General features: G+C 45.5%; 3 protein-coding genes and 1 long non-coding RNA gene across 7 annotated transcripts; 1 reads left to right on the forward strand and 3 right to left on the reverse strand.

Annotated features, from left to right (window-relative positions):
* The first annotated feature begins 7217 nt into the window (after positions 1–7217).
* Positions 7218–54520, forward strand: ABL2 (ABL proto-oncogene 2, non-receptor tyrosine kinase). 3 transcript variants are annotated; one of them, XM_080406587.1, is made up of 12 exons: positions 7218–7664; positions 40585–40755; positions 41514–41809; positions 42462–42734; positions 43506–43590; positions 45291–45468; positions 46109–46293; positions 46591–46743; positions 48232–48321; positions 49548–49721; positions 50362–50595; positions 50911–54520. In XM_080406587.1, exons 1-12 carry the CDS (start codon positions 7484–7486, stop codon positions 52053–52055), a joined length of 3165 nt encoding a protein of 1054 aa, XP_080262713.1. In that variant the 5' UTR covers positions 7218–7483; the 3' UTR covers positions 52056–54520. The 3 variants fall into 3 exon arrangements, with proteins under 3 accessions (XP_080262713.1, XP_080262711.1, XP_080262712.1); XM_080406585.1 differs by having other exon boundaries at positions 7219–7664; positions 50362–54520; XM_080406586.1 differs by lacking the exon at positions 7218–7664 and adding an exon at positions 7684–36955 and having other exon boundaries at positions 50362–54520.
* LOC308071327 lies at positions 41806–49529 on the reverse strand. The gene is made up of 3 exons (XR_013931085.1): positions 49052–49529; positions 44832–44935; positions 41806–42139 (listed from the first exon to the last, which is right to left on the reverse strand). It is a non-coding gene; the product is annotated as an uncharacterized lncRNA (long non-coding RNA).
* Positions 54521–57247: 2727 nt separating the features above from the next.
* TOR3A (torsin family 3 member A) lies at positions 57248–63614 on the reverse strand. The gene is made up of 6 exons (XM_080406604.1): positions 63307–63614; positions 62790–62903; positions 61758–62023; positions 60934–61109; positions 60175–60299; positions 57248–59680 (listed from the first exon to the last, which is right to left on the reverse strand). Exons 1-6 carry the CDS (start codon positions 63557–63559, stop codon positions 59430–59432), a joined length of 1185 nt encoding a protein of 394 aa, XP_080262730.1. The 5' UTR covers positions 63560–63614; the 3' UTR covers positions 57248–59429.
* Positions 63615–71048: 7434 nt separating this feature from the next.
* FAM20B (FAM20B glycosaminoglycan xylosylkinase) lies at positions 71049–97163 on the reverse strand. Of its 2 annotated transcripts, none has more exons than XM_080406602.1 (8): positions 97050–97163; positions 87168–87698; positions 84331–84417; positions 81152–81261; positions 78740–78911; positions 75807–75998; positions 73435–73494; positions 71049–71791 (listed from the first exon to the last, which is right to left on the reverse strand). In XM_080406602.1, the coding sequence occupies exons 2-8, from the start codon at positions 87542–87544 to the stop codon at positions 71560–71562; spliced, it is 1230 nt and encodes a 409-aa protein (XP_080262728.1). In that variant the 5' UTR covers positions 87545–87698; positions 97050–97163; the 3' UTR covers positions 71049–71559. The 2 variants fall into 2 exon arrangements, with proteins under 2 accessions (XP_080262728.1, XP_080262729.1); XM_080406603.1 differs by lacking the exon at positions 97050–97163 and adding an exon at positions 95726–96588.
* Positions 97164–123954: the final 26791 nt, after the last annotated feature.

Raw genomic sequence — 123954 nt, forward strand, 5'->3', positions numbered from 1 at the left:
TCTCTGACTATCAGAAAGAAGATGCCCGGGTTTCACTCCTAAATGTCTCAACTTCTCTGCATAGTTCAGATTGCACAGTAAATGCCTCAGCTGTATGAAATGTGCTGTTGGCTCTGGGGAGGTATTATTTCAGGTTGGCTGCAGATGGGAGTACGTAGCATGACTTCAGGCCTCATTAGATGCACACTTGACAAGTTTTCTGCACAAACATAAAGGGAAGAAAGGTTTTCTTAAGGAAACAAATCTTACACAGTTGTCCTATGTCTGTAGGGAAGGGAGTGTCTGTCTGTCTGCCCCAGCTGCCTTTTACCTCCCGGTAACTTTTGAGCCTGTTGGCCACTTTTGTGCACATCAGACGGAGGGACAGAGGTTCCAGGAATAGTCAGTTCCTATGAGTTTTGTGAAAAATTTGGCCTAATTAGAGGACAGAGTCTTAATTAATGCTCTGAATGGAGGAAACCTGCAGATGAACTCAGCTTTTATTAGAATAAGAATTCAGGTTGGCAGGGATCACTGGAGTTCATCCAGTCCAGTCTCTCGCCCAAAGCAAAGCCAGCTCCAAAGTTAGATGAGGCTGCTCAGGGCCTCATTTTGAAAACCTCCGAGGTGTCAGAGAATCCACTCTGGACCTCAGCTTCACAAAACAAATGCAGCGAGTGCAACTCCTCTGGCTCTGCTGATCAGGGAATTAACTTTCCCCTGTTCTAAGGAAGGCTTAGAAGTGGCAGCCGATGGTAAAGCCTGCAACAATCCCCATGCCAGGCAGTCCGTAGGACTCTGCTTACATTAAATACATTTAACCAGCAGCTAGTTACTTTATTTTGGCATTCTATGTTAGTTAATGATTACAAGTACAAAGGTCAGACAGAGAGACACAAGGCTTTGTATATCTCATTGTTTGATTTACCAGAAGCTACAAGGGAAGGAGCACTGTTCTGTATGAGTGGAAACTACAGGCTACATATCCAGCCTCACAAGCTAATAGGAACAAGTCATTCATTAACAGAAGACTTGCTGCTAGGCAAACACACACAGCTGGTATGGGAGAAGAATTTGGATGTGAAATGAGACAGTGTAGTTGTTTTTTATAAGACATTTCCTACTTCAGCAAGTTTATAGTCTAAATAAAGACCACACAAAACACACTAAGAGCCTGATCAGAGGAAGATTTGGGCTTGTGTCTTTTCTGAAAGGTTTGGTAATGAACAGAGCAGCAGAATTTGCAAAGAGAATGGCAATATTTGCATGTTTAACAGAAGGAACGAGTTTTAAATTTAAGTAAGATTTGATTACAAATGTATATGCTGCTGTCTTGGGTACCAGTCTATTCTGTGCACACACACATACATACGTGTTCACAGAAATATCTTACAAAACCCTGATGCTTTCTCCTGCTTCAGTTGTACAATTTCATTTTTCTGTAGAGTCGTTTCACACTACTGAGCACTTTTTAAAGAAACAACATTAAAGCTGGAAGCTGAAAAGCATGGATATTTAATACTACATAACTGTGTGAGGAAAGAACACAATGTCACTTGAAAGACAGTAATCACTTACAAATCTTGCATAATTAAATAAAAAAGCCTGCCAAGGAAGAATCTATTTGGACTTTGCAGAATGAAACAATAATAGTATTTTAGATGAAAATCTGACTTTTAAAAGTGATTTGATTATTTAGGACCATTGCAGAGCATGACAGTATTCATGGCCAGGGCACGTGGGCATTTATCAAAGTGGTCCAGAGCAAGGCTGGATCCCTGCCATCCTTATTTTGCAATGCACAGAGCACCAGTCCTGCAAGAAGCTGAACCCTTAGGCTTCCTTACAAAATCAAAGACTGAATTCAGAAGTGTGTACAACTCGAAACAATACCGGGAGTGCAATCACAGAGAGATTAATTATTGTAACAAGGGCAACTTTTGGAGACATGGTTTTCAGTATGATTTAGAAAAAGGAAGTGAAGGAGTCAGGAAATCACTGGCTGGCAAAGTATTCTGAACACGAGCGGCAGTGTGAGCAGGCAGGAAGACAGGTGAAGGAGGTATAAGGGGAAACTAGCACATGAGGCAAAGAGCATGGAGAGGAAGTACTGCTGAGTCTGGAGTCTTAGTGGTCTGTTCCAACCTAAATGGTTCTATGATTTTGATTCTGTCTTATTTTAGCTGCGTGTCTTCGGAAAAAAAAAAAAAAAAAGATAAGGATTTAATTTTTTTTCTGGCTAATGTAGCCTTCATTCTGTTTTGGACTATCATGGTCGTTATTCTAATTCAAATACAGTGCAGTAGTCACCAGAGGAATGTAAGGTGGGGTAATGTCAGTCTCGTAGGCATTGATGGAGAGGCACTGCAGTATAATATTGTGCTCTGAAGCATTTGCTCTCCTTTATCTAAATGTCAGCTCTCTGGCTCCAAACCGTTCGGGGAGAGAAAACAAGAAAACACATGAAGAAGAGCTTCCATCTGCAAACTAGAGAATCCCTTTGCAGTCCAATGAGCTAGTAAGATTTCAAATTAGGAACCAAAAAAATTAGGCTCTTAAACATGAATTAAGGCAACCCTGGAACTCTGGTGGCAAAACACTCCTATTGACCCACCTGCAGACAAATGCCTAAAAGCCTGAATCATCACCAGTGCTGTCAAGGGACCTCATATTACCTCAGCAAATGTACTTCATCAGTGATCGCACTGTGCAAGCTGAGTACTAATTTGCAATTCCCAGCAGATGCAGAGACTTGTCATCATTTTTGTTTGGTAGAGGCAACATTTTCCATGGAAAAAGGCAAACAAACAACCTTCTTAATGTTCCTATTAGCATACTCTTCTACAACCTTTTTTGTGCCTTAAAACAGATGCTTGGGAAGGGTGGTGCAGCTGTAGTACTTACAGAAATATATCAGACAGGAAAACAATGACTGAATAAGTACTATAATCTTTTTATTCCATGTCTCTCCACCTCTGGCTTTACTCTGATGGAGGCTGTGACAAGGTTATGGGTATACTTCCTGCAAAACCTCAGCACAGTTAATGTGTTGCTCTTTGTGGTTAATAGATACATACACATGGACCAGCCACACAGTTACCATCTGTGACGATGGTGAATTACACAGTATACCTAATGCAAAAACATAGAAACACATCAAAGAAGAATCAGGCTCCTTGAGATGCTGTCGTGAGCTGGCTGTCTCTACACACAGAGACACTCATCTCTTCTGCTACAACACTGTACACCCAGGCCCTTTCCTGCCTCCACACAGAGCCCTTCATTTGCTTGCTCTCCTGGTAGGCGTCAATGTTTAGACTAGTAGCTGGCAGCATCAGAAGGGTAGTTTGAATGAGGATAATGCTGAAGCAGCATCAAAGAGCTAAGAAAAGGTTGGTTGCACTGAGGGAAGGGCTGAGTTGGGTGGTGAGATGCAGTGTTTGGAGGAGTGTGTGTGTGTGTATAGGTTTTATTTTAGCTATCGTGGAAGAAAGAACAGTTATTGACAGGAAATTTCATCTGTCAGAGGCTGCACGTGAACCCTTCTGTGCTGTTGGGCAAAATCTGTTAGAAAGCCATACTTCCCCAGAAAGCTTTTATGTTCATAGACTCTTATTGAACAGGCATGTGAGTACCTCAAGCTATCTTGCTCGAGATTCTAATTTAAATCATAGTAATGATCTGAAATAACTTTTAAGACAAGACTGAAACACTACCTATTGTGCCATGAAAGATGGGTGCAGACAGTACATTTTAAGAGCTGTCAATCAGAGATGGAAGGGTGAGTGCTTGTACGGGTTGCACCAAGAAATGACACTCTCTTCTGAAATAGCTCAGAATTTAGAAGCTTTCAATGTTTATTGCAGAGTAATTAACTTTGTGCCACAAGCCTTTACCTGATTTTTAAATCTTTCTTTTTTTTTTTTTTTTTTTTTTTTTTTTTCCCCCTAAAGTCTTTCATCAGAACCCTCAATTAAGGCTAAGAAGTGGCTGCCTAGTTTTCATGCAGGTTAAGTTGGGGGTGTTACAAGGAACTGAGCAGCAATGCTACGGGCCATCTAGTGGACATTACATATTGACTTTGCAGACACCCCAGGGGAGTTGGAGCTGTCCTGAGCTTCACAACTTGTTCAGGTATTGCAATAAAAGCATAAAAATCCTGACATGTTACGCACACGCAGCCCCTGCTCTCGAGAACTCTGAAAATGCCTCGATCAGGCCTCTGTTGTACCAGGCACTTAACAAATACCTTAACTAATACCATCCATATTCTAAATACCAACCAATGTTTAACACAAATCTGTTTCTCTGTGTAGCTGTGATACACAGAAGGTATATGAGCTGGAAGAAGAGCAAAGAATACTCCCATAATTAATTTTCAAGCCACCAACAGAATACTGCTGGGCAATTTTTCCTAAGTTACAAACAGAACCTACCCAGTTGACTCAACACTTAGACTTAGGAGCCTTCAACTTGTCCACAGGCTTCTTCTGGCACAGAACCTGTACCTCAGGCAGATGACAGCAGCACACTCATGACATGTAATGCTGGGCACATAAGACTGCTCAGCCAGCAATTATTTGTTTGTGTGATTTTTGGAGCACACCGTGGATGTGGAGCAATGCATTGTCAGTGCTTAGAAGAAGCTTCAAGAAATGGATATACGGTGAATATTTAAAGTCACTTCATAAGTGTTTCTAGAAATACCACATTTCACATCAGGTACATTACTGCAACCTCAGTGCTGCCTTTGTTCCTAGGTCCTTTTCATCCCTTACTCGAACAGCTCATGAGATGGCAGATTGACTGGAAGCCCAAAATCACTGTTACTGACGCCTCATTAATGCACAGTGCCAGACCTCTTCAAAAGAAATTACCTTCTGAAAAACAACCTATTCCTGATACTAAGTGAAAGCTGATAACATCACAGCTGATAATAATAGGTAGCAATGAAACAGATTTTACCTCTCCAAAGCACTTTGTAATCTTTGCATGGTTAATAACCACTACACTTGGTGAAGTGAATACTTAGTAGCTCCTGTTTTAACAATAAGGAATGGTGTGGCTCAGTGTCATCAGTGACTCAGTAGCACAAGAGTAATTTTCAGTTTGGGGAGTTTCTTGTTTATATCCCCATTGCCCTTCTAGCAGGTGCTCTCGAAGAGCTGTCACCAACCAGGGCAGGGTATCCCCTGTTTCTGTGATACCATATAAAGGATGTTGTTGAGAGGACCAGCTGGGGTATACTCTCAGGGTATGGCTTGTTGAGCACACAACCAGAAATGCTGGGGCACTGGTTTTGATACTTTTTTCATAGGGTACAGCATAATCTTAAAATACTATTATACAACAGCAAATGGTAACCACGCTGTAGCCCTCTTCCCCTTCTAACAGGCCTTTTAGAAAGCCCCTGCTTGACTCCTTGCCCAGTAAAGATGTTTCTGTGTGTCAGATAAGTTCCATGCTGTGAGACCCACAGCGAGCTGCTATATGCACACAAGCAGCTGGTAGAGAGAATGAGGGATTTCATGAGAACCGAGGAATCAGAACAGTGTTTAAACCCAATTCTCCTTAGTGCACTAAGTATAAGTCTCTTGACACTGGCATCTTCTTTTAAAATGCTAATGGCCTTCCTCTGGATAGTTCTTTAGCATCAGCAAGTAAAAGGCATTAGGAAAGAAAAATAGTATTTCTGTTGATTTTTAAAGAGTGTTCTATCTTACATGGCAACTGCAAATGGCACGAGGGAGTTTTGTTTGTTGTTTCTCTACAGTCTCCAGAGAACATATATTTTGTTTACAAGGCAAACCATTTATAAATGTCAAACCCTGCAAATTCTAGCTGGAATGAGACCAGAAAATATCTCCACTGAGGAGTTCATCCATGTGGGCCAGTTCTGCCCAAGACCATCCATCCTGCAGAGACACCCTCTGCTCACATCCATGTAACCATGCCCATATGAGGCACCGGACTTGGCAATGTGTGCTCCATGCTACACCCCAGATGTTCCCAGCACTATTTTAAGAACTGTTTTGTTGTGTGCTATTAGCAAGTCTGTCTGTGATTCCTGATCTCCCCAATGTTTTTAGACCATTAATTTAGTGAGTTAAGGCCTTTCTGGCTCCAGGTGCTGCTCTCTCCCATTTACTCCAGCCTGTGTCAGAGTGCACACCAGCCCAGCTGGATGAGACACCCCTATTTTAGATGAAATTATTACTGCAGCAGTTTGAGTGCATGTGACAGTATGGATAGTATTTTGGTAGCACTTCATGACCCTGGGAAGGTAGAATATGACCTTACAGTTCTTGTCGCTAGGAATTTCATGTAAGGAAGCTGAATTTCATGGAGCTCAAGAGACGAGCTTCTCCTCACCTCCCCACCCTAGGACAGCCACACAAAGGTTAGTCCAGCCACAGGTTGCCATGGCTCCTTGGGAGCTGGCTGGCTCCTACCAAGCCAATTTGTCACCATCGTGTCAGTTCTCCGTGATGCAGTGAGGGCATCTGAGTGGTGGTGTGGCTCGTCCATGACGAAGCAACACAGCCAAAGCATTGCCGAAACAGTAGCTAGCATGGAGAGAGAAATACTTCTGAATGCCTAAGTCCTGTAAACTGCACCATGCACCATTATCCTTCACGACAAAACCTCCACCCTTCTGCTCTGACCCGGAGAGCTTTACGCTAGTATTAAAGAAACTGAAAGAAGAGAGTTTAGCAATTAGGTACGGAATAAAGCATACATGCAGCCACAGGATGACAGGCCACTGCTGCCAGCCATGCCTGGCCACCAACATGCCCATGTGCTCTCCTCTCCCCCCACGCTCCAGGCCAGGAGAGCGGGCCCGGGGCCTGCCGACCCATGGCGGGGGCAAGGCGCACGGCCCGGGGCAGGCCCCCCACTGCCGGGCAGGCGGCCCCAGCCTCACACCCCGCGCCCCCTGGGCCTTCAGGTGACCGGCCCGGCCCCAGCCTCGCACCCCGCGTCCCCCGGGCCCGCGGGCCGGCCGGCCGGCCCCAGCCCAGGGGGGAGGCGCGTTCCGGGGCCGGCGCCTGGCCTCGCCAGGAGCGGTCCGGCCCTGGGTCCGCGGCCTGCCCTCGGGTGGCCCGCGCCTGGCCTCAACAGTGGCCGAGACTGGGCGGCCCCCCCCGAGGGCGCAATCCGGCAAGCGAACTGGGGCCTTGCGCCTCAGCCCCCGCCAGCCCGGCCCCGCCGCCGCGCTGCGGGACAGTCCGTGCCGGGGGCGGGGTGGGCGGCCTCCCTCGGAGGACCGGAGGTGGCTGCGGGAGCCGCTCTGTCCCCGCTCTCCCGGCGCTCTGTGGTTTAAGATGGCGGCGGGGGCTGAGGGGGCGAGTCCGTGAGTCCCAGGCCGGAGCGCCGCGGGGGCCGGCGGGGGCGGCGAGGCGGGCGGGAGCCGCCGGGCCGCGCCGGTGGGAGGAGCGGGAGGCCGCCTGCCGGGCCGGGGAGCGGCGGCATGTGAGCGCGGGCCGCGGCCGGCAGCGCGGCGATGGGGCAGCAGGTGGGCCGCGTCGGGGAGCCGGGCGCCGGGCTCCAGCACCAGCCGCCGCCTCAGCAGCAGCAGCCGCCGCGGGGGCTGCGGGGCAGCAGCGCGGCCAGGCCGGCGGGCCGCCGGCGGGAGGCGGCCGGGCGCACGGCGGAGGGAGGCTTCAATATCTTCACCCAGCACGGTGAGGGGCCGGGCCGGGGCCGCGCCGCCGGGCGGGAGGGGCCGGGCCGAGGGGGCGCCCGTCGCCGGCGGGCCGGGGGCGGCCGTCCTCCCCTCCCTGCCCTCCCTCTTTGTTGTTGTTGGTGTGATGGGGGGAGGGGAGAGCTGCGGGGGTGGGGGGGGGAGCGGGGCTCGGCCCAGCCCGCAGCCTGGCGGCGAGCGCGGGGCCGGGGAAGCTGCCCCCGGTGTGGGGACGGGGCCGCCATCCGCGGCAGGAGCCAGGTGGCACCTCCGGCAGCCAGAACTTGCGGTGCTGGGAAGCTGTCACTGCAGCGGTTCCTAGCTCCGGGTTTGTTTACCAGGGTAAGGGTTACATGTGCCTTGTCAGAAATTTCAGCTTACTGAGGCGCTGATAACTTGTCCTTCTACATGTGTGGGTCTCTGTCGCTGTATAGCTCCTGACAGAGCAAACGATTTTGTTTAGGCTGGGGGATTATAGCTGCCATCCGATTCTCGGTTGGAAGTTTTTGCCTGTCCACTTCTATTCTTACTGCTGCACACTGATACCGGAAATGTTTAATGCAACACGAATAGTTTCTGTAATCTCTCCTAGGAGGACCCCACAACTTCCAAGTTCCCCTTCTTGACTGTGTTTTGTCCTTTTTTTTGTTTTTGTTTTTTTTTTATTATTCTGTCTGTTTGGCAACGTCTTAATAAAAAGCATAGGTTTTGAAAGGTATGATCAACTGAAACCTGTCAGCCTTGACAAGCACGTTGAGAACAGATGCATGGATGTGCCTGTAATCCTAAACAACTGAATCTGTTATGGAGAGCTTGGCTGGTTTGGCTTGAGGTGGAGAGAGATGTCAGTGTATAGAGCAGGGTTGCTTCTGACAATACGTATTTTCTTTTGCTCAATAGAATGAGCGTAGGCAAAAAGATTAAGGAACATGCAACCAGCAGTCTAAATGTAAATATCATCTGCTGTGACTGCTGACACGTAAGTATCTATGAAAACAAGAGCACGGCGCTAAATCTGGTTCTTAAAATCTCGGTGTTATCAAAGCTTTAGAGTTCAGGGAGCAGTATCAACTTTAAAACCAAAACAAAACTCCATGCTTGCTGAAATGCCTGACCCGCTATTACTACAATTAAAACTAACGGTTACTATTTTACTGTATCTTTCAACCATAGTGTCATCAACTTCACGTTTTACTCAGTCATCTTTGTGTTTTTGTACTTTAAAAGGCACTTTGGCAAAAACATTACTATAAAAGACTAAGTTCACAGTGTTAGGAGCAGATCTCAGAAGTTATGCACATACCCTGCTTCTTTCTGTATGCTGAAGACTGCTTAGTGTGACTTAGCTGGCAACACCATGTCTGCTAATGACAAACTGTCGGTCTTTTCGTGTCTTGGTACCAAAATGACTACTTGGTTCTTGCTTTTACAAGGCAAGGACAGAAAGGACGTTTGTGAGAAGTGCGGTACAGCATTGTGAGGATGTGTAGTTACTTTAGAATAACACAGTTGAGACTGACTCAAGTGCATCTTTTAATTTATTGCTGCATGTTTTAATAGTAATTTAATTCAGCATCCTACACAAATCCTTCTAGCTCCTCCCTACTACATTTTAAAGGTAGAAGGTAAGGAGAATTATTTAGATGTAGTGGCAGGGAAATGGAGAGGAAAAGCTTTCTTAAGCACGCATGCACACCAAGACGACAAATTATGTGCTCTGCCAGCCCTTCTGCTCTGTCTTCCATTGAACTAGAAAGAAGAATGAGCCTGGAAAGCCAACATGCTCTGAATAAAACTGTTCAGTGGCATGTAAAAAGAACATTTCTCTGTGATGACGACTGTATCTTTTAAAATAATTTCGCTACTATTTGTATGGCTTCGGTTATCTGCTTCAGTGGTAAGATGATGGATATAATTTTACTTAGGTTTTTGTTGCTTCTGTTATTTTCTTTGCAGACTGTAAAGGAAGATGTATCTATTGAAAGTAAGATACAGCTTTTTGTTCTGTTAGATTACGTGAAAGGGGTGGGGTTTTTTGGCAATCCAGTTTTTGAGAGTTTCAGGGCAGGCTTCAAACTCCTGTCCTGTCTTGGTGAATGCCTCAGCTGTGTTAAATTGTTCCCTGATTCCGTGCACATTGTACTAGAAATGAGCGAACAACTCACTATTAATAATCTACACCAAATGCTAGCCAAAGTTGGGTACCTATTTAAATACTTGTCCTGTGCAATAACCAAAGATTTTTGTCACGTTCCTGAATCCTTTCTTTCTCAGAGAAGTTGTTTTCTTGTGATCCTGACTCCCCTTGTCTGAGGGAGGGGTGTTTTGCCTCTCAACTTCTGTTCTTATTTTTCACTTACTGACCTTGTTCTCCTGTTTTACTTAATCTGGCTTTCTGCTAGTTTTCTTCAAGTGCTACGCTTCTTTTGCTGCGATGCTGTTGATACTATGTGATCCAGATTGCTCTTTTCTAGTCATTTCTTTCTGAACCTGACCGTCCATCCTGTCTCTAGGACATGTATTCACAGTGTATGAAAAGTGGTGGAGAAAGCGCAGGGTTGTGGGTTAGCACTCTTGGACCAGTGACTAAGCCAGCCAGTCAAAGGATGAGCCTGGATTATCTACCTTCCTTGGCTTTCCTTGATACAGTCATTGATGCGAGGACGACAACCTGTTGACTCTGCTAGACTCTTACAGGTATAAATCCCTGTCTCAGTTCATGTTGGCAGATATCATGCTATACCGTGCCGGGAGTGACGTGAATCCTATTAACTACTCTTGCCAAAGTTCATTTTGAGGGGGCTGGTGCTTCCGGATTGTTTACAGAAAGGATGGAAGTAAACAATGTTTTCAGCCTCAGACCTGTTTTTGTTTCAGGATTTTGAAGAACAGCTTGTGTCAAATCAAAAAAGTATAAGATCTGTTATGCTAGGCTACTGAAAACCTGCGGTGAGCAGTTCTACTCAACTAACTTGGAAGTGTAGTTGCCCTTGAAAAATTGAGAGATTGAGCTGAACCAGTTTGTCCCAAGTGTGTTTTCTGTGTTACAGTTGTGTAGGAGAAGCACTACAGCAGATATACAGGCACTACATACTTCAGGACAATTTTTTGGAAGAAGCAAAGAGATGTTTCGCATTCTTTCCTTATTCTTACAAGGAAATCTGTATTGTAGCACCCCGCTATCCCATCATGAGAACAGTCACCTAGACTCTTGGGGGGTTTCAGCTTACCATTATACTGAGTTCTGTGAGCACTGCTATGAAGTTGAGCAGAGAAGTCCTAAGCAAGCTGATATACTGGTGTGATTTGTTAGCCATGGAGCAGAGTTCTCCAAGATGCAAAAGACAGTAATGGATTTTGCAACTTTTGCAGTTAGCCCTTCAAAGCGCCCCTTTCGAGCATTCCTAGCACATAATCTGTGGCTTACAAAAGCAAGCAATGGATCATCAAGCATGTTGGTTGCTAGTAACATACTAGAAAGGAAGAGCGTAGTGAGAAAGATCATTCAAACATCAGTGTATGTTGCATCAGAATTAACTAGTACCACAGGGACAACTACTCAAGGAGAAGCTGTAGGGAACACTAGTTAGGATCAAATTCTTACAGTTCGGCACAACCAGAAAAGAAGTACTTGGGGCCATTACAGGATGACCTTCCCTTTCAGAGAAGGAATGGGCGAGAGAGCAGGGAAATAGGTTGTCTACTTATCCTTTCAGTAGTTTCCGTGAGGGAAGGGGTACAACTGATGACAACCAGCAACTTCCAAGTTGCATGGGCTGTAGCCGGCTCCTCGTACGACCTTTGAACAGTGACATGCTCTAATATTCTTCCTGAAGAGCAGTGATAACTGCCTACCGTACCAAGATACTCTTTGGAATGGTGTTAGCATGCTTTTCATCTCTGAAAAGACTTGCTGAGTGTTGTAGAAAACATACTGCAGGAAAATCAGATTATTTAAATCCTGGCTGGGAAGACTTTGCAATACCTGTTTGCAATACTGCTACAGTTGCCTTGGTAATATATTTTGGGGTAGCGGAAGGCTCTGCCACACTTGAGCTTTTGATCCAGCAGGCGCAGGACATTTGTTCCCTGTTTTGTTTTCTAGAGGAGGAGTTTAGCAACCTTTTACTATGTGCATCAAGGTCAGGCAAGATAAGCCTATACTTTTAAAAATAAAATTATCATTAAAGCTCCCCTAAGGCAGTCAGAGTGCTATGCCACATGATAAAAACATTCTAAAATAGGAAGAAGCATAAATACACTACCCTTTGAAATTGAGTGAAACTGAAGGGCTGGATGCAGGAAAATGGAAAGAAAGAGAGAAAATAGGGTCAGTTTAACAACTGCACTTTGTGGGCCGCCTAAAATGTTCTTTATTTTTCATCCCAGTGAAATGCAGCAAGCTTGGGCCAGAGCTACTTGCCTGCAGACTTTCCTGTCAGTAAATGCCCTGTGCAGATGGAATATAATCACTGTATTCAGTGCCTGAGTCTTTGTACTGTAAATCAGAAATCTTCTGGGACCATAATGTATAAATAACTCTTAACTAATTATTTGGGGAATAAAGGATAGTTCAGCTAAGTGTCTAGAGGAACATCTCCTGCAGAACATGAAATTATAGGCGTGTTCTCTGTTGCATCATTCTCCGTGATATCTAAATTATTCCTGCAGATCCAGTTGCATTCAATACTTGTTTTTATACCTTGTCTTAAGTTGGGATTTTTGCGTACTGCATTTCGCAAACAAAAGGACTCTATCAGCTCGGTGGAAGGGACGATACAATAGACTACGGATCTGTTGTAATTCCTGGCGTATGTATATTTCCTGTGTACTTTTCACATAGTCTGAAGAAGGTAAGACTGAAATGAAGTTACTTCAAAAGATGTTAGCCAGAACTAACTCAAAAATCAAATTTCAAAGCCCAGACAGATCTCCGATTTCTCAGTTCTCCACATATAGCAGATGGTGTGGTACAAGTTGTTCTAGCAATATTTCACAAACTTGCTGTTGCTTGCGAGTGCAGTGTTTTGCAAAAAAAAAATTGTGGGATTTTTTTTTGGAAATAGGGACATGGCCAAGTGAACAAACCGGTGGAAAGTGAACGTGTAAGGTATTGGACACACAAGCAAATTGTCACAAGCAGCCTAAACTTTTTTAATCTAGCAGGACTGACAGCTCACATAATTAGAGTTGGAAGATAGTTGGACTATCTCCTAGAGATGCTGTAGCAGGGTTGGCTTCAGGAATATTTTACGGCTGGTAGTAATTACGGATTCTGGGACAGTAGGCTTGAAATCATGTTTTCACCGGTGTTCAGGAGAAGTGACCTGTTCTGTGACCCACTTATGTCAGCATATGTCATGTTCGTTTGTTCTTAAAGCAGGCCAGTCGTTGCTGAAGTCAAATAATACTTTTTGGACCTTTGTTTTATAGATAAAGCTAGATGATCGTTAGTGTGATTTATTCTAGTCCATTTCTCTTAGTTGTGACAACTTAATGTTTCCAGTATACTTATTGTCTGTAAACTGTCTTCTAAGTACTGCTGACAGCTGACTAGTTCACACTCATAAGAAATGTTAAAATCCAACTAATGTAAAACAAGAAACAGCAGTTTGTACGTACACCAGTAGGGATGCATATGATAGTTAACTGAAAGTAATGCAGTTAGGATTTGTTCAGTGACTTGCCAAGTTTCTTTTCACCTGGTTGTATTTCAAAAAGCCAAGGCTAGATGGCCACAGACTAAAGCTTCACCTACATTGTAACTGTTTCAGAATCTGATGTCCTAAATCACTGCCTGCCAAATGCTTAGTCGTTCTTTCAACAGTGTGTGATTATGAGTGACACAAAGCTTGGTAGCTGTAGTGCAGATGGCCCCTTGAGTGGCTTTGCAGGTGAATATTCAAAGTAGGCGAACAGGTTCCTTCTTAACAGCATTGAGGAGAGTATTTACCAGTAGAGGAGTATTTCTTGTAGTTGTTTGGACCACCAGCAATCTCTCTTTCCCTCAACACAGCAGGAAAGAAACAAAAGCTTGTGTTGAGTTGGGTAACACAGTTGACTTGCTGGGTCTGAAGTAATGGTTCTCTCACGGTTACTGCATCAGCCCTCACATTCATCTGGTTTTGTGGTTATGAAATACTTTATTTTAAAGGCTGGTCTTGGTATTATCCGTAGAGATTATTCTCTCTAGAATAAGTGACTGTTACAAAACCATTGAGGCTTCCTGTTGGTAACACTGTAAACCACAACAACAAAGCTGAGTTATATTACCCATATCTGCTTAGGAAGTTTCATGTGCTTTGTGGGCTTTCTATAAAGACATGCACATCTCCCAATAAGATTGCATTAACTTTTTAATAGGTGGCTTTCGGTATCAGCTAAATCAGCAGAGAAATTTGAAAAAAATGTCTTTTTTTAAAATGACTTTGCCATTTTTGAGGGTGAGACAAAGATGCACAGAAATACTTCGCTAAGAATTGAATTGATTTTGTTTCAGTCTTCTAGTGCTCTTTAAAGGCTATTTAAACATATTTATTTTAAGACTGAAATTTTTCAAGAAATTCCTTTCTTCTTCTCCTGCCCTTTCCTCCCAAATGTTGTCCTTAGAATCTTAATCTTACTATGATACGTCCATTAAAAACAATTACAGGTGTTAGTGAACTTAGAGCTTCACTTATGTTGATTTTAAGGTATTCTATGACAATAGTGATATGAGAATTGGGACTACAGTTGCGTAAGAAAAGTAGCTCTTCAATGAAGGAAAACTAATTTTCTATAGGACAGTTCTGTATCTCCTCATCCTTTAATTTGACAATGTTACTGGTTTGGATTTTGTGCTCTTCCCTGGCTCGTTGTTATTTAATACTAAAGTGAAACCGAAGTAGCTGCTTCTTGTTATAAGTGATATATGGCAAAGACACAGGAACCATCTCCTGCTGCTGTTGGGGTCAAATTAGGAATCAGCTCAGAGGATAGGAAAATGAGATCATTCTGGTTTTGTGACCCTGTGCACCTCCCAGTCTGTTTCTCCTTCCTTTCTCCTATAACAATCCCAACAACTAAGCATCGAGCATGTCTCTGCTGTTCCTATTTATCATCATCTCAACTAGAATATGTAAGATGAGCAACTGTGGAGGAGAGTGTCTCTAGAAAGACAGATAATGCTGGAGAAGAACTAATGGGAATAAGGGAAGACTGGAAAAAGAAAAGGGTAAAAGGTGATGTTGCACCTTCTCCCTGACAGTGCATTTTGATACACTGGAGATGGTATTTTAAAACATTGTCTGCAAAGCTGAACACTCAAAATACAATCATGGGCATATTTAATAATTGTTAAATGAGACAGGTGGGCCTTCTAAACCGATCTATGGTAAGTTAGAAGTGGTTTACTGACCGATGTCCTTGTAGTGGGCAGCATACCGGTTGGGGAGTTTCCCCACATAGAATAGAATGGAATAGACTATTTCAGTTGGAAGGGACCTGCAGCGATCATCTAGTCCAAGTGCCTGACCAGTTCAGGGCTGACAGAGCTGATGACTGGTATAAGGCACAAAAAGATGAGGAGTTCCAAGCTCCTTGAGCACAACCAAATGTTAATTTGCAGGACTGAAACAAACAGTCCTCCCAAAACAATGGGAAAGAAAAACCCACCAACAAGATCTCCTCCTCATCATCCCTTCTTACCAGAGGTAGAATCAAGTACAATGGAATAGTGAATATGTATATCCATTCTTTAGAGTTCACGTGTGGGATTTACAGTGGGTTGGCACGAGATACCAATAATCGCTTTTGTTGCAGGCTAAATGTGCTTAGCACCATGGCCAATTTTGAAACAGGTGCCAAGCTTGCTTCTGGTTGAAAGAAATTATATTAATATTGGCTATTATGGTGGTAGTATGTAGCACAGGTCACAAAGTGTTGCTGTTTTTTCACATTCCGTGTTCAATTAGATGCATAGTTTTTAGAAAAGTTGATTGTAGAGTAGCGTGCCTTTACAGGAGACACACCAGAACACAGAGGAATTGCAAAGTGAAGAAACACTTCTTCATCGCAAATCTGTGTACACTCCAACATGGCCCAGCCTAGAAGTTTGTTTAAATGTTGTCATATCCAAGTAGATTAGTATTACCTTCTGCATTTACCCTAAACATCAGGGGTCTGAAAGGTGTTTAAAGAACACGGATCTGGTTTCTAGGCGAAACACAAAAACATTTGTACATTCTAATTTTGTAGCCCCTGGATTGTGGAGATAACCCTTCAAACCCAAGCTGGAGTGTAAATTAATATAATGAAGCCTTCCTTAGCTTACAGGGTCAGCTCAGTTTCTCAAGATTATTTCAAAGCCTTTGCTGGTCAGGGTTTATTTTACTAACCAGAAGTGTCAACAGAGTTAGCAAGACTGTTCAGTTTTACTGCTGCTATTCAGAAACCTGTGGGAGGCTGTGCAACTGATGAGAATATCAATTTTGAGTTGCTACTTAGAAAAGAGCAGAAGAAAAAAAGCAGAAGTAGAGGCAAGATACAGATACAGTAGTATCTCTGAAATTTACTTTATAATAAAACTGGAAAAAATATTTAATTAGCCTTGAAGTGATTTAAAAAGAAATAATTTTAAGTGTTATTTCCAGTCCAGCAATCTAGTATGTCGGAACTTGCCAATTAATGAAACTATGGTGACTGTTTAGCAACAAAAAAAGCCTGTTTGTGCAAACTTTTAGAAAATTAATACAAGTTATTCATCTAGGAAGAGTGAAACGGATTCTTCTTTGAGATCTGAATAACCTCGAAGATCTTTTGAAATAGTGGCATGGCTTCCTTCCTCCATTAAGTCACTGGGTGCAGCGGAGTCCAAGCTTATACTGGCCTGAGCTGGATTGCGTAAGCATGGACTTACTCGCTGCTTGTGTTTAATGCAGTTTTTTCTTACAACGCAGGTTTTAATTGTAAAGCTTTCTTTATGTTCACTGCTCACTTCAGTACAAGTGAAAGAGAAACAGTGTCCTTTGTCTGAGAGCCAATTTGTGGTTCCTTTTCTCCTATAGATTGTTTTTCATCTTCTCACTTATAAACTGGCAAATAAAAAATTCAGTCTAATAGTTCACAGCTCTTGGGCTCAGAATTAATGTAAGAAAGTTAAAATAGCAAGTTCTTAAAACTTGAACTTTAAATTGCTAAATGTCCTACATGTGCTTTTTAGAATGTTGTTGATATTAATAGTGTCAAGTCTTAGTAAAGTTACTCTTGGAGCGGTACCTTGATCAAAGCATAAAGGCTGTGGTATAGGCAAGACCTTGAACAGATGCTCCAAGGTTGTTTCTTTGATCATTTTGTGGTGATACTACTCAGTTCTGGTTTCTTTTCAAACCTGCTTTTTCACTGACTGGATTGACAGTAAGTAAGCCACTATGAGCTTCATAATTTGTGTCAGTAACGTATATAAATAGTGGGAGCCAGCTCTCTGCATGTCCCAGAGAATTCTTGCGCTTTCTCCTGACTAGGAAGTGAGGTTTTGGTAGGTTTTGTCATTTTTAGGCAGGGAGATTTGTACAACTTGGCAAGGGATGAACCAGTGCTTTTGTAATTGATATCAGTGTTAAACTTGTGCTCTGGCCCAGTTAGTTACCCAGTGAAGCACTGCAAAATACTTTTTCATTAATCATAAATTGTATGCTTGTTATTCAGGATGATATTTGTTCATTTTACTTAATTTTGATTTATGGCTTTGTTTTTAAAAAAGCTAGGTAAACTGAGAAAGTTGAGATACTTTATCAGATTAAAAAGGCTTTGTCTAGAGAAGATACTTAGAATAAATAGGAAATTAGTATATAGTGTCCTGTGGTGCTAGTATTCCAAATTGTATTTAGGGTTTTTTCTTCAGGATCTTAAAAAACTGTGGCTTTTAAGGTTTTCTACATAGCTGTGAGAAAGGAGCTAATTTTTCATGTTAGAAGAAACTGAGATCTATTTTTTTTTATGAGTAATCTAATAAATTTTGATCTGATATGTACTACAGAAGAACAGTTAGCCCACATTTCATAAGTTTTTCTTCCAGAGGTGCATTAGATAGCTTAGGATTGATGTGCAAAATCAGCAGATGCCCGAATGATGATTTGAGTAGCATGCCATAGCTATACTGTGAAACAGAAGTCTAGCAGGTTTAAGTCTTGCTTTTGTCATAACAATACTAGATGTGTTTTGTCAGAAAACTTTTTCATTTTCTGTGTTTATAGGTCATCATAATAAAATATATTTAACTTCTTTAGGGGTAAAATGTTTAAAGAGGGCACTACCCTCTATATTAGAGTCATTTAGTTGTGTGATAATTCCTGCACTTTAGCACCTAGTTGGAAGTCCAGATATGCTTTGAGAAGCTGAAATAGGCCACGAGCTGAAGTCTGTCGAAGCTTATCTTGTCTGTAGTCTTGTAAGAAGTTCTAATTCTTTCTTATTCTGATGTGAATAAGTCTGTAGAGCTTCCATTCGCTTTTTTTGTCAAACGGTTAAGCTAAACTTGAATATTATTCTAGGTATGTGTCTTTCTATCAACACACAAGCTTGCGCCATGGTAGTAGAGGTGCAATTACTTTTTCTTGTCATTGTCTGCACCTTGTTACTGTTTCTGCTAAATTAAATGTTTTTCTCATTTTAGGGGTTGGTGACAAAGCACGTAACTACTGCGAGGTGCAGCCTAGCTCTAGGTAATGCTTAGCTAGCCTCTCGGTACCTGCTCAGCCACAGGTGGATGGACTTAGCCCTGGTATTATACGCACTTGTGCTTTAGGCTGTGGAAACAGGTGTGCCTTAAGGCAACGTAATCCATAGGCTGTTTAGATTCAGGTGAGCTGTGCCAGTTCCCTTGCTTTACCCATGGGGACATGGCATCCCCAGGTGCTGATTTTAGCATGTTTTTTGTTGTGCATCAGCTGTGACAGAACTACAGTGCAGCTGATATGCTTGAGGCATTGCCATTAAGTATTTTGTTCCTGAACAAGAACAGCACTTGACTACGAGGAACCTCTTAAACAGCCTTTCTCCTTTCTTTAGCCTTCTCTCCGCACAAAGCTCACCTTGCTCTGTTCAAGCAGGGAAGCAGGCTTTGAAACATGCACCGCATTGTCAGCGGGGAGCAGGTGAGTACGAATGAGTACAGACTCACGCTGGGCAGAACTACCACATGAACTGAGGAGCCCGGGCAGCACACAGGAGGCTGTGTGAATGTAAAGTAAGAAGGTAGAAGGATCAATTACATAGCTGCTTATGGAGAACATGATTTTCCAGCCTACCACGAGAGGGTGCTACAATGCTTCGACTTAATTTATCCATTGCAAAAAAGTTTTTCTGGTAGGAAAAGTTAAGGGTGTTTTTCAACATTACTGTGTTACAGTGAAGTTTTAAGTAACTGTTGGTTTATGAAAGCGTGCGAGATCCATGTATCAAAATGCAGATGTAGCTGTCTTAAAATTTAAGGAAATACATGTTCATGTTGCTTTTGCTTTTAAGAGCTGAACTGCTTCCTTTGTAGTTGTTTTGTTTCTGTTGGGCTTTATCCTAGATAACTTCATCTGCCAGTAAGAGAGGATTTCCAGCTTGTTTACGTGTAAGTGTGCAGGCAACCTTTTGTGCATGAAAAAGCATTAAATCGGATACTTCTGCTAGGTAATCTGAGCCCTCAAATTAAGAGGCACTTCTCATCTGTGAAATGGCAGTAATGCTTGCTTGCTTTTATGGAGATGTTTAGAATTAACTTTTGCAGAAGCAAACACAGAAAAGCTGTCTGCAGGCTAAATGTTCAGTCATGCACTCTTGTCTCATCCTGTAGGCTGGTTAGAGAAATGTGTTTGTTGTGGTTCTAGCCTGTATTTCAAAACACTTGTGGCATGGTAATGGGTCTGAAAGAAGTTTAGTGTTTGTGTAAATTGTTTAACTTGCCTTGAAATGGAAGCTCAAAGCACTGTGCTTTGCTGAATGTTATTTATTAAACATCCATAAAGAGGCTGAAGCTACAGAGAATTAGCAACAGATAGAGAACTTTAGTATACTGTCTTTGGTTGTTCAGCAGTAGAGCAATACAAACAAGAGAGTGAATTGCACTAAGTGTTCATGCAGTTAGGTGGGCTGGCAAAGAGATCCCAAACCTGGTGTTTAGGGTTGAGGCATGTAATTACTAAGAAATAAGATCACTTGACATTACTGTGGTGTAGTTCATCATTGACCGCTCAACTGTGGGGTAGTTGTTAAACTAAACTGAGGTGCATTTGTGTTTTTCTAAGTCACTTATCATTCCCTTCAATACTAGTCAGAAAATGAAAGACCACATTGAAAGAAACACATTAATCAGTCCCAAAACAGACTACTAGAAAGGAGATAAGAAAATCTGTTTAAAATGCAACCAAGACAGACTGCCTGGCTTGCATACTATAGTGTAAGAGCAAAGGCATGACTTCTGGTATGCTGTAGCTGTCCTTTTTTTCTCTCCTCCACGCTTCCCTAATTTGTTAGGAGGTTGAGATCTTGCCTGCATTTCAGGCCCAGGCACCTGGCTTTGTTTCATCCATCCATCTGTTATTTCCTCATACAGAAAGATTAAAACACTCTTTATCACATGGTTACCCCCTGTACTTCACCCCCTGAACCTACAAGGAAGTGGGCTAGTGATTTTTGAAACCATAAAAGCTACTATAGAAGCAGCATCTTGGTGTTAGTATGTAGTATAAACTGCTCTGCTGCAGCAGTGTTCATATCACCAAGGTGAAGGTTACCCTTCCAGGGGATTGCTCTTGTGCTTTTAGAAGTTAGATAATGATCCTGTGCGGTGAGAACAAGTATCATTCCACGGTGAATACTGTGTGCAAAAGAGGTTGTCTGAGGCTTAAGGGGAAACGGAACTGAATGTCCAGGAATTGGTGCTGGTGACAAATTAGGAAGAACGGTTTCCTTTTCTATGAGCATTTAGCATTCTTACTCATCTGCCTGTATCTTTATTTGGAGTCATGTCTGTTCTGAAAATGAGACAGGTGATGCACAGTCTATCTGACTGTGTCTGCTCCTGGGGAAACTGTTCCCAAATTCCTTGCCTTTGCTGACAAAGTATGCCAGCTCTAAAACAAGGAATACAGATAAGCAGGAATAGAAGAAAATGGTTTCTGCTCGTGAAGGTACTATCTTTGTTTAAATATTAAAAAAAAATGAGATAGTGTCATGAGTAAAAATCCCTGCAGTTAAGAAACTATTTTCTGTAGTAGTTAGCTATTTAGTCTTGCCCCCCTACACACTAGTAGAGTAGTAAGTTTATAAAAGGAAGACAGTGTTTTAAGTGAGAGGCATGAGTACACAAAATGGTTTATGCAGCAGGTCTCTAGCAGAACTACTGATGCAGCACCCTTTCCTCAGGACCATGTTTTCCTTTTCCAAGTTGGACAGTAGAGGCTTTCTATTATGCTGTGACAGATTTTCTTCCCTTTTTTGATGCTTGAACGTAAAGCTACTTGTTTTATTGCTACTTCATTAGTGTGATGAAGCGTAGGAGTTTTTGTTTAGAGAACATCAGTAGTTGAGGCAGTAGCTGTTTTCAGTGTTGCATGTCTCTAATTGAAAGTGTTACTCATTAGGGAGATACTGAAAGGATTTTGTAAGGAAAGCTCCAAGTATTGCACTTCAGGAAGGATAGCTAATCAACACCAGTTTGAGTCCTGCTCTGCCCTAGTCTGATATTTAGCAAATGACTTTGTTTCCTTGCTTTAGACCTTCTGCGTAGTACAAATTTTACCCTACTCTGTAGGACTGTCAAGAGAATAAAATACCAAAACTGTGAAGCACTCTATGTATCAAGTGCAACAAAAATATCTCATGTAGTATCAAGTCATAATATTAGCATGCCCTGACTTGAGAATGTTCTGTAGGCTGTGAATTTAATGCGTGTGAGAGCCAGCATTTACTGCTGGTGAAGGGTACAGCATAATTAGCACTGGTGAGGGTAGTCGCCAACAAAACATGTACAGCCTCAGCAGAAGCCTGGGATCTGGTACATAGTCTTTCTCTCTTCTTCTTAAATTATTAAGAAGGTGTTTCAGCAAAAATTGTGGATCTTATTGTTTAGTTGTAGATGTCTGAGCAGGCTAGATGGTTACCTACTAGAGGGTTTGGAATAAATCTTACTAGAACTCATATTCTCATTGGGAAAATATTGCATCTTGTCGGTATAACAAGTCTGGATAACAATTATCTAGATTTAGGAAGACTTCACTGCTTGGGATGAGATCCTCATGCTGCTGTTCCCTGATTGCCTCTTGTATAAAAGAACAGGCACATCACTGGATGTCTTAACTCTCAACATTGTATGTTAGCACTCATGCAGTGTGAAATCTGATAAAAATATGACTGTGCATCTCAGGCCTGAGCTCTGAGGAGGAATGCCGAGTCCTTTCAGCAGCGTGCCTCCAAAGACAGCTGCGCAGTTAGCATTTGTGTCTGCCAGGGTCTGTGCTCTCCACAACGATCCCCGCCCCAAACCTCCGGACAAAAACAGGAGATGAATCTCAACAGCTGCAGAAAGCTCAGTTTATGAATCTTAATTAGGGTAAGGAGTTATTTGAAGTGCTTCTTTTTGTAAATCTCTAATGATGGTTGTAAGGGCTACGTATCCCCATTGAAGTTGTCAGGATAATGCTAACCTTTTTATTGAAGTGGAGTTCTGGTGGTCTGAGCTGCATGGATGCCACATCTCTCTAAACATAAATAATGCTCACATAGACTATAGTGTTTTTCTGTACTCCACTGGTGTGCTCTCAGTTCTCCTTCCTCTTCTCCCCTGTCCAGGTTACACCATTTTTTGCGCGTGCTGATTTTTCCAGTTGTACTTTTTGCCTTGAGAGTAGGCTACCACCCTTACATGATATACTGCTTTCATAACATTGGCAAAGTGCCCAATAAAACTGGTTTGAGACCTCCACACCCAGACCTGAATATTTTTCCTCCCCAGTTTAAAGGAATGACCTGCATTTTATGTATTTGTCTTAGATTACAGCAGCCACCTTCATGTATTAAGAACAAAGCCAAGACTGTCCATTTCCCCATAATTATATTGTACCTGTCATTATGTAGGAAGCCCTGCCCTTGCTTTAGAAGTCAAGTCATTAGATTCCATATATTTTAATTGGGTGAGTCATTTAGTTTCAGTCCTGCTGCTAGAGCATGCATCTGTTGTGTCTAATGTAATTTCCCCCTAATGGGGCCAACAGTAGCCGTACCAGTAGTGTGAAGTCTGTTACAAATAATCTGTCTACAATATTCACAGTGCGTAATTTCTAAAAGGTTCACTAGGAATTTTCAAATTAAGAATAGCTGCATTATTATTTTTTTTCTGTTATGGAGAGGGTTATAACTTGATCTGGGAAATACTTAATCTTGAAGTAAACTTTTAAAGGATACAGCCTGTTTATATCCTGGTTGTCTGAATTACAATATGATAAGGCTTAACTGATGAAAACATGTCAAAAGAGAAGCTTGTCCCCACCACCACTGTGCTCCGTCTTTACCAGGACTGGTTCTTGTCTGACCCTGTGGTGAGCCAGTCCAGGGAGCTAAACCAACAGAAAACTCTGAAGTGCTGGTTTGGTTTCCCGACCCAGGTTGCTGCACAGCAGATGAACGCGGCGGGTACGAGCACATGGGAAGCAGCCAAGGAGGCAGCTGGGAGCAGGGGAAACAGCCACAGACCTGGCAGCAGCTGCTTGCTGGGTTCATTTAGCCACATGCTCAGTCTGCACCCTCAAGACCTTAGCGAAATATTTCAGTGGTTTTGTTTTTATGTCTGGGGAGGGCTTTGATGAATCTGGTTTAGGATTACTAAAAAAAAAATAATCTAATAGGTTATACACATACACTTTGCATTGTATTTCTTTAGCAAGGCTGCTATCTGAAATAAGACCCTGAAATTTGTTCTTTTAGAAATCTTTGAAATTCAGAAACGTGTTAACTCAGATATGCTTAAAGAGTCAAAGGCAGTTATCTCTTCATAAGAGGTTACTTCTCTAATTTTCTAAGAATAGGATCACCTCTTATCTAATTTAAGGGTGGGGATTTTGTAACTGTTATTTTACTTCAGTGGTCACAGAGTTCTTGGCATTAATGGCCATACGTGTATGTCTTGAATGAAAAGCTGATTATTACCCCGTGGCCATAACAGCAGCTCTTCATTGCAGTCCTTGCGTTGGTGAGACTGACAGCTAGAGGAAAAGGCTGGCTGTCCTTCAGGCTGCTGACGTAGGTGTGAACTTAGAGTTGGATAATCAAATGGATTATTTGACTGCTGTTTCTGCCAAAAGAGGCTCAGTTCTGTGAATAAATCTGTTAGTCTAGTTTCTCTAGTAATTAGGAATTAAGTTCTTACACTGGTAATTTGCTGCATTTTAGTTACACCCAATTCTCAATATACAAGTTTTTACTAAACAGTCACATTTGGCGTCACAAGAGAATATGACAACCTAGATTAGTCAGTCCTTTTGAGGGCTGATTCTGCTTGATGTATTTGATCATGATAATTTGATGTTTGCTATTACTCAGCTTTTCTGGCTTTAGAACCTGAGGTTTGACCCTGCATGTTTAGTTTACTGGTATTTTAGTGAAGGAAAAAAACCCCACAAAATTCATGCTTTTTGTAGGTCTGTGCTGGATATTCTCCAGGCTCTCATCTTCTGTATTTCAGTCCCTAATTTGTGTGCTGTTCACCTTCATGGATTCACCTCCATTGGTCTCTTTGGGTGCTTCAGAGGTTTTCTTTTTGGGGGGGACACAGGCAATCTGCTGTTCATGATGAAAGCATGACCTTAAAGGGTGTTTGCCCCAGAATCTCTGCTGATGCTTCATGCAGGAGCTTCAGCATCCTTGCTGGAGGAGTTTAAATGTGCTGTGTGTTTCCAGGTTTCTGAATTTCAGCTCTTGCTTCAGTTTTTCAGGGACTGACCATCAGGCTTTATAAAAATTTAACATTGTTATGCTTGTATGGTTTATTTTAGATTGCAAGAGACTTAGATCTTGAAACAGTAATGTGTCCATATAAACGTCTTTCCTTGCCTCACTTCCCTCACTGTTTTTAACAGTTTTGGCATCTGCTCAGTTCTATAACCTATCCGGGATCTTTTTACTTCCAAGCAGCCCATGCAGCACACTTACATTGGCTTTAAGTAGCTTGAAAGCAATGGTAAGATTGTTTCTGGCAATGATGTAGATTGTGCAGGTAACATCATTAATTCTAAAGACCCTTCAAATACTTTCAAATATTCATTAGCTTCTGGTTCTGTAAAGTTCTTCTGAGCTGAAAGACCCATTTTAAACCAACATGGTGTAGCGCCTTTCAGTCTGAAGTTATTTGTAACTGCTTCTGGATGCTCTGTTGCTTGCAGAGTAGTAACTCTTCAGCTGAGGCATATGTTGTACTTTACCACAAGGGTACTTTTTCAAAGAAATTTGAGAGTTAATTAACATGTCACAACAGCATGGAATTCCAATAGGGAAATGCCCTAAAAGGCAGGGTTTAGTGGCATCTCAGGAAGCTGGCAGCAATTGACCATCTTGCAGTAGCGCTAAATAAGATGTCTCCATAAGGATGGGACAGAGAAGCCCTAGGCTGGAAGCAGTGTCTGCATGGGATGGTAAGTGTATTGCTTTCCAACTACTGCACTGAGAGCTACAGTTATTTTGAAAACATTCAAGTACAGGATGGCCATAGGTAACTGCTGTAAATAGTATTAATGTAACCGGGAAATCTTCTGCCAAGCTACCAAAAGCCAGGGCTTCTTTAGTTTCCAGTACCTGGACAAAAGGCAGGAGATGGCATTCTGCCCCTTTGCTTTAAGAGGCTAAGCCAGAATGGAGTACCAGTTCACCATGTTTTTGGTTATTTGGGTATCTAATTGGGAGTAGATTTGTACTGTAAGAGGCTCAAGAGAGAATGATTTTGAGAGGAGCATTTGCAGGACTGCCTGTTGTCTTGGAATTTCCAACTTCAAGACAGCACCTGGTGTGTTGGCACAGCCCAGTAGTGAGCCCTGGTCCCAGAGAAAGCACTTAGTGTGGCTGGTTCTTGAAGGGATACAATATAGCCCTGTGTAATCCAAGCAGTCAGCTGTCCCCACAACCTATATAAGCCAGCAACAACTGGGAATGTTTTTCTGTGGAGTAGGAGGAAGAAGGAATGAGGTGGAACTCTGTCAATTTAGGAGAAAAAAAAAATTACCTTAATTTAACAAGATAAAGGGACCTTTCTTGGCCTTTCAAACCGGAAGACATGGGGACGCTGCAAGCAAGGTCCCTTCTGGGTGTCACAGTTAGGCTTCGGTTTCAATCTCAGTTCAAAATTTCCATTTCATAAAACAACACTCCTGGACTCAGAAGCAGTTTCACATACCTCCCTCAAAGCAAGCTGTACGGCACAACTGGCAAAAATCTTGCCAAGAAACCGAGTGCAGCTAATGTTCTTTTGTCAGAGACCTTATTTTCTAGCTTAGGTTAAGTCATCTTGCACTTAATCTTCATTAATTTCCCTATTCTTTGATTAATAGTGATAGTAGAGTACAGATACCATTCCTCCTGTGGCTGCAAGTATCCTGTACACCATATGAATGGATTGATTTCTCCAATTTGTATGACCTAAGAACATATTTTTGCCTTGTTCACCCGTTATGTATCAGCGATAACTCGTATCAACTTGAATGGCAGTTTTCTGTGCATTTCTACTTGTCACTGCTACCATTGCAGGCGTAAAAAACTATCAGTGCCGCAGGAGGCAAGGTAATACTGAAGTGTCCTCCCATTCTGTGGTGTGCTGTACTCCTTGTCTCTATAGAAAAATGTTACCATGCACAGTAAAATCCACAAAACCTGATGATGTAGATGGATGCAATTTAGGAGCTAACCAGTACTTTACAGAGCGAGAGGAAACGAATTGCTGAGTGAGCTGCAATGTTAGACCTCCCACTGGGAATTTCCAGCCCTTTCCCTCTTTCTTCCTCCCTGAGAATATATATAGTAAATGGAGTAAATTAAGCACTGGGGGAGGTGGCACCCAAAGGCAGAAGCAGTAATAGAGGCTAGAGTAACCTTTGGTTAAAACCAGCTGACAATATATCGACCAACCTACTCTGAGCATCCCAGTCGTACCACCACAAATACTGGCAGCAGGAGAGATGTCTCAGACAGCTATGCCAGTATTAAGTGGGAGGAAGGCTCTTTAAATAACTGGTAGTGGGTTATTATTCCCTGACTGTCAACATTGTTTTACCCTCTGAACAGGAAAAAATTAGTTAAATAATTGTGTGGCAAGCAACTGACAATTTTTTTTTTTCTAGTTGCTGGATCTGTTTTAGAAGATAGCAGATACTTTGTCATTTTGTATTTCAATTCAAAAACCTATAAACAACAGATGGAAAATCAGAACAAGAGACGAATAGATTGGTTGGAACTGAGGGAGTAGCACTCTGTTGTATTTCATTCAGTTGTACACTGAAGTAGTCCAAAAGAACACTTGTCTATGTGTTGGTTTTGGAATATTTGCATTTTGAGAGGGCTAAAGGTGGCATTCATCCCTTCCTCTCTCACTGTTAATTTTAGCTTGCTTTTAAGTTAGTGTGCATAATCCTGTCTTGAGAAGCCTGCCTGACTCTTACAATATAGCTTATGTTGTCTGTCTCTTCTTATGCCAGGTGAATAGATGGTTTTGTGGTACCAATTCAATAAAATAGGATTTCATTTCATTAGCATTGCCTCAAAGCCCTTTACAATCCTAGATAAATCCATACAACTGTTTTCCTCTTCCATATTTCCCCAGCGCAAGGGGGGGAATGTTTGAAGTGTTATTTTGAAGTGTTATAGAAAGACAAACTGTTAGTGTTCAGGTTAGCATTGTAAGTTGGCAACAGAGCTTGGTTCTGGTGGGGATTTGTCTTTTGATGAGTTATTAGGTGAGTCTGGAATTGCAGCTACCTCTTTTTATGATGTTTATTCATCTATAGATCAGAATCTGGCCTTGCTATCCTAATTTAAGGTTAATCTAAGCATTTTCCATGCGGTTTCTGGTTTTGAAATGGCAGTCTAACTTAGTCAAAAGATGTGGGCTAACATTTCTGGGGAATTAAGTCACTCATTTCCATGCTGTTGTACATTGTTTGCTTTTCTTTACTGCTCTGAAAACAAATTAGTAGAAAAAACATTATCTATGGGATGTTTCTGCTCTGTTTGCATGCAGGCATATTCAGGTTTCCCATCTCCTGGAATATTTCTCCCTGGAGCCAATTACACCTTCTTTAACCAGTCTTCTAGTTCAGCAGTTTCCCTTGCAAAGTAATCTTTGTCTTTTTTTTTTTTTTTATTTCAAGTGCGCCTCACCATAAGACAGCAGTATCTGATGATACTTAACCAGGTCATTCACTGTACTAAACACTGATTGTAGCATATAACTTGCTGGAACACATTATTGGTTTTTGTTTAGTGAAATGGTGTTAGAAGTGAAGCAGCTATCAAACAGGAATAAAGAAAATGTCTTTCACTCAACTTTCTAACTGTTCTTCAATTCAACTGTTTAATTAAAATCTGCTATGAGACTAGGACAAATGATGCAAAGAGGAAGAAAACAAATAGCAAGGTGGTAAAGTTGCTAATATTATTAACTTATTAAAGACACTAGAGGCAAAAACTGACTGAAGAATTGGAGAAGGTTCCAGGCTGAAGAAGCGGTACAAGACTCAGTGTAACCACATGGAAGGTGGTACTTAGAGGAAAACGGCTCTAGCTTTGCATGTGAGGTATTTAGCTCAGAGCTGACTACTATAACAATAAAAATAAATCTTACAGTCATATTCCAGCTTAATCGTGACAACATTTAGAATGATAGTCCAGAAACCAGGGCATTGGGAATAGAAAAATAGATCATTCTGTCACTGCACAAAGTTATGATTTGAATGCTGCATGTAATACTGATCTAGTTATCTGGAGGGGGGCGGGTATGGTAGAACTAGAAAAAACTCAAAAGGAGGACTGTTTAAAGGTGACCAAAGGCAACATCACCAGACTGCCTAAGACAAACTCTTTAGCCTGGTAGAAAGGTAGCTTAGGTAGAATTAAGATAAAGGCCTATAAAAATCACAAGTGACAAGGGAAGCACCAACAGGTAGTGATTGTTCAGGGTTCATCACTGTAGGGACTGAGGATCGTCAAACGAAACTAGCAGATGTGTTCAAAACAAGTAAGAGCCTTTATTCCACATTATTCCACGATGTGCAGTTGAGCTATTAACAACACTGCAGCAGGATACCGTTTGTGATGAGTGTAGTTTGCATTACTTCAGACAGTAACTGGACAAAATAGTGGAAGAAGCCTATAAGGAAGTTTAACTGCAATGCCAGCTCTGGCTCAGAAAGACCTTGAGCTGCAACATGTTGGAGGCTTGGAAAATATTCTGGAATAATACCATTATCCTTTCCCCAGGCAACTTCTATTGGCAATGGTGACAGCAGGATGCTGGGCTGTAAGTGACCCAGTACGGTGATGTTACATGCCTGAGGAATCCCAGTTGTCAGCTAGCTGACTTGCTTGTGACATTCTGAAGTGTTCTGCTGAGTTCAAGAGGCAGGACTTGTTTTTCCTATCATAATTCCCTTAAATGTTCTAGAGTTTTGATGTTAACAAGAAGTACTTGTACTTCCTAAAAAGAAAAACTTATCTCAATGCCTAACTTCATAGTAGATGCTACCACTTTAGTAGCAGGCATACATATAATGAATGTTTCTATCTTAGCTGCATAAAATTCCTTCCATTGAATATATGGGCTAGTCTTACCTCCCTTCAATTAATTATTTTAAAAACACTGGGTTTCTTTTATTATTTTGTCCAAAAATATCAGATCTACTGAGTAATATCCATCACAAACCTACAGAACTACATAAGCATTTTCAATCCAGATCCACTTATTCATAATCTTTGTCTACTCATTTCTAGCTATCCTTGTTCAATAAAACTGGCTTTACTACGACACCAGCAAGTCAAACAGTGACTTTTTGTAGCTTTGATTACCTTTAGAATAGGAATATTGAACTTTCTCAGTCTGACTGTAGTTTCTGTTCCTTCAAAGCTGTATTAATTCTGCCATAACCCAGAAAGGATTTTCCAAAAATGTTATTTCAGTGAGTACATTCTCGTCTTAATACTGGCCTCAGACACACGAGGGCTTAGCACTGCTGTTAGATTTGTAAAAGCAAATGCAGTGACACAGCCTAAAACTGCAAAGCTGTCGGTGCTGGGCTAGGAATTCTCCTTCTGCCGTGGCCGGGATTCGTGTTACCCTGGTTATTTAGCAGCTGTTGGACACGGCGCTGGTGAATGGAGGCCCTTGTCTGCTCAGCCGAGCCAATGACAAGTGCCTGGCGTTTGCCAACAGGCAGCAGCACAGAGCCAGTAACTAAGTTTAGTGCAACAGACGTGTTTCTTGGACTTCATACGTGCATATTTACACTGCCCCCCCCCCGCCCAAGTGAATCAGCCTGCAGGGCTGAGAAGGAGCAAGACAAGTTAAGACGCTGTCAGCCAGGGCTCAGGCAGATGTCAGACTCTGGGGATCTCCTGATAAGCATCCATATTAAGAGTTTTCCCTGGTTCTGACGTTAACAAGATGGCATACAATTTTTGGGCAAGTATTCATGCTAAAGCTTGGCTTTTCTTGGAGGAAAGGAAATGCTGGTTTATTTTCTAAGACAAATATATTTCAAAGGAGGCAAGATCACGAGAGTATTTTAGTCAAACGAAGTAAATACCTTAAAAAGGAAACCCCTTCTTTGTTCAAGAGAAGAAAATGGCTGTGGACAATGCTTGAACAGCATATTGGTTGCTGACAAATGAGGTTGACAGTTTTGTGATTTATTTTTAGCTAGAGATTTTTTTTTAAAAAAAACAACCAGAAGTACTGTGTAGCTTTGGCAGTTGCTGCATATTCAGCGTGGGTGGATGGAACTGAGAAGTCGCATCTGTGCTAACAAGCATTTTGGGATTCCATTAAAAAATTAACTCATGTACTGGAAACTGAAGCTATATCAGCTCACCTGGGGAGCGCTGCCCTCCGAATATCCTCCAGAAGGTAAGCAGTGCTGCCTGTCCAAGGCACTTGTAAAAATAATTACTTGGGCCTCACGATGTGACATCAACTCAAATTTGGGCAGTTAGATCGACGTTTTCTTTCACTCCCGAGATTACAAGTCAGTGAGGTCGTCTCTACCCTCTCCTTCCAAGTTTTACTTTTTAACTAGAAAGGCTAAAAATAAACTTCAAAAAGCCAGCTGAGGAACAGTTTAATGTGGTCATTGTTCAGGTGCCGAGTCTAAGGAGAGTACCTAACACTGGAAGACTTCCAATAAGATGTAACTATGTTACTTGGAGAGCAGTTTGGACATTTATGTCATATTAACTCAAAAGTCTGATAAGTTGGTGCTTTACATCTGCAAAATAAACCTCTTGCCAGCTAGACTTTGTTAATGTAGGTATTTCTGGCTTGCTTAGAGGTTGGTTGAGCCATGATTTTTCAAGTAGTCTTTTTGCAGAAGAGCTCTTACTTCAAATGTTTTTCTTAACACTGTGAGTAAATGACTATTAATTCGATTTGCTAAGAAGCAGATAGTATCTTGACCTTGATCTGGCCGGTATTAACAACTCATCAGAAATTTTGTTTGAGTGAAGCGTAATCCACATTAAGCAACTTTTCTCCCAAAGTGCCGATTTAAAAAAGTGCTAAATGACTTGCTGTAAGCTGTCATAATGTTTGGCCATCCCACCTTTCCTGGAGAAGGACTGGGTGACCTAATCCTCCTTACCCTTCATAGTAGAGAGGTTTACTGGAACTTACTATGACAGAGGAAGGATGTCAAATAGACTTTTGATCTACATGTATACAGTTTCCCAGTTACCTTTGAATTCCGGTTGTCCCTTCGTAGCACTCCTTTCCCCAAAACTGTCGTTGTGGGAATCGTTAACCTACTATAGGCAGGATTCAGAGGAACAAAGCCTACAACTTCATCACCTCGGCGCTCAATGGAAAGAGGTATGTAATATAGAACATCTAAAGTTGGTGGTCTCACTACTTGTTTCTAGATACCAGCAACTGCAAAGCTGAGTAGCTTCATAGGAGCTGAATAAAACCTTAGTAATTAAGGTAAACACTTTGATACAGTATTCAAGATTTTGCAAAGAAGTTACATTTGTAGCTTTTTGTTCTAAAATCCTTTTTGTATATAATTGTACCTGCCTTGGAATCTCTCGTTTCAGGGAGTGTTTTTCTCTGTTGTGCTGTTGGGTTTTGGTTCCTCACCTAGAGGCCCATTCAAGTAGTCATACTGGTAACTTGAGTGAATACTGGCCCTTCCCGGTACCGGTGACAGGAAATGTCCATTGTACCTTTTAATAGCTTAGGCCCAGCTCTCCTGGGTTTACATGAGTCCCTCACCCTAAAGGGTTCTTTAAATGCATGTAAAACCAGCATCATTTTGCTAGCTGCATATATCCCAGAGCTACTTTCCTGCCAGAGTTCTATGAGGACACAGAATCTTAAAAGGTAGTGAGAGCCAGTCTATTGAGTTAGCAGCATTCGTACTGAAGATGCTCAATACTTAGTCTACTTTGAATTCTCTCTTAAAACAGCAACACTACCGTATGCTTTGATAGAAGGTTTGGTCACTTACAGCCTAGACAGTTGTTGATCTATGAAGAGAATTATGCTTCTTGGATTCAGAAAGGAATGAATGAAGGTTTTCACATGAATACTTTGGAGCTTAAGCTTGATTTATTTTATACTGGATTCTGTGCCAAAAAGATACTTGTTTACCAGAAATTAGTTGATGAAAAAGGTAGGGAGGTGCTGCATTGGGTTGATACTGGGAGAAGTGGTATACGTGTGTGTCACTGACATCTGAGCAAAGGAGCGAGCTGAGGGACGCCTCTCTCTGTCTGATATTATTAATAAAAATGGTGAGCCTAACTGGAACCAGTGAAACAGAAGGCAGGCGGTTCCTTCTGTCAACACTGGTTTGTGTGGGTTTTGTTTTTGTTTATTTTAAATCTTAACATAGCTAATCTCTTGTAATGTTCAGGTAGACAGACAATGTCTTGAATTCTTCATACATTGGTGTAACTAAATAGAGATCAGTTTGTCTCCCTCCTCCTACCAAGTAAAATTCAGTAACACAAAAACCCAGACCTTGTCTTCCCTTGGAATTTTATTTCAGGCTAGCCAAAAAATCACGTCTTCTAGGTAAAGTCCCACCACTTTAACCATTAAATAAGTGCAGAGAAATATCATATGCAGCAGTTTGTCATGTTGCAAAATAAATCTGCTCCTAAGAGGTGAGGTGTACGGAGAGCTTTTAAGTTTCTCCATATATTTGTCTCTGATACCAAAGATCCCTTGTATTAACCTTTTCTATGTAAGATATATTTTGATAACTGAGGCAAGGCATTGCCACCAGCTTGGCTTGAAATGTTTCTTTTTATATGATGTGAGCTGTTCATGATGCAATTTTGTCACTGATTCTGAAGCCTCCTCCCATTCAGTCTGTCCCAGCATGGTACCATAAATAGAAACCTGTTCCTTGCCCATCCCAAGTTCTTGGCTTGGAGCTGTATTTCTTGGCTTTATTCAGTGGGTTGTTTACACTGCTTAAACCTTGCACCACTCTGTGGGAGGCCCAAAGGCTAACTATGGATCTGTGCTTAGCTCAAGCAAACCACGTTATTAAGAGTCTGGTTGCTTGCAGGAGAGGAACACCTAGGAATGGCATTTAGTTAGGTTGCCTGCATTTTACCAGAGCTGTATGTGAGCTGTCTGTCCCATTTAAACTGGTGTTTTTCATGGCCACATGTATGTCAGCAGAAAGACTAGGTGGTCCATTTAGGTAAGGGCCAAAGTCTGTTACGGGGTAAAGAAAGTTCATCGGTCTGCTTCAGTGCTACCACATTATTAGACAGCAGGAACTTGGCCTGTTCAGCATTGGTTTGCTTTTTAGTATGTAGTTTGCCTTGAGTATTTTTGGTTAGTAGGAAACGCTGAGACTTGGCTTCAGAAACAAAGCTACTGTAGAACTTGATACTTTTCCAATCGTGTCAGCAAAATAGGAAACCCGCTTGCTGCTGTGTTATCAATTTTGTTTCCTTGTATTCATTAAGGCAGAAATCCTCCCACTAACAAGCTGGGTAAAGATCTTGAAGTCTAGTGATGTAAAGGGATACATGTTTTGAAGATGCAGTGGAAAATACCAATTGTACTAGCTGTCATTAGTTACTTGATGGTCTACATTCTATGCTTTTAAGTTGACCAGTACCTGTTCTTTGGTAGTCTTAAAAGCAAGCATATAAAATGAGCCTGTGTGTAAAATAGCATCATGGATATTTATATAGGTATTTAGTTTAAAAACTCAAAGTGAAAATAAAGATGTGGTACATGCAGGAATCCTGGTGGGCTTGTGTTCAAGTGTCCCTTTGTGGAAAAAGGACTGTAAGAAGCCAGGAGATAGAACACCGTGCGTGTGTATATACACCCCCACCCCCATGCTTTTTGATGTAAAATGCTAAGATACCAGGTTGAGACTGTATGCAATAACCAGGATTTACCCACCCTATAACCCTTACTTTGTCTGTCTTCCTTCCATTGACAAACCAGTCACTTTGGCCTACTCCAAGCAACACCAAGTCCTTTTCAGAGCTGTATTTCCATTTACACGTTCTTTTGTTTAAAAGACATCAACAGTTGGTTCAGAAATTCAGAGTACAGCAGATTTTTTAGAAGCTCCCTGAACTATATATTTTTCAAAGTAGCATAGTCAGCAAGATTTCCTTTTATTCAACTTCTTCCCACTGCTGGAAGAACAGAGAAATGTTTCCAAGTGGATGATTTAAGTTGTACAGGAAGGGTAACCACTCTCAGGAAACTGCTTTGAAGGACACCACAGGGAATAGTCTAAAGAGCTGGGAAGAGCTGCTGTGCCTGAAAGGTGGATTTGTCCACTGAGGAAGTTAAGTACACCAGAATTAAGATTTTATATTGTGCACTTACTGCGAAGGGAATAGGAACAGGATGCAGATGTGGTGGATGCAGATGTCAAGGTGATGGCCTACAGTACAAAATAACTGTCTAGGAAAATCAGTTGTAAAAGAAATGATGCTCAGGTAGAAAGATGCCCGATTTTGTTCTGCCTGAGTGCATTTGACAGGACCTTCTGAACTGCTACACACTGTGCAGGGACACTCCGTATCCTGCCCATGGAGGAATGCCTTCAGGAGGGTGGCTGGAAGGATGCAGCCAGAGAATTGCCCTGTTAGAGGAAACTTCCAGCTAGGGTATTACTCATCCACAATGCCAGTGCTGGCTATGACTTGGTTCCCATCAGGAGTCATTAACAGACCAGCCAGCCATTAGGCTTTGCCTGAGGATACTCTTCCGACAGAGGCTAAAATAGATGTATTTGCAAGTTATGTTCTTAATCCAACCTAACTTTCTGCTAATCCTTCTTTGTTCCAAATACCAATTACTCATCTGTTTTATTTTAGCTAAGAAGTAAATCTGTGATTTTAGCTAAGGTTATTAACTATTACAGCTAAGACTAATTTAGCCACAGATCCACATGTAGCTTGCCATTTCCTGGTACCATTTCAACAGTGTGTTTGTCACAAAGTTCATCCATGTGTTTATGAGGCTGCATTGTCTTTCTCTGCAAATTCTGCTTATTCTTTGTGTATTAATAGAAACACTAAGGTTAGTACTAATACCAGTGTAGTTAGGAGTACTTGGAGCAAATAAGGGGAGAAAACAATAAACTGCAAGAGACAAAACCAAAGATGAAAATGGATAAAATAAACCCTAGGCATCTCAACCTGTAACTACTGGCTAGCATGCTGCAGGATTCACTCAGCTTGGTTTTGGAGAAGGAAGGAAAGAGGTCACCCACTTGTCAGAACTTTAGGAAGACAACAGTATGTAGGTATCCCAAGGTATTTTGTCTAGTTATTTTTTCCACATACGTTAGGCGATGGTGGTAGAGGAAATAACTTATATCGCAGGCCATACAGGGAAAAGCAACTCCTTACCACCACAAGCATACCCATAGTTACACAGTGTTTTTCCACATCCACAAAATGCAAACATTTGGAATAAGGCAGGTTGCTTGTTTCTTACCTTTAGCCTGATCCGAGGCCTCATCACGTGGTGCAGCAGTCTTTCTTACAGAATGGTGGGTTACAGAAATGCTGCTTCTTTTGTACTTCTTCCTCCTTGGTGGGTTGCAGCAGCTCCTCTCCCCTTACAAAGGCCAAACCATTGACTTTCCTTTCCCTGCTCCCTTTTATACCCCTCTGCAGCAGCCCCCACCCACCCCCCAGGTGTGATACTGCCATGGTGATTGCTTGTTCTTTAACCCTTCCTTGTCCACGTGTTAGGAGGAGCTTGTCCTGCTAGAAACTATACAGCCTTTGTTAGACAGCTATGGCTTTTAAAGAACTCATCCTATAAATCTTACGTTTTTTGAGAGATAATTTGATCATGCCCTTTTAGAGAGCTGTCCTGAGTCTTACTAAATCAGCAAATATTCAGCTCAGATTGGGAGTGCTGTATTGCCCTTGCTCTCTGTTTCTTTCTGAAATGCTCAAGAGAGTTTGCTTGCTCAGTGCTTGTACATCTTAGATGTATGTTTTCATTAACATCATCCTGTGCCGATTCATGTAAATAGTGGTCCCTCAATGGTATGTGGAGTAGAAAAATTAATCAGTCTGGGCTGTCCCCTTAATGGGTGATCTGTTTTGTAATTTGTACAAAGGAATTTCTCCAAGGAAACTGTTTGCTTTCTTCCCAAACACTTTGTTGCCCAACTTTTAGCTGAACAAAACTCTTGTCTTCATAGCTTATCTCAAATTTGTTTCAACTTGCAGTCCATTCCCCACATCCTCTGTTTAGCGTTCCCTGGGAAGCTCCACCCTCACTTCCAGCTAATAACCACGTTAACCCGCAGCTCGATTTCCACAGTTTCTCCTTTGCCCGCTGGCAGCACTTGGTTTTTCATTGGCGCCAGCCTTGTCAGCAGTGATCCTCTGCACGTTTGTGCTGGCAGTAGCAGTCCAGGACTTCTTGTGTCAAGCAGCCTCTTCTGCTTGCTGCAGAGCACAGCATGATTGTGGGGACGGTCCTCTTCCAGTCCAGCAGCTATGGCAAAGAGGGTAAGCTGCTCTGCTGCCTTGGTGAGGAAACTTCTGAGCCTGGCGTGAGTTTCACAGGTATGATGCTCAGGGATGTAATGCTGTGCTATCCCTTTCCTGTATTTCTCCAAGTGTTTCAAAAGGAAGACATGGGACTGTTCAAGTCCTATGTTTGTCTTGTAGAATGGGACCAGCCATGGGCAGGACTGAGATTCCCTGCTTTTATCTGGGTTTGGGGATTATTGAAATGCTGCATCCTTATGAGCATTTACACAGTTAGCATTTCAGAAATAGAGACCTCTTCAGCACGTAACGTGACTCTAAAATTTAAGAGTTAGCGTATACTACCTCCTGCTCTTGGACCAAAGAGGTTGGTAGTTGCAGTGTTGGCAGCACAGGGTGGGGGACAAAACACCCCTTACATGTTGGCTGAATAGGAAAAGCATTCGTATCCGGAGAGAAGCAAATTGTATTGTGGGAATAAAGAAAAGGAAGGAGATGGGTGAAGCATAACCTTCTCGCATGACCATGTATTACTCTTACTAAATGATGATGTAAGTTTTCCATTGTATAGGAAATGAAAGTGGTAATATGTGATTTATGGCTAGCCTTTAAAAGGAACTGATATGAAACAGAACTTCCCAGCTCATTTCCTCACTCTTGGTGCAGACAGAGCTTGCAGGCTATTCAGTTGGAGGGGTATCATTTGTGATATGCTTTGGGTTTCTTAGTTTCCTTAATAAGGCCTATGCGATTATCATGTTTCCCTGACCTTCCATATCCTTACTTATTGGATGGTATAGATTGCACACCATATTGAGCAGCATAGGTTATTATGTAATAACAACCTGCAATAGGTACTCGTATGTCCTGGTAGATTTCCCGTAAATACATATTGGGTAAACTTCAGTTACTTAAGCATCCGAGCCACTCTAGAAATGAAAGTAGAGGAAGTTAGTGAGACATGAACTCTTAAAAGCTTTTGATTTTTAGGTGATGTGATTTTTAGGTAAGCACTATAGCTAGGAGATTGAAGCTCCTCATCGAACATTAACTTCTGCTGGCTTTTTTGGTACATAAAGTGGGTGTTAAGAACATGCACCAGCCTCCCCGGCGCTCCCAAGGAAGTGGTGGTAGTCCCACACCTGCTTTGAATCCTTGCTGGCAATCCAGGACAGCACCAGAAATGGTTTCATGTGGGCAGAGCTGCTCAGCACGTGGCAGCAGGTGGCATTTCTGCTGGTTTTGCCTTGGCTGAGGTGCCTGCTGCTGGGCTCCCCATGGGCAGGCTTAGCTGGTCATGGCATTTGCTGCAGCAGCTCTAAGCTAAGCTGATACTAGGCTGCTTCAGGCTTACCCATCCAGTGCGTGGTTAAATGCTTCACTGTGCTGTCTGTTAAGTAAGGGTTGAGTGGTGCTCAGTTCATGAGCTTTTCTGGCTTGAGAAAGAGACTTGAAGTATGCTTTGATTTAGAACAAATGCATGTAATTTTGTAATGCATGTAATTACAGCAGACATGTAATTGAAAATAAGCAAGTTATTTAAACACCAATTAACACATTTTGGAGCTGAAAGTTTGAATGGTTTTTGGAAATGTTGCCTACTTTTGCGTTTGCTCCTCAGCAGAGATGCGTAAGTCAGATTCCTTCTACAGCACATTTGCTGAGTGACTTTGCTTAAGGCACTGAAACACTCTCTCTAACGCAAGTCACTGTAGGAGTATAAAGAATGTATTATTTAATTAAAGATGTATTTTTACTCCATAAAGACAGATGGATTTAGGAACCAGTGTTCTTTCCTTTTGCTTAAAAACTGGACATGCATATGCACACACTCAGCCCTAAAAAATTAGAGTGGGATGTTGGCAGCCATGCTGTAATGTAGGTAGCAGAGCAGGCATTGGGATTTCCTCTCTTTTCCATGATAGCATCCAGTCTGATGGGTTAGTATATTGTAAAAATAGTTGCAGTTAATAGTTAGGAACAAGAACCATGTGTCAATATTGCATCTGCAGACAATGAAGTCAAAGAAGTGACATTTTGGTAGCTTACTTTCTAGTCACTTCTGTTCTTGCCAGGAGAACCTTGATAGAGAGCAACTTTGGCAAGGCTTGGGAGGTAGGTTATATTAAGTAATTGCAAGATGCAAGCAGTGTAACTGAGTAAGTACCAGAAATGCAGTCAAAAGCCACTTAGCTAACGTGTTTAAAAACAAAACAGAACAAACCTCAACTATTTACTTTCTCATGTACTACAATAGGGTCAAAAAATTGCATATAGATGCTGGGAAACCCCTTACAATATCATTTTCCAGGCTTGAGCTCCGTCCTGTGACACAGATTTGGCATATGTTTGCCTGTTACTTGGCACAGGCCTCTTCCTGTTTTGTGTCTCACTGACTTCCCAGTTTTCCCATCCTGTATTGCGTTTGAGCTCTTTGTTCTCTTTTAAAGTGCCTTATAGACTAGCTCACGAATGTTGATCTCATGGGAGCGTGGGGAGGGAGTAGTCAGACACGTGTTCTCTGGCAGTGGTCTGCTTAAAAACATCCTGAGCCTGACTCTCAGTCCCTCAGAAATGGGCCAAAGCAATGATTGTAAAGCAAAGAAATCCTCAGTTTTTTTAAGGAGGACTTTTTATATGTAATACACTTAATGAAATCTCTTTTACAGTGTACGTTTCCATAAGTAAGTTCAGCAAGAGAATTCAGTAATATATATTGGGACGGGAACTTAATGTCAGTTGTGCCATCAGAGAAAATATTTATATTTTTACACCTTCATTTTTTTTGCTTCCTTGAGCAGCCCAAATGTATGAAGCCACATCATTGCTCTTTCTCTTGTCTTAATACTGAAATTTATTCTGCTACATGTTCCTGGAAAACCTCTCTTCACTACAGTTCTTTCCAAAACCCTGTTTATTTAGATTGTTTTTCATCATCACAGGAACTGTAGGGACTTTCTTCTTTTGTCTATAAACCAAGACTGATTCCTCCCCCCCACTCCCTTGTACTATCAAGATTGCATCAGTTGTCCTTTGAAACAGCAAAATAGAACTGGCGGGGTATTCAGAAACACTGCTGCTAAATACCTAGCATCGCCCTTACTACTTTCTGTCCCTGTCAGTTTTCCACCTCTTATTTACATAGTCTTGTATGTATTACAGACACCATAATTCTTGCTAATACTGAATCGGTTACTGTCCCAACCTATGGATCTCATTTGTGTCATAATTTGGTCTGGTTTACCTGTATTTGTAATGTCAGTTTCAGATCCAGGCTACCTACTTCAAACACAGAAACAGTAAAGACATGAAACAGCGTTGAAAGGTTTCCTTCACTACTTCACATAGTCAAAAAAAGCGCTTTTAATTTCTCACCCATTTCTTATCTATGAATGCTTAAATACTTTCAGAGAGAGGTGTATATAAATAGAAGTATATCTAATAAAATAAATATAAAAGGTGTATACATAGCTTGCTGCTTGATATATAGGCAGTTAATCACCTTCTCCAGCCCCTGTTAGAAGTAACCTATAGAATGAAGAGGCAGCACAGTGGGGATTGAGAACCACTGATCTAAGATGCGTAGCTGTGGTGTTCCCCCTCCATAAAGACCACATTATGCAGCAGGAGCTTTGCTGTGCTGTATGCTGGGTTTTGATCTATTGACAATCATACACAAATTTCCTCTTCTGCTCTTTCTTCAGAGGCCCTGCATCGCCCCTATGGTTGTGATGTTGAACCCCAGGCACTGAATGAAGCCATCAGATGGAGCTCCAAGGAGAACCTGCTTGGAGCCACTGAGAGCGATCCCAATCTCTTTGTTGCACTTTACGATTTTGTAGCAAGCGGTGACAACACGCTCAGCATCACCAAAGGTAAGGCTGCAAATCGCAGAGCAGCTACTAGGTTGAAAACTTAGCAACAGAAAATGGGAAGCAGAATCCTTCCCCGGATAGGAATAGGAGTGCAATTAGAGAAAGTTAATTGTCTGAACTGATAATTTTAAGCAGACGGCCTGTGTCTCACTTGGGCTGGAGGGCCACCTGCCGGGCAGTTCTCCTAGTACGGAGACAGGCTTGTGTGACACTGCTGAACAGTCCAGCCCAGCTACGGTTGTTCCTGTTCTAGGCTGCCCAAATCACTGGTCCTGCAAGACGCCTATTTTAGGGAGGGCCAGAGGAAACACGTTACATTATGGATGATAACAGAATTCAGCACTTTCAACTGGAGCAAAACTAAGAATTGCAGAGTGATTTTTTTCTATTTCTGTTCAGTACATACATCAGAACGGCCTGCGGCAGAACTGTTTTAAATCACATGCCATTTCAGGCTTCAAGAAGGAGACAAACCTCATCCCTCCAAGAAAAAAGAAGTCTTTCTAGTCTAAAAAGCTGGATTACGGGAAGCTTTTTGAGTTCATCACTCACACTGCAATAAATTAGGGAACAGTACCGTAGGTATTCTGTCTGAAACTTTACTTTGTACTTTATGTATAGCAGTTTAGTTACAAGACCACTGCTGCAGACTTTTATCGTTAAGCTACAAACCCAGGCTTAGTTGTGATGATTTTGTCCCTCAAAGAAACCCAAGAGATTGCACTGTGCTTATTTTGTTTTTTTCTTTCTGGTCATAGGTGAGAAGTTGCGAGTCCTGGGTTACAACCAGAATGGTGAATGGAGTGAGGTACGTTCGAAGAATGGGCAGGGCTGGGTACCGAGCAACTACATCACACCAGTGAACAGCCTAGAAAAGCATTCATGGTACCATGGGCCAGTGTCACGCAGTGCAGCGGAGTATCTGTTGAGCAGTCTCATCAATGGCAGCTTCCTGGTTCGTGAAAGCGAGAGCAGCCCAGGGCAGCTATCCATCTCGCTCAGGTATGAAGGACGTGTTTACCACTACAGGATCAATACCACCTCAGATGGAAAGGTAAGGATCTCTGCACAATGCTGTGGGAGAGGAAATAAAGATAGTAATTAGGAGCTGGTACAGAATCTCAAGTTGCAGGCTGTTAAGGGAGGGGTGTGTATGAGAGAAAATGGATCTACTGGCTGGTTAATTAAAAAAAAAAAAAAAAGAGAGAACATGTATGCCAAGAGTTTGGTGGTAACTCACCAAACACCTCTTTGGAAGAAGTACAGACAGTACTTACCCTGGCTGAAAGCAGCTAGGGAGCAAAGCAGCTGTGGTTTGGTGTGGTGAGGTCTTTCCATTGGTTCACTTGGAACGCGCAGAGCTTGGTAAGTCACCATTTTTAACCTTGATGAAATTGCAATACATTGCATTGAGAGACGCAGAAACAGGCCTAGTGCTTGGCCACAAGAATTCCAGTTTCTAGTCCTGTGAAGTACAAGGCAGGAGGCAGTACTGCTCTCAAGAGATAGCTTATATGTAGCTGCCTTCTGCAGGTAAAAATATCCCACATTTGCCCAGCAAGATGAGAACAAATACTCTAAAATCTGGTTGTTTGTTGGGTGTTTTTTTAAAGATGTTAGAATGTTTTTACTGAACCTGTTTTCCAGTGTTAGTGAAAGCTTCCAGCTGCCTTCATTTAAGTAGATTCCTGGTTCTTTTCTAACAGGTATATGTGACAGCAGAAAGCCGTTTCAGCACTCTAGCAGAACTGGTGCACCATCACTCAACAGTAGCAGATGGACTTGTGACAACTCTGCATTACCCAGCACCCAAGTGCAATAAGCCCACTGTCTATGGAGTGTCCCCCATCCACGACAAGTGGGAGATGGAGCGGACTGATATCACCATGAAGCACAAACTTGGGGGAGGGCAGTATGGCGAGGTGTATGTCGGTGTCTGGAAGAAATACAATCTCACAGTTGCTGTGAAAACATTAAAGGTGAGTTTTCAGATTATTAGGCACTGTTCATTCAGTCACCATTTACAACAAGGGTAAGGAAATTGTAATGTTCTCAATTATACCACCTAATGATAGAAATGTCAGAAAGTGGAGTGTGCTATCTGAAAAAAAAAAAAAAAAAAAGTAGCTTTGCAGAACAAAATGAGCTTATGAAGCTTGTTTCTAAGCCACATGCACCGATGCAATTTCTAACTTTGGCCCAGCACACACCTGCATGTCCAAGTCAGATCTGTAGAAATGGTTACCAAGTCTGCTTCCCTTCCCTCAGAAGAGCTGTGGAATCTTTCAGAAGTCAAAGGTGTTGGAAATATCTTCTACAACCTCTCCTCTATTCCTGGAAAAATTCAGCTTCCTGAAAAATTTCAAACCTTTTTGTTTGTTTCAACGGCTACAATTCTGTGTCCTCTCTGAGTAAGGGAGCTTTCAAGCCTAATTTTAACACAAGGCAGGGAAACTAAGAAGCAGATAGTCCTGAGTGTCTTCCTCTCACCAGCCACAACTGCTTTGGTAGCCACAACAGCTACCAGACGAGAAAGCCTAGAACTCCCTGGGTGCTGCAGGTCTGTCACTTAGCCATGCTGCAGGCCAGTCAGGCAGCTTCTCAGGGCTGTTGTATTTTGCTTTGGTAAAAGCCAAACTGGCAGAATGGAGACAAGGTTACTATTATTTCTATTCAGCTAGGATATGTGGTGTTAAGCAGACCTTGGTCATGAATATAAATTTTCCCTTCTTTTGTCTCTGTTTATCTAGGAAGATACCATGGAGGTGGAAGAGTTCTTGAAAGAAGCTGCTGTGATGAAGGAGATCAAGCACCCAAATCTAGTGCAGTTGTTAGGTTAGTGAAATACCTTGCTCTTTCTGTCTTGAGTTTCCACCAAAATGAAATCTGTCTTGTTCAAAAGCAGTGGCAGATTTTCTGTATTTATTAAACTTTTTGAATCAGGTTGGTTATGGGGCTGTATTTCTGACAGCTTACTCCTTTATGTCATATTGGAGCTGAGAGACACTAATTTTAAATAAAACATCAAATATAGTCACTTACATCAGCAGACAGCTTTGCTGTTGAGGCATGACTATGCATTATATAAAAGTGTGCAATATCAGCCTCCTGTTAGTTTGTACCCTTGGCCTTAGACGTACTCCAGGGTTCAGTTACCAGGGTGACATTACTTTTCTGTGTTAAATCGGGTTTACAGAATTATTTTCTGTGACTTATTTTTCTGTTAGAACAGAAAAAAACTACAAGAAAATTCAAAGCGAAAGAAAAAAATTATATTGGAAGCACAACAAATACCATTCTTTATACTTCTCAGATCAGAGACATTTCTAGAAAAAGCTCCACTGAATAGAAAAATTAGTCTATAATTAAGCAGAACACAACCAGATCGCTGCTGCTATAAGGGACACTTGGTATCACCAAATAAGTACATGAGAATAAGGCAGCAGAGATGCAAGTCAGATCAAACAACACGTGACTGGAAGAAATCTGCAGGCTTTACAGGTTGGCTGTGCCCTGTTTGTCTCACTGGCAAACGCATGATATGCTGATCGCTATTAAATAGTCTGCATAGCAGTTAATTCTACGCGTACAAAGATTCTTAAGGAGACACCCTAAACCTTTACTAGTGTTTAATTGCCTCTGGACTTGCTGCTTTCAGGAGCAAAGCTGTCAAGCCAAGCCTAGGATAAAAGGAGAAATGTGAAGAATGTGAAGGCTTTTAAGAATGGCAACTATTCTGTACCCATTTAAAAAATGGGCACAGATGAAGTGTCTGCCCAGCCCAGTCTGGTTCCAGGTGTAGAGACTAAAAGATTTCTCATCAGAGAGATGCATTTTTGCTCTTTCTGATGCACAGCGTAGTTAACGTTTTACTGCTGTATGTGCGTAATGGTATGAGCAGGCATTCAGCAGTGCTGCAGTGGGAGTTCACAGAGATTTGACGTGAGTATCCCGTTGCCCTCCTCCTCCGCTAATACATGCTTTGTACATAATTGCAATGACTGTAGCGAGTAGTCATCTGAGGAATGTGTGAGACTGCTTCGTTAGGAGCAGGTCCCACCATGCTGATCACTTACCCTGCTAGCACACATCGGAGTGCTTCACATTGCTCTGTAGTGACATTTCACTCTGGAGATCTTGCCAGTTGACAGGTACCTGCTTCCAGTTGGCCACTCTTTAGCTTTACGAAGGAAGAGAGGGAAAGAAAAGTAAATCGTATGTTTCAAAATAGCTCCTGTTTCATTCTGTAACCGTCTAAAGAAAAGAACTGCTCCTTCACATTTATTGTATAGGAACAGTGGTGCTTTGATGGACGTGTTTCTCTCTGTCCAAAAAGTGGATGGACAGATAAATTGACAGAAGCACTGAGTTTTAAGTTGGGCTGCGTTGGTCTGAATCTTGTAGAGGGAAGTCTTCACTTCTCAGAGAAACACTCACCAGTAGAAAACTTGACAAATGGTTATTAAATCAGGAATAGTTGTAAGCTAGGGAAGAAATGGAAGCTTTGTTCACATGCTCCCTCCTCTCACTGCTAGGTGTATGTACCCTGGAGCCCCCCTTTTACATTGTGACAGAATACATGCCGTATGGGAACCTGCTAGATTATTTACGGGAATGCAACCGGGAGGAAGTGAGTGCTGTTGTGCTACTCTACATGGCTACTCAGATCTCCTCTGCCATGGAGTACCTGGAGAAGAAGAACTTCATTCACAGGTGGGCGAAGTCACATTGAGCTGGTACAGTTTCAGGTTGCAATGAACAGGGCACCAGCATGGTGGCCCAGGAATTCCTCCTTTTGGGGAGGTTTCTTCCAGAGTTAGGTTTCACTCTGGCTTATCCATTGGCTGTTTTGGTTTCAATACTGTCTTGCAGTACCTTCTCCCCATGACTTTTATAGAAGACTGACAATCCAATGCACAACTGTTCTGACAGCTGTGAAAGTTGGTGCTGTCCTGTTCTGAGGTATCCCCTATGTGCAGGACATTGTCAACCCCAAGTCCTATTTTAATCCAGTCAGATAAAGTCAGGCCATAATGCTGTTAACAGCATGTGATGAGCTGCTGATCTCATCCTGTTCTCAGGAAACATAAACTGTGCGTCGTAACAGCTGTCATTGCTGGAAATTTAATAGAGTTTAAAGAATGAACGCTAACCCTGATTCACCTTATTGCTCCTAAGAACAAGCAACTCAGTTGCTGACACTGTTCAGAGCAAAGCTCACATTGCCTTTACTGATGTATAAAGGGAGCGCTTCCCAGTTCAGAAGAGAGGGACAGGCTATGCAACCACAAGACTGTATTCAAAAGCCCTGCTCTTGCTCCAGTAATGGAGTGTGCTTTTTTCCTTTGTACAGAGACCTGGCAGCACGGAACTGCTTAGTTGGAGAAAATCACGTGGTGAAGGTGGCTGACTTTGGCTTAAGTCGACTCATGACTGGAGATACCTACACAGCTCATGCTGGAGCCAAGTTCCCAATCAAATGGACAGCTCCTGAGAGCCTGGCCTATAACACCTTTTCAATCAAATCAGATGTATGGGGTAAGAAAACTCCACTTCCATGTTCTTTTTTCTTTTTCATTTTGTTTTTCTTTGCCAGCCTAGACAGTAACTTGCTTTCTGGCCTGGGCAGAAACGTGGGGATGAGATGGCCACATGCCAGGCCACAACTTCATTAATCAATAGCATTTTTATCATGTAATGTCTTCACCTAGACCGGCCTGAAATATCTGCAAGAAAACGATGCTACCTCAAGCTGCAATAAAGGCCCCAATGTAATGAGCAACACAAAAGGAGGGCAGATTTATGACCGGGAATTTTGTTTTCCTCCTTTTGCAGCCTTTGGGGTGCTGTTATGGGAAATTGCTACCTATGGGATGTCACCATACCCAGGCATTGACCTCTCTCAGGTGTATGATCTGCTGGAAAAGGGCTATCGGATGGAACAACCGGAGGGGTGCCCTCCAAAGGTTTACGAGCTGATGAGGGCATGTGAGTATCTTCTTCCAGTTTGGGGGACAAAGCATGGGAGGGGTGGGAGAAATCTGTAGTTAACTCTGGAGTCTTTGCTTCTTACGGCCGTTCCATTTGCTAACGTGGAAAAGGCCCTGTCACCTGAGACGTACCTGGTTACTGACGCAAAATGATCTCTAGGGAACAAGAATTCACTCTCGTTGTAGCAAATTGTACTGGTGTTTTGTCAGTAGGGCTCTTTACTATGGAATCACCAAATTAGAAGGAAATTTAGTTCCCTGCAAATACAGCATCTGTGCAGGAGAACGTAGTTGATGAGATTGCACAAAACAAATCCTCCAAGCACGCCATGAAAAGCTCCCTCATGCTCCATAACAAATTGAAAATTTACTAATAAAAGGCCAAAAGATACAGTTTGCTAACAGAAGAGAGCAACAATGTTTAAGAGCACTGTGAATCTCCTTCAGTCCAGCAAGAGCAGGGAATACACCGGGCAAAATGCTGAAGATCCCAGGGAGCAAAGTAGGCCATGCTGTTTAAGTAAGGCAAGCAGCTCTGAGCAGAGACCCTGTCAGTGTGACCAGGGTGGGAAGAGAGTCCTTGGTGCTAACTCAGGCAGTCTGTGTGGCCCTCAAGGTTAAACCATGACAAGGTACAAGACAGACAAACCAGGGCTTAAGAGACCATTCAACCTGACTCCAGCAATGCCTGATCCCCAACATGTCAAAGAAAGTCAGGGCAAATTTCAGTTATGGAACAAAGAAGCTGGGTAATGATGAAGGATATTGCTTTAGAAAACTTTCAGGAAGCTGATAAAAGCCCAAAAGCAGGGAATTCATATGATACTAACGCAACCCAAAATGAGCAGAAGACCAGGCACTTTCCAGACGCTATGGTAATATCGGCAGATAGTGCTTCCAGCATACATTCCCCTAGTGCAGATGTCTAACTACAGAAATTACACTTTTTGTGATGATACCCTTCTAAACTTTCCAAGATCCAACTTAGATCAATGCACTCTCTTGTACCTTCCCCCACAGGGGTGCATACATTCTCCTTTTGGAAGGCTCTGCCTGAATTTCAGTATTAGGAGCACGTGAGCAGAATGTTGCCTGGAGCTTTGCGCACACAGTTATGTGTGACTGGGCTAGATGTGTTCAGTCCAGACTGAACCAGCCAGGGTAGCAAACGTGGAATTCTCCTTTGCCCAAAAAATTCAGAAGGAGGGATAGAGAGATCAGAAAAACCTGTGGAGTTGACAGAGAGCTGGGATTTTCAGAATTGATTCCTTCCTCTCAAGATCTGTTTGTTAGGATATGGCAGAGTGACTGACTGCTGCTATGAGTTGCTATCTGTGGATGAATCTAAAGCCTGTTTAATAGTAGGAGATCAGAGTCTGACTACAGTTGAGAAAGCTTAGGTATTTTCTGTCTCCTTGGACAAAATAAAAATTTATCTCCTGCCTGTTTCAGGCACTGCGACTTATCCTGCTTTCTCACATTGCAGGCTGGAAGTGGAACCCACCAGACCGACCTTCCTTTGCCGAGACCCACCAGGCTTTTGAAACCATGTTCCACGACTCAAGCATCTCAGAGGGTGAGACCCTGTTGCTTTCTGAAACAGTACTGGAGGTTATCCCCTGGCGTGCTGTGTCTTACGCACAGGCCCTTAAGTCTTGCCTGCTAGCAGTGGAGGTTGTGATGAAGCTTCATCTCTTACTTAATTTCTTAAACACAAGTGGGTAGATACGTTCTCTTACTTGCTGCACAAATACTGAATAACCTTTAGACATATATCAGCGCAGGGGACAGTACGGTTTCATTTGAGCACTAAGGTGCCAAAGACTTAATTGAAAAAATACGAACTCCTCTGTTAGAGGCAGACTGAAGAGTATGGAACAGTGAGTGATGCTGAGAGAAAGATATATGCATATCACAGTCCCTTGCTGACTGAAGCAATTAGGTCATGAAATATTATTCTACCAGCCTTCACTTTTACAAAGTGCCTTAATCTCTGGATTTTCTACTTAGCTACTTCTAGGAGTGAATCCTTGCAACTCAGCTCTCAAATATAATTGGCTAGGAGGTAAATACTGGTGAGAAGTGTGATACTAGACAGCAGACAAGCAGAAGTGTCTGCATCTTCTACATTTTAATATTAAATATGAAGCTGATCCATCCACTTCCCTACTACAGAAAAAACACACCAGGTCGAATTCTATCAGGGAGGATCTAGAATAGGCACGGCAAGTGGCCCACACAAATGCCACCCTGGGTGTGACCAGGAGGTTACAGGTTTTTTCCCATTTTTTTTCCCAATCACATACCTTGTGTTGATGTTGGGAAGGAAACGTGCGGTCTTCATCTCTGACAGGGATGTGCAGTGCTTTTCCGTAAGCAAAGCAGCTTACATCCAGATCCAGAGAGGACACAACTTTGAGGGGATCCCAGGAGCATCAACTGGAGGCACCTTAATTAAAAACAGAGGCAAATGCTTTCAGGGCTGGCTTTAGCTCTTGAGCAACCCTCAGCCCTGCAGAGAGCTAGATTCGTACTAGACCTCTTGTACAGATCCTACCACTGGTTTTTTTTTGCTGAATTATGAAGATGTAAATGAGTTTGAAAGCATTATGATAAACAACTGACCCTGAATACCTCTAGACTTGAGCAAAAACTAAATCTGTAAGTGTGTATTTCTCAGTTGTGTATCTCTTCTTGCCAGTCTGCGTTTGTAGTAAAGACCAAGATTTTCTTTTCTTCTGCTGGTCTGTGTTCTAACTATTCCCTTTTTGCTTGTTTTGTTTGGGTTTTTTTCCCTTACAGAGGTAGCAGAGGAGCTTGGAAGAACAGCCTCCTCCTCATCCATAGTACCTTACTTGCCCCGGTTACCCATGCTTCCCTCCAAGACTAGAATGCTGAAGAAACAGGCAGAGAACAAGGAGAACATTGAAGGAACACAAGATAGTGTGGAGCACTCAGCTTCCAGCTCAGCACCAGGTATGGGCACTGGGCCAGTGGCAGTGAGGCCATGTGTTCTGGGCTAGGATTGCTGCTGGTGTAAATTGCCAGAGGAACAGAAGACAGAAAAACGTGACATGAGAAGGGGCTTTGTGCTGCTACACCATTAGGGCTGTTGGCCTCCTCAGCAGCCCCACTATTCACTAGCAAATAGAAAACACTGTAGTTTTTTCAATGTTCTTTTAGTAAATCCAGTTGTATTTTCTTATTTTAAATTTAGTTCTGCTGCTTCTTTTAAATGACAGCTTCAAAATTAAAGTTGACAATGCAATGAGATTTTCTATTATGCTTGTGGTATTTGGGGAAAGAGGAAAAACTACAGGAAGGGAATAAGAAACTGGAAGAAAAGAGCAACTTCACTTTTTCCTGAACCCTCTCCTAAGTGGCCTCCTCAGTATAGACAACAGACAAATCACACATGCAGAAGCGGAAAAAAAGTTCTTAAAAAACTCACAATCACACCAGCCTCGCACAAGAATAAAAGTGCTAACTTCCTCTCTCAATTTATCTCTGCAAAACCTGTGCAGCTAAATACGCCAGGCCCACAAGGCCCACTGCAGGATAGGGAAGTGGGAATGGAAATTGATTTTGCAGATTCACACTTGTTTCTTCTGCCTAGGTTTTATCAGAAGCACACAGCTGACAAGCGGGTCTCCCGCGCTGCCTCGCAAGCAGAGGGACAAGTCACCCAGCAGCCTGTTGGAGGATGCCAAAGAGACCACTTTCACCAGGGACAGAAAAGGTGGCTTCTTCAGCTCCTTTATGAAGAAGAGGAACGCTCCCACACCTCCCAAGCGCAGCAGTTCCTTCCGGGAGATGGAGAATCAGCCCCATAAGAAATATGAGCTGACGGGTAACTTTTCATCTGTTGCTTCATTGCAACACGTGGACGGGTTCTCTTTTGCTCCCACACAGCAGGATGCAAGCCTGGCGCCACCCAAGTGCTATGGTGGGGGCTTTGTGCAGAGGACCTTCTACAATGATGACGGCACTGGTACCAGCAGTGGTGGGGGCGTAAGCACGGGTGGTGGGTGGTCGGGCATCACTGGTTTCTTTACACCACGTTTGATTAAAAAGACACTGGGTTTACGAGCAGGAAAACCCACTGGCAATGAAGAAGCTTCAAAGCCTTTTCCAAGGTCAAACTCTACATCTTCCATGTCCTCAGGGCTTCCAGAGCAGGATAGGATGGCAATGACCCTTCCCAGAAATTCCCAGAGGTCAAAAATCCAGCTGGAACGGACAGTGTCCACCTCCTCTCAGCCCGATGAAAGCACGGGGAGGGCCAATGACCTGCTTCCCAAAAGGTTTGAAGAAGGCCCTGCTTTGACCAGAGAGAGACCAAAAGCAAAACTCTTGCCGAGGGGTGCCACGGCACTCCCTTTCCGAACCCCCTCCGGATCAGAAGAAAAGGAGGGTCCAGGGCTAGCAGCAGCTCCTAAGGGCAAAGAAAAAAACAGCGGCCCACGGCAAGGGGCCCTTGAGGACGGTGAGAGACCGGGGTGGTCGTCTCCAGTAAAGGCTGCAGCAATACTTCCGACCACTCATAACCACAAAGTGCCAGTCCTCATCTCACCCACTCTAAAACACACTCCAGCAGATGTGCAGCTCATTGGCACAGACTCTCAGGGTAATAAATTTAAGCTCTTATCTGAGCATCAGGTCACTTCTTCCGGCGACAGGGACCGGCCCAGACGGGTAAAACCAAAGTGTGCTCCACCTCCACCACCAGTGATGAGGCTCCTACAGCAGCCAGCTGCCTGCTCCGATGCAGCAGAAGAGCTGAGCAACACGGCGGGAGCGCAGCACGGACTGGAATCAAGCGAAGGGAGTAAGAAGGCAGCAGCAGCAGCACCTGTTGGTGGAAAATCTGGGAGGCCTGTGATGCCTCCACCTCAAGTGCCTCTGTCATCGTCTTCCACCTCCCCAGTGAAAATGGCCAATGGCACAGCTGGTGCAAAAGTAGCACTAAGAAAGACCAAACAGGCAGCTGAGAAAATCTCCGCAGACAAAATCAGCAAGGAAGCACTGCTGGAGTGTGCAGATCTTCTCTCGAGTGCCATCGCCGAGCCAACACCAAACAGCCAGCTGGTGGACACAGGGCACCAGCTGTTGGATTACTGCTCAGGCTATGTGGACTGCATCCCGCATACACGCAACAAATTTGCCTTCCGGGAAGCCGTGAGCAAACTGGAACTCAGCCTGCAGGAACTGCAGGTGTCTTCAACAGCTGCTAGTGTCCCTGGGGCAAACCCCGTCCTTAATAACTTATTGTCATGTGTCCAAGAAATCAGCGATGTGGTGCAAAGGTAGCTACTGTCAATCTGGGTAAGAGAAATACACACGGGGAGGGGGGGACTTTTTTCTGTACTGATGCTTTCAAAAGGAAAGACTGATACTTGAGTATGTGAAGTACCTCAGATCACTGAGTTCTCCTCACGTTTACAGGTTCATCTCAAAAAAATGGGGATGGAGAGGGTAGATTAAAGCTGTAAGGGGCAGAACATCAAGTATTTGTCCCTACCTAGTCAGGCTGATCTGCTTGGTATGGCAGGGGAAGGAAGTTCCTCGTTCCTCCCCTGGAGAGGCAGGAGAATCGATGGCAGGTTCTCGCTCTGGGAAGGATGATTTGATGTGTGATAGCCGGAGTACTGGAGCAGCTGCAGGCTACTTGGCTGTACGGATCCTCCCCGTCTGCACTAACGCGTGCTTTGGTCTCCTGACAGGGCAGAGGACTGGCACGGGGGCTGCGCTGGGACCACCGGCCGAGCAGCCTGAGCTGGAGTAGCTTGGAAGCGGGAGGGTGCGTGCAGCTGGGGGAAGGTCTAATGCACTGACAGTATTCAGAGCTGCTGGAGGTGGATGCACTAGCCCAGACAGCTTACTTCCACAGCGCTGCTGCTGCTGCTGTAATGAGAACTGCAAAATTAGTTAATATATGAAACTATCCCTTTTTCCCTCCTGTCCACCTCATCTACCACATGTTCTCATCTTCGTTGTATTGGAAGCGTCAGGGATGCTGGGCAGACTTACCACTGGAATACCCCCTTCCCCACCACACAGCCTTCACTTAGCTGATACTGATTTCTAGTGGTCTAGCACGAGTGCTGCTTGATGGTCCTTTGTGGGTAGTTCGGGGCTCTTGCGCAACTCGCCAGTGTTGTTAGTGGGGTGGGTGGGTTGTTTTTTGGTTGTTTTTTTTTTAAGCTCTAGTTTTTAACTTGCTACCAGGTTGACTCCCCAGTTCAGTTTCATCACTTTAGTGGACCCACGATAGGTAAGGCAGAGCCTCTGCCACACCTGGCTGTTCCCCGCTTTCCTTTAGCAGTCACGGCACTGCAGGGCCAGCTGGAGAGCCAGAAAGCACAGCCTGGCCTGCCCACCACGCACCCTTGCTGCTGCGGGATTCCCTGGAGCGGTCCCTACTCTTGGCCTAACACTAACACTTCCCTCCGACAGCTTCCCGGGATTTGTTCAGGTGCTTGCGGGTGCTTTCAGCTTCCCTGCGTATGGAGGCGACTAGGTGTGTCAGCACACAGGGGAACCATAGCTATCTTTTTTTATTTATTCCTGTATTTTAAAGGCTATGCCGGAATCTCACGCAGCGGCATAGGGAACATGCACAGACTGCATGCTCCTCCGCCTGAGACAACAAATGTTACAGCTCTGCCTTGGGGAGCTCCCACTGGGTTACGGTCTTCTGATGCCTACCAACAATCCCAGAATGAAAGCAGTCACGTGGTTGAAATTGTTTTCCTTGGTCCTAGTGCTGTTTGTAGACTGCTGTGGCCTCAAAAAGCTGATCTTCTGTGTATACGCACAACTCCCTGAGATTTAAATGTACTGGCAAGCAGGAAGACCTCAGCCAACTGTTGGTTTGCAAGAGGAAAAAAACCAGGCCTGATACCTAGCTCCAAATACACGTTACCCTGCGTACTGCTGCTCACTTCACACTTTTGGTGATGATAGAAGATCTCGCTTGCTTTGCACCTTAAATCTTTTATTTTTGGCTAAAACGCTTTTTAAACTTGTTTTTAAAGTGTGACTGTGCTGCTTTTAGTTTGAGCATTTATAGTTGAGCTGGGGCACAGGTGTGAATTTGGAAGATGGGCACTTCCATTTCTGTCTAGAAGTGTTGCCCTATTGGTGCTGTCTCAATGAGCGTTCCCATTTTTTCCATGGAGCATAGCGAGACGGGGCCTGAAAAAGTCTTTATAAATGGGCTGGTGTCTGAGAATCCTCATTTTATTACTGGTCTGTGGTAAACAAAGTTGTGTCACGATGCATGAATGCACACCAGTGGAGCAGTATGTGAGATAAAATGGACCACGTGAGCTTTACTGTCAAAGCGAGTGAAATGGTGACGAAAAAAAGAAAAGCAACCCCTCCACCACAACTGGCAAGCATTCAAGTGAATTAATTATTTCTATGAGTCAGTTTTACTCTAGTGAGCTGGTACGTAAGTGGAGACAAATGAAAGTACAGCGTGGGTTACTCAGCTTACCCAACAAAGCTGGCTGTCCAGTTCTGCAATAGGATCTGCAGCTGGCCCAGGCTGTCCTGCAGCCTGCCCAGCCGGCCGGGGGAGGCTGTGCTGGGGCTCTTTCACGAGCACCAAACCGTTATCTTGTAGACTTTACTGAGGGCTTTTGTGGTTTACCTTATCTCTTTCAGTCATCTTTATCGAAGGTGTGCATCGCTGCACACCAAACTAACTGCCTTTGGAAAGGTGACCTGCGAAGGGAAGAAGGCTCGTGGTATTGCTTCACACGGCCTTTTGAACAATCAAAAGGATTTAAAAGCTATGGGAGCTTTCTTTGGGGCAGAAGGGTAGGTCTTGTTTGGCAGACAATCGTGAGGTTTCATCATTGTACTACTACTCAGCCTAGGACAGACGGACCGAAACTGAAGTGATTCTCAGGGGAAAGGTATTTTAACCAGAAAATTTTAAAGCTGTTAGTCCGGTTCTGATGAGTATTTTGAAAGAAGCCTTTTTTTTTTTTTTTTTCTTCCCTGAATGCCAGTCTTCCAGAAAAGCTCCAACAAAAGTGATGAAATAGCAAGCAATTCCTGGAATTCCTAACTACTAAAACTCCCCTTTTGGCCCTTTCTGAAGCAACTAACTGTGCCCCAAGGAAGGACTGGTTCCCCCCGACTGGTCACCCCCACTTTCCTTAAGGTGCCACCTGGTTTCTCCTCCCCCACGGCAGAGATGCCATAGCCATCATCTGCTTTCACAGTCACGGGGTGGCTGAGGTTGAAGGGACCTTTGGGGATGGCCAGGTCCAACCCCTCCTCTCAAGCAGGGCCATCCCCAGCTGCGGCAAGACAGATTTTGAATGGCTCCAAGGATGGAGACTCCACAACCTCTGTGCACAACACAGAAGCCAGTTCAGTTCTTATCCCTATGTGGTGGATAAACACAGAACAGTGGGATCTGGGAATGTGCCCACCATAAACCCTGTGGAGAGTGTTTCCTCTGCTCTTCCTTGTTGTCCCACATCAGGTACGTAGATGGTGGCAGAGGCAGTGCTGACTTGAGCCTATTTTTTTTTTCCCCTCAAGCAGGGGCTGCAGACTTGTTGCTGCTTCTGCTACCCAACAGCGTTCTTCCTAAACTGGAATTTTCCCCTGCCCCCTGGCAGGATAGCAAAAGGATTGTATGTGGGAGAGCTGGTTCTGCTGTACATCACCATTCAGTTGTTCTTCCTTCCGCAGCTATTCTAAAATTGTTACTGTTCCTTCTCCCTTTTGCTAGGTTTGGCTTTCTGTTCAGCCTTAAAGGTCTCTACCGTAGCAGTTTCTCTGCTTTCAGCCTTGCACAGTATGTTCAGAGGAACGTAAGGATGGTGAAGCCCCGTTGTTTGTCCCAGCAAAGAGCACTTCTCGCTCCGCTGTTTAGGGAAACAAGGCACAAACTCCTGTCGCGTTTCCTCACCACTGTCAGGTGGCCTTGGGGGGTAAGGATGCAATTGCAGCCGGGCTCTCTCACTTGCACTAGTAAGAGCTAGAATTTAACGTAGTCTTTGCAACAGGGGGTGGGGCATCACGTAGGGCCTGGTAATGCCAAGCACAAAGCATGCGCTCACACGAGTGAGTTGATGTGGGGCACTTTCTCTTCCTGCACTGTACACCCTTTTTAACCCCAGAGGTGGTGCACGTGGCTGGCTGACAGGCAGCACTTGGATTTAATCGTATTTTCATTAGTGTGGACGGGGGTGAAGCTGAATTAGGAGTCTGGGTCTTGGGACTGGATCAAATGTAGCCACTGGGAAAACGGAATTGAATGGGGCGGCGCTGCTGATGCAGAACACGATGGGAAAGGGGTGCAGGGGGGGCTGTCTGTTCCGGTCCTCCTCACAGGGGCATTTCTCCTGAGCACCGCTGGCCTTGTGGCAGTGAGACACGGCCAAACACACGCATGTTGACATTCCCATCAGCTGTGCTTTTGCAAGAGTTTTATGGCACACCACTCTGCAGGCAGCAGGAACTAAACCCCACAGCGTGGGGCGGCAGCTGCACCAGAACTGCTGCGCTAACAGAGCAGCCCCTCGCCCAGAGGCAGCAGGTGTGTGAGCAGGTAGGATGGGTTACACCACGGTGCAGTCAGAGAGGAGAGAAATCCAGACCCTGATGTCTGTACACTTACCTACGGCAGGCTTCCCCCGCAGCTGAGGCGCTCTGCCTTTTGCTCATGGGTGCTCTTGGGCATCAGCAGCCACGACAAGCACCAATGAATCCAGGAGATCGGTTTTGCAACCTAACAGGCTGCTCTCTTCTCTTGTAAAACGCCCAACCCAGCCCTGCCGCTGATCAATAGCTGGCAGGAGAGCCGGAGGGGAGCGACTACAGCATGCTCGGAGACCTCTCGCTCCAGTGAGTGGCACCATCCAGCACAGATGGGCACTGGGCTCGCGCTCCGGTTCCCTGCAGTGGGCAACAAAACGTTCAGCCTATTCCCTGGTGGTAGGAAATAAGAGGTTATGGGACACCTGATGTATTAGTAATACCTACACAATAAGAAATGTCTGTACCAAAGGAGGTCACTCTTCCAAATGTGTCTGTTGTGCATGGGAGGGAAAGCCCAATCGGCTCAGCACGCTGTTTGTGTCAGTAGTGAACTCATTGAGAGCAGGAATGGATTAAAATGAAACACGTTAATCACCAATCACTCTACCAGTGTTGTCAACTGTTTTTGTTTTTAATTGTTATTGTAATATATTTTGGTTGTTTTTCTAATTTAATTCTCTCACTATCGTCTGACTGTGAACTGCGAACAGTGTTAAACTTGATGTAAATAAGGCCCTTTGAAGGGCCTCTTTGCCTGTCGTTCCACAAAGTTTTGCCAATTTGCATTTTGTTTTAAATAAAGGTTGCAATATTTTATTGGCAAAAACCACTTTGAATATATCCTGCTTTTTTTTTTCTTGAAGGAATATTTCAAGCTGCTCATTACTAACCTGAAGTTGGTTATTTTGGGTAGAGAAGACAAGATTATTATAAGCTTGTTAAAAGAGAAATAATTTAATTCTGTTGGACCTCAAAGAAAAGCAGTATATTTATGCCTTAAATTAAACTTAATGTTGTCATGGTGGGGGGTCAGAGGAGAGCGGTTCTTGCTGCTGGGGTTGCGTAATCAAATGCTCACTTAATTCTGAAACATACACCTGTGACCCGACAGCGTGCACGGTCTCACATCATCCGTTTGACAGTTGCCCTCATTAGTGACACCACCTCTTTAATCAGTGACAGAGCGAGAACCGCTCAACACGCCAACTTCATACGAGCTGGTGAAACGGCCGACAGCGGCACCCTGCCACGCCAGGCAGCACCAGCCTCGCCTGGGCATAGATACTTCTCTAGTTAAAAAAAGTAAGTCTAAAAGTCATCTAAAGTAAGTCTAAGGTCATCCTGGCTTATAGACCCTTCAAAGCAAATAACCTTCAACCAAATAACTAACAACTGTCCGAACTGCCTGCCCAGGTCACACAGCACACCCCGCGCAGTGCCCTGCGGGGCCGCATCCTGACCCCACGGGCGCAGCGCCCGCCGAGGGGTGCAGTGCCCGCCGACATTTCCCAGGGGTGCAGCTCCCGCCGACCTGTTTCGGGCTGGAGCTTTAGGCCTGACGCTTGTGGTGAAGAGATTAACCATCAGCCCAGGCTGGCACGGGCCCCGGGGCCAGGCTGGAGACAAGGGGTCAGTCCGGGCTGACCGCAGCCGCCGGTGCCCGCAGGGAGCGGAGCTCAGAGCCGGCACGCCTGGGCAGTGTGCCCGGTCAGCGCTTTGCCAGGGGCTCTGCTGCACCGCCGAGAGGTACAAAGCCTAAAATAGACCCAAGGTCCACGGGTGGGAGCCCAGCCTGGCCTTGGTGTGCGCGGCCTCCCCTCGCCGCCCTGCACCGCCGTGTTGGAAGGGAGTTTTGACCCAGAGGTCACAGAGCCGTTCCCGTAAGACAGCAGGACCAAAACATCCTGCAGCAACACGCTTATCGCCTGGCAAGTACCCAGACAGCAAACAGCCCTGCAGTGGGGTAACGCTGACACCAGCCAAACAACCGCAGCGTGCAACACAGAGAGAGGGAAAAGGAAGAGAGAGGGGGGGAAGGGGAAAAAGAAGAGAGGGAGAGGGGAAAGGAAGGGGAGGGAAAAGGAAGGGGAAAAGGAGGGAAAAAAAGAGAAGGGAAAAGCAAAAGGTAAGAGGAAAAGAAGGGAAAGAGGGAAAAGGGGAGGGGAAGGAGAGAGAGAAAAGGGGAAAGGAGAGAGGGGGAAGGGGGAAGGAGAGAGACAAGGGGAAGAAAAGAGAAGGGAAAAGGAGAGAGAGAGAAAAGGGGAAAGGTGAAGGAAAAGAGAGAACCCCAAGTTTACCACATCCCCAAAAATCTGAATTCAACTGCAACCTGTTCCTTCAGCCACCATGCTCCTCAACTACCCTTTGGCCTTGAAAGGGGAATTAGTGTCTGCTTTTTTCATTTTGCAGTGAAGCAAACAGACTTTTCACCAAACTGCTTAGAAAAATAATTTTGGCAGAAGTTCAGCTCATCCCCGCAGCTGCTTCCATACAATGAAAGACTCCAGTGAGAAGGGACACTGAAGCGAGGGGCTACGGAGCTGACATCTCCCGAGGAGATCGTTCCATCATTTTCTCTACACAAGGGCCTCCCCGCACAAACCGTGACCCTGGCGTGCGCATCCCTGAGCAGCAGCAGGCACCTTGCGAAGGCGGGAGAGCAACAGAGAAAAACCCTCAACTCCAGCAAAACAGTTCTGTGCAATCATGTGAAGAGACAGAGAAAACCGGGGACAGGGATGAGGATGTGGCTTCTGCTGGACTGCCCCAGCAGGACCGGCCTGTCCAAGGGCCACCTTCATGACGTGCTAACGAACCAAGGATTTGGGCATCCCCACTCACACCAAACGAAGTGTCAGCACAACCGCTTCAGGCTGCTACCTGCTAAAAGAAGGGCCTTGAACACTGGGTGGGCTTCCCAGGCAGCCAAGTGCAGGCTGTCCTGTGTCCCAGGGGTGTGCCTCCTTCCCTGCAGACAGCCCTCGGAGTAACAAGGGGTTAAGTCTGTGTCCCTGTGCAAGCCATGGCTGGGTAACCCACTGGCTGGGTAACCCACTGGCTGGGTAACCCACTGCGTGGCACCACCTTCACCACTGGTGCAGTCCCACCTGGTGGTATTCAAGGAAGGAAGTAATTGATGCGCTGGGATATAGATTTGCAGCCCTGTGCGGAGAAAAGCTTCACCTCTTTGGGGACAAACACCATCATCCTGGCCACCTCATCCAGGGCTGCCTCGGTGTATGGAAGTCCACGGGCCAGGAAAGCATCCCGTGCGCAGAGCTTCACGTGGTGGTACTCCAGGGGCAGAAACGGCACGAAGAAATCAATGAGGTTCTCTTTGATGAGGTGGCTGTGGGCGTAACTGTTCTCTGTAGCAAAACACAAGACAAAAAACTTCAGAAGCTTCATCTGAGGGCTGTCATCGCTCTGCCAGGCCACGCTTGGCTCTTCCAGCCCTATGTGGTGGGAGAGAGAGACACCGCTTGTAAAGGGCTGGCCAGCACCTAGTCCGGACACAGAGCATCACTGCGGCTTGCCCATCTCAGGCCAAAAGAAGCCTCGATACTTCCCTGCGGTGTTCGGCTGCCGCCCACAGCCTGGCCATTTCCAGGGCTGAAGGGGCCACAGGGGACTTGCAGCCCCCTCCTCGTGTGCCGCAGTGCTACGCTCGTGGGGCTGTGCCAGTGGGGACGAAGGAAGGGGCTCACGCTGCAAATAACCCTGGGGTGGGGGCTTGGGACGAAGGCTCATCCCACAGTGCACACACTTGTGCAGCACAAGGTGGATGGGGCCGGTTAAGCAGCGCCCCGCAGGTTTGGGGGCAGCCTGGCCACCGCGTCCCGCCAGCGAGCCCAGCTCTTACCTGCAGGTTCCTGCAGCTCCAGCCGCAGCCGCTGCTCCAGGAACTCCACAGAGATCTCCTCCCGCGCCCGGCCCGCTCGCCAGAAGTCCAGGGCTACCTCGTTGATGGTGTTCCCACCGAGATTGCTGCGGACACAGAAGGGAAGGTACTCAACGTGCGCGCCCCCAGAGAGGGGCTGCCAGCAGCCCCCCCCCCCCATGACAGGCCTCAGCAGTTCTGCCAGCCAGGCAAGGTGTGCTGTGCAGGATCAGCACCTGAAACATCAGCCCATGGAGGAACCACCTTCCATCCCAAAGCCCCTTTCTACAGGCGCCTATACAGCCGTCTTCCACCCCGCCAGCTCAGCCTCCGGGGCAGCTGCTTTCTCCCCCCGGGGGGGATCAGGAGCCAGCAGAATCCTCCATCCCCGACAGCCCCCTGTCCTGGCTGGGATGCCATTGACCTCGCAGGTGACACTCGGCTCCACACCAAACTCTCAGCATGCCACCACTGCAAATCCAGGTTAGAGGGCAGAGCACATGGCAGGAGTCCCACCAGCAGCAAAGGTCCAGGGCAAGGATTCAAGTGGCAGCCCAGGACCTGGCAGAACATCCCCTGCCCGAGGGACAAAGCAGCAAAACTGACCATGGAGGCAACCGCCTCTTGGAGGAGCCAGACATCTTCCCCTCCCCTGCAGCCTGAGCCCCTCCTGTCACACACCTCTGGAGATAAATCCCATCACCTTGTTCCTCCCCATCCCTTTGGGGACCCAGAAATCACCTGAGGAATAGGAAGATGGATCTCCGGTAATCCACCTGGCCCTTGTGGTCATAGTGAGCCATGAAGGGCTTGATGGCGTCCAGGAGGCTGAAATGAAGTTTCTCTGCCTCGTCGAAGATGAAGAGGGGCTGCCTGCAGAGCTGCACAGTCTCACGTATCTGCTTCTCCAGCTGAGCCTGCAGAGTGGCGGGCAGGGGTCAGTCACGGCCGCCAGATCATCGCCCAGGGGCTGAGCCTGGGTGCTGGGGGCTAATCCTGCCGGCAGCTCAGCACCACACAGCCGCCTGCTTGTCACCTCCCACCCAGCAGGACAGGGCACAGAGCAGGAAGAGTTAAAACAAGTGAGTCAAATTAGAGATAGTAAGTGAAGGGGAAGAAGAAAGGGAGAAAAGAGAGCAAGTGACACAGAGGCAGCCACTCACACCGACCGCAAACAGACTGATGCCCAGCCACTCTCTGAGCCATGGCCCCCTACCCCAAAACACCCTCCCCTCAGTTTTATTGCTAAGGACGATGGTAAACGGTGTGAAATATCCCTTTGGTCAGCTGGGGTCACCCGTTTGGTGTCCCCCCTCCCAACTTCTCGTGCACCCCCAACCCACTGACCACAGGGGCAGAGGGAGAGAGGGAGAAAGCCTTGAGGCTGCGGGAGCACTGCTCAGCAGTAGCCGGAACATCGCTGGGTTATCAGTTATCAACGCTGCTTTACTCGCAGATCCTAAACACTGCCCCGGACAGGCTGCTGCGAAGAAAACGAATCCCACCCCAGCCAGACCCAGTGCTCTGGACCATCCCCAGGGGCACACCATGCTGCTGGCTCTCACCTTGTACGAGTCCATGTACGTGTGATGGGGGAAGTGGAAAAGCGAGATGAACGTCTTGACGCACATGCTCTTCAGCCCATCCCGGTACAGGTGACTGGCCACCATCCGCGCCACAAAATTCTTGCCTGTGCCGGACCAGCCATGGAAGGAGAGGACCAGCGCCTTCTCCGGCCGCGGGCTCTGCAGGAACCCTTGCACTGCCCGCACCACCACTTCTCTGGCCACGTGCTGCCCGTGGAGCTGCCCGGCGAGGTCTGCTTCCAGCCCTGGGGGGGAGAGAGCAAGAGCTCAGCCTTATTGCAAGCCCAGCTGGGGCTGAAGGTGGGGGAGGAGGTGTAGCAGGGCACTAAGCCCACACCGCTCTGCTGGCGGGGCTGCCTGCCCGCAGGGACTCAGTGGTGGCACAAAAGCCACCGGGTCAGTGAGACAGGCTGCCTGCACCCTGCCTGCAGCAGCTGCTGGCCGCAAAAAGACACGGATCTCCCACTGACTCCTTGTTCCCTTTGGGAAGCGGAGGAGGTATCTGGCAGCTGCAGAGGGCACTGAAGCCCAAAGGCCCTCATGAGCTGCTGGCAGAGGGAACGGACACCAGAAGTCTCAGGGCCAGCAAAACGCAGTGACACCCATGCAGGGCTCAGCCAGGCTCAGTGCGCCCTCCCGACTGGGGGCTGGATACTGGGCCAGTTTGGATCTCCCTGCGTATGCCTGGGAGCTATGGGATGAAGGCAGGGCTTGTGGCAAACCGGGGATCTGCTGTACTGGAAGGAACAAACTCAGCCTCAGAACTACAAATGAATAACAGGGAATAGGACTCGGCTCAGCCCCTCGCCCTCCCACCAGCTCAGCACCCTGCTCAGAGATGCCATTTGCTTACATCACTTGCTAAAGCACACGGGTTTTAAAAGAAAAAAAAAAAACAAAAAACAAAAAACAAAACAACACCACCACAAACAACAAAAGAGACAACAGGGAAAGGCAGCAAAGGCAAGCACTGCTCATCATCTCCCAAGCACAGCACAGCACAGCACCCACCTGTGACGTTGTTGACTATCCTGCAGTCTCCCGTCTTGCAGCACTCGCTGAAGCTGCAGTACCAGGCAGAGAGGATGGCCAGGTAATCCTGACCCACCAGAGGCAAGCTCCAGCCTAAACAAGGCAGCGCTCTGAGCAGAGATGTTCCAGCAAATACCTTTTTGCATTCCGGGTGGACGCTGAGCCGAGCCCGGTTCGGCGCTGCCCTCCCGCCAGGGGACCGGCCGCAGGGGCTCGGAGCTGCCGTGCGGGCAGCTCGGGATGCGGGGAGGGGGATAAGCCCCTGCGGGCAGCGCCGGCTCCAGAAGGCGAGCAGAGCCGCACCAGGTGCCCGCACGCTCCCGCCCCCCACCCCAGGTGTTTGTGGCAAGCCGGGGCACGGCGAGTGAGGGGGGAGACGGCCCGGGCAGTGCCCTGGGGAGGGGGCGGGGGGCACAGAGCCCGTGCCGGGGCACGCAGGGCGTTCGGAGCCGCCGCTGTCTCTGGCCAGAGGGAGAGAAAGGAGGAAGGTGCTTACCGGGGCTGGGGCCGGGCTCTCCCTCCTCCTCCTCGCAGCCCTCCTGCCACACCTTGCACGCCAGGTACTGCCAGTACCGCTCGGGGAGAGCCCCCACGGCTCCCAAGTGCCGCTTCACGGCTTCGTACCTCGCCGCGCCCCAGGCTCCCCCCGCCGCCGCGGGGCCCTGCTCCCCTGCCCGGGCGGCCCCCCGGCCCCCCCAGCCCCCCAGCAGCAGCAGCAGGCAGCAGGCCAGCCCCGGGTGCCGGCACATGGCTGCGGTGGGCGCTAACCCTGCCCAGCGCGCCGGGGGCCGCAGGCTCGGGCCGCCCCAGCCGTGAGCTCACTGCCCCAGCGGGGGCGTCACCGCCGCGCCGCGGCCTCCGCCGCCCGTCCCCGGCGCCACCGACGGGCACTCCGCCAGGCCCCGCTACGAGCCACGCCGCGAAACCCACCCCAGCTGCCAAGGGGGGGCAGCCGGCACCCCCCCGGCCTGGCCGGTGCGGAACTGCGCCCCCGTGCCGAGCCCAGCTCCTGCCGACCCTCGCTGGGAGCGGGCTGGAGGGACGCCCGAGGGAGCCCCCCGACTCCGCTGCCAGCCCGCTCCACGGCCCCGCACCACCGCAGCCCCCCTCTGCCCCCGCGCCGCCCCACAGCACCGGCAACAAACACCGGGGTGTCAGAAACGGTCCAGCAATTCGCGGCAATAGAGGGTTTCGAAGGTAAACGTTGGGACCCGGATCTAGGGGACCTGAGAACAAAGGAGTTTCCAAACGACGGTTAACTATTGCACGGGACGCGCTCTGCAATTTTTTTGCAGTTGCAAGGGACAAGTCTCTGACATCCAGCCAAGAGATTACCAAAGAGGGAAGAAAAGGAAACTGAAGGCCGACTGGAGGACAAAGCCTGGGAGGAAGACTGCGAGCCTTCAGCCCAAGAAACTAATTGTAATAACCCTGCCTTTCTTAGAAGTAGTGACGGATATGTATTAGCTACGGAACATAAAAAACCAGCTGCCCGGTGTAACACGTGTGTGTGTTACAGGAGCCCTGACTCCCCGCGCACCCAGCACTGTTTACTTGCCTTTTATTAACCCCATAAATATATAAAACTAAAAATTGACTCGGAATTTCTAACAGGGGGAAGGCAAATAACCTGGGTTTTAAGCAGCCCAGGGGCCCAGCTGAAGCTTTGCTGCCACATATGCAAGAGGTGGTGGCAGTTGTTGTTCAGCAGGGTCCTTTCCAAGGGGACGCAAAACCACAAGGGAGCAGGAGGCAGGGGATGAGGCAGAGCAGCAGCACAGGGAGCTGCCCTGCACTGCCTGCGCGCGTCTGCTGCCAGGCCAGTTTAGCAGTTGGATCAAAGCTCCAGGACGAAGGGGGTTGCTGCTGGCTCTGGGCCAGGCTTGCTGTGTGACACAGGTGTGTGGGGTTCCTCACCGACTCCCCAAAATGCTGCTGTTTCCTTTTACATCGGCACACCTTCACGTGCCACGCACCCAAACACCGGGGCTGGCAGGGTAGGCTCCACTCAAGCAGCCAGGGGAAAAAAAAAATAAATTCAGATCAGCACAGAACTACCACGGAATCGCGTACAAGAACCGAGGTATCCCCTGCAGAGCCTGGCTCCGATTCTGCAAACAGGCACATACACCAACTCAGCCCCGGGGGGAGATGACAAGTGGATAAGCCCCATCTAACTTGCACTTTACCTTAAGCCATACCTACTGGTGGCTTCCGACAGGAGACAAACACCTCTACAAGTTACTGAGCATCAGGACAAGTCCACCCATAACTTATCCTAACCGAGATGAGGACACAATGCTTTGGACATTGAAAAAAAAATTTCCAAGGTTATCCCACATGTTCAGAACAATAAAAATAAGAAGCATACTAAATGCAATTCATCCAGCCTGGCAACTCACCCGTCCAGGTGGGTGGGGAGCAGGATCCCACATGGCCAAGGCATGGAGCAGAGTGGATCTCCATCAACAGGTGGTTGTAAATATTATACATCAGCATTAAAGATACTGGTATTAACATGACTGCCTTCTCCAGCTTCAAAAATAATGAAGCTAAAACCTTAACACCAATTGCAATAACTTAAAACAGAACTAAAGCCAGCCCATGTTAAAAAAAAAAAAAAAAATCAATTAAAAATCGAACTCACTGTAGCCACAGCAAATAAAACTGCCATCAGCCTTTCTGAAAACTAGCTGAAGCACCTGAATTGAAGCATTTATATATATTTATAAAAAAATGCATAGCTGTAACATTCAAGCTCTACCCTCCTGGGGATAGGTGCTTTAGCTGAACAGAACTTACCAAAAGGGACAGACTTCATAAAAAATAGGTGTTTCTATGTGCCAAAGGAAAAAAGAAAATTTTAAAAGATAAAACGACTGACTGTCCAACACCACACCAGCTCCATGGTACTACGGTGTAACTCCTAGGGCGTCAGCTTTGCTCACGTGCATAAAAGCTAGAAGGGAAAATAAAACCAGTTGTTCAGTAACCTGCCAACTATGCCCTGCGGTTATCGAGGCACTGAAGTGCTGAGGGGGTGGGAATCACCCCCTTTGAAGAATTCAATTCCCTTCGTGGGACCTCAGGGGTGAAATTATCCCCATGGATTAGAAGGGATGCTGCAGGAGACTGGAAGAGATCCTAACGCACTACATGGAGGTGAACTCGCCTACACGCGGCTTGGGAAGGATGGGGCTAGGAAGCACAGCAGTCAGTGCCCTAGTACCGCTCGCTGGGGTTGTATCTCCCCCCCCCAGCCTCCAGTGTCGGGTTGGTTTTTTTTTTGCTTCCTCTGCTGAAGCAGCACTCACTGTGGTATCTGCTCCTCCAGCTGCCAGCCTGGCAGTAAGAGGCAGCTGCAGGGCCCGGACGATGCTAGGATGCACAGCTTTTCACCTCACGGCTGGTCGTTCCAAGGTAGTCCTGGTGAGCTGCAACCACCTGATTAAAAATCCATCATCTTGGGTCAAGTCAGGTTTTACAGTGAAAGCGTCATCTAAAAAGGAAGGAAAAACAGCACCACAAAAACGGCGTTATGCCTGGCTTACTCAGCACCCTAACACAACGTATTACAAGCAAACAGGCAGAGGGAACCTCGTAATCCACAATTTTATACTCCAGGGTGTATCTGCTGGACAGTCCAGAGATGCCATGCATCCATCCTTTTGTGTTTTTTCCAGTTTCCACATAGCAATGCCTTCTGCACATCCACAGATGAACTCTGACAGAAGGCAGGAGGAGGAGGAGAGTCTCCTTCCAGAGCTCAGTACAACACAGCTACAGATTAGATCACTAAATAAAACGAAGATTGGGAATAAAGGATGTAGGGGCAGTCCTTTCCCCGCAACAAAGTCGTATCCCCAGTCTCCTAAAAGTATCAAGACTCCACAAAGAAAAAGCAACAGAGCACCAGTCCCAGACTTGGAATATAGGAACTAAGATCTTATTTTAATTTCTAATTTTTAGAATCAATAAAAATTTGTAAGGAAAGATTTGAGAGAAATTCAGGGAAAAGGGCTAATTCTCAAAACCCTTCGGATCTCCACTGGCTCCAAGTTGTTCATAATCAGAAACACTCTTAACATCTTCCAGTTATCCGAATTCTCCCCCTGCTACTAAGACCAGCAGTAACACAAGGGGCTTCTAAAAACAGCTCTCCAACTAGCAGTCTCAACCTTTCAAAGCTTAAAAGCATCTGTAGTTTCTGCAAGTTGCTGAACTGCTTCTACACAAGAGAATCCTGTCCTGCCCCCTGAGCAAACTGGCACCTCTGAAGCAGAGATGGAGAACATGAAAAATCATCACCACACAACGCTAAGAGACACCCCCCACCCCTCAGAACATCCTCCCCCCCCAAACCAGTTCTTCCAAAATTCAGCTATGCAAAGTTTCAACTGAGAAACTCTAGTCAGGGAAATAAATAAAATAAAATAAATAAAAAAAAAAAAAAAAGAAAAGCAGGTCCCTTCGGTTGTTTGCCAACACGGCGCTGACGCCACAGAGCAGGTCACAGACCCCCCCCCCCCGCGCCTCCCGAAGCAGCACGGCTCCGTGGTGCCCTGTCCTCAGCGCCGAACGGGCGCTGGCAGCAGCTCACCATCCTCCTGCGCACACAGCAGCTCTCAGCACCTCCCAGATGCCCAACGTTCCAAACTGCGGGCATCGCCTCCTACCTCCGAACCACTCCTGCAGGGGGTTAAGAAAACCAGCCAGATTCAACCCTCGCACTCTGCGGGCACAGGTTCTGATGCCTGTTTACTTGGCCAGTCTCATACAAGGGCTTCAATAAAAGCTTGGAAAAGCCAGCCGTGACCACCTGCCGAGCCGGCAGACATCTCTTGCCGACTCTGTATACATCCCTTGCTCCACAGAACAAAGCCAACCTACTGGGGCACAACCAAGAAATCAGCCCAGGCGCTTGGGCGATGCGGGGCCATGGGATGTGGTTTCAAAAAGTGTTGGAAGAGTCTCCTGTTCTTCTGCATCGCTCTGGGACGCGCTTCTTACAACACATCTCTCCTCACCAACAAGGCTCTCACACACAACCTGCACATTTGACCCCGTTCTCGGATATATGTGACCGGAATAAATGGCATTGATATTAGCAAATGAGTAACTATGGAACACCAGCAGCAAAACACTTTAAACATTCAGTCCACCACATGTCAGAACAAGAGAGACAGACAGACGGGGGGAGGGGGAGAGAGAGAGAGAGAGAGAGAGACTTAAACAATCTATCAATGTTGCTTTATTAAAATCTTTATTCACACAATGTTGCTTTATGCAGAATCTGACCCTGGGGGATACAAGTAGAACGTCATGATTGCGTTCTGTTTTCTTATTAGCAACCTCCATTTGTGCAGCTGCTCCCAGGGGCGATCCTCCGACAGCTCCAGGAGGGGTGTCTGTTTCGAGCATCTTGCTCCAGCTGCCACAGCAAATAAATTACCTTCTTAATAAATTAGTATTTTTCAGCTGAAGTTTGTTTGGCAAGACACACTCCAGTTCATTAGCTGCTGGAAGAGGAGCCGACTTCAGTGCCTCCTCCAGCTTGACTGCTGACTTAGGAAGGAGGAGATAAATAGCAGATGGCTGATGATGCTCTCTTTTTAATTAGTTCTTGATTTCTGTGCTTCAAGCACTCCGATATTACTAATTTCCACAACACAACCATTTTGTAACATCTGGAGCCAGTGGATTACAGTGTGCGCAGTGAACGAGAATTAGAAGGTGTCACAAAAACCTCATCAGCAGAGCTCAGCACCTGCCTCACAAATGATGCTGTTTTTCAGAGATTCACGCAGACCCTGTTCGCATGTGGATGCTGCTTCTTATTTCTTTTGCAATGGTTACAATCTAAATTTTCTCAGGGCTCTGTATTCAAGCAAAACAACAATCGCTGCCAAAATGCCAGAGTTTATCACAAGGCCAAAATCAGATCTTCCCGATTTTGGGTAAGAGAGAAATTTATTCTTCTTTCCTGCTGCAGAACACCAAGCGCCAGTGGTGTTTACAATGACCAGAAGCATCAGTATGAAAAAAAAAAAAAAAAAAGAAGAAGAAAAAAGCAACCCTTCGTTCCTTACTTCCTTTTCCTTTTGCTAACAATGCTGGACTTCAACGCCCTTTGCTCACAAGTAAACCAATACACTGCTGTAAACCTCTGATGTTCGTACCGGGGAAGAACTTATCCCCAGGCTCCATCTGATGGCAAAACCTTCAGCTTAGAGCCCCGTGAACAAGCAATACTAAGTCCAGAACGCTCATTGAATTTCCTAAAGACAGAAAGACTTTTTTGGGAATCCATTATTAAACCAAACATAATTGATCAAGTGATCGTATGGAAATCAAAACATCAAATTTTGGTAGATCCTTCCCAAAATATTAAGTGCTTATGATTAAGCTCAAAGAGAAGAACATGCTTTTAAAAATACTACAAGCTGCTACCATGTGCTTCGCCCTCTCGCCTTTCTGTAAATCATCTTAAATTTCCTGGGAAACAGTTTACACCAAAATGCCTCAGTATGAGCCTATTCTGCTTTCGAATAAAAGCACTCACTAACCACCCAGCTGTGGCCCACAGTACTTCCCAAAACTGTCCTGCTCAAGCGCCAGGCTGGCTCAGGCGGGGGCAACCCCTGCGCCGCTCCTGCCCATGCTCCCGCCGCCCCGGGGGACCCCAGGCACAATCACGCCGGTGGGCGAAGCTCACCGAAGGACCGTGGCTTCTAAAGCACGCGTTACATTATCAAGTGCAGCAATAAAGAGGCGCTAGCTTACCAGTGGCCTAAAAGCTGGCTGCGCATTGCAGTTCTGACCAGTGACACCAGTAACTAACTCCAGATCCTATCCTGGCTCAGGGGTGGGTGTGTGACATGGCCAAGTCCAGAAGAGGTCTAGCAGAACATAAAATTCAATTTCAGATAAACACTGGCTTTCAAGATACTCTGCTCATGCAATGACAAAAGGACTGCAACAAAATAAACCTGTGTTTTTAGAATAAGCTCTCACTAACTCCTCTTTGATCAGGTCCCTTTGAGCAGGCAGGTGCAAGAACAGGAACAGCACTTTATCTGCCCACCGCACTACGGCACAGCTAGAAAGATTTTGACGGACAAATCACGGAAAAGGTCTTAAAGTGACATTTTGCTGCTCTTGCTCACAAGTCCAGTGATACACAATCACTTTGGGAAGTCAGCTCTTATCCTGCTTCTAAGGACCACACTGTCCAAACCGAAAATTAATGCGAAGCTGTTCAATTTGGAAACGTAACCATGAAGCTGCTTCCCTTCTAGACATGGATTCAGACCAACAAGTGTGACAAGTCCTACGGCCACAAGCTCACCTGCAGCACAGGCAGACGGTGCCGAAGGGTGACAGGACTAGCACAAAGTGCTACAAGTCTGCCCTGAAAAGCCAACTTACACCAGCTCTCCCCTATCTATGGCAAAACCGCTAGGAGTGAGAACCCCGAATGCCCACCCCAGTCAGAACATGGCAGCGGGGGTTAGGGGAAGCAGCCGGGGAAGGCAGAAAACTTACTGGAAGCTCTGGCAGCAGCCAAGCTCAGCCACAAGCCACCAGGTAAACCCGTGGGACTGAAAAACCTGCCGGTGCCCCACTAACAGCAGCACGGAGCTGCGGGGACGACAGAGCGCTCTCTGTGTACGAGATGAAGCCAGACCACCGCTCAGGGTTCCCTCCACTCCCCAGGGCCTGGCCCACAGCTGTGGGTTACTGGGAAGCCCAGCAATACACCTCTCCCCCCACAGTGCAATGCCCCCAGACCCCCCACCTTAAAGCAGGCCCACAGTAAGCAGCATGACTTCGCGAAACGGAACCTGCTTCCACGGACAGATTCTGTCCTCCTCCTCCTCAGCTACAAGATAATGAAAGTTTGGTTAATACGGACACAGGACTGCAAGGGTATTTTCTCTACTCAGACCTTGCCAGATTCCTTATAAATGGAAAACAGTAACGGAAACACATGGAAACATACTTTAACTCCTTAGATGCCAAGTGCTGTATAACCACCCTGTCCTCCCCTGAATCTCCAACCCTGTGGATCAATCTTTGATAGGCCTTCAGCCATAACTCTGAAGCATTACCACGTACAAGGCAAACCCCTTTCCCAGCCTTTTATCGAGGAAAAGACAACTGAGCAGCAGAGGTCCTCTCTCCCACCCCTAATGGCATTTAGAAGAACATCCCACCCCCAGGGGGGTGGCACAACTCTTCAGTCTAATAATTGTTTTATTCACCACTTCCTCTCTCTCTAAAGAAGCAGTAGAATGCCTAACCAGCTCACAGCTGATTATGCACAGCCCTGAATCAGACAAAAACTCGCCAGAGTGTATGTGGGGAAGAGAAGGGGAGAGGATTGTACTGTTCGTCAACATTTGTCCCCTCTAGATTCAGTCCACAAATTGGCGTCTACGTTCCGCACGCTTCCACCGACACCAAGAGCCGTTTTTATCCAGTGCAACGTCCACTGCCGGCAATGGACACAGCACAACGGCCAAGATGCCGTTACGGGTACTGAGCCGCCCGAGGCTCCAACTTGCCACCTCTCACCGCTGTCAGCCCAAGGTAAAAGCCAGTGCCACCTCTGTTTCTCCGGCTCGGAAGCTTTCCTGTTCATTTCAGTCCATCTTGGCCACAGCCTTTCTGAACCGATTGTGCTGTTTTTCTATCACTTTGTTTTGTTTGTTTTTAAAAAGGGAGTTTCATCTGTGTTCCACTACAATTACAAGTGAGACAGAGTCATCCTGTCTTCCACCAGCACAACATCTGGCCCAAACTGGTCTGTGCACTGCTTCACTGTGGCCAGAATGCTGAGAAGCCGCTGGTCTAGGGCATCCAGATGCGGGTCAGAAAGCACTGGTGAGATGGGGTCATGCGACATAGCAGTTTTTAAGGCAGACTTCAGTACTCCATTCTTCAGGTAATTAAGTCTGTTCCAGGTAGAAACCCGGATGCTGCAAAAGAAAGACAAACACAGTCACCATACCACTGTCCAGCTGAATTCTCACCAGCAAACCCAGAGCCAGCCTGTCAAGGGAGCCTGCTACATCAGGATCGGAGTATTATTCCCCGGCAGTTTGGGGATGAGATGTCCAGGTACAACTGCATTACATGCAAGACCTAAGTGAAGCCTGAGAACTGAAGGTGAAGAGGAGGAATCTAGTATGACGTAATTCCTGCGTTATACAGGGCCACTTCCAACTGCTAGCAAGGAAGTTCTTCGGTCCTGAAGATTTTCAGTTTGAAAAGGAAAGAAAATTAACAGTCTGGCTGTTAATTCAAACACAAAACTGGCGTCACCTCAGAAAGAGCATCGCTGACCAACAAATGATCACAAAGGACCAAAGTCAGAGGACTGAACTTCCAAGAAGGTGAACGCAGCAGCGATCTTCCCGCTTCACTGGTCACCGAACTTGTTTGTGCCAGCTCATCTGAGCTGTCTTGTTCCGTGAAGTCTCTTGGGATTCTCCCTCAAATTTTTGTGGTTTAGCACCACTGGTCTACACTCTTGGCTTTTGATGATCTCTAAGGAAACCAGAAATATAAGCAAGTGTCGTAACGAACCTATAGTTAAAACAATTATGCATACGAATCGGCATGTGGCATTTGCCTGGTATCAGAAACAAAGATGAGAAAGACTCCAAAAGATCCTCATAAAGCAGGAAATTAAATATGCATTTAAAATTAATGCAGGAAAACTAAAGAACTGGAAAGTAACTTTAGTTTAACTGTTCTCCACATGGTTTCTAAGGGAATCTGGTAGAATGTAGGCCAGGTATACCACAGCACGCATAGAGCCTTGCTTAGTTCAAACAGGAAGTGACAGCTCAGGCTTTCCGCATAGTTCCCAGGTTCCCTGAGGAATTTGGGAGACAGAACCTTCCAAGCACAGGCTCCAGGAACTCTCAACAAAATGGTTATTTTGGAAGCCTTAAAGGAGTTAATGTTATTTTGAAACAACAGAGGCAGGAAATATATACCAGCATTTTTCTCCCTGGAACTTTTATCTATTTGTTAGTGAGAAGAAGCAACGGCCTGGTGAGGGAGCGAACATGGAGAACAGATAGCAAGTCAGCGTCTCGAAAAATAAAACGAACACAGCTCAAAAGGCCCAAGTAGAAATGAAATCCTGCAAGAAAACTACAAACTTCATTTTGAAAGGAGCACGCTGAGCAATGCTGCGGTCTTGTTTAGAAAGACCCTTTGGAAATGAAGGTAGTTAAGTTGCCAGACACGTTGAGTCCTTAGCTTCTGTCAGGGAGAACTCAAACTGTGATGTGAACTTTTATTCAGCAGGAGCTGGATGGAGACAGCTGCAGAGGCAAAGGACCTGTCATACTGACTAAGGAGAGAGCTGAACCAGTGACCTGGAGGTGAGACTACTTCCTACAGCCCACCGTCTGATTTACTACCTTAATGAAAACTTATTTCTCGGCTTCTTAAGCAGTGATAACACATCAAACGAATGTCGTGCCTCAAAAAAATAAAACACTATGTGCCCAAGTGAACATTTTCAGGTTGCCAGAAGGCTTCAAACTTAATTATATTGCAAACCTAAGGATCGCATAAGTGAACAGCATCCCTGCGTTTCACTTACATGCAGCACTGATAAAGAGGAGCCAAGATGCTTCTTTCATCCAGGGCAGGGTTTCCAAAGCTGAAAAACAAAATTAAAACCAAGTGAACCAGCTGAACTCCTAATGCTGTTCTCAACATCAATGGCATTTGTGAATAATTAAAAAAATAAAAATCAATACTAGGCAATTTCACGCTCCAACAGATCAAATAATTTAAATTAAAATATAAACAGGCCATGCCCAATTACAGATATAACTCTCAACAGCATCAGCTAACACACCAAGTAAACGGAAGCAACAATACTGTACCTAGTTCTTTATCAGACCAAGGCACCTTAGAAATGAACTTCAGAGGAGTTTAGAAATTGAGCTCATCTTGCAAAGCAGGGGAAAAGAGTAATTGGTATTCCGGACACAGAGAGTGGGAGCTTTGCCTGCCTGACACAGCTGGACAGGGAATGAAGGAAACAGCAGCCACGTGCTGTTTTAGACAGCCAGGCTTAGATCAACAGTTCAACTAACAAGGTGATCAACTTTAACATTTCATGATCATGCTCTCTAAGGCAGGCCTGTCAAAAGGGTTTCATAGTATTTCAAGCCTCACCTAAACATTTCTTTAAAAAAAAAAAGTTTCAACCTGCTCATAATGCTGTTTTCAACAAAAAGCTTTCCCCTCAATGAAGATAACTTATTCTAGGAGTCTGGCATTACGCTGCTCAAATAGCTATTAGTAGCCTTAAAACTGGAACAGGGTCCCCAGATCATGGCACCAAGGAGTGTCTGGACAATGCTCTTAGTCATATGGTTGAGTTTTAGGTAGTCCTGTGAGGAGCAGGGAGTTAGACTTGATGATCCTTATGGGTCCCTTCCAACTTGAGATCTTCTGTGATTCTATGAAAAAAAAGTCCCCCTGCCCCTTATCTCAAAGCAGCTAAAAGCACTTAACTTAAGCTTTCAAAAAAACAATTAACTTCTGGGCCTGCAAAGCTCCATCAGAAATGTTTTCATACCGCCATAAGCACGTACCATAATGAAAGGTATTACAACATTATGACAAAAACAAATGAATGACCTTCAACTACCACAGTCACTTCCAGTGACTTAACACATCAACTTCCTCCTAGCCCATTGCCAGAGCATTACAGAAAGACAATTTTTGCCAAATTCATCTAAAACGGTCTGAAAGCAGCAATAATTAAGCAGCCCCAAGGTGGAACACATCCTGCTGACATAACTGAAGGTGCGTTACTGAACGGGATGATGCATAAAGACAAAACAACTCAGCCACTGCAGGCAAATTAGAAACAAAGGAAAGAAGGAAGGAAGGAATCCACTATAGGAAAGGCAAAAGGGGGAAGAAATGGTAACTCCAAGCCTTGCAAGGATCTGTCTAGAGGTCTCGACCGCTGTGCAGGCTTCGTACAAGTGGTACGCAGAACCACAGCAGAACAGAGCCCTGCGCAGGAGCTGCCAGCGCTACCCATCAGAGGCTGCCCCATCTGCAGCAGGGGAAATTCACTGACGCTGCAGATGGCAGCACCCGTCAGGGAAACAAACTGGCGTCTCTGGACTAAATTGTGAGGAAGTGGAATAGGTTACCTGTGTCTTTAAGAAAAATTCAGCAAATTGTTGTGATTTAAACAAGGCTGTATATTCAATAGGATTTTTAACTTAAACTATTCCAGCCACTGTACAAAAAACATAGCAAAGACAGAACAGCTTACTTTTAAAACACATACACATCCTAGTCTGGCCACAAGAAGGACTTCTCATCAGTTCCTCCCAGTTACTACATGCTCCATTTTTGTTTCGGTAATAGTTAATATCCACGCTCAGGACATCATCATATTTTCCTCTCATATCAGTTTTATCTCCATTTTAAACTTCTAACCTTTTAAAGCCAGAGCAGACATATCCAGAAGGCAGGGAATGCCAAATTATTCAGAGACACTTTTCGAAAAGATCTGCTTTCACTACGGCACTCACTAATACCTACTGGGAAATAATAAACCGTAAGTTTCTAATCTTCCATTAATTAAAAGCATAAAAGGGAGGGGCTTTTCTGGGGATAGGAGGAAAGACACAAGCAAACTCTTGAAAGTTGCCTGCGGAAAAAAAGGTCATACTGTGCTAATTTGTGGGTTGCTGTAGTTGGGGTACGACTTTGCCGAAAGCAGCCACGGTATCTAGAGCACAGACTGAGCACCACAGCCTTTGAAGGACCCCAGCACTTGGCGAAGTAATTTCTGGTAAGAAGGAAAGCTTTAGGTTTTTAGCACAAAAGGTAATAATGAAAAAATCAGAGAGAAAGAAAACAGAGACACAGAAAAGCAGATAAACGTGTGCCCTTGTGCTCGCCACTACCTGGCCACCAGATTTCCCTCACCCTCACCTTTTGGCGTTATCCAGGAGGATGAGCATACTGGCTCCTTCATCATCCTGGAAACTCTCGTAGTGATGCCGGTCAGCATTCCCAATCAAATAGTCAAAGACGGCGGTGTCAATGATGTCAAGGAGACGAGGGCCCGAGTCATATGGTGAAGTCTTTTTCACAGCATCACAATAGCTTTCGTCATACTCCCACCTGCGGGCCGTCAAGAGAAACCAAATCAGATCCTCAAGGAACGCTCCATCATCGCACACCAACACTATTTATAGCTGTCCCTTTATTCACTTATGAGTGCATAAGGAAAAGGTGAGTGCAGCAGTCAAGGCTATATAAAGAAGAAAGAGTTAAACAAAAGTGTTTTCTTGAAAGAGTAAGCCCTGTACCGGCACCCTAGCGTAAGGGGCAAGCTGTAGTTTCAGTGCAAGGTTACACATCACCTTCCTACAGAAAACAAAGTCAGAGATTGCTTCCTCGCTGCTCACAATGCAGCAGTGGCTGGGCTGCCTCATGGCACGCTTACTGTCGCGACTTGCCTGCCTTAACTTCCTAACGAAGGACTCCAAGGCCGGTCTCTGTTTCTATTGCACTGACCTGCTTCCATCAGTCTTGCCTTCCAGCGACCCTCTTCATTTTGTCTAATGCAAATAGCCTCATCACAGTTACTAATGACCTCCCGTGCCCTGAACAGAAGGGCCTCATGTACATTCGTTCTCTTTCACTCGCAGTTGTCCTTTCCTCCCTACTTTCCTTTCAGGGTATCTCACCTTCTTCTCCACTGGCAGGATTTCAGCTTCCCTTTTCTCTCCTCTCCTTCTACAGGTAACCTAGGCATGTACTTCTGGTCTTTAACATGGATGTCATGTCTCAGTTCTCCAAAGCTGGAGAAATTTCTCATTTTCTTCTTTACAGTTTTCAAAGCTATTCAACACCACCACCGAAACAGCCAAATCTCTGGTGGATATCCATTCCATCTGTCAACGTAGATAACAAGTACATCTCTAACATCTTCCATGCAAGGACTGAAACAATCCTTCACAAAATAGCAGTTAAGTTGGAAATGCCTTAAACCATCTGTGACTTGGAAACAGAAATGGAGGAAACACAAGCTGGAGAGGCTCACTGACATACTGAAAATTACAAAGTTGTAAAAGCGTGGAGAAGATCAGAATTTAACTATCAGAACAGCCACATACCCCACGCCATCTTCTGGAGGTCTGGAGCCTAAGCTCTCGATATCCCATCTTTGCTCCAGTTATCCAAATCAGAGCAGCCAAAAATTTATCTTCTCAATGCTTCTGTTAACACATCACACACACTCCCTCAAATGCTGTCACTAGTTCCCTTTTTCTTTTGCATCAAGGTCCAACTCACATTCAACTTATAGCACAAATCCACAAAGCTACATTATCAGAATGTACCCCTCCTTGTACTGGATACATTTCTTTTATGCTACATCCCTCTCTTCCTCAAGTCTTTCCCTTTCCCTCGTTTTACTTTAGATCAGTATTTGAACTCCTTCCAACAATTTTTCAGACATACTATGCTCTCTCCTCTCATTTTCCATTCAGTCTTTCAAGGCAGACCTTTCTCCCACATTTATTTCTGATAATTTATATTGTACTAGCACACGACTTCGAAGGTCGGGGATTTTATCTATTACACGTCCATTAAAAATCATGTACACTAATGAGACTATATGGATTATGTTCCAAAGGTTAACTCAGGACAGAGTAGAAACAGCTAGATCAGGAAAAAAAAAATCCCACAAGAGTTATTTTTCCATAATTACCAGACACAGAAAAAGGAGAGCACGACATCTAGAACGTTTAATCACCCTGCTGCTCTCAAAGTGAAAAGCGCGACATGACAAAGTGCAAAAGAACAGAACCACGTAACCCCATCTGAACCAGGCAGGAGCAAGCAAGTTTTAAATACAGTGAATGTCAAATTAGCATAAGAATCAGGGTAAACTCCAGTGTAAGCAGGCAGTTTATGGCGCAAAAGTCTCCCCAAAAAACCCCACACCTCCAAGAAAGAGTCCATTCATTACTGCAATTCACCAGGCACTAAATACAGCTGATGTTGACCTGTTGGAAAGGAGATAACACCTGCTGCTAAAAAAATCAGATGTTGCACTTAATACTCTAAAACAATTCAATGAAGCCTTTGGATGAGATTCTTTCTGAGAACAATCGCATCATTGGAAATCAACGGGTATTTTAGATCAAGAGCTAAAAAAAAAAATAAAATAAAAAAATCTTTTTAATGACTTGTTCAGGGGACAGACTTGGAAAAATTTGCTAAGAAAAAGACATTTGCTCTGGTCATGGCAAAAATATCTCCAACCCAAATACTCAGACATGTTACATCTATCGTACAAGACTACCAGATCCCATGTTTGCTCTTCTCTAAAAGCATTCTTTAGATGCTGAGCATGGTCACCAAACGCTGACGGTATTCAAAGCAAAGAACTTTTCAGCGCCTACCTACTTAAGCTAAAACAGCTCCACAACTCCTGAAGCCGACTACAAGGACCATGAAATCAGGTCTGGCAGAAAATAGCACAGTGCTACCGTATTTTAGTGGGCCACAGAGAGGTGCAGGGTCAAAAGAAGGTCTAGTGGCACAAGAGAAGAGTCTCTGCTTGCCCAGAGCCGGGACTTTCAGAGCCTGGAGCGACTGCATGGGGGAGTTTTGTTCCAGCCAAGAAGCAGGAAAAGGACAGTACTTAGTATCGTGGAAAACCAGATTTCTTTCTTGTTCCTTTTAATTTAAATCTCATCCTAGAATTCTTGACTTTTATTGTCATATCAAGAAAGCTGTCAGGAAAACTCTAGGTTTTGAAAGCACATGCTCCTTAATTAGCCACTGTACTGCAAGGGTATTTCTAGTACAAATTACCATGTGTAAAGAACAACCTTATCATGCTCTCATACCTGGCCAGTTTGCCTTCACGGTAAGTCCTACCCCATGGGTGTCGATGTTTCTGAAGAGGCCAGACATCGGGCAGCCACAGAGTCACTGACCCCTCCATGATGTCCCCATCTGCACAAGCTGGTTCTGTTTCCCGACAATAGTAGCACTTCCCATAGAAGCAAGTGTTATTACCTTAAAAAATAAATAATACATATCAAAAGAGCAGAACTTAATGCAAGGGATGCCAACTGAAATTCAGGAGCATATTGTTGCAGCAGAGCCTTCCTTGCAACAGGATTTCCTCGCACTTGACGTCATGCTTCCCATCGCGGAGAGGGAGAGGCTCAAAGGAGGTTAAACAGACATCTATTAATTCAAAGGAACATGAAGGATTAATATTCAAAAGACAGTAAATCTATTTTCTAATGTTTCTGTCACTCAGAGTTAATACAACACTGCACAATCAACAGGTTTTTGTGACCCCTCCCTAGTCTTTAGGACCTTGACTTCGCAACCTTAGCACTGCTTGCTTTTTAAACTTCAAGCTTCGTGTGTCAGTCTTCCCACTTTTTTGAAAAAGTTGACCAAAAAGAGACAAGTGAAAAAAATACTAAGCAGAACTCAGATGGATTTGGAGCCCTGACACCTGCCACACGCCTCAGTTACTTGAGCTGACTCAGCAGGGGAAATTCAAACAAGCTGTCATCCCTGTATGATCTAGGAATGCAGAGCTGTCAACATTTTCATGAGTGTCTTCTGACAAGGGAGGAACAATGAAATCCTGCCACCTTTAGTCTGTTAAGGCCTACATAGCCTGCAGCGTAAAGTAACCTACGTAGCCTAGATTAACATTTTCAGCTTTTCTGTTTCACCCTTCTAACCTGCCTTGGCTTGACGCTTGCCAAGTTAATTCCAGTTCCATATTCACAGATGTTCTTACAAAGTTCAACCGTGTCTCACTTCCTTGTCATTCCTCTTATTCCCTGCCCTTTCTTCCTTTGTCTCTGCATCCAACACCCTCCTCAAACCAGGCCCAGCTCACTGAAAAAAATAAAAGCATTTCTCACTTTCCACCCTTACACACCACGATCCCTCAGCCAGCCAGCACTCCTTTGCTGTCCTCCATCCAGCCCCGGCTCCTGTGCTCCCACTAGCCCAGTCAGACAACTTGAGGGCATCAGAGAGATCATTACCAACGACATGGAGCTTGCAGCAGACCAGACCTCTTACCTGCGTGGAAAGCCCTGCAAGCCCCTCTTCCCACCCGCAGCCTGCAGCAGGTCTAGCCAGAGGCAGAATTCTTTGAGATTCTAGCTGCAACTCAAGCAAATCTGCACCGAGTATGCACGAATCATCTTTTCTTCAAAAAACTCAGAAACCTGGTCAAACGGGGGTTGACAAGAGATCACAACCTTGTCCCCAGATCCACCCGTTTCTTTGGTTCATGCTCTATACAGCAGGCGGTTCCAAGGAATCTATCTATGGGAAGGCACTGAAGTTTTGTGGAGCCACACTTTTCCAGTCAGCATTTCTGCTAGAAAACTGCTTAGTTATCTTGGCTGAAATTTGAAAAAGTAAAGTCTGCCTGAGGCAGACACCCAATCTGAATGCAAAAGGAGTTTGGCAAGGCAGAGCTACTCTCATCTGAAAGTTACACCTTATAACTGAAAGTGTTAGGCAAACTTAGTAGGTGAGAGTACCAACAGTGCTTGTAATAGAAATAAACACAGGCACGCATATTGACCAGCTGTAATGAACAACCACCTCTACGGTCTTCTTATTGGCGGGGGGGGGGGGGGAGGAGGGAAGAAAAAAGTAATAACTGGGTATTTTATAAAAGCCTGAAGAACTTAAAGGCTGCTGCATAAGTCACTTCTTGGTGCTTAATGACCACCTGGTAGGAGTTCACATTAAGAATTCCCATTAGGTGCCCTTCACAGCATTACTGCTGCAAACAACGTACGGAAGTTCTGACACATGTAGTTACAAATTCTCAGCAGACTCTGATGGAGCACAAACAACATCTAATACCAACCAACGCATCAGCCCTAAAAATCATCCCAAATCACCACTGTGTTCGTCTTACATACAATTCCGTATTTTTTTTTTCCTTTCAGGTCTCATCACAGACTTTTCTAACCACCTCTGACAGCAGAGAGAAAATTCTTACTCAGAAAAATTCCCACCCGTAACAGCAGCATGAGGGAACACAGAGAAGTTACAGAGGAAAAACTATTTGGAGAAAATGGAGCCCTCCTTCCCCACCAAATGGGGTTATACAAGCGTTAAGATCACTCTTGGCAGAGGAAGAGACTCAGCAGCTTCCAGCATCCCAGTTAACTGTTCTGTCGCTGTACCAGAGTCCCACGGCTCCTTCTCCCCATTAAACAAATTTGTCTTACTGGGCAGAACAATCCACAGCCTCCACTTACCCACAGTCATGAAGGTGCCCAGAAGCTGCTCCGTGGCTACCGGTTTGATCTCTGTACGTAGATTCACAAACCTCCCAACCACCAGCGGAGCTCGTCGGAAACCCAGAATTCTGATTTGGGGGGAAAAAAACCACATTCATGAGAATGTGCAACATAGGCAGCAGTTCTAAATTCAAACAAAACCAAACCACAGTCTCTGTGCCGTTGTCTGACATCGAGATGACAGACCAAAGAATGAAGTTGGAGAGGGGAGGAGGTTGCTGCAGGGCTCCAAGGTGAAGTAAGGAAACTAATTTTTCTTAAGTGCCTGGATGTTAAACTTGCTTTATAAGCCATCAGTGACACCATTAAAGCACTTGCAGCAGAGCAACAGAGGATGCACCATGCTCCAACTCAGAAATCAGACCCCATACCAGAAATATCCATCATCTGTCTTGGGTGCAGGCTGAAGCAGTAACCATATGGCCTCTGAGCCGGTCACCTGGAAAGATCATTTATAATTTGTGGGAATTACCATCTATTACAATGTTATGTTTAAGCCCAGTTCAATTACACTTGAATGTAAACAATCAAGGAGTTATCTCATTTGACATGAGGGGAGAGAAGGGAAGAGAGAATGGTAGAACAAAACTGAATGCCTGAAAAACCTCTGGAAAAAAAAGAGGTGGGAAGAATAATTATAAAACTTGCAGACACAAGATCCAGGTTCCACTCCCACGTCTGCCACAGCCTTTGGTCTGTGACCACAAATGACTTGAGTATTTGTAATGGTATTTTAAAAGTGCTTAAAGGAGGAGTACAAACATCAGTATATCAGCCCCAACTCTCCCAACGTACTTTTGACATCCTTTTGGTAGCCTTTGCATCTCAGAAAAAGAGCCTGAAAAGGGAATGATCTGCATTCCACAGACATACTGGGACAGCCACTCTAATAGCGGGGGTTTTAGATATTCAACAGGTCCACTCCCTTCCGTAAGTGTAAACTACCTCAAAGAAAGGGCAACACCAAACATCTGCCTGAACAAATCAGGTATGCATAAAGACAAAACTCATAGCAAATACAGAGTTACGTACAGCTTGAGAAAAACACAAGTGTTCCAAGTAAACAGGCACAGAGCTTAGATCTGAAAAACTTGTCCCTGTATTTTCAGACCCACGGCTGAAAGGCCACTATGCCGGCTAGCACAGCCTCCCCGTTAGCTGTGAACATACAATAGGATGCAGATCCTTCTTGAAACTATGGCATCCTTGGACAAAACGTGTCACTGTCACCATTCAAACCAAAGGTACATGCTGAAGTTCTGAGGGCAGGTGTTGCTAGGTGTTCTTGAAGAATACAGAGGTGCAGACCCACAAAGCGAGGAGAACGGCCAAAGAAACAAGCACAAACCCACAACTGAACAGACAGCAAGGAAGAGCTAAGAACAAGGGGGCTGGACACCACAAAGAGTTTGAGTTGGTGCTTTACCATGTTTGATTGCTGCTTTTTCAGGGGAAGTGAAGTCTAGGTGTTTCTTGACAGACAAATGGACAACAGCCATCTGGCTACATCACCTTTGTCTGGGCTTAAAATAACCTGATTCTGGCCAACCGCCTCGAGATTGCAACAGCAGCAGTGGCTATTACACAAGTAGTTAGCACCAAACCTCCCTACAATTACTAACGTCCACTGCCTGTGCAATCCCACAGATGAACCAGGACGAACAGACCTACCCTTTACCACCTATGAATTCAGTCACAGTGATGAGCCTCCTATTTGTGTGCTGAGAAACCTCACTTTAAGTGCAGCCATTCTATTCTTTATTGTATTTGTCCCTCCTTACTCCTTTCCCCAAGATTTTAAGTCTCTTCCCGTAAAATTTTTTTGCATCTTCAATTCTCTACTGAAATCTTCTCCCATGTGCCACCATAGTCCTCTTACCACGAGCAGACCAAGACTGCGCTCATTTATTCTAGATGATACTGCACCATTAGCAGTATTGTTACCGAAATCTCAGAATAAAGACCTTATCAACACCAATGTGATGCAGATAAGCAGACACTTCTTTATTGACGGCCGGGTGCGTGAGTGAGTCCTCTCACGATCAACGCACACCAAGCTTCAAAATCATACACCATATATAGAACTTATTCATGCATATTCATTAAATATTTGTGCAGAATCATAATATTTCCCCAAAATCATTAACATACCCTCCTCCCAAATCCGATTCTGCACAGTAAAGGTTAGAAAAGTCTAGAAATGGGTCTGGGGTACATGAGTTGGTGGTCGCGATCTCCCCCCTGCCGGAATTACCTTTTACTAAAGCTCACGGTTTCTTGGCAGGTAACTACAACTGTTCCAGTCGACTCTCCCCAGTTCCCATTAATTCTACATTCTGACATTTCAAAGTATTCTCCCAGTCTACCTGTAAATACTGTATCCAATTATCTTCAATCATCTTGAATCTTAAGTCCATTGTCTAAGTATTAATCATTCCTACTAGGTGATTCTGACCTATTCTTCTGGCCTTGGTACAGGGCTGTACAGAGGATTTCATAGCAGCTTTTGCTGTGCAGCTGCAAGTTTCATTAAAATATATTTCTTATTCCAAATGATTTTATAAAATCAAATAAAATCAATTAACTCTAACTTATTAGCAGATCTGTAACAGTATTTCACAGCTATCAACATGCAGTGTTCGTATCTTCTGTCCCATTCTTTGTACTCCCTGTAACTTTGTTTTTTCTTCTGGTAATTGCACCTCCAGCTCAGGCCCACACACCCACCTGGGTACCTGTATATGAAGAGCTGTTTCTCCTCCAGGATGCACTGATTCATAGTTAGTCTAGACATTAGGCTTAACTTCTTAGTGTACTGGACATTAACTCAGCACATATGTGCAGCATTTCACACTCTTCCACAGCATTTGGCCAAGTTATTTCTTCCAAATAACGTGTCAGTCCTTTCAGTGCTCACTCTCCTTTTCAAAATTTTCACAAAAATCTCAAATGTTAGAATCTCACACAGATCTTTGAAAAGAAGTTTCACGAAAAAGCTGATCCTTGGCCTCAGTGTGGTATATCGGCAGGTTAGAAACAGCTCGCATCTGAGAAGTATTCAAGGAGCTCCTTTTTCCCCAACTCCGATAAAGCATTTACCCGACACAATAAAACCGGGTAACCCAGTAATTCCATACCTGTCCAAGTGAAAGGCTGCCACTTCTGCGTTGTGTCTGTCATAGCCAGCGTATGGTTCTCCTTCCACTACATAATCCCTGGCATATCTGTAATTGAAATAAGTCAAACAAAGTGATTCACGCAGGATTTCCATCAATTTCGCTGTTCAGAGTAACAAATGCAATAGCAGCGCTACATTAAATAGACTCTGGGTCACTTTGAAAATGATTGCCAATAGGAGAGGGAAAAAATACTAATGCGATTAAATAGTGTACCAACTGTTGAAGTAGTAAATAAGGAGGAAAGGTCAGTAATGTACTCAAGAGTTTGGGAAGCGCTGCCCATTCAGACTAATGGGTTTTAATTCAACCATATGCCAAGTCACATCTAAGAACAAAGAGCACAGACCCAGCTACAGAACAGAGGGCTATTTATACTGGAAAGCAGCAACTGCGCAAACGATTTTGGGGTTAGAATGGATCGTAGATTAACATGAAAATACAACCTGATATTGTGGAAGAAATGCCAAATGCAATCTTTAGTAGCTAGATGATCAGCAAACATGAACCCGAGGACAATACTGGATATAAAAAGACCCTTTATTCTGGTGGAGAAAAGACATAATGGACAGCAAGAAACAGAAAGTTGACACTCATTACAACAACCATGGTATATTTTGGTGAAGTGTTGGGCTTTTTTTCCCCCCCTTTTTAAAAAAAATAAAATGTTACATAAATAGTCAAGGCAAACACAAATTTCCAAGATTCATGACATTTGAATCAGGTGTAGATACTGTTTAAGAAGCGTGCTTCAGATGAGCATGAAATACCACAATCAATACCAAGCAAACGCGTGAGATGCAATAACATTTTCAAATAAAGGAAGGCCAAATTAGATTACCTATTTTCTTATTTTTATCTGTGTCTCAAACTGTGTCAACCGGATTATTTCCAACAGGCCTGCGGTTCAAGCAGTAGCACCAACAGTGTAAGAGAAGCCACAGTACTCTACTCTGATGTTTTAACCCTGCTCAGAGAAGATGTGGGGCAAGATGACAGTCCATTTCATCAGTCTGAGCAAATGCTTTAGATTCTCTGCACGGCAGCTCAAAATGGCATTAACCAGTGGCAGGACGGTACAGAGTTTTTGGGTAGAGCATCTGACAGACTCCTGCCAAACTGGAACTTCACACCAAACCAGCATCTTATTTCACATACACCACTGGCATGCGATGGTAGCAACTGTTAATCATCAGCGATTTCAGCTGGATTTTAAGTAATTTTGAAATGAGACAGCTAAACCTCAGAGCATGCCCTCCAAGGCAGGTCTTCTGTACATACTTAGAGCAGGCTTTGGAAAACACGGCCACATGCTGAAAGCTGCAGAGCTGAAACTTAGTGGTAAAACAACCAAATTCTTGCTTCCATGCACAGTAGGCACCTAGTCCTTTCTAAAGCAAAGGCAACAAGAGAATTCGTTCTTCCCCAACCAGTAAGTTTTCTCAGAACGTTTTTTAGTAGTAACTTCGATATACCGTTCAGGTCAAAACCGAGTTCAATAGACTATCTTTCAATGCCAGAACAAGTCTCTACCTACAAGCCTAACTATTTAGCAGTCACAAACACAACACTGGTCTACCAGTATGGCTAGGGCCATACTGCCTAGCACTCCCATAAACTCCGAGCACTCCTATAAACACTCCCCGCCGCACACGTCCTTGATGGAGCATAGTCACGGTGTTCGCCTGCACAGACATTCTATTATGGGAATGTAATTTAATGCTTGGTGAAACGCTTTATGGCACTCAGTTATACAGAAAACACTATAGAAATGCCATGTCTTGTTCCTGCATTTACTGGACGCACCACCTGTCACACCGCTGAGACCGCTGCCTGAAAGGTTCACACTGTTCAAACACAGCCCAGCCCCACAGCAAAGCTCCAGCCAGACCAGTAATTGACCATACAGAAACAGGACTGTGAATTCAAGAAGTGGAGAGCAGATTATTTTTCCTCATTCTCTGATCATTTATTAACATGACAGGAAAAGTTCATGCTTGCTCAACCCAATATCCTTCGGAGAGAGATGTACTCATCCTGTGATGACACCACTTACATCTGTACTCCAATAAAACACACCTGCCTTACTTCTTTCCCATCTTTCTTTCTTCTACTTTTCCCTGAAGGCAAACAGTTCAAAAAACTCGCAGGCATGCACAAGATTCTTCATAAATGTTCAATCATACCAAATTTCCCGGTGGATCACTGTAAGCAGAGGCAGTATCACTACTCACCCGTTCTTACATTGCTCCTTCAGTATTCACTATTGCCAGAGAGAAAAATCAGGGGCTTTCACTCACCTACCAAGCCATCTTTACAGCCTTTATACAGCTATGCCAGACACCCAGGTCTACATTTACGACTACTGTCAACTATCACTCCTTCCCTGTTCTCCAACTGCATCCCCTCGTGGCAGTTTGACACGACCCTTTCTCAGAAAGGGTACCGAGACTTGCCTCCACACTGCCAGAACCTGCACTTCCACAGTGCTTCCGCAGTGCTTCCAAACATCAGGTTGCACCAACACTCCCTCAGGACTAAACACGGTGATTATTCTTTTAACCTAAAGGCAGGCAGTTCCACACATCAAAGCTATACAGCCTGAGCGGCAGCTGGCACAGCAACCTAATGTTACTAGAGCACCAGCAAGGCTCTATCCTGTCCGCCTCACAAATAACAGAACAGACTTTCTATTTGCATGTAAATTTGTAGCTTAAATATTAATGCAACAACACGGAGATAAAAAAAAAAGTATACACAAAACAGTTATTGATCCAGTCACCGAAGGCAGTATTTACCTCTTGGGTTTGAAGACAACCTTCTGTCCTCCTTCAAGTATTAGCAAAGCTTTCAGTTGGGTCCCTTTGTATCCCACATCAGCTTTTATTATTTTCTTTGTTGTCATGGCATGCATAACAGCCCCCAACTCGGGGGTCTCCTCGGGATACACCTCCCGGGGCACCACCCACTGGGCTGCAATCTCCCAAGGGGATTGCAGCGTATGGTCGAGCCGGGGGTCCAGTTCCACGTGGAGGCTCGCCATCATACGGTGAAAGGCGCGCTGGTCCTCCCGGTTGGCAGCTGAGGTGTCCAAGTTGTCAATGAGGAAAACTTTTGTGAAAATGAAGATGACAAGGAGGATGGCCAACAGCACAACTCGCTGCTTTAGCTTCATGGTGACCTTCAACCCTTCTCCCCTGACCCTTTCTTCCAAGCGTTACAGGAAGTCTATGGGAGATCAGGGTGAGGAAGGGGACGTTAGTTAATGGATTTCATTCATAACTTGCATTGTGAAAGAGGTATGACCACTGAAGCATCTTCTGGCACCCCTAAAAATAAACAAAACACAAACTTACAAAACTGCATTCCTGCAGATCCCACCAAACTCAAAGTCCAGTTTATGCTTGGAACATAAGTCTGCATTTACATATACTTGTATCCTAAAGCCCAAACATTTCTGCTAAAGCACATGGGGTTTGCTGTCTTCCTGTAGCCTTTCAGTGATCTGCACAAAAGGGGAAATCGTCTGACAGCATCTCTATACAGCTGGAATCACAACAGCTGCAACTACCCCAGGCAAGACTTTTGCAGAGAATTGTAGTACAAGCTGATGGCTCCAACTTCACAAACACTTTTCCATTAGTAAGAGAACCCACAAAACTCTGGTTTTTCCTAAAGATCTGTCCCTCAAGAGAAAGCTCCCAGGTAGATTCTCTGGCATCCAACAACCAGCGACAACAGCTGCAGCCTAGTTTCCTGAAGGTATAAGACAGAAGGAAAGAACATGCTTAATGTGTTTATTGTCTTTCATTTGCCGCCACTAGAATTTACTCAGCTTTTTTTCCCATTTAAAAAAGAAAAAAAAAAAAAAAAGAGGGGGATGAGAACATCTTTGCTTCCTTGCAGTTAACCACGTATCTTCTGCAGTCAACTGTAAAACCAATAACCACAAAACCCATACAAAATATCTGTAATCTCAACACCAAATTAACAACAACAAAAACCCCCAAAACCCAGAATACTAATAGTGCCTCTTCTCAGAAACCTCACCTCTACCACAGTGCCATGGTTTAACCCCAGCCAGCAGCTAATCCCCAGGCAGCCACTTGCTCGCTCCCCCCCGGTGGGATGGGGAGAGGATGGGAAGGGTAAAAGCAAGAGAACTTGTGGGTTGAGATAAAGGCAGCGTGACGGGTACAGAGAAAGTCACATGCACAAGCAAAGCAAACCCAGGAGCTCATTCACAACTGCCCATGGCAGGCAGGTGTTCGGCCATCCCCAGGGGGGCAGGGCTCCAGCACGTGGAACGGCGACTTGGGAAGACCAATGCCATAATGCTGAATGTCCCCCCCTTCCTTCTTCTTCCCCCAACTTGATATACAGAGCATGACACCATACGGTATGGAATATCCCTCCGGCAGTCGGGGTCACCTGTCTCAGCTGTGTCCCCTCAGCTTCTTGTGCCCCTGCTCGCTGGCAGAGCATGGGAAACTTGAACAGTCCTTGATTTAGAGTAAGCACTACTTAAGAACAACTAAAACATCAGTGTGTTATCAACATCATTCTCATACCAAATCCAAAACACAGCATTGTACCAGCTACTCAGAAGAAAGTTAACTCTGTCCCAGCCAAAATCAGGACACAGAGTTAAAAGCCACATCTGTGTTTCTGCATTTCTGTACAGGTGGCAAGATGTGTCTCACCCCTCAAGCCTTGGCCGGTACAGGTTCAGCAACGTGCTCGCAGCCCGGAGAGCCACCCGTGACCTGGGCTGCGTCCCCTGCAGCGTGGCCGGCAGGGCGAGGGGGGCGGGGGGGGATTCTCCCCCTCTGCTCCGCTCCGGTGAGACCCCCCTGCAGCGCTGCCTTCAGCTCTGGGGCCACCACCGCGAGAAGGGCACGGACCTGTCGGAGCAGGTCTGGGGGAGGCCATGAAGATGCTCAGGGGGCTGGAGCCCCCCTGCTATGGAGATGGGCTGGGAGAGCTGGGGTTGCTCGGCCTGGGGAAGGGAAGGCTCCGGGGAGACCTTCCAGCAGCACCAGTGCCTGGCGGGGCCGGCGGGGCAGCTGGGGACGGGCTTTGACACGGGCACGGAGTGATGGGACACGGGGAATGGTTTCAAACTGAAAGAGGGGAGATGAAGATTAGGTACTAGTAAGAAGTTCTTTACTGGGAGGTGGTGGGACACTGGCAGAGGTTGCCCAGAGCTGCTGTGGGTGCCCCATCCCTGGCAGTGCTCAAGGCCAGGCTGGATGGGGCTTGGAGCAACCGGGTCTGGTGGGAGGTGTCCCTGCCCAGGGCAGGGGGTGGAACTAGGGGATCTCTGAGCTCCCTTCCAACCCAGACCCTTCTGTGAGTCTGTGCTGTAAGGACCACATTAAGACACAATCAATTGTATTTCAGTTATGAGGACAGAAATTATCTTCGCAGTATTAGTTGAACGTAGTCAAAACCCAAATGGAAACTGATACTAAGGCAGATCTGAGGAACACTCAGAGGCAACAGATTTCTCTCTGCACAAGTGACGTTAATCATGAAACCCACAAAAGGCATCCTGAGCTGTGGCAGGACCAATATAGAAAAGCCTTCTCGTGCAATTTAATATTGAGCGTATAAACCGGTCATTATTAATCATGACACTGGAAAAACAAGCTGCTAAGCTAATTCACCAGCAGCACCCACAGGACAGCCAGACTATGCCTGACTAGCCAAACGCAGACCACAGCCACCTTCAGCGTCTGTGTGGACGCGGTGCCTGCAGAGGTCACGGCTGGTATGATGGATACAAGGAGCACATTGTTGAGGTCCATCTCCACCAAAGACTAAGGCTGTGGCAAACAGCAGATGACAGTAAGGCACATCCTTTGAGCAAGTCATGAGTGCAGAACCAGGTTTGGTGCAGTATAAGAGTACTAGTACAGTAGGACACGCAAGCCCATTTACATTAAGCGTACAGCAGACCCACCCTACCTCCCGGCTCCATGGCTCTCCCACCTTCCCGTGCATCGGGGCAGCATTCATACAACCCAGCTGCAAGGTAGCTCAACGATCCAGGCTGCCAACCCACCCAAACATTAACCACTTTCTCCAATTTGTGTGTGAACCACCTATTAGTAGCAGTTCTTTGAGCCAACAGCACAGGTTTCATCTGACCACAAAACACCACTACCCATGCAAGCCAGAGCCAAGGGAGGGTGGCACAGCAGCTCCGACAGTGGGAGATGACCCATCATGTACCTACCTACAGAGGGGCACCTTAACTTACTCAGGTCAGCACTGTCACCCAAAGAACGGCCCTGCCCTCCACGTACTTCTTTACCCTCATGGAATGAACTCCATGAAAGACCTGATCAGTGCTAAAGCTTGACTGTTTTTATTCATTTATTTCTTCCCTCAGCCCTCCTCCCCCCAATCTGGTGTCCAACACAGTTTCAAAAGCATCTGAGGGCACGCAACCAGGCCAAGAACAAGTGTTTCTCCTGGCAGCAGCACGAGTGTTTATACATGTAGGTAAAACCATGGCCCAGGCCAGCCCAACAAATAAGAAGCAGCTGAACCACTTGGGAACAGCCACAAAGAGCCCAACCAACAGGGATGACGAAATCTGGTAACAAACTGCCACATCTTCCTGTTTTCAAAACCACTCTTTTCAGCATAGCGACAGAGCCAAGCGCCACTCAACTCGCAGGTGACAACGCTGTGACGACGCAGAAGCATGCCTTTTAGCCCAGCTTAGCAGCTGAACTGTTTTGCTGTCATTGTCCCAGCTCAGTTCAGTTTGGCCCTTCCCAAGCTATGCATTTTGCCTCTTAAATACCTCCTATAAAACCTGTTCACTGAAGCAGTAGAGAAAGTGAAAGTCTCCTAATGACAAGGAGTTAAAACTGAAATGCAAACCATTAATAGCAGCTACTTAACAACAATATAGAAATCTCCACGAAGGGCAGAGGGTAGGACAAAAGCAGGCTACCAAGTCCCAGGGATGCTTCAAAGTAGTATTATGGTCCCCTGTTAACTGCGTAATACTGATTTTAATCTACTGGAAAATAAGCGCTTGTGCTAACAGCAAAAGAACAAACCACATGTTTATATGGAAATTAAAACATATCATCGTTCATCTCAGTTCTGTTTAGGCAGCCTCCGTTTCTCCAAACAGCAGGTCAATCTGCCTATCACACACGGCAAGCGTGAGAATGAGAAGCACAGACAACCAAGATGCACCTCACCTGAAAGCCCTTGTCCTTGCAAATACAGACTCACCCAGCAGGAGAGCCCTAAATAATAATATTATTCTTAAATTTAAGAAAGTGAGCAAAGGAGATCAGGCTGTAACTTCATAATTTCACTTCCTTAAAACTAGTAATTCTAAATCACTTTGAACATTGCTGTTATAAAGATCTGCTTTCATTCATTTTTAAAATCCATTAAGAGTTTGTAAGAAGTTACACAGAAGAACACAGTTCATTTCAGAACGGTTACTCCTCATTATGAGATAGGTATATAGGAGATACGTATACGTGTACACACATGTTTTAAGAAAGCCTCACAGCCCAGTGTTAGCCAGCTAAAGCACAGGACAGAAATGTTCCGTATCTCTGGAGCTCAGGCTGGGCACCCACTTTCCTAGACTGATTTTCAAGAACACAGAGTCTGTCTAGAGGTGTTCTTCCTAGGGGTGTGGGGTGGAGAATATAACCAGAGCCAATGCTGAAATTAAAGGTCATTTACTTAGTTTATCTTTTGCGACAGCTTTGAAACTAATTTTGGCTGAAAACCTCCAATGATACAGATAGAATTTGCCAAAAAAATTAAATATTTGCTATTAAGACATTTCAGCAATTCCCTTAACTGAACAACCTATCCTCACCAAACATTTCTCAAGTCACACAATTCCTCCCGACATCCCAACTAACCCCCTACCCCGATTTTGCTCTCTCTAGCTTTCAGCAGGTGACTCGGCTCTGACTTTTTACTGACATCTGCTGAAATGAGTCATGAGCTGCTCTCCTCCAACAAACAACAAACCACGCCTGAGGTTGCCATGCCATCGATTTCACAGGCTACCTGCGGAGCCTGTACATCACGCCTTCGGCGCCAGCATTATGCTCACTGCTGTGCAAGCCACCAAAAATGAAGCCCCTTGTGAAGAAGTTTACTGTGGGAAGAACTTAAGCTTTATCGTTTTCAAATGAAGATGGCAAGAGTGACAGTGTTGAGGTGCAAGAAAATATTTACAGTTATGGAAGAAAGTAATTTGAAGAAAAAGACAAGTCTTTGGAAAAGCCTCAGATTGGAAAAGAGGATTGTGAAAGCTCAGGAAGCATGAAGCTGATCCTGGAATAAGGACAGAGATGGGAAAGGTGGCCACAGAAACAAATGAAATAATAATAAACCCCCAAAATTTTAAAAAACGGAAAACCAGGGTGAGCTGTGAACAGGACTCTGTGGAACAAAGGGCAAAAGGGTCTAGGACAACAACAAAAATCAACCCGGGGAAAATCTCAGAAGGAGACCCAAAAAGGAAACAGTTCCAGAAACTGGCAGGGGTGAGAGAATAGGGCAAGGGTCTTCACACTTGACCAAAAGAAGAAAAGGGACAGAGCAGCCGCTTACTTCTACATGAGTCATGGGAACATGGGATGTGCAAAATGACAGCAGATGCTCTTGGAACCAGAAGGCATCAGAGAAGGAAAAACCCTGACAAAGTTTTCAGAAGTACATTTTAAGTGTCTGACCAGAGCTAACACGACAGAATGACAGAGTAATCCCCATGTACCTGCAGTCCCAGAACAACACACATTCCCTCCTGCTGCTCGACGGCAGCTGCTGATCTCTTACCAAGGTCAGGTAACTCCAAGCGTTTTGTTTGGTTGGGTTTTTCAGGTTTTATTTTATTAGTTTGGTGGTTGTTTTTTTTCCCTTTTTCCCAAGCTTCTGCTTAGCATTATCTCCAGCTACCATTACTAAATGGAAGACATAGTCCAAAGAGTTTCGCTGCTCTACCACCCAAACTCCATCTCCGTGTTACACAAGTACAGAAAACTTAAATTCCCTCTGTACCATTTTCTGATACTCCTGATCAACCAGGAAAAGAAAATAGTCAAGAAATAAACGACCACACCAGCTTTTTAATAGTGGAGTCAACTGGCTGGTTTGCATCAGAAATGCTTCTTGTTTTTCACTACCTCTTCGGGATATTTCCTGATCAATTTTGCCTCTCATTACCACCAGGTCTGTATTCTCAGCAAGTAAAAAGTCTTCCAAGTCAATATCCAAATAACAGCATCTTTTATATAGCACAGTGGGGTCACTGTGCACACAAATGTCCGAACTAAAGCATGCCTACTGGCATTATATACCAACATCATACCACTTTATGCCCAGATCAAAAAACAGCGTGAAACTCGCCTGTTACAAACAACAGTAAAATCACAGCTACTGTAAGCAGCCTGCAAAGTTAGCAGAGGACCACACCCCAGAAAACCATTTTTACTGGAGTCACAAGATCAAGGCTATGCCACGAACCATGAAGCTAGAAAACTACTATCTCAAAAACACTTGTGTACAATTTGCAAGGATTTTGCCATGCTCCAAGTAACAAATAAGGTATGAGGGCAGGCAAAGGTTTGGTTTGTCAGCACAAGTACACAAAAAATCATCGCTCAGACAGATGCCAATGTGAAATAAATATGATTAAGTATGCTCTAATTCCTGTTTAAACGCACGTTTTCTCTTTCCAAATACACTGTGCCTTTTGGGATCTCCTATCAAAAGGTCTTTAAAAGTCCTCCAGTAAATCCTGGAAAATGCCTTGCAGAAACAGTGTATACAGTAGTGCCATTTTCCTCTTCCCAAAGTGTACTTCAGTCTCACCAGATCAATCTTTCTCCCTATCCTCCCCTCTCTGGCCAACTCGTCGGTAGCTCATGCTTTCCCTCTCTGTGTAAGCCTCGTTATTTGAGTTTTCACAGGCAGGCTCCTACAGACCTTTGTTTAGATTTTTCAGACTCATTCTGTCACTTCCACTCTCCGTATGCTGCCTGGTTTGTGTACGAGTTCAGTAATCCAGTGCATGAGGCTTCACACGTATTTCCTTGTCTGCTATTCCTCCATCTCTCTTTCCGTTAAAACCCCCGCTATCTATAGGCAAAATCTTTGCGACAGTCTCTGCTCAAACTTTCCGCACACACAACTATATCCCCGGTTGAGACCCAGAACATAGATAAATATAAAAGCTCACAAGCATTTTAACCACTGCATTATCTATACTTGCAACTGCAAAGGTCAGTAACTGCCTGATACATTCTCCCACGTCTCCTGAGAGAAATGAAATAATTTCGTCCATCTGTCTGTCTGCCTTGCCCCGTTATATTCCTTAGTAACTTTAGAATCCATTACCGACATTTCTGCCAGACTCAGCAGAGGAATACTTGCACGGCCTTAACAACCACCACCGCCAGATGGAGGGCAGAAGCCTCAGGAAGCCAAGGACAACTGGATATATATCCTCAGCCCTTCCCCGCGGCCGGCTGGCCGCTCGGCAAACAGGAACACCTGACTCAGCCGGCTGCACAAATACAGATGGGGCACATCAGGACACAGGCAGCACCTGGGCGCAGTCCTGGGGGAAGAGAAGCTACAGGGGGGACGGAGGGCGTAGAAGACAGACAAGAGTTACTACAGTAGGAGGTGGCAAAACAAGTCCTCAGGAAACCAGGTTTCATTTTCTCCTCACAGAAAAACTTTCTTTCAAGCACAGTTTCCTATGGAAACAAAGTTTATATAATCACACTTTTCACTGGTAAGCTTCTGGATCCATCCGAGGGAACAGTAGATGTTTTGAAGACAGGGTTTCTGAGTTTATTGGAAATTGGCAGCTGGGGAGCGCTGTGGGAAAGGCTGCAGCATTAGCTCAACAGTTGTCTGTTCGCCTTGGCCATCTGGGCAACCAGCGTGCGCACAGCTGGTACAAGGAGGGAGCTGGAAACGCTGCACGGGAAGGAAGGAACGGAAAGTACTGTGAAGTGGAACGGTATGAGACGCGGGCAGGAGCCAGGGGTACCGAAGCTGGAGGGAACCTGGTCAAAAACAACCAAAACCATGCTAGTTGAGCTATGAGAACAGCTGCCCCTTGTTCCTATCCCAGTTAACGAAGCTCCACCTGACCATCACAGGCAGATAAACCACAACAACAAAGCAAGCTGGAAATGTTTCAGGGGACCTTGTTCAACTTGGAAGCGAAGCCAAAGCAGTGAAAAAAAATCAGTAGTTTTCCTTCTGAACCTGACATTTTTATGTTAGTTCAGCTCAGCCACAAGAAGGGCACCAAATATTTAAGCAGGGCCCGTATACCTACCTGACATTTAGCAGCGACGAGCCTGTCTCTGCCGCAAAATACTGACAATCAGCCTCCCCCGCTCCCAAGAAATGAGGCTGTGGACCACGAGGCAAAGGAAAAAATATCCGGGGGAATCAGAATTGAGCTGCCAACTTTGTTACCGTGTGAGGAAACAAAACCCACCTCGCCCTCCCGAGATGCTGTACTGCGAACGGAGAAAGATGTAGGTCAGGCTTAAGGACATAAGGGGTACAGGGAGTAATTTTCGAATTAAAATAAGACCAGGGTATTAACGTGCTGTTGCTGGTAAGTACCAGGTGGAATCTATTCATACGGTATTTGCTGCAAGACTAGAATGTACGTGTTGCAGTTTTCCCAGCTTGCTCAGCCCCTAAAGCCTGTACGTGTACGGTGGGGCCCGGGCCGCTGCTCGCAGACAGCAAAGCAGCCGCACTGCTTACGGGCATCTGCATCGAGAAGGATTTAAAGGCAGACGGCAACTAAAAACGATTAAACCCACGGTAAACCCGCGGCTTTTGACGATGGCGGCGGCACGCCCGCCGCACGGCGAACACCCCATGGCCCCCGGGCGGGCAGTGCCCTCAGCCGCGCTGCCGGCGGGGCCGGGGGGGGGCAGCCCGGCCTGCGGGGGGGGCCTGGCTGGCAGAGGGGCACCGCGCACCCCGGCTACGGGCACCCCGGCTGGCAGGGGGACTGCGGGCACCGCGGCTGGCAGAGCGGCACCGGGCACCCCGGCTGCAACACGGGGCCGGGGGGAGCAGACGGGGGAGCGCCGGTAACCGGCCAGCTCTGCCCCAGCCAGGCCCAAAGCGCCCGCCCGGGCGGGGCACCGGGCCTCCCGCACACCGACACCGCGGCGGGACCCGCAGCGCGGCCGCCCCGTTCCCGCCCGGCGCGGAGCCGCGGGGCGCAGCACAGGACCGCCCCGCCCGCCCCGGCAGGCCCAGGCCCGAGCCCGGCGGAGCCGCTGCGCACCTGCGCGGCGCGCCCCGGCCAACGGCCGTAACGGTTCTAACGGCTCCTCCCCCCCGCGCCGCGGGGCTCCTCAGCCGGTACCCGGCAGCCAGCCCCCGCCGCGGGACCCCCGCCGCCCCCCCAGAAACGGGCCCGATGCCCCGCCGGCGGGCTGGCCCCGGCACCCCCCGCTCCCGGGCCGCTGCCCCGGGCAGGGCGAGGCGGCAGGGGCGTGCCCGCCCCTCAGGTGCCGCCGCCCCGCCGAGCCACGCAGGCAGGCGCGGGAGCGGCCTCCCCCCGGCCCCGCGGGCCCCCCCGCGCTTCCCTGCGGCCGCCGCCGCCTCCCCCCGCGCCGCCCCGCACTCACCGCGCCCGGCGGCCCCGCTCCATGCCCCCGGCCGGCGCCGCCGCCGGCCCCCGCCAGCTCCCCAACATGGTGCCGCCCGGCCGCCGGCCCCCGCCCCGCCGCCAATGGGCGCCCGCCCCGCGCCGCCGGCCGCCCGCCAGCCGGCCAATGAGCCGCCCGCCGACGGGCCGCGGCGCGCCCTGCCATAGGCCGGCTGCCAGCGCCCCCGCCCGGCCGCCTCCAATAGGAGCGGCGCAGGGAGCGGCGCCGCCGGGCGGCCAATGGGGGCGGAGCGCGGGTTAACCCCGTCCTGCCCGGCGGGGCCCGCCGAGCGCTGGCGCGGCGGGGGCGGCTCTGGGGTGAAATCACGGGAAAGCGGCTCTTCCGACGGGGCAGTAAAAATCCTCAGGCCTGACTGCGCGCAGCAGCGCAACGCCTGCTGTCGCGACAACGCAGCGCCCCGAGGAAGGCGGGTATCCCAGCACCGCCGTTACCTGCGCTGTACGCCGCGGCGATGCTGCGCAGCCCCCGCTACTCCGGGTATTAGCACCACATTACAGCCCTAAACAATACATGCCCCCCCCCCGCACGAGCAGACTTTGCGCACCTATCCGCAGGCGATTGCAAACAACATTAAATTTCAATTCCCCCCCGCTGTTCACAGGTCGGTAGCAGCCGCTGTGATCCGGCAGGCGTCACTCGGAGCGTGGCAGCTGGTGCGACACCAAGCTGCCCCGGCGGGAGGCACCGTGGAAGGGCACGGAAACGTCCCCGGAACAATATTACGGCAGGGAGGGCGGCGGAGCGGGGGGACAAGGCCCCGCTATTCTGGCCACACGCACCCCCGGGCACACCGGCACCGCACGCGCTCCTGCCCTGCAGCCTACCCATCCCGTTCCTCCATGGTTCCTCACTGCCCAGAACATTTTCTCCATCGTTTCCACTTCCCGTGCTGATCCTGCGTGGTTTTTTCTCCCTTTTGCCCACCCTGTTTCCACCTCCTCCGGGACTCAGTCCGTCAAACGATGGAAGGTCGCTTCCCTCCCTTTCTTCAGACCTCCTGAGGGCACCTCCCGTAGTTCTTCACCAACCCAGCACCCTCCATCCACCTCCTCCCTGCCTGCACCTTGCATTCTATCACCCAAAGCCAAGACATCACATGTTTTTCTTTCATTTAGGTGGGGGAAAGGGAGAAGTCCTATCAGCTGGGAAGATGGTCTCCTACAGAAACCACTCCTAGACCCTTGGCTGAGAGGTGCCAAGGAAGCAGGTCTGAAAGCCGAGCCAGGAACAGGGAGCACCAGCTCTCACCTAGGGAACAGTGGGAAGCAGCACACTGCCACTGCCAGGACACGGTGGCATCGGCCATCAGGAAAGTTGCATCCTGATCCATCTGGCTTCCACCACCTCCTTCCAAGCCAAAGAAAGTTTCTTTCTCTGGTGCTGGAAAGCAATCCCTTGTGGAGAGACAGGCAGAATGGGGTGGGGAATGTTTCATCTTGCATGTGGATCTAACATGTCCCGCGCAGAGCATCCCCAACGTGTTTGGTACCACGCATCCCAACAGCACTATCTTCATTACCATGGCCTTGCCCTGACTTTACAAACAGTTGAATGCAATATCTTTGGTTACTTCAATACTGCAACAAATACTGCCGTTGCAGACTGGCCTGTCTGAAATGGAAAATAAATAAATTTCTTTCCAGGAATTTTCCCTTCCCCTCCTCCATTTTTAAGCCTCAGAATGAAAACCTTTTCTAACAGGACTTTTTAAAACCCCTTTGAAAAAAAATCCTACCTAGTGCTTTATGACTTCCTGCTCCAAGCTTCCAAGCGTTGCAAGCAAACATCTTCACAGCCATCCAGAGGCAGGATACTTGTGCAATGTTATTACTAGAGCAAAAGATACTTTAAAAAAAAAGAAAAAAATATATTAATAGCGCAGTTTCATTGTTATGGACTGCGTCTCTGCTAACTCCTCACCAAATTAAAATTTTATACCTAACTACAATTACTGTTTTCATTATTAATTAGAATGTTAATATTTAATATTTAAGTGCCAAGCACTTGACTACAGCTAAAGAAACTTCAGGAGCTGGAAGCAGCCAGCTGGATTAGGTTATGGACAAGCCAAGGAGCTGGGGATGGTGGATGGCAGAGGGACCAGGAGGAGGCAGGGTAGTCATGATGGGCCAGTATCTTCCAAAGCTGACAGGCAGAGGAGCTCCATTATCCCTTGCCAAGGAGACAGAGGAGTCCAGGAAAATCAAGGAAAAGCTGATAGAGCTGCCTACAAAAACCTGTAGGTCATGGGAACAAGGACTGTCTCAGGCTGGAGAACAAGGTCTGACTGGGGAACAGCAGTCAAAGAGCCGTCTCAAAGGCTGGGGCTGGTGTGGGAAGGAAGCCAGAGAGGCTGTTAAATAATTCTATCTGCTCCAGGAAAATCTCTGCGTGCTCAGAAGGAGAAAGCTTTAAATCAACATACACACTGTCACCAGATGCTGCACAGATCTTCCTATTCAAAGAGGTGTATGGTCCTGGCAACAGACCGAAATCAGATTATGCAACACAAAAGAAATTCCTGAGTCAAGAACAGCACTTAGACCCAGCGAGCGATGTGAAGTGTTGCTTTGCAGAAGATATCTACATAAAATAAAATCATGTGCCAATGGAAACAATAGGCTGAAGTTACAGAAATCATTTCAGACAGGGTGACGCTGAGGTCAGGTATCAAGCACAGGCTCTCGGATGGAAACTCTTCAACTAAATAGCTGCTACCCCCAACCTCATCCATTTCTCCCTGCTAGGTGGTGGTGAGAAGAGCAGGTACTGATGCCTTCACTTACCTCTGAAGATGAGTTCTTGGATACTGTGAACCGGGAATGGTGAAAGAACCTGAAACAGTGGGACCAGCAGAGATGAGGCAGAGCCTGGGGAAGGATGGGGCAGGTGGGCTGAGGAGCACTTAGGTGCATGGGGTCTTCTTCACCTTGCCAGGCTTGGCTGCATCCCACCACGTTACTATGGTGCTTAGTGCGACCCAGCAGCCACCCTCTTGCCTTCCCTGGGGTGCTACCTTTAGGCAAAAGGAAGGGCCACAAGGTCACTGCTCAGTGGAAAGGTGCCACAAGAAAGCCTTCACCGCGACTAGGAAGCAGCAAAGGGCTCCCTCAGTATACGGTCAAAAAGGTCAGATCCTTAGCACTGGGATTAAGGGGATGGGATCTGGGCTTCGGGCAATGTGTAGACATGCAGGAGTCTCCCAGGCGAGCAGGAAAAGCAAGCGTGATGCATGATGACTCAGTCAAGGTGACCTGATCAGTTGACAGCAGGTTTTCTGGCACCTGAGGGGCAGACGGGCCAGGCAGGGCTTGCTCTCCTCACCTGGACCCATCCAGAGGGAAGGATGGCACCAGACCTCCCTTTCCAGCCCCAGGCCCCACCACCGCACCCTCCGGCTGCTGGTCACCACCAGCAGGTGAAGTCACTAGCACCAAATTTCTGCCCACAGAGAAATTCTGCATCATCACCCCCTGATCTCCTCCAGGGAAAAAATCAGCCGGGTTCATTTGTAGCAGCACTTTGAGCCACCTCGGGTGATTCTGCCTGCAGCAGATTCGGGAACGCACACCCCAACTGCTCCCCAGACAATGCTGGGTAGAAGCGTTACAGTAAGAAACTACACATGGTAGTATTTTAATGGAGCACTGCACCCTGAAGCGTGAAGTTAAAGCACTTATACAAGATTAAAAATCTTTTTATAGTGGTGTCAGACTTATTTCTACAATTAGAATGTAATTTTTGTAATTAAATACTTGGGCTGTTTGCTGGTGTTCGTTTTTGTTTTTTTTTTTTTTTTTTTTTTTTTTTCTCTCCAAACCGGTGTTTAACTGGAAAGACAAAAGCATACGTTTAACATTTAAACTTCCTTAATCGCTTTTAAATGTCACTACAAATTAAACAGTGTTTATCTGCAGCGTAACTGACAGGCAGTGCTAAGATGTCACCCCTCCACCTGAGCTGGAAGGCTGGCAAGGGAATAGCGCAGCAATGCAATCGTGCATCGCACAGACTGATTTTATACCCCCTGCCTCCCCACTGGCCCCTCCGCGCATGTGTGTGCCTACCTCCGACGGACCCGTCCCCAGTTCTCCCAGCTTTCCTGCCAAATCCCAGCCTCGTCCCCGCTGTGCAGCAGCAGCCAGCTCAATACAGATCGAACCTGCTCGTGGCGAGGGGGAAGAGGCTTGGGTCCTGGGGAAGAAGAAAACAAAGAGCAGTCAAACGAAGGGCAGGCATCGGCTGGCGTGGGTTTCCCGTGGAGCACAACGGCATCCTTCCCACCGGAGGCTGTGCTGGGAGAAGAAAGAGAACGTGGGGATCAGTAAAAATCTCATCAGAGCTGCACGCACACAGAAAACCTGGTTGCAGCACTGGAGAGGCCATTTCAAATCGGTCAGTCCAGTCACAGCAAAAACACAATCCAGGGAGTTCAAGGCAGTTTTCTAGGTTTTCATGTTTTGCATGAAAGAAGTGAAAGATTAATTAATTTATTTTTTTTTTAAACTCAGAGTATTTTTAAATTACACTGCAAGTCCACTTTGCTCGTTTCGTGAAGCATCGGTGGCCAAAATCAATTTTTGGAAGGTAGAATCCAGTGAATAAAAGCTGTGCACGTCATTCTGAACCTTTTAAGAATTTAAGGGATTAGGGTTCAGCACAGCCTGGGAAAAAGCAAGGGAGAAGCAGGGCTGCCTTGCTTGGAAAACAAACTCCACAGAGCAAGGCAGTGCCAAAGAAAAGAAGTAATACCTACAGCACGGAGATTTTTCCCTTTCTCGCTAGAAATAATGGAAGTGTTAGAGATATCGGAATAAAATGGTGTTCTCAAGCTTCTCATAGCAAGTGAAGAGGCTGGAACACGTCCCTGTGCCACGACAACACGCCAGTCAGGCTTTTGTATACCTTTCTTCTCTTCTCTTGTGTGCCTGTTACCCTGAAATCATGCAAAATGATTTCAATCACACCTAGCTGACTTCAGAGCAAGCCAAGCCAGCCGTGCAGGGGATCTTAGGGTTCTCCCCATCACTTTTTCAGGCTGTCAGCAGCGTCACGTGGGTGTTTCTCCTCTGCGTGACTGTTTTACCCGATCCCCAGGATGGAAGCCCTCCATTCCTCATGTGAGCCTTCTGAAAGCGCGCTCAGCTGTTTTGAGAGAGGTCAGGGCAAGGATCCTAAGCGCAGGCTTGAGAATCAGCTGGGGAAACTTGTCTTTCTCAGTTACTTAATCTTGACCCCAACTTGGCTTGCTTACCCGACAGCCGCGGTTCCAGGGCTGAGAGAGTTGCTTTCATGAAAAAGGTTTCCACAATTCCTCTCCTGGTGAGACGGGACACCACCCAAACTTACCCAACCTTTATTTAAAAGGAGCGATTGATGCCGTTTGTCCCCCAGGGCTACAAGCTGACCCCCTTCCTTACAGATCACCCCCTTGATGGTTTCCCTTCAGGGCTGTAGGCAGCTGCGGCAGAACACAGAGTGAATTCCTCTCTCCCCTGTGGTTCAGAAGGTGGCCGTGACACCGTTTGGTGGCCGTAAATTCAGGAGACCACCAAAAGGAGGAACATGTCCGCGACTGGCAGCCCTCATCACCCCACCTGCAGCTGGCAGGGCCATGGGTGTTGCAGCTGGAGCACAACCAGGAGGGGTTTTGGGTGCATGGGGATGGGGGGGAGAGAGCAAGCCCAGCCATTTCGGGGCTAAGCTATTCACATGTTGAGTCTAATCCTATTTCCATGAGCGTTTCCAGTCTTGGAAGCTAGATCAGTCCGTAAGATTTTTTTTTTTTTTTTTTAAGTGTCTATAAATACTTTTCATCTCAAAGCGTTTTACAGACAGACACGCTGGATCTGCGCAGAAATCCCTTCCCGATGGCTGAGATAGGGCTCAACTGCTTGGCCAGCTTACTGCTCCCCCACGCAGCGGCTTTGCACAGCATATTCAATATTGATCTCGGCAGGGATGGAAGTATGGAGCTCGGGGGAGGGTTGACAGAGCTAGTAAGTTAAGTAAAACCATACTGTAATTTGGCCACAGTCCTCAAGGATCCGTTATTTTGAGAAGTGAGACGGTATCTTTAAAGCCTTCGACACGCTAGAGCTTGAACCTCCTCCAGGATGGAAGGCATCTCCAAAGACGGAGTGAGGGTCTAGCGCTATGGCCGACTGACCAACATCATTCCTGCAGTGGGGAAGTGATTCCTGGACACGGCGTAGCGCTAAGGGTATCCAGCCTCGCTTACCCACAAAACCAAAGATCAACTTCTCGCAAACAGCTCTAGCAGCCGTCGAGTTTATACCACAACTCGTTTCTCCCGCATATTCTGTCCTCACTCAGCGCCGTCTAGCTCACTCTTCCCTTCTGCAGATGATGTAAACACAAGAGAATTAAACACATTATCATCCTCGGAGGAAATTACTTAGACCAGGCAATTCTCGAGGTGAATAATGCACTTCCAGCGCTCAGGTTCACTGCGTTTCAGACAGCGTAGGAGAAAAGGGAAACGCTCTCAGACTGCCAGCAGCTCCCGTGCAACGCCTGGCTGCACTCACATCACCAGGAGCCTCCTCGATAACCGTCCTCCTATTTCTGATCTTTAGCCCTGCACGTGAACGGGGGTCCTGTGCTCAACTAGAGTGAAAAGGGAAACTCACCCTTTTATTTCGGATGCCCTCTGCCCAGATGTAAACACAAAACGGCACCTCAAGAGCCAGACAGTCAACCCAGCGACTTGCAGCAAGAACATGCGAAACACAAAGCTGTTGCTCTGCTTATTCGAAACGCGTGTTTACAATCAGACAAACCTTATTTGCTCCCGTGTTTTTAAATAGCAGCCCAGGCTGGGAGGAAAGTTCTTAGCATCCTGACTTCACCTAGGCATGGAATTCCCTCCAATGCTTCTCGCTGTGCAGAAGAAAGTCCTTTGGGAAACAACCCATTACAGGTAACTTCTTCAGATCTTGTAGAATATTCCTCATCCTCCTCCTCTTTGGCAAATGAGCTTTTGTGGGTTTAGCTACAAGATTAAAGAAAAAATTAATGAATTAGTTCTAATAGAAAAGATAGAAAGGATTTTTATTTTTTTAATTGGACTTAGAAAAAGATGAAACTTTCCACTGGAAAGTAATTAAAGTTTTCTCTAAGAGAGGACACAAAGGAATCCAATTACTGGCCTAAGGAACAAGGATCAGCAAGACCTGCAGGACTCTCCTCACATCTCCACAGGGTGTCAGTCTTATTTCAAATTTGGGTCATTTTACACTGGAATCAGACTAATTTTCTCACCACATTATTTTTATGAGTCTGCTCCTCAGAGAGCTGCTGCCACCACAGCCTGCTTGTTACAGAGCTCCCCCTTTCCTCCCACAGCCAGCATTAAAATGAAACCTCTTAAAATGGGGGGACAGAAAAGCGTAGTCACGGTGGTCTGGGGACCATGGGAGGATTTCAGAGGGATTTGAGACAGGGATGACATTTCACCACTCCAAACCTACCACCCAGCTTGCTGGTGGGATTCCCAGCTCCTGCTGGGGGATGATCTTCCAGCAGGTGATCCAGGGCTCTCTCCCATGCACCCAGCCAGGGCTGCGCGCCCTTTCCCTGACGGACCCATAGCCACAGCGAGCATCTCTGGCACTCCACGCGACTGCTGCAACCCATTCTGTGTTTTAAAGCTGTTGGAGAGCTGACTCCGAGGCAGAATAAAGCTGTTTAAGTTGACCCTTGCCAAAAATTATTTTCCAGACACGTTACTAATATGGCTGTGCTGAAACAAGGTCCCACTGTACTCTGGCAGCTGTGGCAGATGTGTGGTGCGACACACAATATCCCCACCGACGGGCGAACTCCAAGGGACTGCACAAGCCGGCTTCAGTCCTTCCGCGGGGGCTCTGCGAGGATGGACACCCCCTGAACCAACGCTCCCCCTCTCAGCAGCTGCCTTCGGTTCCCCTTGGGCCAGCCTACCTTCTACAGTACTTCTACTTATACAATAGCTCCCCTCCGAACCCGTAATTTTGGGAATTATTGTAGGCACGCCACTGTTGAACGTGCAACAGGGATGAATCCCGGGTCACAAAGTTTCAACAATTATTAACTACTCAGCATTTCAGTTCTTCATCATATTATTCTTCAGTGGGCCGGTTCTCATCAATATTAAGGTCACCATCCCAAAGAAGCTTTCCTGAAAGCAATGCTCGAGCATGTGCTTGTACAGGGACAGGCAGCAAACAGGCAGCATGTTGTGTGCCTAGCCCTGCAGAGGACATCCTCTGCCTTAGGTATCAGGCACAGTTTGACGGGCAGCAGTATTTTTTCAGCAGAAGCACCAGTTTAAGTTGCCCATGCCATGCTTCTCACCATTTATCCTCCCACCCCTACGCTAGCCCTCTGCTTGCACCGACACAGTAGCCTGCACGGCCGTGCAGTAAACTGAACTGCAGAATTGACCTCGATTAAAAGTGATCTGGCAACAAAGTCAGTAAGCATACGTTTAACCCAGATTAATTATCCCATCTCATTCACCAGCTGGCTGCACAGTAGCTGTGCCACCAGGAACAAGCACAGGAGGAGCAGCGGGTGGGAAGGACGTGCGGGACACCCCCATCAGCACTGCTGACCACAGCCACATTCAATCCATACAGCCTTGGAGTTTGAGCTGCATTAGAGTAACAAAGACATGTAACCCCAGGTCTCCGCTTTCCTATAGGTTTCAAGGTTTTCATGATCCTCCTACACCAGCAACCAGCTTGCTTTCTCCAAGGAATCTGCCCCAAGCTCTGCAAGCAGCCAGGCTCGGAGGTCGGGATGGGGTGGGAGGACTCCTCATCACCCGACACTTGCTTCCAAAGCTCAGCTGCTCCAGACGGTCCTTCGCCAGGTTACGGTTAGTCAGAAGCTGGTCAGTGGCCCCTCCACTCAGTGGCCAACCCTCCTTGCCATGGCCCTTTGCAAAGGCTGTTCTACACGATGACCACTACCTCTACCAAGTTACAACAACTTTTTTGTTTTGAAGGAAGCTGGAGGAGTTGGGACGTTACGGTGGCAGGTCACGCAAGGGGATAAGGCCCTCGTGTTGGACAGGTGACCCGCTGGAAGGTCAGGCTCTGGGATCAATGCCAACACTTCCAGCACAGAGACGGCAGAGGAGGAGATCTCCTCTAGCTGCAGTTCTCAAGGGGAAAGCAAGGATGATCACACGCCCCAAAGAAACTCCGAAACAAAAAGTTATTTTGTTTTGGTTGCAGACCTTTGCCAAGACTCCAGAGCAGCCGTCGCACTGTGGGTTTGTCCCCCGGACTGGGAGAGCTGGTCCTTGCCACCCGCCCCCAGCACAGCCCAGCAGGGCACCAGGCAGGCTACCAGCCACACAGCGAGCCCTGCTCCAGCTCCAACCCACCTGGTGGTCTGCAGAACATCAAAGGAGTTTGGAACAGCTGCACTACATGATGGTAGAGAAGGAATATTGACTGGGACTGCTGTGGTGATTTCTTAAGTCTTTAAAAAAGAAACATCATGGCAGCTATTTAGTACGGGGTTTGAAAATTCAAATATTGACAGAAGGAAGTTTTCCAAAGGATGCCAGCAGCTTTTGCAGCAACCCCAGTAGTAGAAACACACTGCGGCGTCAGATGTGGGCTGTAGCATGGACCAAACCCACAAGCTCCACGCGGCGGGCGGCAGAGCTACCGGCGGAGCAAGAGCAGCGCTTCACCCCTCCGCAAGAGCGTGCGCTGGAGCAGGGGTGCCGGCGGTGGAGGGTGGAAGGGAGAAGCTCAAATGCCCCGAGGAACTACAGTCGCACTTGCCAAATTCTGCATTTTACTGGGAAAGGGAGAGAGTGACTTCACTTCTTACCTCCCCTTCCCCACTTCCCCTGCCCCAAACAGACAGATGTGGCTTTGCAAGAAATTAATTACAGATGGAGGCTGAAAAAAGCATGTGTGTGTGTGGGGAAACCTCAACCACAAGGCTTTTTCCTCTGCAGACTTGAGGATGGATGGGGCGACCTGGGAAAACTGGCAGATGGAAAACCCATTACAGACGTGAGGTTTGGAGAATAAGGCCGAGGGACAATTTGAGAGTTGTAAATTTTAAGTTTGAGGGTATAAATGCATTGCTTAGCAACAAAAAACAAATAGGAAACAAGAAGCCTCACGAGAGAGACGCTTAAATATTTTAGAATCCCTATTTGAGGTGAAGACTACATTACCAGAGACCTGAGGGGCTGCTATTCTCAACAGTTAGAGTCAAGATAGAAAGAAAATTAGGACTTTAATCTCATTTCCACACAGAAATGTATATAACTTATTTTGGGCAAAAAAACCCCAGTTATTTGTTTGTTCCCATACGTGTTTTGCACGGTGCGTACCTGGTAAGATCAGAATACACTGTGTATCTGCAAGCAGTTTTCTACCTGGGAAAGATTTCTCATAATGTGTTCAAATAAATGCAGGAAAGCTGCTTTACTGGGATGTGCAATCATTGCTACCATATGTCTGACCCTCGCTACGTGGTCCAATGCCTTTTTATGCTGCTGCATAAATCTTCTAAAATTCCTGACATCTCAAAGGATGGCAGGGGCCTCCATCTCCAGGGAGAGAAGGAGAAGGGTGAAAAAGAACAGATCACCTGGAAACAAATGCTGAATGTTTTACAGTTTCTTCGCCATGAAAAGACAAGGATAAAGGGGAAGGGGGGGGAAGACATTACCAGCTTTGGAAGGTCAAATGTTAACTGCTTTTGCTTTTTTTGATTCATTGAAACACTAGACATACAAAGTAAAGCAAAGCACAAAGCTTCCAAACAAGCCTGTGACCAAAGCCTTACCTTCTGCAGCAAAACACAAAGGGAACTTATTAAAGATTAAAGAAGAAATCAACAAGAAAGCAAAACTCCCTTTTAAAATTCTTTTCTTCTAAGACCCCGTAAGAGCAGCTCCTCAAATACCTATACACACACATATATGTATGCACACACTGAAATACAAAAAAAATATGTAAGCACCAGGTAGTTCTTTGCCTTATTATGGGGTATTAGCCCACCGTGTTACCTCTGGGATATGCTGAATCAGTGGCAGCTCGCTCCAGTTCTCTCTTGCACTGCTGCACATGACATCATTCTGTTTCCTTCATGAAGGAGGTCCGTCCACATGAGTGGAGTTCAGAAATAACCCAGACATTCCCATTTGGTTTTGCTGCTTGAGCTAAAAGGGATGCTCCAGACCTACTTTTTATTTTCCTTTCCTTTTTTCTTTTTTTTTTTTTTTTTCCTATCTGAAAAAAACCCCAAGCAGACAAGCCCAACCGAATAACAACTCTGGAAATATCTAAAGCTTGCAAGAGTTAAAATCAATAGGAAAGTTCCTTGGCAGCTTCGAACTTCAGGTCAGTAAAACCAGCTGTTCGTTTTTAAAAATTAATGAAAAAAAACCCAGAAGCATCACGGACACATCTTGTTTAACCTACTTAGTACTTAAGTACTTTAAGTACTTAGAGAAAAGGCACTCTGACAAGAGACAAAAAGTTTGTCACTCTCACACTTCTCCTAATTTGGAGAACTAGAAGACTTTTATAATTCTCTAGAAAGAGAAGACAGAGTCCAGTATCAAAGGCAACTGATATTTTTGCCTAGAAATGCATTCAACTGCAGTCTTTGGTATACTAACGAAACCAGTTCAGAGTTTTGGCTCGTTTTGTTGCTGGTTTGGCTGGTGGTTTTTGTGTTTGTTTTTTCTAAAAAAGGTAGGAGGTTTAGATACTGATTTTTCTTTGCCTCAATACAAGATAGAACGCCTGGAAGGGCTACCCTGGATCAGTGCCTCCTGTCCTCTTGCCTGCCTTGGGATCACATCATTCTTCTAAGGGGTGCATTTGGCTTTGTTGTTAATAAAACAGTGAAGTAACACCACATAGGCCACCTGAAAATGAAAATGTGATGAGCTTACATGACAAACATCAATGAATGTTCAAGAGCTATCAGAATATTACAGGCCAGGGTTACCTTTAAAGACAAGGGAAGTAAGTATTACTATATAGATCCTCAACAGTTTTATGAGTAACACTACGTCAGCTGAAACTACCAGATGCAAATACCATGGACAAGAATCAAAGAACCAACTCCAACCGTGGTTATTCTCCCAGCATTAAGAGATGTTCAAAAGACCAATTTGCAGGCGTGCTATGAAGACAGTGTAAGTCAGAAAACAGTGTCTGCGGCTCAGTATCCGTACACCTGCCCGAAAGCCAACATTGAGCCATTCCTGGAAGGCAGCCTTTTGGGAAACGGCTTGATCTTTGGCCAAAAGTGTCATGTAAGAAAAGCTCATACAGGGAAGATCTCAGATAGGTGGTTTTAGCTTGGCCTGGGACAGCAGCAGAGACCATAAGCAGGCTGATGGTGGGAACACAGCGTGCTGAAGGCACACAGGCTCATGTTCCCCTTTCCCATCTCCCTGGCTAAACCCACGCCGGCAGGACTATCAAGACTTCTTTCCTCCCCTGCCCTTGCAAGATGTTTTTTTGCTTTGCGGACCAAAGAAATGAAGAAGCATCCTTCCAGTCCCTGAATTAAAGACTAAGTTATTAAATTACCCACATATTTCATTTACCAGACTCAATTTGAGAAAACGCCTGCTGCAGCAATCACTGGGTAGATCAGCACCAGCAGATGACCTTCACAAACAAGCACCTTCACAAGCAGCTCCCAGTAGAATTTTTTTCTACAATTGGTTAAAACTATTTGACAAGATGGTAAATACACCCCAGAAACTGATGGTCTCATCTAAGCACAGGCTCCCTGCTGCTGCTAATACTTAATAACGCCACTAACCCAGGGTAATGTTAGCTGGAAAGTTTTACAGAGTTCCCTCAGATAGCCAGGGGTCTCGATTTCTGGGATTAAAAAGGCAAGAAAGCCTGGGATATTACACACACACACACAGAGACACAAAGCCCCTATAATTTCCTCTGTTTTCTTCTCTCCAAAATTCATACGGATCCTCACTGCACAATGCAAGAAAGCAAAATAAAACACAAACTCATTATTCCACCTTTGCCAGCTGCTTTTCCTCACGAGGAAGCTTTTTCCATAATGTTCCCATCACAGACGTGTCGTGAGACTGGGCTGCTGCAGCACTGCTTCCCACCCTGGCTCGCATTTATTTTTTTTTTTGGAAGCGAGTGGCACAGTGAGAAACAAGCCTCGCTTAGTTGGATTCTTTCCTGGATAAAGGTAGGAGCTCCTACCAAACCCCACGTGCTGGCGGCCAAAAGCATTGCCGGGCCGATGATGTGACACCAGGTCACTTGACACAGGGAGCTTAACAAAGGGAGAAAAAACCAAACAAACAAACAACAAACCCTTAGAGTTGAATCGTGCTCTTGAGTGAAAACAGGCTGCTAAAAATTGCACTCGAATTGAAGAGCATTATAGTGTGGAAACTGAAATCTCATCAGATATTCCACTGGAAAAGAGCAGGAGTGGCTTCTCCAAGCGCGAGACAGCACTGCTGCTCTTGGAGAGCCAGAGGCAGCGAGCAGCCAAGGGGCCGGGCAGGCTCGCCCAGCTGAACAAGCCTCGGTTTTTTGGATGCTGCTGAAACTTGCCACTGTTGCTGAAACCCTGGCTTTGATATGCGCTTCACGCAGAGGAGATAGATGTGGGGCAGGAGAGACGATGGGGAAAAGGGCACACAGAGAGATAGGAAGGGAAAGGGGCTGCTCTGTTCCCGAAACCCCTGCCTGCCCCATCCCTCGTGAAAAGGCTCCTTCAGCCAGACCTATCTGTCAGCCTCCGATCCGCCTTTCAAGATTATGATGCTCTTTGATTTTATTCATTCCTGCTGGAGGCTTTGCTTAAACATAAACAGCAGAGCATTTCAGCAGGAATCAAAAAAAAAATAATACAAATAAAAGAAATAAGAAATTCCCCAAACCTCCAGGCGCATTTTAAAACACATTAAAAAAGACACAACAGTAACAGCTTCATACATAGCACAGCTGCAGTGATCTGGAGCAAAAGTAAGGGACGCTGAATGCGCTAGTGTTTTGTTTTAAAATACGGCCTATAGACCTCACATTCGGGCAGGAGCTCTCTACCACGCTGGAATCTCCCCTTCTTTCCCCTGAAGGAGCGAGAAATCCAGCGATTCCCACTTTTCCCACCTTCATTTCTGCTCCTCCACGTGCCGGGCAGGCTGGACTCCAGGAGAGCAGAGGCTTTCGTGCGGTCCCCCGGACTCCGGGAAACACAGGCAGCTTTACACTAGGATTTACAACCAGTAGGTAAAGAACAACTCAAGAGGTGTTTTATTACTTGTGATGAGGGACTATCAAAGAAGCCACAGGGTACTTTGCCAACCGTTTGGTGGTGTTTCTTCAGTTCTTATTGGCAGCGCTCTTGGTTATTGCTCTGTTTTTCTTTCCCCTCCTGCTTGCTTATCTTTCATCTTGCTGGCCCCAATGTTGACTTCATTGCAACGCACCATATCTTGGAAATAAATCCACACAAACGCTGAAGAAATTTCGGCTGCTAAGAAGCAAAAAAAAAAAAAAAAAAAAAAAAAAGACAGCAGCTCAAGCTCCTGACACACACAGGGCAAGATACCACTCCAGAAAACAGAAAATAAAATATTGGCCTTGAACTTCAGGGCTCCCAGTAATCCTGAGCCCAGGACGCTCAGCTCAGCAGCACCTCTTTTCAATTCTGCCCTGCCAGCACCAGGGCTACAGTGAGACGAAAGAGGAACCAGAGACATGACCCTTTGGTTGACCAACCCCATCAAGAAACTCCCCCCGTAAGAGACGAGGAATGACCACAAACCTATGGGCTGTTTTCCTTTCCAGCCTTACCCCAGATCCTTTTCTGCTTCCCCTGTTCAGAAAGGAAAGCGTACTGCCTTTGCCTGAAGTCAGCTCTGCCAGTCCCCCGGGCTACCAGTAAAGGCAGAAGGGTCTTTTTGCCCAGATTTTGACATTTTGACATTTCTATTTTCTAGCGTGAAACACGGCCGAAGGATGAACAGCTTCTCCTTCAGCAAGCGCAGGGCTTTAACGATGTGTCCCACCTTGCAATTAACAGTCACGTCTTGGTTTCTCGACTCCTTCAACATGAAGAACGGAACTAGATAACCAGCCAAACACCATGTGGAAACAATAAGCATTTACCATATTCGTTTAGCCTTTCTCAAAGACTGCCCCAAATAAAAGCTCAGCCTTGCGCTGCGAGTGGCCCGTGTACGGCTGCTGTGACAGACAAAGCAATCTGCCAGGTTAAGAAATACAGGTGAATATCTACTGACACTCATTTGCACTGTGTGCAAATAAAAGGGCCCACACCAGGGCAGTTATGTTTTATAGCATCACAAATGTCAATTGAGATGGACTAGCTGCCGGTGCAACTTAAACAAAAACGACGAGAGAGGTGGCGTACGCTGGGAATCTATGCCGACGGATTTAGAAGCAAATAAACCTCTATCAATCTTTTCTGGCTCGTATGTACAGATGTTTTGCTTTTTGTAACACTATTTCAAGTTGGACGCAGATGTTGTAAATCAAACTGTAATACTCATTAAATATATATATAAAAGAACATGAATTCCATCTCTCCGGCATGCTGGGCAGTTTGGCAGGGCAGAGCACCTACCCTCCGCAGGGAGCGCAGAGGGCATACGTGACCCTGGCAATGAAAGCAGTTCAAGCAGCAGATCCTTTTGTAAACTGCTCCTCCTCGAGCCAAGACTGAGCCTTCCAGACCAGTGTCTCTCTGGAACAGAAGGCACTGGTTTATAAAATGCACCTACTTTCTCAGCTGACAATAAACACAAGTATTGGACTGTGTATGCAGTTCTTTTTAGAACCAGATTTATTTATTTATTTTTCTCTCTCGAGAGCTACAAGGCATCTTCAATACCAAAACTGAATTTAAAGAGTGCTAACAATTTTTCTTTAATTTTTTGTAAATTCTGCCTTTGCCAAGAGCCCTACATGTTCATGAAATTCCCTATTCATCTTTTTCACATTTTGCACTGTTTGGTGGCGACTGTTCAATTCTATACAGACTGCTGTGTAAATGGCCAGCTGAGCCCAAGCAAACATTCACCTTCTTTTTCTAATCCCACCATTACTTTTGTATTTACTCCTCTTTGTTTTCTGTTTTGCGGTTCCTTTTCTTGGCCTTGCAACCATATTTACTCACTACTACAATCCTTTCTATTACCAAATTGTTTAAAAGCAACATCTATGCTTTTATGTAATAAAACATTAAAAAAAAAACCCAAAATAGAAAACTGCAGTCCAAAGTAAATCACAACAGGACACTGATAATAAATGAACCTTATTCATGCCAGATAAAGCAACACATCCTCATTTAACACACCAAATAATTTATCATTAGCCAGAAAGACACTCGGTCCGACATTCAAACAGCCGTCTTTGTACGTACAGAGAAGCTGCCAAGTCTCCATACTGGAATGATCTCATAGACTCCGGGGGGGAAGAAAAAAAAAAAAAAAAAAAAAAAAAAAAGAAACCCAAAACATTTTACCATACAAGTTGAATACACAGGGGCATAAAAGGATCAACTTTAAAGCATTTTAGTGGTTTGGGTCCTAGTACAGATCTGCAGACAAGCTTTAGGAAAAATTATGACCACAAAGTCACAGAAAAATAAAAGATCTAAGCAAAACCTCCTTTAAGTTTTCTCGCCTACGACAGTGCTATCAATGAAGAATAACCACTCCTAAATACCTGTTGCTGTTCTCTCCCCTACTCACACCAAGCCCAACTCATCCTGGTTTTGCAAACAAGGGAAAGGTACGCAACAAATGATAACCCCTGTGGGAGAAGTTAAAGGCAGTAATGTTTTTCTCAGAATCACCAGAAAAAGGTGATCAGTTTTCATCTACGATGCCTTTTTGCCTTCTGGTGCCAGTGAGGCATCGCTTGGTTGAGAGGGAAAGGAGAAGGGGGGAAGACATGGATACAAGCGAACAAGAGGACATTGATCCGTGCTGCTACCTGGGAGAAATACCTGCGTGCAGCCCAGCTGGCTTGGGCTTAGGACGGAGCACAGATCGCTACTGAGCTCAGCTTGGTGCCCAGCTGTGTACACTGGACCCGACTCCCTACTTGGGTAAATTTCCGTAGTTCAATTAGGCTGTGAACGATGACAATTTTACCAGCTGGAGACTGGCTACATTTGGGGTTTCTAAAAACACTGCGGTGCCTTTCATCGTGCGGCTGCACATGTGAAACCAGCTCTGAAAGAGCACACGAGGTACACCTTACCCTGCCCAGATGAGACAAAGGCAAGCAGAAATCTCAGGTTTAAATAACAACCCGTAGGGTTTGGATTTCTCCTTTGCCAATTGCTGGGTCAGGATGGGCTGAATTTCCAAATGTGCCGCATACTCAAACTCCCAGTTGACAAGGGAGACTCAAACAGTCCATTATACCACTGAATATTACGTCCCTTGAAGTGTTAAGCCAAATATGCATAATCAGTCTTAAAAAAAACCCCAATAAACAGGCGTAAGTCACTTTGCCTGATGTAGCGCACCAACTGCACATGAAAAAATAACAGGGAACCCTTCGGAGGGAGCACGTGGATTTCCTTCACGCCTTACCTACTGGTAGCTAGTGTTTAACTCAGCATTTCACCGTGCTGTTTCGCTGCTGCTCACACATGAGGAAAGTGACATCAGATGCGAGAATCAACTCTGTCTCAGCATCCCTCACTCCACCTTAGCCTCTCCGTGCTGCTCCCACGCAGCCAGCTCTCCAGCGTTCCACCAGATTCATTTGCATGACCGAAACGGCACCAACGCTGCTGGGTTTTGTGCATTTGAAGATGCGGGGTGTAACCTCAGTGCTGCTTGCCTGCGTGCAGGGCCAGCCAGCTTTTAGCCGCGTAGGCACGGACCGAGCTGCGCCGGGCTATCGCGCCCTGCTGCACACCTGCAGGTAGTTCACACTCAGCATCCAGCTCTGGAATCTCTCTCTCTAGTCCTTTCTGCATAAATCAAGCAGCAGGGAGGCTCAGCAACATGACGAATACGTTGGCTAGAATATCTCCTGCTGTAAAGAAACAGGGAGGAAGGGGGATACTAAACTAACCTTGCCTTGGATGGAAAAGCAGCTGGAATTTAATGTTCTTGGAAGCTGGCCCTGGCTGTTCAGACATGGATCTGCCAGGGAAGTCCCCAGCGGAGGCATTGCTCATTCCCCAAAACTCAAATGTCAAAAGAAAGCACTGGAAATCATTAAGCACTCCGTTCAGCATTACTTGAACAATCTCAGGCGGGGTGGGGGGGAAGGAAAAAAGGCTTCTCAACCAGAAACAAAACAGAAACAAATTCTTAGTGTTAATGCAAAACGAGGGTGCGTGTGTGCGTGTGGGTGTCTCATCAGGAATCTGAAGTGGGATTTTGCTTAATTGTGTCAATCTGATACAACATCAAGCCAGCCTTAAAAAAAAAAAAAAAAAATGACAAGAAGGAAGAGAGCAGCAAGCAGAAAAAGCAGGAAAGATAACCAGCACTGTGTTTGGTCTGGGTTTTCAGGGACATCACTGTTCCAGCCCACCTTGTGCCACTGCCCTGCACCAGCTACGCCACCCGCACACAGCAAGCTCCGCTCCGGCACCAGGAACTCACCGTGGGACAGAAATGGTGCTCACATAGAAGGCAGCAAAGTCAGCCTTCCCCCGGGAAGGGCAAGCAGATCCCCCCAAAGCTGTATCTCACTGACAGAAACCCCGTTTGGAAGTACGTCACCACTTTTCCTAGAGTTCAAATTAAGAAAAAACAGGAGGTGACTTTGCCATCTGCCACAAAAGTGCAGCTCTAGAGAAAGCACATCTGAGTTTTAATCCTACACCAATTTAGACACCAGTACCAACCGGCTATTACGGAAATACGTTCCCGGAGTTCGTACCTCCCAGCCCTTCCAGGGTGAGGGATGATTTTCTTACAGATGTTGCCTCTTCTCCAAACACTTTGCTAGGGAGGTACCTTCTAAATCACCGGCAGAAAGGCATAATCAGCACTGAATTTTGATGCCGTGCTATGGAAACACGCACCATGGGAACCACCACCTTTCAGTAGGAATATAAATAACACAGTCGTGCCCGCTGAAATAGCTAAAAACCCACTGGCCATTTTTGCAAAAACAGAGGCAAACTTGGTAAGTGGCAGGTTAAACTGAATAGGTCTTTTTGTTTGATGTCAGAAAGATTTGTATGTTCTAACAAAAGAAGGTTCTGTATTTTATGAGTGGGGTAAACCGGTTGCTTACTTGATTGGCTGATCCAATCGGTGCCAGAAACTACTTCCCTTTTTCTGTACGATCTGCAAAGCATTTGGCAATCCCTTTTGGAAGAAAGCTGTATCAAGGAAAAAAAATATAAATAAATCACACTATTGTACGCAACTGAAGTGTTAAATTCTCAGGAACCGACTGAGAAAGTGCTCCACATTAGCTAAACTTTATTATTGTTTTCCAGTTAGGATTACTAACATTTCTTACAATGCTGGAAAACACAGGGAACAACTTTTTTTGGAATGGTCTTACTGAGGACCACTGCAGATTGATGAAGCATCTAGTCTTACAGCAATGGAAATTAATGGAATAAATGGAAAAAAAATTATGGAAAAACGGACTTTATCCTATTCCCTGAATGCCTGGTGAGGTTCTGTCTCAAGCTGTGCTCTGGGGCAGCGGAAGGGGCAGGTTTTGAAGCAGGCTAGCTAGAAGAAGGGTGCTTCTGCTTAACACGGTGGAAAAACTCATAAAGACAGAGCACAAGGTATAGGTGAATCCAGGAGCTGCTCATATGGAGCAGCTGACGGGGACCAAAAAGGATCCCCCCAAAGCAGCCCGGCACTGCCGCGCAACTTCTTTGAGGGCTGGAGAAGGAAACAAGAAAAGCAGAAATCTGAGGTACACGGGAGGATTTCTCAGATTTGTTTATATACATGTATTAATGGACACATTCCAGCAGAAAAGACAGATATTGCTTAAAAAAATAAATAATAAAAATCAACAAAATGAGAAACAGCCTTTGTGCATTGGGATGAGACATGCCTTCCCAGAACAGGCTTCCAAGCAGAAATAAACCACATTTATTCCAATATCTAGCAGTGTACATTGGATTTAAATTGACAGGGGTGGGGAAAAAAAGCAAAAGAAGTTTTATCCTCCCACAAGCTGGCTGGTATAGCAATTTTCATCTAAAGCTGCAGCAGATCACCAAGACAAACATATTCATAGGGATTTCCTGTCAAAAGTCACTCTAATGCAAACATATTTTAGTGGGAGAAAATAAAGCTCACTAGTGACACCAGCAGAACGCTATTTCCATTTAAAATGAGGAGCGTGGCAACTTCAGTTTTAATGGAAATTAAAGCATGCTGGCACCGTCAACTAACTGTAAAGCCACTTGCGGGTTTTCTTTCATTTTTAATTTCAAAAAAATAATACTTCTGAATAGGACATACTGTCAATACTTTTACAGCTCCGATCCCACTTTCCATGTGTGCTAATGGAACACTTACAGTTCTCAGCTCACATGACTTAAATTTGAGAAACCACAAGAAACGTCTTATGACTTCAAACCTTTAGCCTGATCTTTTAGGGAAAATTAAAAGAATATTTTTCCATAGCTTGTAATTACTTATGTACAAAATATGTTTATCCTTTGTTCCAATTAATCTTCTAATACTAACAAAGGAACCAGAGTCCATCTGCAGAGAAGTTGCATCAGTTAAACTCATATTTTTCAAGTAGCTGAGACCCCCACCATTTAAATTAGGACAGTCAGAGGCTCATAGGTATTTGAAACCTCAAATTATTTGATGTTCAGATATAAGAACTTGAAAATTTTCATCTTAGAAACCTGAATTTCGATAGAAGGCATAACCTCAGGAAATTCTGGGCTACCCTGTGAGCTCCCAGAAAGTGGCAGATTTTAGTAAGAGTTGCGCCATTCCAGCCAGGGATACTTGTCCCTGGAGTACAATTGGGCTCAAATTAATATTTTGTACTGCCTACAAACTAGAACTAATACGGTATTTTAAAAAGCACCTTTAGAAGATGACATCTCCTTCACCACTGAGAATATTCATAAGAGACCCCAGCCCAGAAGAGGCCTCCTAAATCACTACGTGCTGTCTCGTGGTGCTGCAGACATCTAACAGCAGTACAATTTCTTTCATGATCTGATTAAGCCCCACAAAAACCCCCACAGGTAGGGACCTGCTCCCCACGGTTCCTTTGAGAAGCTGCAACAGAAACTTTCCCTCCTTGACGGTGTGAAACCTATCAGTTATTTACTGCAAGTTTATGCACATTCGTTCATGTGAACATCTTCTCTTACTTTAGATGTTTCTTTCCTATTTCTTGGGTTCCAGGATAAGGGTAAAGAGCCTCTTCAGGTTTCACAAGTGTAGGAATAATACATTTTTTAAGTAGTAAAGTGAATTCTGAACTAGATTTAAAACTGCAACATAACTTTAAAATATGGAGTGTTGGGTGCCTGAATAGCTCTTTAAAACAAACCATGAGAAATTAAAATTCATCCAGTTACCAACATTCAAAACAGCATTGACTTAATCCAATTTGTTATTTCCTTGCCAGCAGCAGAGTTTTGCTTTAATCTAACCGCCTATTACATTTTCATTGCATATCCTTGACACTGAAGGCACAAATACTGGGTTGATATCATCAGAGCATTCAATGTCATTATCTAACTCGAAATGACAGGCAGAACAGTGTATTAAAGAACTCATGCTTAACTGAAGGACTTGATGAGCTCAAGGTGAACCAGCCTGATGCATCACAAAAGCCTGCTTTGGAAGCTCTTCATACATGCACAGCAGGAGGAAAAAAATCCCACTGTATTTGCTGGTTTACATTCAGCACTGAAAAAAGCAGCACTTCAAGGATCAAAAGGCAACACAAAGCACCGAGTTACAGAAAATAATGAATGTGTAAGCCTTGCAGGATTTTTTTACCTCCTCTTACTCTTGAAAAGGACCCTAATATGGGGGTGAATTAAGATGTTTGCGTACTTTCCTTTTTATACTTGGACCTAATTAATATTTTTTTCATTACCTTTTTAATTTGAAGGTACAGTTTTAGTCATGTTTTCCCTGGTCACTTTTTGCAAACCAAATGGCAAAAGGGCCGGTGGCTTACCCATCCTGAGACCGGCAGAAGGCTGAACAGGAGCAGCATCCAAATCCATTACTAACCTTAAGTAACCACTTCTTGGGAGCATTGCTTGACATGCTATTGGAAAGTGTTCAGCTCAGTAAGCTTTGTCTAGAGACTATTTTCTTATAGCGGTTTTGATATTATGAGCTTCTTCGAGTGCAAGAGATCATTCTGTCTGCATGGAGCCCCACCGAAATCCCTGAGGCTGCGCTTCCACGTACACCCACCTACAGCCCTGGCAGTACCAGGATTTAAATGATTTAGCTTGCCCAACGTTTTTCTTGGTCTGACTGCCTGGGAGACACCGCCACCCACTGATGGGCTTTACCTCCACACATCATCAGTGTCAAAAATAATGATTTAAATCAGGATAAGGGATATACTTTTGCCAGAAACACTGGAGCAGATGTGCTCTGACAAGTTCTTGCTTGATTCTTTTATGTGTTTAAGACCCATTGGAAAATGCACTGGATATAATCTCAGCAGAGCTGGCTTAATCTCCAGCCTGGCACCATTACTGCTGCACACCGAAAACAACACTTACTACTATTACTCTGCTGTGCCTCAGTTTCTCCATCTGTAGCACAAGGACAGTACGGTACCAGATTCCTCTGCAAGGCATTCCGAGACCAACTGATGAATCCCATGGGAAGAGCAGACATAGTGACCGCTTCCCGATAATAAGATTCGGGCAGTGAGGCATCACCACGCTCTTGAGGAACGGCTTTCCCTGAAATCTTATAACCACCGGGTCACTTAATTTGACAGCTTTCATTCAGCCAAAAGTGAGTGGAAGAACAGCAGCACAAGGAATACGATTTAAGCAAGATGGTGTTTAGTAAATATTTACTAGACACCATAGTAGCGAGCACGATACGTCTCTACAGAATGGCTAGCAGGTACTCTCAGATAACCAAATGGCTAATGCATTTATCCTGAAATAGTTTCCTTATTCCAACACCTCACAAATTAAATGCAAAGCTGTGCACAAGAATCTTATGCGGAGACATTACATGAAGTATTTTGACTCCTAAAAATAAGTAATACTATACAGATGTCTCTGTCAGGATGTAAACCAAGATTTAACACAAAGCCTCAGGCGTATTTCATATTGGCTTTCAGCTGGTGCATTCATGCCACACTGGTTCTGCTCTTTATCATCTTACATGCACAGCTTCAATCCCTTTTTGAAAAACATTCTTTCTAGAACAGAGGCTCAATGCACCACATCTCCCCTCCCCCTATCCACTCCCCAAACACACTTTGGGATTTATAAAAAAAAGTAGGCTTCATACAAAGGGCTTTATTTACAACCTTGCTTCCAGCTGACAGTCAGAAACCTCTCGCACGGCTGCAGTGGTGCACAGTGCTGCAGGCAAGAGGTGTCAGGAACGGATTCTCCTTCCTCTATAGCTGTGGTACTCAGAGACTACTAGAAGCAAGAGTCTAGGCTAACTTCCAACTGAGCAAGTCTATGGAGAACACGAGTGTCAAAAACATAAAACAAAAGAATGCCAAACGTGCTGTGAACGTGCTCTCTCCAAGCCATTATACGCCTGACGCATTTCAGGGATGCTATGCAACAGCCATGAAGCATCTCTGTGTGTGTGACTCCTCACAAACATGCAAAGACTGGATCCTTCCTGGAAGGACCAAGACGATTCCTGAGCCTTTCAACTGCTATCCAGTCTTTTAAGAGATCCATTCTGCAATGGAAGGTGGGGCTGTTGTACGCTCCCATGTAATCCCTTGTGCTGTCAAAACTCAAGGTTAGAAATGGTGCTGGTATAAGCTAATTTTTTAATTATTATTTAATCTTACCTGAGAAGTCCCTACAGCTCTCAACTGTGCTGGCTGTGAGTCTGTTTGGTAATCCAGATTACTGAAATAGTCCAACATTTAAAAGTAAACTTCTAGAGAGGGGTTATTTTCAACATAGAGGTCAAATATTTTTATTATCAGAAGTGTTTTCTGAATCTTCATTAACATACATTTTGATGGATTACACCAAGGAAACAGAGATTAGCAGAAACATTTTCATTATTGCAGCCATCATCATATTGGATGAAATTAAGAAAATGAAAGTATTAAGTTTTCAATACATAAGCCAGTCATTAAGTGTTAGAAGTTGCTTACCTTGCTAAAAGTTCATTCCTCATCTGCGCGCTGTAGGTTTATTCTTTCCTGCGGGCCTCTGATACAGGTATTGGAACAAAAGCAGCGCTGGTGTAACGTTATGGATTTCATACTGTTGGGAACTGATTACTGCGGCAAGAGCAACCCAGGTTTAGGAACTGCCCACACACAGTATTTGGGATATGCAGCAGAAGTCAAGAATTCATAAAATGCTTGCCAACAGCAAATATCCCCAAGAAATATAACAGATCACAATTATCCCATTGAGACTGTCTTGTTTTGGATAAATCTTAGATACATGTTTATACTCATTAATGAGCATACTGCTGTTTCAGCATTGGGAACTCAATTTGCATAGACTTTCCCCAGTTCTATCATATAACGCGACTGAGCTATTCACAATACCATAAATTCTTCTCTAAGCCACTGCTTTGGGATTGCTCCTGTATGAGGCAATGGCTCCCTCTTCTCATGTTTGCTCGCTGTATTTCTATATATCTTCGCCTACAGAATAAGCTGCTTTCTATATTCCAGACAGTTGTTCTAAAACATTAAAGAAAATCTGCAGTCAGGTAGTGAGCCACACAAGCCGCAGTTGGCTGTAATCTTCAACAAGAAATGAATTATTTAAATGTTTAGCTGTATTATTTGACCTTAAAACAGTTCAGCTCCTTATCCCTTTTCCATAAGTGAAACATTTTCCTACCTGAAAAGAAAACGAAAGACACATTAGCACTTTGTTGCTGGCTGTATTCTTGTACAAGGTCAGTCTTTAACTTAAAAAACTGGCTTGGAGTCATTTTGTGTTTTGCTACGGACAAAAAGACCCCAGTTTTTTAATCTGGAAAAACCGTGCTTTCACTTTTCCCTCTGCAGGTTTCCTTTGAGCAGACCCTTTTAAATGTTTCAGAATAAATACTGCAACATCTTACATGCCAGAACTTTTTGTCAAGTCAGTCCCTGACATGTTTGGTTCATGTTATACACATCACATACAAACTGCGTCTGTTAAAGAGCGAGGCAGAAATGTTCAGTAAAGACTAGTTTTGCACAGCAGCAACTGACAGTCTCCTGTACTGGTTCAGGGAGACAAGCAGGCAGTTTTCCTCAAGTACCAAACTGAATTAAAAATGTGGAACTGAAAGAGGCAAGTACCAGTGCAAAGATAAATATTACCTATGTAAGGAAGTATGTTTCAGTAATGCTGCTCAGTTTAGGTGAAAGCTAATAAAACAACTACTTACAAGTTAGAGCAGGGATTTGGTCTTCTGTATTCAATTTATCTGCTGTTATAAAAAAGCACATCTCCCCACTGTTCAATCAAGACATACAGTTCATGCCAAAATGGTACCATCTGCTTACAACTGGATATCATCCACTTACATTTTTGTTACCCAACATTCTCACTTCCAAAAACTAAGCTTAATACAAAAAGAGGGAGAAGACCACCGCCTCTTTGCAGCTTATTTCATGCTCTGTGGTTTGGTTTCTGTTTCTCCCCCAGATACGAAGCCCCCTCTTCTCCCACTGCAGTTCCTTCACACGCAAAAAGACAAAAAGCCAAACCAAAGGCGAAGATACAAAACCAAGGCAGTAGTTTGTATTTTTTTTTACAGTTTCAAAAGGAACATTCGTTGATGGACTCAGTAGCGTATGCACCTGGTGAAAGACAGCAGGAAGCATACCCACAACAAAAAGCATTCCAGTTGGGCAGCAAGGAAGGGGTTTGGTGCCCTTTAACAGGCACTGCAGAAAGGTGCTGTAGCCCTGAAGTATTTAACAGCAAGAAAGCATATGAAAGACAGAACTCACAGATAAAACGATGGAGGTAACAGCAGAGAGGGCCAGACTTGGAATCACTAGCATTGTTGTATAGACAGAGATGCAGTTGAAACAGGGGAGAAAAAAAAACACAATCTCTTCCGAGAAAGAGGCATTTGACCCCAGAATCACTTTACTCTGCTTGTGTCTCTCCACCTCAGGCTCCCACTTGAGAGCATGCAGTCAGCGTTTGAATTAGTAAAGCAGCTCATCAGAAAAATCTGTTTGCCAGAAACTGATGAGTAACAAAAAGAGCTTTGAAAAGGAACAAAAAAAAAAAAAAAAAAAAAGAGAAGAGAAAAACAGAAATCACCAGCTAATTAATTCTGTGTTTCTTTTTACACTATTGAGCACAAAGCATTTCCTCAAACAGTAATCTGGAACTAAGAAAAAGGGGGTTTACCAAAATCTACTTTATTTCCCTCTCTGTAAATCCATTTGCAATGAATTCTTCCATTAAGAGGGGGAAAAAAAAAAACCAAAACAAAGGAGGAAAAAAGAGAAGGACCCCAAGGCTTACAATCTGACAGGCATTTCCCAGCCTGACCCCACAGCATTTCCCACAGAGGGCTACATGACCCCGTTCCGTAAGGCTTACCAGATTTTAAAAGGCACAGAAAGTAGAGGAGCACCACCAAACAAAACGCCAGTGCAGTACAAAGCTTTGCAAGCTATTAATTCGTTCTTCGGTTTTA

This window comes from Falco punctatus (assembly GCF_963210335.1).
Source record: "Falco punctatus genome assembly, chromosome: 11".
NCBI lineage: Eukaryota > Metazoa > Chordata > Aves > Falconiformes > Falconidae > Falco > Falco punctatus.

What these genes read in the sequence shown, in the direction of transcription:
- ABL2 (XM_080406585.1), top strand. Translation starts at nt 7,484, where the DNA reads ATGGGGCAGCAGGTGGGCCGCGTCGGGGAGCCGGGCGCCGGGCTCCAG. An exon ending in CACGCTCAGCATCACCAAAG is followed by an intron (nt 40,756 to 41,513) that starts GTAAGGCTGCAA and finishes TTCTGGTCATAG; the next exon opens with GTGAGAAGTTGCGAGTCCTG. An exon ending in TTACGAGCTGATGAGGGCAT is followed by an intron (nt 46,744 to 48,231) that starts GTGAGTATCTTC and finishes CTCACATTGCAG; the next exon opens with GCTGGAAGTGGAACCCACCA.
- TOR3A (XM_080406604.1), bottom strand. Translation starts at nt 63,559, where the DNA reads ATGTGCCGGCACCCGGGGCTGGCCTGCTGCCTGCTGCTGCTGCTGGGG. An exon ending in AGAGCCCGGCCCCAGCCCCG is followed by an intron (nt 62,904 to 63,306) that starts GTAAGCACCTTC and finishes TGCCTTGTTTAG; the next exon opens with GCTGGAGCTTGCCTCTGGTG. An exon ending in GATAGTCAACAACGTCACAG is followed by an intron (nt 62,024 to 62,789) that starts GTGGGTGCTGTG and finishes TCTCCCCCCCAG; the next exon opens with GGCTGGAAGCAGACCTCGCC.
- FAM20B (XM_080406602.1), bottom strand. Translation starts at nt 87,544, where the DNA reads ATGAAGCTAAAGCAGCGAGTTGTGCTGTTGGCCATCCTCCTTGTCATC. An exon ending in GGGCACCTTCATGACTGTGG is followed by an intron (nt 78,912 to 81,151) that starts GTAAGTGGAGGC and finishes TTATTTTTTAAG; the next exon opens with GTAATAACACTTGCTTCTAT. An exon ending in CTCCTGGATAACGCCAAAAG is followed by an intron (nt 73,495 to 75,806) that starts GTGAGGGTGAGG and finishes TTTGTTTTTCAG; the next exon opens with CTTTGGAAACCCTGCCCTGG.